The following is a 144,179-nucleotide window of genomic DNA, read 5'->3' as shown; positions in this document are numbered from 1 at the left end:
AATAACCTAAAGAACGAGTGACTGGATTGCTTAGATTACCCCCATGGCCCGTTCTGACATTGGACCCTGTCCTACAGTAAAAGTGTAGTATAGTGGAAGTTATACGCGATGATTTTTCTCTCACTTTTCCAATTAGCGAATTATTTACCTTACATGATCTACAGTAGAGATTGTTATACCGCGAACAATCCCCAGATGCTGTAAATAGTGACTCGACTGAAGACTATTCCAAGAAATGTCTGCACTCAAATTTGTAAAAGCCTCTGTAACAAAAGTACATGAACTTTTCGTGGCATAAGCGCTGCCAATAAAGCTCCTATGCACCGATAAGAACAAAGTTCGTTGCATTGCTATCGTATAATGCGGAATTATTACACTATGCAAAAACTCGGCAACGTCTACGATAAAATGGTAATTAGTTTGATATAGGTCACTTAATGTATTGTAAGCTACATAAAATACGTTCTCTGTTGTCCCCCCCCCCCATTTTAGCTTCTAAATTTAGGAAGTGAAGGTGACCCATAGGAACTAGCAGTAATTGAAGCGAAACAAATCCAATGCAAGTTCAAGCTGTATATTTTATGACCCATGTTGCGCACACAAATCATGCACAAAAATAAATTTATCAAAATTATTTTTAAATGAACAAGATAATACGCCAACTAAATTGATTTTCTGTCAAAGAAAAATCGACGCATAGTACGAACCGGTGGGGAAAAAATGGATAAGCAGTCCTATATGGCGATGGTATGAATGGTCCGTTGTGGTACATCTCATACATTGAGGCTCACCGTAAAGACTACAGTAGATATTGTTTGATCTACCATGTAATAGGTGTTGTTGGATATGGGATTTAAACCCGGACTTTTCTTTTTAGCGGATTTAATTAAGGAGCTAATGTTTTGGGCTTTAATATGTACGACATATCGCTTAAAAATTGAAACCATACACACACGATATGCCAGTTATAGCCTGTGGTTAAAAATGACATTTAACCCATAACATAGCCTAACAACTTGCTGGGTATGCAAACCCTAATTCATTCAGAAAGGGACACTGACCCAGCGTTTATCCCAACCTCTAGGGCCATAGCTACAGGGTCATTGCTTTGTGGATATTGAGAACCGCGGGAAGAAAAAAAATAACATGCCCACTATGAAAAAATGCATGTATGTGGCACACATACATCAATCCTTACCTTTAGAACTTTTTTAACTCGGAGGCTTAGCTTTAGGTTGGGAGTGGATGGGAGTTGACATCTATAATGCAAGCTAGATTTATTTTTATTTTTTGTACAAACGCAGAACTAGACTTCAAGCCTAACTTCATTACATATTTCTAATAACATTAAATGATTGAGAGTCTACCGTTCAGTGGTGTCTGCAGTTTTTTGTACCGGTCTCAGTTAGTACTCAGTACGTTCACCATAATGGACATGTATGTAGAAAATGTAGTGAACTTAATGACACATTGATCGCAGTGACCCTATTATCCTGCAGCACAAGTATTGTGTAGCTCTTGCTTAAAAGCATATAAATGTAACAACTGCTGTGCATATAGCCGATATAGCCGACTCTGCTTCCGAGAAAGTTGAAAACAAATGAAAAAGGACTATTACACTGGAACCGGGAAGCTTGCGCTTCTCAGATAGGATATGTAAATAGATAGGTAGAAAACAAAACTAGGCACTCGAAATTGTCACAAGGTTTGGGGGCCGGTGTGTACTAGAAAATATTTCCGGACAATAACATACAAGCGATTTCGCGTTCAAGGTAATGCAGCAATACATCTGGAATTCCTCACACAGGAGACATTATATTACATTTCTTCTTCAGCTTGCCCAGCCAATCCGTCTGCTGCTGCATTATGTCGGGGAAAATTACGATGACGTCATGTACGAACAAGGAGATGGTATGTGTAATGTGAAACAATTAATAAAAGCCAGTGTCAAACCCAGTGGAGAAAACAAAAATTCATGTAGAATGTACACTAGGATCGTCACCGTAGAATTTCCTTTGATATGACAAATTCTTAACACCTAGTACTATACAGTACCGGTGTTAACATTAACATTTAAAAAATATAAAGAAATGGTAAATCTCAATTGCAGTTAAAGTACAAATAGTAGATTTTAAAATGGAGTATTTACCAATGCTATAATGACCGCTGAGAGATCCATAATTAGAATCGGTCTGTTCTGTTAAATAGACTACGAAGATTGATTTGCACGAGGGGTTCTTCCAGCAGGTAGGTAGAACAACGTTTAGGTGTGCGGCCCAACTGGAACATCCACTGCAGTTTCACATGAATGTGATCTGACGTGTTTTTATTTTTTTAATGGCTTACAAAAGACGTATTCTAGTCCAGCCAAAATCCAAAACTGGCATGTAAATTCATGTTGTGAATAGATTGTATAGCTTACGCTCCTTCATGCCATGTTTATTATTCAAGCAATAGCTTTTGTACCTTTATTCCCGAAAACGCGGTTTCGTAGTTTAAAATACTAGTGTACCAAGTAGGAGTATCTTCTCTAGCCAAGGTAATGTTAACCCCGTCTACACTGTAGCGGATCGAGCAGATATTTCTGTGCTTCGGATGTGAATGTCATTAGATGCAGTGAAATCCAATCAAAATCAAGCGGTTCAGATTTCATACAAGATCGAAAAAAGGGAAGCACACAACTTGAATGGACTCTTAGGCATTTGCTCTCTGCCAGTCTGTGTGTCAAACACTATTGATTAAAATACACATGTACTGGCTTAACTCTGGTACGTAATAATACTTTTGATAAACTTAGAATCATTTTAAAATCAATTGCCTCCACCATTTTCTGCCGATGTTGCACCGCTGTTGCACACTATTGGGTATTTGTCATTACATGCTAAGAGAGGCAACTCGTGAAATTCAATAAATGTCGCTTGGACAAAGCAATGAAATGTTGGAACGATCTGCCAAGATGTACATAGGGTTAACATCTCTTAGCCGTGGCTAGCTAAGATGCAAGTAGGGAAAGTATATTCAGTTGTAAACGATCATTTCAACGTTTATGCACGATCACATGTTGTTACTTCAGATCTAAAGTTGCCTTTCTTTCATATTAAACATTACATTTCTTTGTCGAATATCAGATTTACATCTGCAACAGCTTTGTATTTGTATGATTGTATCCTTATCGTTTATCCTTATGGATTCTCATCAGTCACAGCTTGTGAAAATTTAGTTCAATTGCCAAGCGAAATTCATTTATAATTTTGTTTCTCACAAAAGACCAGTTTTGTTTAAGGTGTTTGGCATACTTGCTCAGGAGCATGTTGCATATAAGAATATGAATGCTTCCCAATATTGAAATCGATGGCAATTTCAGAATCTAATGAAGGTCTTGTCCTTTGTAGCCCCAGATTACAGCAGAGAACAATGGATGAGTGTCAAACATACTCTTGGACTGCATTTCCCAAATGTAAGTAATTTTATTTTGGACACTGTCAGAGTAGTCTTGACTTTATAGTACCACGGAGAATTGTACGATTGAGGTATGGTGGGGATGAGTCTTGGGAGGTATAAAAGTATACACTAGGACGGATCTGTTTGCTTGTACAAAGGGCAGAGTTGTAGTTGAGAAGGAAAGGGGAAGATGTTATCTGTACACCATGAGAGTGGCTTATCTTTAAAATTAAAATTAGTTCAGCAGTAGGGTATTAGAAATTCTTCTTTCCATATACATAGAGGGATAGTATTCTATTAATGTAAAATTCTCAGTGTTTTCTAGAGTTTTTACAAAAATCTTTTCAACTTTCAGCTGCCGTACTATATAGATGGAGACATAAAAATAACACAGAGCAATGCAATCATACGATACATTGCACGCAAACATGACCTGTGTAAGTACTTTTATCATGCTTAGTGACAAAGTTATTGAAATGATGGATATTTTATCATGCCTATTAAGAAATTAATTGAAATCGGTAGATATCAGAAGTAATCAAAAAACAGTAAGCATTTAGCATTAAAGTTTAAGATAATAGTTTGTCAGTATTTTTCTTATCCATATATTGACAGTTTTTAGCATGAAAAATATTTGAGTATCCAGCAAGAACCTTTTCTCGCTATACTTCCAATTTTTGATGCATGATCGGAAGAATAAATTGATGATGCAGACTTTCAGTTATCTCAAATTTTGAAGCACCTTTACTTGCAATCTGGTTATTTTTAATGCTCCTGTATTGGAAATGTGCATTCATCCTAATTATAAAATGTAAAACTTGTTAAGCTCAGATAGCTGCTCTGAGGCTAATCAGATACCTAGCTCATCCCTGGCTTGCAGTTTAGACTTGTATCAGCTAGCTCATCCCTGGCTTGCACAGTTTAGACTTGTATCAGCTAACTCATCCCTGGCTTGCACAGTTTAGACTTGTATCAGATAGCTCATCCCAGGCTTGAGGGGCTTGAAGTTTAGACTTGTATCAGATAGCTCATCCCTGGCTTGAGGTTTAGACTTGTATCAGCTAGCTCATCCCTGGCTTGAGGTTTAGACTTGGATCAGCTAGCTCATCCCTGGTTGGCACAGTTTAGACTTGGATGAGATAAGCTCATCCCTGGCTTGCACAGTTTAGACTTGGATGAGATAAGCTCATCCCTGGCTTGCACAGTTTAGACTTGGATGAGATAAGCTCATCCCTGGCATGAGGTTTAGACTTGGATGAGATAAGCTCTATTCTGGCTTGAGATTTACATAGCTGTATGCAAAGCTTACTGTTTTCTATATAGTAGGAAAGACTGAACAAGAAAAGGTGGCCGTTGATGTCCTGTTGGAGCAGGCGATGGATTTTAGGAATTCACTCGTCAATTTAGTCTACAATGGTGACTATGTAAGTATATTTCCTGCATATATTCTTCTGATTCTTGTGTAGTTTAGAACTCAAATTGGGTAATGTCGGAAAAAAAAACAATACCATGTGACTTGAAACCACAACTACCTACTTGGGAACTGGTGTAGTCTTGATGGCTATTGGTACTTGCATTTAACAGCTCAAGATTTAGTGTTAATGTGACTGGTTGTGTTGCAAAGTTGGCACATTTTATACTTTTTCTTACTAATATTTCAAGAACATGTACCTATATTACAGTAATGAATGAGAAATATTTACTTGCATATAATTAAAACTAGCTGTGTGTGTGTGTGTCATTTACTTGTAAACCGGAATTGGTTTGTTTTGGTGCAAACTTAAGTGATCAATTAGAGATTATTAGAGATTTCTCAATGACTGGTTCTAATGCCTTTCTACATTTTCTTGTGCATGTGCAGTCTTGCAGTTAAATTGGCATGAATTTAGGTCTAGAAAAAGGAATGAAAGAAAGATTGATAGGATATACAACAATGGCATGTTTTACAGAAGAAAGTTCTAGGAACTGATAAGTTGCAGATAGAAAATTAGAATAATGAAAGTATACCAATCCAAAAATGGACATGGATCATTGTAAATGTGTATGTTTATATGAATTTGATTTTTTTAAACATTTTTAAATGCTTTGACCAATTTTACAGGAGAAACTGAAGGTTGACTATTTTAAAGAACTTCCACAGCAGTTGCAAGGATTTGAAGCTTTTCTTGGAGACCAACCATTTTTCACTGGCAGTAAGGTAAACCTTGTGTACAAATAAATCACAGAATAAATGTAGGTATCAGGAGGCAGCAATGCTGGCTGATATACTAGGCTTTTCTCCCACGTTTTCTTTGTAAGAACAATGCCCCCCCCCCCCACCTGAGTGGTCTAAAGTGCTGTTACAGATGACTGCCGCCATCTAGCCTGTCTGCATGGGTTAGTCTTGGATGTGGGCGTGGGTTTGAGTTTTGGATGTGGCCAAAGTGGTTATGTGAGGAAGCGTGCCAGTACTTATTGTGGGTCAGTGGTTCTTTGTGGAATTTTTTCTGGGTTCTTTCTCCACCATTAATAACCATTAACACTGGCCACCATGTATAACCTATTGTGCTGAAAAATGGCATTAAATCCTACAACAATATTGCAAGAACCAGGTTAGAATACACATTCAACATGCATCTAAGTCAATGCTACCTCGCTTTAGTGGAGTTATGTACTGTGCTTTAGATTTAGTCACGTGTACAAGCCTTTCTGAAGGCATAGAGAAGAGGAAGTTATTGTGGCTTCAGCTGACTTAGATACTGTCAAAGGAACATGAAAATTTGTCAGAGACAAACTTTTATGATGGTGCAGTGTTACACAGGATGCATGCACATATGAATTGTGAAGACACTAGTAAACCTAGATACAAAACTGACATTTAATTTTAAGAGTTTAGAGTACGATGCCAAGAGCACTTGTTAACAGGTGCAAGAAAGCATATTGATCACTAGAAAATTGAAACGCACAACTGTCAGCCTAATGTTTAATGCCGCAAAATTTGCAATCATTGTCCTTGTAGAAAAGTAGTGTATCACAGCAATATACTTGGAAATCCTGATCTGCTTCATTCTGGTGTACAAGTGCAAATCCCATTTGTCTATGACCAGACAGGTTGCAATATCCTCCCATCCTTCAACGTCCACACATGCATGTAAAAAGCTTAGTTATTCTTGTGAATTTTTGTGATTTTTTAATTTTTTTATTTTCACTGAAAGAACAAAAGGATTATTCTGCAATATTGTATTGAAGGTCCAATTGGGGATTCATTCAGTGATTTTGTAATGAAGGGTCAAAAGGGGGATTATTTTTCAGTGAAGTTTAAACAATATTAGTAATAAATATCCTATGCATTCCTCCATTTTAGGTGTTGTTTCATATACTAGTCTTTTACTCCCCCTTGATGTTTCTTTTGTAACAATTGTTACCCATTAACACCTAACAGTAAAATTGTTGAAAAGTCATTATTTGGTAAATGAGAGCAGGGAGGTAGTGATTTTTGTGCTGGACTTGCAGTCAGAATGGTGCAGATTCATGAGGGTTTAGCATTTCATGCCATTTACACTGGCATTTTGAATGAAACATGCTTTTTTAGAAATTTTATCCAGTGTTTTTAATTAAAATGTTTAAATCACTTTAAAATTCTTTTTTTAAGATTACAGCTCCAGACTTCGTGCTGTATGAACTTTTGGACCAGCATCGGTTGATGAAAGAAGGTTGTCTAACAGATTTCCCCAAGCTTTTGGCATTCTTGGACAGGATCGAGGCGGAGCCTAACATCAAAGCTTACATGGCTTCTGATAAATTTATCCAGAGACCAGTCAACAACAAGGTTGCTCAGTTCAAATAACTTCCAGGACACAAACACTGGAGCTGGGGAAATTTTGAAACATTCCAAGAAAAGGAACTCATGCTTTAGGGGTGTAAGACTTGTAAAGTATGATCATCTTGTAATCTTTTCAAGCAAATGATTAAAAAATTATAACAGTAGCCCATGATTTGAATGTATACAGGAAGTTAAAAAGTATATAGAGATTAAATGTTCTCAAAATATGTAAAGTAGATGGATATACATATAAATTGACCCCCACCCACTAAAATCTGCAAAAGAACATTTTGTATTTATTGCATTGCTTTTACTACATTGGACATGTTTGAAAAAATTGTAATAAGGAATGTTCAAAATCGTCCAATGAGAACAAGATGAAGCTATGTACATGTATAGCACAATGCAAAATCGACTGTTTAACAGTTGTTGCTTTTTGTTTTGAATATCACTGTAGTTTCCCTGAGCATTGTTTTTGACCTAAATATTATGTTGGCATGGGAATTTACAGAGACCTTTGTTTTTGATATGGCTAGTTTTTATTCCATATGTTTGTTTGCTACTTCATATCAAGTGTAGGAATTTTTTCAATATTTTTAAAGAGAATCATTAATATATACAAAAATAAAAATGTACCCTTTTGGAGGTGGCCATCTTTAAATGCACCAAAAGAGAATTATTACATCTTAAAGACTGCAGAATTGTTGAAAAGGTTGGAAGTATAGATATTTTGGAAAGAGAATGTATTAGCCATATGTTACACTGATCATTGATAGAACAATGGTTATTGCTTGCCAAGTTTTCTTTCAATAAATAGTGCATGAAACTATAAAGTTTGGTTTTTTTGTTTGTGCAGCAACTTGCAAGTACTAATAAACAAGACGGAGAATGCAATTGTTTTCTTTATAAGTGAAAACTTGAAAATCTTGATACCTTGCCACAGTGAAAATTGTATACAAATTAAAGATTCTATCCAAATTTACTTGCAGTCTTGATGTAACTTCAATCCCTTCATACACACTTGCATACAGAATCGGAACTGAACCAGCATGACTGGTATTTGAATTTTTTCTTTTTTTATCCCTTAAACCTGATAGTAAATTTAATGCAGATTGATTGACAAATTAACTTTTATAAAATCTTCAGTTGCACACAATTGATGCAGACATGCTTTTTTTCGCAATCATTATGCATTTTTTCACTAAATTACGTCTTCCGCATAAATGTATTCAGATTTGAGTTTTCGATATATCCCCCTCCAAAAAGTTCTAATTTTTATTAACATCCCATGAATCGCATAGACCATCTTCTACATAAGAAGGCTTCTACACAACTCCAACATAAGTGTATGCTTGTCCGTAGACTTGCATGCACTTTCCTAACAGTATTATGTTCTGTTTATAACAGCTGCCCTATTTCCAAGGAACATGCTGGTTTCTACTTTTGACCTTGGTTTATATTGATAGCGGCTGTTGAACAGACTGGTTTTCATCTTTGCTCAGATTCTTTGTTCTAATCTAATCTGGTATAGAACCAGTCTGTAGGTATTTGGTGCTAAAAGTAAAGTCATATTTTTTCTAGTTGATGCATGTGATGGAGCAAAAATGTTTTTCAAATTTCAGATGGATTAGAAAGATGAAAAACTTATTCAAAGATGAATACATGAATTACATAATACAGCGTTCCATTCTAGGGCAGCTTCATGCCCATTGCAGGCTGTGTGGAAAGGATTTTAATATTGGTCAATGTGATAAAACAAATAAACCTTGAATTAGCTCATTTAACTACTAACTCCAATTCTAAGGTAACTTCTTTCTTATTGTAGAACTCGTTTGTGGACATGTATTTTATAAATCCAGAAGGGTTATTAAGAGTTCTTAAATAGCACACAGACTACCCCTAGCGGTAGAAGACTTGTGTTGGTCCTTTGTTTAAAAGGCTGTTTCCTGGTTCCAAATTTGCAGAAAATATTCATGTGCAAGAACAAAATTATCTAATATTGTTTGGTGTTTATCAGAAAATACTTAATTTAAAATTGCAGAAGCCATGAAAATTGGTCTGTTTAGTATTGCCACATACAGGAGTAGTGCTTATGTTGAGAAAAAGTTGTACTTGGTCTTTGTAAGAGTTTGACAATGAAAAAGGGCAAAGTTATTGTGCTTTTCTTTCATTACCAGAATTAACAGTAGATTCCACTGGAGAAAACACGTTTGATTTGCTTGATAACGCTTTGAATGAACATAAGATGGCAGAACTCTATGGGGTTTTCAGCTGATGTAATGTGTGATGACTGGAATTCAATATGGAATTGCATTCTGTATTTTGAAAAATGTCTCCATCAGTGTACATATTATTGGGTTGTCCCTGTCATTTGATGCACCTTGCTGCAGGAAAGGCTGCCGATAAATTGGAACTCCTGAAATATCAAGTTTGCATTCTACCAGACAACGTATTTCATGCGGACAGTTGATGTGCAATGGTACTTTTATTTCCCAGCTAAAAGACCCAATAACTGGAAGATATAACTTTCCTGTCAGGATATGGAAGGAATAATGGATCTTTACCATTCTAACGCTGTGACAGATTGTTCATTATTAACAAAAATAAAACTGAATTCAGATCCAGGCTCAGTAACCCGGTACTAAGTGCTCTACTGGTGTGCAGAATATTCAGTCGCAGATGGTATAAAGTGTTTTAAAATGTAACATGATATTCTGTTGCTTTTTAAAGCTAAAAGTGCTACATATGAAAACTTTAATTGATGTTAAAAGACAGAGGGGTAAATAAATAATTTTGCACATATGCTCCTTGAATTTTATCATGTTATATGTGGATTACTCTTTTTCTGCTTGGATTACTTTTTGCTCACCAGATGTTGGAATGTATGAGCACGCTGGAAACCAGCAGATATGTGCATATTATGTACAATGGGTTTGACCGATTCAAACGTTTAGGGAGAACAGTGCAGAGAGCATACTGTAAAATCCATTCACCAGTTAAGAGTACTCACTGAACGATATCGGCGCCGACTTGATGAAATTGAGGGATGCAAGTCGAATATATCCTACAATTGAGATGGTTTTAAAGATAGTCGTGAAACCCTTAGTGATCCTAGTGTGACAAACTATAGCTGGGGTGGGGTACTCCCAATATTTATTTAAACTATTATAGAAGTCCCACTCAGGCTCTGTTTTGTTAAATTTAGTGAAAGATGGATGTAACGTTGAGCCTACGGTTAGATGGTTAAATGTACAAAAAAGGTTGAAATTCAATGGATAACAAGTTTATTAAAATTCAATAATCAAATTTCCAAGTATACTCCTTCTTCTGCTCGAACCTTTAATAAGCCTATTGCATCCCTTGATTAGCAGTGTGAGATTGATTTCCACCTGTCCTTGTATTTCTAATTGTCCGCTGTAGTTTTTATTTCTCCCAATTCCTTTTTTTCTTCCCAACCTTGCTCCTAATTCCTCATAGAAAAGGAACAATGCAACTCCAAATTCCTCCTCCTTGAGTTTCTCTCCCACGACTAGTTTTATTGACTTAGTCTCAGTTCTGTCAACAATTTTTGAAGACTTGGGACCCAATGGAACCGGAAGTTCTGTCCCCTAAAAAGCTTCCTATGAAAACAAAGACGGTACAATCTCTTTTCCTTAGCCCTATTATCTTGCACATCAGATAACAGCTAGTAAATTCCTTCGGTCATTTATTCGTTCACATCGAGATACCCATGTTCTTGTATGGAAAACAAACGTCATAATACAACACGGTAGCAATTCCATACACAAACATAAATTCCACCACATCAATACATATTCCTAATCCCATTATACTAAACAATATAACAATAATCAGACGAACTTCTTTACAACTACGTACAAAGTATGCAAATATTCAAATATCCATGCTCTGATATATGCAGACGTCTATAGTAAATAATCTTGCATACTAAAACCAAGTTTCAAAGTTCATAATTCAAACATCGTGCAAATTCAAACGTAACTGCATTAATAAATGCACTGGTTTACTAGGAAGTAACCTAATAGCGAATTACAAAATTAATACTGACTGCAAGCTAACAATCTACCTAATTCCGCATTACATCTAATCATTCTTTACGTAAGGCTCAATCCCATTTCTCAAATACGCATGTAAATGAAACACAACAAAGGTAATTCTATATAATAAACTATCCTATTAAGTGTATGGAAATATGGAAAGTGTAGGCATCACAAAGTCTCTAGGTTAATGAGAGGGCGTAGTTGCACTCTGCGCTAAGCCCCTTACTTCCACACGAAAAGTGGGAGCTGAAGGACAAGCATTTGCAGCGATTAGACGAAAATATTGAGTCTGTCCTAGATGAAGTGACGCCTCTAGCCTTCCGAATTTGATTCCACTAGACTAGATGATGGCGAGGGCAGGGTCCAAAAGCCCAATGGGACATGCAAGACCAAGGACCCTGAGGTGGAGGGACCCATGTCCCTTAGTTATTAATTTGTATAATAGAGAGGGAGTACTGATCCCCTGGTCTAGTCTGAGTCAGCTGGTTAGACTCCAAATGATGCTCATACTGAGGTAGCAGAAGGTCTGAATCCCTCTCGCTGAGGCCATAGTGTGATGATCAGAGGATACGGATCGTCAACACTGAATACGATGTTGTGCTGATCCCTCAAATGGGGATGGTGCGACTCACTACCTCTGAAATCATGGTAGCGGTGCATCGGTTTCTCAGTGTGACGCATGGACATGAAGTGGTATAAACTGTAGATATCGGCCTCAGTGGCATGCCTGCACGCCCGAGTCTATCTAGTGGCATGCCTGCACGCCCGAGTCTATCTCCAGACCCTTTCGAACTGTGAAGAGGGTATCAATCCTATTGCTCAATGCCACATTCTTTCTTTTTATACTTACATGTAAATATGTTCTATTAATTAAAATTCATAACTTCTTATTTTTGTTTGATGTTTCGTCTGTTTTATGGTCATTTTCCTATTTGTTTTATGAAAACGTTTATTTTTATTTTAATCTATTTTGCAGAAGTATTTCCCTAATTTTAACGTACTGAATTTCTATGGAGATAACGATCTCAAGTTATGCGAATCACAAATTACATCTCGGGCCTCAGAACGTAACTCTCGCGTACATCGTGATAACACTGTTTACCATATTCGTTAAGAATCTATGGTAGCATATATAGTCGTAATGCGAAGTTCGTTAATGTTGTTTTCTGGTGCCTTTCTCAGCTAACAAGTGTTGGCTTTAAAACTTTGTTGCACACGATTTAGTACTTTTAATTGGAACAACTGTTGTTTAAATAGTTTGTTGTCGACATGTACTTCCATACTCGTGTTGGTTGACCTACACCGACAATCCCGTCGCAACATACTATTTGTATGACTGATAGTTAAATTGTAAGCAATGATACGAGTCCCTGTGAATACTAGAGGGAACTGTTTACCACGTTTGATTTTAAAAAAAATAAAGGATAGCGTAACGAACTAGCATTAGAGAAAAGTAAGTGTACAGGGTAGTCCGCAATTGTGGTTAAAATACACCGCTTCAGGCAAATTTTCTGTTAAATCGTTGGCATGCGTCTTATCAATACAATATCTCTAAAAAAAAAAAAAAAAGAACCATCTGCGCTCGTTTTGTGCAAAACTATACTAAGGCACGATTGGAATGCGTCATACAGACAATTCTTTACTCTAGAGGAGGATGTATTCATATCAAGGGAACGGTGAGCACGAAAAAGAAAGATAACCAATAGCTATGAGCAAGCAATTGCTACTATTAAAAAAACGTTTTCAGAACGTTATTATAATTATAAAAAAGAACACCAAAACAAAGCATTAAATAAATTGCAGTATGTGTCTGTCTCCTAACCCCCAAAATTACAGTATGTGTGTGCCTCCTGATCCAAAAAAAAAATGTACCATATTGAAAGGCTATTGCAAGTTTGTATTATTGGTATTGTGAACACTGCATATAACTCTTATGGAAAGTGTGCACATACTATTACCACAAATTAGGGTCTTGTAGCTTACTTGGTGCATATTCAAGTTCTTTTCCTCTCTGACGACATATATTTTCAGGGTTTTTGTTGTTGTTGTTGTTATTGTTGTCATTTATGTATGAGAGAGAGAAAGCAGAGGAAATTTCGATAAAATTGTGCACCATGATGTTTAATTTATTTACAAAACGAAAATTATTTTAAAAAATTCTCTCGCCATTTTCTTGTGTTGATAATGATTAATAAGTGGAAAATTCATCACCGATAACAGACTAAAGAAGCAACAGCCCACTGTTTAAACCATATTTATTTATTATTGCAGTGGGTACAGTTATCCTTTTTGAATTGCATAAGTAGACAGTGTTCTTTGTTCCAAACCAACTTTCTCCCTGGGTCATGCCCTTGGACTCAGTGCTACCCGGACAATAATCACATACATATTGTTACTGGGATAACAAAATCAAGTTATGTATGTAATCAGCATTGGTCTGGATTTCTCCCTGCTTCTTTGGTCATAATTGTTTATAGCCTATTCTTAATGTGTGTGTGTGCACGCGCGTGAGTGTGTATGAATACCTATTTGGAATTACAAGGAGAATTCATTATATAGTATGTGTTTCTGGATCTGCCTTTACAAATTTGAACTATGCCCCTTGGGTCATAACTTGGGATCGAGTAAGACCCCCGCCCCTCCCCCCCATATACATTTTTTCAGCATGAAAATGCCAAGCTATTTATGCAACGATCATTGACTCCTGGGTCTCTCCTTTTCTCCTTCGTCACAACTTATCAACTATACTGGACACACCAAAAAGTATATCTAAACTTACTCTGCTGACTATAGGCTGATTCGGACCATGGCTATTCGACCCAAATTACTGGCTGATTAGGACCAGATTACGGGCTGATTCGTCCTAAATGTCTGACCATGCGAAATATTAGTAAGTTTCGTCAGGGATTTAAATCTGACGTGTGCATTTGTTTAAAATATGATATTTCTCATTATTTCACATGTGGGTTGAGTAGTTATAATATACATTTAAGGAAACACTGGTAAGTTATTTTGGTTAAAATGTTTTAAATACAATAGCTCATAACTATTTTGTTCTTATTTAACATAGAGAGTTGCTAATAGCTATTCTCAGACTATGTTTGCGAAAACAGCAATAACTACAAAAATAAATCCTGCAACTTGGTCTCACCCAGCCCGTAATATGGGCCTAATCAACCAGGCCCGAATCAGCCTTCCTACACCATTTATACTAGTCACGTGTATGCTTCTAATGCACTGAAAAATGACATTAAATCACAACAGTAACGACATTTACCAGCGTTTTATCGATTTTTCGGTTGACTAAATTTTTGTTTTTGAAATGTGCTGCTTTGCCACATATTAAGTTTTGGGTAATTTATGTACTCAAAGTGGATTAATCCCTGTCCAGTGCTAAATAGTTCCACTGAAGATCATATGCCGAAATTGAATCAACGTGTTTCACCAGTGAAAACCATCAAGAAAGAATGTTTGTAAAGGGAATAATCCAAAAAATACAATTATTCTTGTCAGTGATAAATTTTAATAACGTTATTACTGAATTTTTTTAAAAAAATTATATAAAAACTACTACAGTTATTGTAATAAAAATTATCTCTGTCAAAACTAATCAATATACTGGTAAATATTTTTTTCTGTATCACAGTTACATTAAAACCTGCTATGACAGCTGTTGGAATAGGGTGTTGCAAAAGTATACACTTTTTCTTTATATTTTTTTCCATAAATAAAAACAAATAATTTTCAAACTGAAAACTGCTGCTTGTTTATTAAACAATGGCTGATGAATCAATCTAAATAGAGATTGATATATTACTATTCCCCATAGCAATAGTCCAAGTATATGCATATAGATTCATAAATTTGTTCACACATGGGCTTTACAAATGGCGTCAAGCTCATTTGGAACATCCTCCCCCAGATAATGTCCATTTTTGAACGGCTCTAAAGCCAGTGGTTATTAGTATGTGAACACAAAGTCATTGTATAAAGAAACCATGTCCGTATGACTTTGCATTCAGTAGCACAAATAACAAGACTGTAAATATGGTTGCCGCAATACCGTACTGGATGTCATAACAGTGCCACTTTAATGCAAGACCAACTATGCATCATGAAAAGTCTTCTGTGATAAACCTTATGTTGATATGATTTTCCTTTCATGTCGAGCATACATAATAAGATTTTCAAGACTGATGCCACGGCGGCCATACTGGATTCCAGACTGGCACCGTTTCTGAGTTAGCAGTCTTCCATTGAGAACCTCTTGCTGATACGACTTTCCGGGGCGCTCACCAGATAATATGTACTTTTGAGAGAGTGACTATGTAAGGTGAAGTAGTTCGCATTTAAAACATGCACAGTGGAGAGAATGTTGGCATACCTCTATGCTACATTAATGTAATGTGGATGATATTTCTTTTGGATATTGTACTTTTGAAAATTTTACATGATTTAAGCACACTGCTAACTAAAATGACTGGTCCCTTGTGTTAAAAAAATCAGTCTGAATTAGTCTAAAGTACACTATACATAGCAGCTACTAAAATAGGGAAAATGAATTTTGCCAGACTAGACAATACCAGCTTCTGAAAGTGCAATGAATGAATTACCAAATGTATAAAATGTAAAAAAGTTATCGGCTCTTTTTTATACAATTTACCTCTGAAGTTCAGGAAGTGAAAATGACCAAGTAGAGCTAGCACTTTTTTGAAAGGTGCACATCTGAAGTAAGGCCAAGGTGTATACTCTATAACCCATAGTACACCCATCAATCATTCACCAAAATAAAGGGAATTAAAGGTTCTTTGCATTCTACTTAAGATATACAAGGTCTTTTTTAAATAACCAGTATAACCAGTGAGGAAAGCCGGGGAAATTCTTTTTCTTTAAAATCCTAACCCTAATACGAGTCTGTAGAGCGCCACCTAAGAGAAGTAGCAAAAACAAGATTTCCAAGATGGGTACCCTGGCAGCCATATTGGTAGTCAGATTGGCACCATTTTTATTTCAAATCAGCTAAACATCATAAGAATTTTTTTAAAGTGAAAATCTCATGTTGATATGAACATTCACAAAGGAGGAGTTGCAATGAGGTGTTCAACTTGGTTACATTGGAAGCCATATTGAATGCCCAAGCGGTACCATTTTCATTTAGGACTCCATGGGATGAATTTGTGTACAACGTTTCATGGTAATTCACCAAGTAGTTAAGAACGAATGGTAATAACAAATTTGTAATAACAGATGAATGGACAGCTTAGAATCTTGTTACGTTGCATATCAACTTCCTTTTGAAAATGGCTATTTGACATGGGTTCCTATCAAGCGGTTATGTTTGGTAGCTCAAATGTTTACTTTCTAAGGACAGCGTTGCAATGCCCCGGTCAAATCTCAAAGAGTGGTATATGCTGGCCTTTCAAATTTTACACTGACATGGGGGTGGGGCGGGAAGAAGAAAGGTCCAAGTGATCCTTCACAAAGACTTTTCTGGTTTAAATGGGATAAAATTGTAATGCTCAGTGCATTCAACTTTAAGGTTGAATACGCATTCAAAATTCGACACTTTAAATTGTCATTCCAATTTCTGTTCAATAAGCTGCCTGCCAACGATACTGTACGTGTAAAAATGTCTGTAGTCATGATATCTTCACAACCTAAAGTCTTTCTTTGCAAAATCACGGTGGTTTACATTCTGAATGCTCTAAAATAGTGACCACATTTACAGGAAAGAACAAATCCTATCGCCCATATTTACTGTGCACTCGAACGAGCTGCGTTTTCTACAGAGCAATTTTCAAGCTAAAGTACAGAACTGAATATTCTTTGAAGTTTGGGTACCCAGAACTAATAGTTCTAGAACTGTTGAACCCAAATTCATGATGCCATGAGTTCTAATTTCGCCTCTGAGAGAGAGAGAGAGAGAGAGAGAGAGAGAGAGAGAGAGAGAGTATTGTATGTGTTTTCAGATGCCGTATTGAGAAATCTTTTTTGGTCGATAGCAATAGCAGCAAACAAATTGGTTGTTGGAGGTGGATACAGTAAATAAATATCTAATGTTTTCAGGGTACGTAAGGCTGAATACCAGAGTAAGAGGTCGAATTCATCAAGTTGTTTGATGTACGTAACTGACATTTCTAATTTGATACAAGATGGATGAAAAGTATCCAAAAACACCTAATGAACTCAGTAATTCAGAATATATCACCCATAACATATTGAAGGAATGAAATGTATTCATCATTCAAGCTATAACCGTTTCTGAAATTTCACCTTGCATTTTCAAGCTATATAAAACTGGTGAGGGCCAGATTGATTTATTTTCTAGTTGAGTCACGATCACAGCGATGCTCATTCATAATATCTTCAAATATTTTTGTGCTGGCATCTTCCTAGACTGTGAAATAACATGACCTTGACTTTACAGTGCATTTATACCCCCAGTGTAGTTTAGTCCTTTCGTTCGGACGATTGTGACTAATCATAAAGTGCGGTCGTAAGAGTGAGTTATTGTTCTATACATAATTCAAAATGCCATCGCTCGGATACTGGAAAACAAGAGGCGTAAGTAAATTTAATAATTCTCCCTTTCAGTTTAAAGTATGAAGGATAATTTGTGCATTATGTTGACAGTTGCAGATGGGCATTTGCAAATTGTAAGTAAGGGACTGACTGCTTTTGTTTTAGCTGATGCATACATTTTCAAACCATTGCATCTGAATATTAAAAAAAAATGATTTAAAAAAAAACCAACCTAATGATTGGTTGAAATCGTTCTTTCAAAAAGTCCAGACAGTAGTATTTCTTCAAGCTTGCTTTGTTTATTTAAAATAACCCAACCCCACCCAACAAAAATAAATGGTCGGTCCCTGACCGTCGAACAGAAATGCGTTCTTCCTCAGGCGCAGTGGGAAGGGGTGGATTGGGGATCAAGTGGATTATGGAATTTCTGGACTAACGGTAATAATTCAGTTCCCATAGTAAACCTATGCAAACACCATGATATTAAAAAATCAATAACTTAAAATTGTTGAGTGCTCATGATCAACCCTATATTTATCAGTAGAGATGATACCTGGATGTCATCTTCTGTGTTGAGGAAAGGATATGGGCCGCAGCATTTTCTGGACCAGCAGTGTTTGAAACATGTGCTTTCAATTCCGCACAAAAGAGTCAGGTGCTAATTTTAGTAATGAGTGTTCCAAACTCATGACTGTTAAAGGACTGAAATTCCATCAATAAAACAATGTCTCTATTTTATTTCACTTACAACTGAAAATAAGTTATACATACAGGAAAAGTAATTTCCATTTAACCAATGAGAGGACAGTATTCCATTCAGCGCGTTGTTCTTGCATATTAAGCGGGCGCGATCAGGGCCATGTCGATCGGTAGCGTGGGAAAATGATTTGGCATTCCTTAAAGTTATGACCTTTAAGTCAAACTTTTGATAGGGATACACAGTCGAATGCCCGAGCTAAATATTGCTACCAAATTTATTAAGCTACGCAAAGCGTAGCTTGAAATAAATGCGTTTATTCTTAAATGGATTGCGCGAGCAAGGAGACAAGTGTCCTCCCTCGTAATTATTATATAGTACATGTATGACAGGTCAATTGTAAGCAATAATACGAGCCCCTGTGCTTCAGGCTCGGTGGTGCAGCCAGTATAGGAAGAGGTGGGATGATGTCGTATGTCGAGAAATCCAGTATCACGTATTGGATCAAATTGCATGTCCTTAAATAAAGTTCTATTTTCTAGATCGAGATTTTAGATTTTATATGTTGAATTATACAGTGGTGGTTTAAAAAATTAATTCCTATGTCGACGTTTTACAGTGTATATTTTGAATTACACAGCGGTGGTGGAATTTTCAATATATGTTGAGAATCCCTAATTCACACGTTATATGCAACTGTTTGTGATGAAACTTCCATTTCATATGCCGAGTATTTTGATTTCATTTGTTGAATTTCACAGCAACGATAATCAGCCTCCTTGTTTTAAAAATAACGCGGTCCGTTCACGAGAGCGACGTCTAGCAAAGAAATTCATAGTAATTCTCGACCTGTTAATGGTAACTTTTAAACTGTAAATGCATGAAATGTAAAGGCGCCTCTTAATTGAAGACCCGTGTATCTTAATACTCGATATTAGTTTGAATTGTTAAAGTGGACATTGTGTAATGTTACTTTTAACACTAACATATCATTTCTCCATATCAAAATAAAAATTCTAACAAGCACAATAAAATGTCCAATCACCGCTATTTAATTCAACAGATACAATCTAAAACTCGACATCGAAATGGAACTTTCAGCACAATCAATGTGATTCAACATGTTAAATTGAAAATCTCGACATATAACATTAAAATTTCAACAACCGCTGTGCAATTCAGAAGATACAATCTAAAAACTCGACATTGGACATCGAATTTTCAACTAGCGCTGTGTAATTCAACAGATGCGATATAAATATCGACATATAAAATGGAACTTTCAACATAAACTCTTTGAACCAATACGTAAATTAAGAATTCTCCACGTATGACATTGAAATTTCTATCACCGCCATGTAATTCAAACGACACAATCTAAAACCTCGACATAGAAAATATAATTTTCAACCACTACTGTTTAATTCAACAGATCCAATAAAAAAAATCATGACCTAGAAAATGGAACATTAAGGACAAGCATTTTTGATACAACATATGAAATTGGAATTCTGAACGTATGACATTAAAGTTTCAACGGCAACGTTCTGATTGGATCAGCTTTTGTCTGCTGCGGCGCCTCGTAGTGTTGCCTTGGCTTCCTAGTCGAGATCTAGTGACAGTGCTCAAAAAGGGGAAGGGGTTGGTGAAGCTTACAGACTGTTGAATCCATAACTGACGTTTGTCTTGTGTGTTTTGTTGATTTGATATGAGGATATGATGACCGAGTCTTTCAATTTAGTAGACCGACAAGTAGATCTCCGCCTTTTTTCTGACATTACTACGCCACCACTTCTTGGTCTACCATTTGAGGAAAATAAGAATGATTACACAAACGAATAAAGAAAATGCAAACGGACAAAGTAATTAGTAAAGATTTTACTCTGTTTACTGGCACAGCAGTGGCATGCAGAAATTTTTCTTGAAAGAAAGTTGTATCAAAGGAATCTGTCTTGTTTTATATTCAGCACAAATGTTCCATGTGGAGACCACTTGAATTGCTGAAATCCATGGATACCTCTTGTGGCAGGTCAAACATGTACGTCGTTAATTACCGTGCCAGGGTGTTGTGTGTACATTGCTTTTTAATTTATGATATTTCTGCATTTCATTTTACGATGATGTAGTGTACTTTTGTAATACTTTATGGTTTGCTTTGATTTAAGTAGGCGTTTTACTTTTTGAACTGGAACGCTCGCAAAATTTTCGGGGCGTGAGGAGCTAAGATGTAGTATTCAGTTATTTAAATTTTAAGGCTGTAGACCAAAACGTTCAGAGGTGAACTTAAAAGGATGAGGAGTGACCGGTCTTGCGGGTGCCGTGTTTGTGGATAATTCACAGTCCTTTCTCAGCAGATATAAGAATCTGGAGCGTTCTAGACGTCCCCTAATTGATAAGGCACAGCAACATCTGAAGATTGAGTAAAGCGCATTGCTTTGGGAATAGTAAGATAAATCCCTCAACCTGTAGTGATGGACACGTTTGCACGATTTAACGAATACGTGATATCACATTCACACCGTCCATCTGTCTGTACAGGTTCTGAGGCTTTTTTAAAATTATTATAGGAGTGCCTTGAAGCACCACGATTGCCAACCTGGGCTGATCGGATGGTGATATTGGTTCTGGAGGTTTCCCATTTCTTACTCCATCAAATTAAATTTCCAACATGTATAGTCCATCATGTGCCGAAAAATGGCATCAAACCCACAATACCAAAATTTGATCAAGAGTTGGACTTGCTCACTATCGTATCTCCGATTATTTGGGTTTATTTTTCCAGTACACATGTATCCTGTCCGTATGACTTCAGATGATCACAACATAAACTATACATCAATTTATTGTATGCTTTTTGAAATAAAGATACTTACTGCCGAACTCTTTTCATTGCTATATTTTCACGTGTGCAAAAGATGTTTACTTTTTAAGTGTGAAAATACATTACCCATGCCATGCAGCTCTTGATTGTGTGTGCATGCAAAAGTTAAACCTGCACAACAACCAAATATATATATATATATATATATATATATATATATATATATATATATATATATATATATATATATATATATATATATATATATATAATAGACAACTTTGTGAGCGCTCACAAACAGAGATTGCATTATCTTTAAGGCATGGGACTTTTTGCTGAAATTTTGACGCTATTCGCGTCTCTGGTTATTTCTCCATGCTTCCTTAACTGGGATTGCTGAATCGGACTTAGCTATTTTTTTCTTCAGATAGGGTCATATAATCGACAGTGACAAAATGTGTACTACGACAGTTTACATCAATCCAGTGATAACCACTTTCAAGTCGCTGACAAGTATAATCAACCTTTGAAAGTGAGGTGAATTTATGAAAAGGGAGTGGTTAATCTTAGTTTCGTTGATTGCTTAATCGGACTTTGTCGATAGAGACACAAATATAATTTACTACGACAAATTGGGTCAACCCAATGATAACCGCTCTCATGTCGCTGATATTTATGATCAACCCTTTCAAAGTGAGGTCAATTTATGAAAAGGGATTGATTAATCTTCGTTTCCTTGATTGCTGAAGTGGACTTTGTCGACAGAGACACACATGTAATTTACTACGACAAGTTAGGTCAACCCTATGATAACCGTTCTCATGTAGATGATATTTATGAAAGTGAGGTGAATTCTATGAAAAGGGAGTGTTTAATCTTAGTTTCGATTCTGGAGCAATCACGATGTATAAAATATTCTTTTCCTGCGTAAATACTTGACATATTTCTTATTGTAGCACCCTAAAATATGGCTTTAGAATGTCACATTTTTGTACCATGTGATTAAATGTATCCGGTCTTGCCTTAGCTATGATGTCGTAGCCTCACCTTGATCTTGTTGTGGTTGAGGCTACTAACTGATCCCATATCATGTAATGGAGCAAAAGATATCATCACTAAAAAAGTCAGAAAAACAAACAGTGTAGAAATCAACTACATAAGTATAATCATCTTGTTAAAGAAGTTTGGCTTATTTTGAATTTATTAAGCCCTTACGCGATAAAATAAATTGGCATGGTTACTCTAACCTTATACTGTCCGCCATGACAGATAACGCGAGACTCTCGCCGTGATCCCTTTTCTACGTAAGGCTTGTCAGACCATATTTTCGATATTCTACGCTATATTATTATCAATCAAGTGCGAATAATCGCTTCTTGGTGAATTTCAAAGTTGCCGATAAACCGTATTTACTTTTACTGCGCAGAATTTCTGACCCAAACGGCGCCAAATTTTTACTACGATTTGTTTACATTTGCAAATATGGCGCCAATGTCTTTATATGGCACACAAATAAACGAGGCTGAGAACGAAAGTAATCATTATTTGAAATAATATAGCGGACGGTCTAAACGAAAATATCGGCTAAAAAAGGTAAACGAGATTTTACAACTATTTCTACAATGATTTTCGATACTTCCAGTATTAAATAAGAGGACTACTCAATTTATTGGATTATATGCAAGGAATATGTTTAAAGTGTTATTATTAGGCTAAAAGAGCGCCGGGTGTGAATCACACCCGGTTTGCTCCATTAACACGTATATGCTCATGTGAGTACCCTGTCCACGAGGTACGAGTAAGGGTACTAATATTAGTACTAGTATTGCCTTAGTCGAAGAAAATATCCTATTCCAGAAAGAACGTCTAGATTACATTATTGTATTTGCAAATATGTAAATGGATTAAAACGGTCCCTAGAAAAATCAATTTATTTTATATTTTAGCTTCTAAAAGGTTAATTCTAAAACGAGTTAAAAACATTTAAGAGTCGTTTTGCAAACGAGGTGAATAATCGTCCACAAAAACAAACGTACAGAACACGTCCGGATCAGGTCAGGTGTTTGAGGGTGGGTCCAAAATTTAGAATGGGCCCTAACATTCTTCGAATGGGCACCAAAGCAAATGTCTATTTACTCAAAGTGTACATAATACCCAATCAACTTGCGCAAGAATAAAACGATGATTAAATTTCAATTGACAAGTGACCGTACATTTGTGTACGTGGACAACCTCTCCCCCATTGGACCTTGAAGAGATGTCGGTGTTCTTTTCATTCCATCTACGGTACAGTTCGAGCCAGTCAGATAAATGGCTTTGAAAGTCTAATGACTCATACACTTTAAAAGACCTTGTTTGCCTAGTGTGTTATCAAATCCCATGTCGCAACTTGTTTCGGAAGTATTAACATGTTGTTTTGAAAGTACTGACACGTTTACAACTTGTGTAATGACTGCTGTGTTAGTGCATGTACAGTTATCAAAGGTGACCGACAAGAGCTTATTGAAAAAAAAAATAATAACCTAAAGCACAAGTGACAGAATTACTCAGAGTACCCCCATGACCCGTTCTGACGCTGGATCCTATCCATCCTACAGTATAAATGTAGTATAGTGGCAGTTATACGCTATGCTTTTTTCTCTCTCACTTGTTTTCCAATTAGCGAATTATTTACCTTACATGAACTACAGTGGAGGATGTTATACCGCGAACAATGCCCGGATGCCGTCGAAAGTGACTCAATAACAGCATGAAACAAAGACGTTCCCACGGTTCAATCAACGTTTGACGGACACTGGACTAGACCGACGGAACACTTGTGAATTACTACGTTAAAATAGGACGAGTTGGGCATTAATTCTTTGCACTGTTATATATTTTAATAATTGACAAAAGGTTGGCTATGAAAAGAAATCTAATGGTTCATTCAGTGACTGTCCTTTAAAGAAGTCTGCAGGAGTGCCTTCGTTTGAAGCTACGTAAATGCCCATGCGTGAATGTCTTCAGTCAGACGTAATACTGAAGTATAAATTAGTACCTCTCCATTCTTGAGACGGATATAAATAAGTTGGCTGCTTGAGTGTTTATTGGTACTTTATTTGTCCATATCATGCCAAAGAATAAGCCGATCCGAATTTTGCTCCGACGGGTTTTGGCTCTTAGATAACTATTCCGAGGCAGTAAAAACTCTGCACCTCCACTGGAAAAACAAACGTATAACTTTGAGACTTTGTTCGAAGAAATTTTTGCACTTAAATTTTTATAAGCCTCAGCAACAATAGTACATGAATGTTTCGTGGCCTAAGCGCAGACCATTTACCAAACTTCTTCGAGTGTGAAAAATATATCACTCTGACCTGTTTTTTTTTTTTGGTGTACATATCTAGTATGCAAACAAAATGTACAGCAGACGATCTTCTATGTATCAAGACCTATAACTCTACCAATAACCAAGCTTATATACGCTGATAAGAACAAATGTATGGGGCAAATTCGTTGCATTTCTACCGTATAATGCGGGATTACCACCCTGTGCAAAAACATTACAAAGTTTACGATAAAATGACCAATACGGTTTGATAAAGGGCACGAAATGTAGTGTTAACTATATAAGAAATACGTTCTCTCTTGCCCCCCGCCCATTTAGCTTCTAAATTCAGGAAGTGAAGATGACCTATCGGAACTAGCAGTATTTGGAGCGATACAGGTTCAAGCTGTGTATTTTTTATGACCCAAATTACATACACAAATCATACACCAAGATATATATTATTTAAACTGTAACAAATTCTTTTTAAATGACCAGGATAATACGCGAGGAAAATGGATGTTCATTTTGTGTTTTTTATATATAATAAAAATCATGCATAGTACAGAATTTTAGAGCCGACCCGGAGGGAAAAAAATGGATAAGCAGTCCTATATAGCGATTATGTGAATGATCCGTTGTGATACATTTCGTATATTGTAAGTCTCTAGTAAAGACTATAGCATATATTATTGATCTACCATGCAATAAGAGGTGGTGGTGGGTATGGGCTTTAAACCCGGACATTTTTAAGGCAATTTAAAAAAGTCTAATAGAAATGATTGCATTTATTAATTTTTTTAAGATCATAGCACCAATGTAACATCTTTCAAGAGGTTTTAAAAGGTGGAAATACACACACACCCCAAAAATTGAATGTTCGGTCCATTAAGGAGCTAATCCCGGAGAAAAAGAAAAGCGTACAGAAAAAGAAAAGCCCAACAGATTCTTCCCGCAAGAGGCCATGACCTACAACGACTGTCACCGCGTCTCCAGTAGCCATGGTTCTTTAAATTCTCCGTTGCTAGTGATGCCAGCCAAGCCCAGTTTGACACCCGTTCTTCGTCATTTGATGAAGCAGTGGAAACCCGCGTCTCTAAGAAATTCTTGTCCAGCGGCGACATCTTCTTCCTCTTTAGTTGCAGTGGAAGCTGCTCACAAATTACCTGCCCCAAAATCAAAGTCCAAGAGAGATCGGGCAACATGCCTGTAACATACAGGATTTGTTTGATTTGTCTAAGCAAGAACTGTCCCGATTTAGTCCGTTGCGAACACCATCCAAGAAGTGTGATGCCTGTCGTCAGTTTGATACGACGTTAAGACAATCAGTGGCGACACATTCTTTTATAAAAAGGACCTGCGGTAAAGGATGGGGATCAGTGTTTTTGTAATCATGAACGCCCAAAGATGTCCACTAAAAGAAGTGCACACCGCTTTCTGGCTAAAAAAGAAAAGAAAAGGAAAGGACTTCCTCCTCGTTTAGCCAAACACTGGGACGTAGCTGCTTGAACGTTTTGAAATGCACGATACATTTGTCTCCATATCAGAAAGAATGCTTAGCCAAGCATCGATACGTTCTTCGCTGAATGGTCCAAAAGAAAATACCCATCCGACAGAAGATGTTAATACCACCTGGAGGAATTTAGTCCATGTTGTTAGGACCCCTGCTAAAATGAGTATTGGAAACAATGCTGGAAAGACTTATAGGTCAAGAAAGAAAAAAAAACGGACCAAGAAAATAAAAGGGACCTCTGGATTAAAAATATCTCAGACGTGATAATTGAAATCCGATGAAAGGACGAAAACTGGCCATATTGCCTTACAAATGATGGATGGAATGCCATCGTTAACAAGAACAACGGACCACGGATTTCCCTCCCAATCTTCATTTGACCGAGATGTCTCTAATTTCAGTCGTTGATGGATCGCAACAATTTGCCTAAAACAGAAAAATCGCGAAGGTTCGGTCAGCTGTTGCAACTACTGCAACTCTTTGACCAGAAAGCTTTAGACGAAACATGTGATGTGATGTGATTTTGATTTTTAACGTAGCTTTAACAATTTTTCAGTCATATCGCTACGATGTCTGCAATGTGGCAGTTTATAGTGATGTCTAGCACTGGGGCATCATGCCGCAGACATGTAGCATGATGTCCCACCCAGTCACATTATCCTGACACCGGGCCGACCAGTCCTAACACTAACCTCTTAATGCTGAGCGCCAAGCGAGGCAGCTGTTAGTACCATTTTTGTAAGTCTTTGGTATGACTAGGCCGGGGATCGAACCCACGACATCCCGCATCCGAGGCGGACGCTCTAACCACTAGGCCACCGGAGCGGTTTAGACCAAACAACTTTGCCAAATCTGAAAAGAGCATCACCACCACCATCGCAACCATCACTCCCAGCGGTCAAGACAGAAGCAATACCACGAATGCCTGACGAAGAAGTACGAGAAGCCTTTCAAACACCGTCAGCAGCTCCCATTCCAAATAAAACTGCAGCGTCCTTGTTGGCCCCTTTCTCCACTCCCCAGCGAGAAGAATTTAAAGCCTGGGTTAAAAACATGATGCCCACTCCTCCTTCGACAGAAGTAAGAAAGAAAGAAGGGAAACCAGAAGTGAAAAAAAGAAGACCAAGGCCATCCCATCACCACCACTACCACTGCCACCACTACCCTCGACTTCTGCTCCCGTGGCACATCAGACACGTAAAGCCATTTCCAAACCATTTCTCCCCATCCAAATTAGCATCAGCGAAGAGTGGGTGACTTATTAAAAATCGGAGAAGGTATTAACCAGCATTTACAACGATCCAGCGCATCCAGCAGGTTACGGAGGAGTTCAGAAATTGTATCGTCCTGCCGAAACCCGTCTGAAACGTCTCCGTTTACCACAAGTGCAACGCTGGTTACAAGAACAAACCACATACACTTTACATCAGCCCATTCGCACCCGCGTGGAGGGCATAGATCATCAATAACATGCCGATTTAACCGATGTCTTTGTGGAAACACCTATCACGTTCACCGCGAATTTGTACATCCTCACTATTTACCCATCAGTAAGTCATATTTTGACACTGTAAGCATTGCTATAAAAGGATATCTGAGACAAAATATTCCATTCTCCAAAGGGAGAGTCACGGTGAAACTCCACTTTTGATAACGATTCTCTTACGAGTTCCAAGTCATGTATCCAGAGTAACGAGGTGTCGCTCGACAGCGAGGACATGATTTAGGAGATATGCTGAAATCGGCCTTTCGTTTGGTGGCCCTGGTTTTGAAACCGACTTTGACAAAATGATTGTACGCTTTGAAATATGCCGCATGGACGCACGGCAAATAATGTCTCCAAAATGTCATCATCGACAATCAAAACCCCCAAAGAAACTTTCTTGAGAGCAGGCAAAAATGTCTTGCTTAAAACGGTCAAACATTTTGGGCTGACGAGAAACTCCTATAAATGCCATGGACGCGGCCGAGTCATGCATCCTGCTTCCCTGACACCAAAGCAAGGACAAAGCAGAAAGAGACGACGAAGACACCTTTCCAACGGACTCACCCACCCCCAGCTAAAAAGACCAAGAAAAGAAGAACCGCCCGAGACTTAGACGTTTCTGATTATGAAATAACAGAGAGAATAAAGAAAGAAAGAAAATGATGCACCTAGAGTCTTGAGCCTGTTCCAGGTCGGAACTGGGTCTGTTTTCCATGCCACCCACCATGATGACGATGCAAGAATCCCAATGGGTCGAATTCCATCCCGTCTTCTCTGTCAAGGACTCAGGATCAGCTCCAATGTAGTTTGAAGTCCATGGACAGCTCGAAGATTACATCAATATCAGCCACTTGTGAAAATGATTGACACATTGACGGACGGTCCTGATATAAAGTACGAAGAAAAAGTAGCCCCCGTCAACAATTTCCTGCATTCCTTGTTCAGTGGTGTGGATTACTTGAATAAAAAACTGGTCAGTAGCAGCATGGATACTTGCCCTTACCTGGAAAATCTCTTGACGTACGGAAAAGAAGCCAAGAACACCCATCTGGATGCTTGTGTTGTATGGAAACCTGACACAGCAGGCAAATTCAACAATACCGATTTGATTGCAGACAAAGAACCGAACCAAACTGTGGGATTCAACAGTCGACAAAACAAAATCAAAAGACCCAACAAAAAATTAGAACTGATGGATCGTTTAAATTTAGACATGTGGTTGGAAGAGAAGTATTTGCTGAACGCATTGGATGTCCGCTAGAGACAGTTGTAGTAGTGTCACTTTCCATTTGATAGCTTAGTCTGCCTATTACAAAACAGTCATTCAAGAAGCCAGACTCTACGTACGACGTGTGGAATTGTTACCTAACGTGGGAAACGACACCATTCACACTTTGAACAGAACGACCGCCAAGTATCCAGAACGGCTCATGGAAGTGAAAACCTTTATTTAGACATCAATCGATGATCGAAGATCATCTGTTCCAATGACAGTTACCCAAACATTTTATCATTAGCATCATCAAATATACAACCTTCAATGTAGCCTTCGAGGAAAATCCTTTTGAGTTTGAGCACTACATCGCGTCCATGATCGAGGTCAGTCGAGATGGCAAAACCGTGTGTACCAAGCCTTTTGAACCTGACTTTAGAAGAAGAATGACTTGAGATCATACTTGTCCCTGTATGAAGTCACAGTTAAGAACTAACACCAGTCACGGCATTATGTACGAGGATTATGCAGAAGGTTACACTTTGTGGGCCTTAGATTTCACTCCAGACCAAGGCAGCAATGAGGGACATTTCCACCCTATAAGATCATGCCACATTATTGTGGATCATCAGTTTGCAAAGCCAATTCCCGTAAACAACACGGTGAACTTTATCTTGTATGCCGAATTCGACAATACGATATAAATTAACAGTTTGAGAGAAGTCATTCTAGATTATTAGTTATTATGGAAGACACTTATCACACTTTGAATGGTGGAAAGTCTATGGAAATGGAATGGGAGGATACCGTGGAAGCCGAACCCCAAAACAAAGAAGAAGAGGACGTGGTGATGACGTCCAGATGACCAGAAGAAGAACATTTAGTCTCTTGTTTTGCCAAACATCTGGTTGAAAAGTTAAGGAATTGATGAAGAAAGATTGATATGGATGTCAAAACGATCATCCCAGTGAAATTCAATAAGATAAATGTTTGATAATGAGTCAAGAAGAAAAATCGGACAAATATCTGGAGAACGCGTGGAGTCTCATCTCGGAAGAAGCTGTATTGCGTCAGTGGTGTGAAGACTTGCGTGATCAATCCTGTCATCCACTGAAGGCTGTAGAGACCCATTACATCGAAGCTCTCTTGGCTCCGAGTGCGACGCAGCAGCGAAGAAACGGTTACTTGTGTGAGATTTTCAAGCAGAAAGTCAGGATTGAAATGATCCAAAAAATGGATATCTTTATTACCTTTTGAACCACAGTTCGTACACTGCTTCATGGAATCCAGTGGTTTGTGCTAAAGATGAACTACCTCATCGCAAACCTCAAAACCATCAATCTTATTTCATCAATACGGACGACAGTCATCTCCCAGGAACCCACTGGGTAGCCGTCTACTTTCCTAAAGAGAGTTGTGTTGGAGTATTTTGATTCCTATGGATTGCTACCTTTGGAAGACATCATGAGAAGAAATGCCCAGACAACACGCTTCAATAATGTGAAATTACAAGGCTCGCATTCCGTGTGTGTGGACAATATTATGTGTATTTTCTTGATCAACGCAGTCTTGGATATTCTTTAGAACATTTAGTGACTTATTTTCATCATCACTCTACTAGAAACGATGACAAAGTCGATCGATGGTTCTGTGATCATTATGGTTATCTTTTGTCTTTCGCTAACATAGTGTATATCAATGACCCAATGACTTCCATCAGTGGAAGCCTAGCTTGACTTCACAACGTTGTCAACCATGTCAAAAATAGTTTTTGTTCGGAAAAAATGTTTCATGGTTAATTGTTGATTGTTAGTTATTTGAATAAAAATGTTTTGTTTTAAAAAATGTGTCTGTCGTTTGTTTTCAATTTTTATCATTATACATGCTCTTTGACTTCTCTCTATCTCTCACCCTAAAATTAACTATCATGCTGTTCCGACTATTGTAGTCATGTTTTCTATCGCGTCTTTCTCCTTTTCCTTACCCTAGGAGCAATTTAATAGCCTCCCAATTAAGCACAAATCAGAGGTACATGCTCGGAAGAGCGTAAACCTCTATAATCCAACATAGATAGAGTCTGACCATGGGGTCAACATAAGGGACTTCGTAGATGGCAGCACTAAAATTCACTAACTGCAGGGGAGAACACAAACCTCAACCCCTTGAATTCCCTTATACAATAAGAGAAACTAGAATAAATGATCTCATGAACAGTAAACAAATGCCCCTTTATGCAGCCAAAAACATCACACAATTGATTAACCTAGAACAAAGCAAAAACATACTACTCAAACCAAAACAGTAAGCCGAAATTCAAACCAAATTAACCCAACTACACAAGTAAATCATACACCAAGCCCACAAAAATCTAGGTTTAAAAAATAGCAGTACCAGCCAATCAGGAAAATATAAACACCCACCCCACCCGCCAGCAGTTAAAGAAAAAACAAACACAAATATGGGAATTACAGTAGCGCCCCCAATCGAAGAGATTATTCATGAAATAATTACATTAACCACGAGTAGCCTAACTCCATTTAAACAGAACAGAGCAATATCTAGGCAAAATCAAACGAATATTAGCCAAACTACCCTAACCCCATCAGCTATGTAACCAAACTAAATGACCACGTACCACTTTGAATAACACAACCAAGAATAAATTATTAATATGCGAGTGGAACAGTAGGGGTATAACAAGTAATATCAATGAATTAAAAATCAAATTACAAGATCAAGTTCCAAAGCCAGATATTATTTTTATACAAGAAATTAAGATCTCAGGAAAAACTAAGCAACTACCCAAACTCCCTGGTTACTCCACAAGCCACTTTAAAAATCGTAACATGGGACAGGGAGGGGGTTTGGTCATTTTTATCCTAGAAAACCTACCTAATATTACACCAGTTAATATAATACACACCCCAGGAAGTAACGAAAACTTTGAAATACAATCTCTAATTATCCATACTGGGAGGGGAAGCCCCAGGGGAAGTTTTTAACATATACGACCCGGCGGAAACACCAACGCCTCTAATTTGGCAACCCTTAGGCAAATAGCTAACACTAAAGTAGAAGATAACATCGTCATCTGCAGAGATTTCAATGCTCGAGCAGGAGGTGGTGGTGGTAGGACGGACAAGAGAGGCAGGTTGGTCGAGGCATAGGCTGCCGAATCCAACCTGACAATCCTTAATGACGGGACCAAAACTCGCTTAAACCGGGATGATGGATTTTTGTCTGCCATCGACTAACCATATGCTCACCTAAACTAGCACAGATGACAGACTGGAGAGTGGAATAAACCGACTCGCTAGGTAGTGACCACTTTCCAATCATCAGTCAGCAGATCGCGATTCAAAATAACCCACTAACAAACACCCTAGATACGACCAAGCCGATTGTGAATCCTTCAGAATTAAATTAACCACAATTAACACCAAAACCTAGAAAGCGAGAACGTATATATATTCTATGAAAATTCAATTAATACAATCCATGCAGCTGCCACAGCCAATATCCCTAAAACCAATGGTACACAAACCAAACGAACTCTACCATGGTGGAATAACATGTGCAAGCAGGCGGATAAGGAAAAACGAAAAGCCCTGAAAAAATTCAAACGATATCTACTTAGATTTCTCAACATGTACAAATAGGTAGAAAAGCCTAATACAAATAATTGAGCAGGAAAAGGAAAAATCGTTGCGAAATTTCTTTTCTAAAATTAATATAAACTAGCTCCAAGCAAGTATGGGATAAAATAAAATCAATTAAGGAAAAAGAGTAAACATCTTCCCAACATAGCAGGTACCACCACAAACGGAAAAGGCAGACAAACATGCCAACCATGTGACTGCAATGAGTAGCAATCTTAACCACACCCTAGCCTTTCAACAACATAGGGATAAAGTAGAAAAAAACAACAAAAAAAAAACACTCACACCTCTTTAAAGACCTAGGTACAAAGGAATCAAACCTAAATTGTGAAATATCCTTATATGAGTGGGGAATGGCCTTAGGATCTAAAAAGGAAACATCACCAGAGGAAGATCAAAGAAGTTATATTATCTACAAATACCTGCCTGAAAACATTACCAACTCTATACTAAAGCTATTTAACAAAATCTGGGCTGTGGGTAAACTACCTGATAAATGGAAACACTCCATAGTAATCCGATCCCTAAACAAGGGAAAGACCCTAACGATATCAATTCTTATAGACCCATTTCCCTAACTAACAACATCTGCAAAACGATGGAGACAATAATAACAATCTGCTTTAAATACCAATTGGAAAGTAAGAATTTATTCTCTGAAAATCAATGTAGATTTAGAAATGAAAGTTCCACTATGGATCAAGCCATTCGATTAAAACCGCAATCAAATTAGCACTAAACTCCCATCGCAAAGCAGACAGAAATTTAATAGCAGTATTCCTAGATCTTGAAAAAGCTTTTTAAACCTCGTCTGGACTAAAGGACTAGTAGCCAGACTAAATCATTTTGGAATCACCAGACGAATGTTCAACTTTATCGAACACTTTCTAACCAACCTCAAAATAATAACTAGAGTGGAGGATACTTGTTCTGAGCTTTGCTCACTAGAAAATGGTATTCAACAATAGAGCGTACTCAGCCCCACACTCTTTAACATCATGATAAATGACATCGATCTAAATCTAACTTCTAACCGAATTAAAATGTCTCAAGTGGACTCTGGTGATCAGGAAACCCCGAAAGTCACACAGTTATCAGTGAAATTCAAATTAGTCTTAACAAAATAGAGAAATTGACAGATAAATTTGGGTTCAAACTATCACATGAAAAAACCATTGCAGTCCTATTCTCCCCCAAATGTCAAATCAAATTAAAATACCCTAAACGTACCATACAAAACCATTAAATTTGTTAAAGTTCCTAGATTTCTGGGTATGTATTATGACGAACATCTAAACTGGGGACATCATATAGACCAAGTAGTTAACAGTTGTAATAAGGATCTAAACTTACTTAAAAACCTTAAGGTGACCACATGGGGATCCAACCAGGAAACTCTATTAACACTATATGGAGCATTACTAAGATTTAAATTAGACAACGGTTGCCCAATATACAACTTGGAACGACATAAACAGATCTAGAAATTAAATTCGATTCAAAGAAAAGCAGAATAATATGTAGCGGCACTCTGCCGTCTGTATCCCTAGCTTAGCTCCAAATTCTAACTGGAGAATTACCACCGCACTTTAGAAGGCAAGAGTTAACCTTAAGATACGCAGCTAGATTATCAACCCACCCCAATACACACCCCACCCGGGCAGCCATCAATAAATGTAATAAACCATTCAGCAATTAATTAATACCTAACGTACCTGCAGTGAAACACGTACCTCAACTAATTGGACGACTACCAATAGCCAACTTCCAGGCTGAAATCACTAAAACCTATGACACAATGCCGTGGACTAACATCAAACCATCAATCAACACATAATGTACGCAAATTGGCAAGAAAAATGAACAGGAACTTAAGATAAAATCATTTTCACGATATAAATAACAAATAAATACTCTAATTTAGTCAAACTTGACACTGATGGGTCCAAAATAGCAGAAACCTCCAGAACATCAGCAGCAGTAGTAATCTCTAAGTCGAACATTAAAATGGGAAATAGACTACCGGATCAATGCTCCATATACACAACTGAATTCTGGGCCATCATGGAAGCCCTAAGATGGAATAAAGAAAATAATATCAAACAAGCAGTAATATTAAGTGACTCGCTAAGCGTCATTTCGCCTATCCTCAACAATAACACGGACTCGAGAGAACATTTCCTTAAACAAACTTATATCAATTAATGAAATAGTTAATAACCATCAAAAGGTTGACTTCATGTGGATACCATCCCACATTGACATTAAAGGAAACTTATTAGCTGACAAGTAGCGAAGCAAAAACTAAATGACCCAACTTATACTAACCTTCAATACAGAGTCAGTGAATTAATAAGTATAACCAAAAATTATACCAATAGGATATGGCAAGAAAACTGGAACTGAAATACTACAGACAGAAAACTACACTCCATCATGAAAAACGTCAACAGATATAGGAAACTACCAGATGTTAACAATAACGATAAAAGGATCATAAACAGAAATTACACAGGAAAAACTAAATTGGCCAGCAACTTTGTGCAGTACATAGGACCTCAACCCCACAACCCAAATTGCTACCACTGCCGGTTACCAGAAGATCTAATACATTTTCACTACCTGCCAAAAACTAAAGAAAGAAAGAACCAAACTAAAAATTGAGCAAAAAAGGTTGGATGCCCGGTACCATATCTAGAGATTCTAATGAATAATAATCCCAACCTTAACCATACATATATAAACATAACTAACTTTATATACGAATCTGGGTTACAAAATAAGAAATAAAGACAAAATACCATCATTGTACCATCGGTAGTACAGTTGGCTATCTCACAACTGGACGCCCCTCTTGGTGTATTCGGGTGGGGAATTAGGTGCGAGGGTAGCATTCGGTTTACATTCCAAGTAGGGGTGTGTACCACCAAGCGCGGGCTGATGCTGCACCTGCACCTATCACCTGCTACAGCACCCTGTGCTATCTGGATGTATGACCCGCTAAACAATAAATAAATACCATTCAATTAATTACAACTAGGGGACAGGCTAACAAACTAAATGTAAGGAACAATAAGATCAGATGTTTTTGACAAGTCTGAGCGATTAGAGTATTCGGCAAAGAAGTGTCTAATCAAAATTAATTTAACCTGAAAATAAAATCATACAAAAAATATATCCACAAGGTAGAAAAATAAAACCAAATGTGTCCAAACTTGCCATAACTAGTAGACAGGCTAGGAAACTTAAAATTAGGGAATAAATAAGATCAGATGTCTTTGACATGTCTTAGCGACCTGAGTATTCGGCAAAGGTATCTGCCTTAATCAAACAGACTTAGCCTGAAAACAAAATAACACCAAAACTAATTGAACCTGACATAAAATAACACCTGATAAATAACGCAACTAGGAACATAAGTGGGGGAGAAGAAAAAAAAAAGATTTTTACTTCCTTTTTTAAAGAAGAAAAAGGAGAGAATTTTTTTTTCCACACCAAAACAATTCTTTTATATTTTAATTACACCTATTTATCATTTTCTATTCATTGCTTTACTTTGAACAACCCCTTCTTCTCTAACAACCACCAACAGCATGTGCACCAATAACTCAGTAACTTGGATTCGGTAACACTCTAAGCAAAGGTCACTCGAACCCCTAGAAACATTGAGTAAGACCCGAAAACTAGATCATATAAGGTGGTCCAACACCATCAGGCCCCGCCACACAAAGTGGCTCTCCAATTTCCACCACTATGAGAGTAAGGCCCTACATTTTCACGTATAGGGTGGTCTAAACACCAAAGACCATCCGGACCGGCTGCACAAGCCTGCAATCAAAATAGATAACATCAGATAATATGACCACAAATTTAATCGAACAGTAAAGGTGGTCTAAAAATCCAAAGACCATCAGGACTAGCTGCACACGGAGGCAATCATCTCAATAAAACTGTCACCATAGGTACCTCTCTTCGTCTTAACTCTCAAACAAAAACAGCACAGAGATTTTTCCAGATTGTGTAAGACGGCAAATTTAGAATAAAATACCATGGAGTCTAGAAGCACTGACCTGTGACCTTGGACCTGGCCTTCCTGCCCTCTCGTCCCTTGCCACGGCAAACATCAAAATATATCTCTATCAGCGTGCAGTACATGCCCTTTGCGCTGCCTTCATAAATATGAGTGCATGAGAGGTCTATTCCCACTCGTACACACCTTAGGCAATTTAATAGATGCGGACTGAAAAGTTGAGTGTGTGTTGGGGCTATTCACACTCTCTTCAAAGTCCTACATTCAGGCAGTTAGGGACTAATCTTATTCCCACTGCCCGACGGCTTCAATTAAACAGTGCTCCTTAAGCACATCAAAGCCTGGGTGAAGTTTTTCGAATTCCTTTCCCTATGAGTAATTAAACAGCCTGCTGTGCAGGCATAAAAAAAGTGGTACATGCACGACTGTGCGAAAACCACTTTAATCCAAAATAAGTAAGTAAGTAAGTACAGTCTGACCATGCATTGTTGACTCCTCCTCCTATGAAGATGTGTTCAAGACTAGCCAAACTGAATGAAGTTTATGTGAATGCACATCGTGTCAGGAAAAGCCTGATACCCAAACCAGAAGAGATAGAGAATTTCAGAATGTTGAAAGTGACTGAAGACCTGATAAAAGAGCTCTTCAGAGATGAATTCAAGAAAGAGAAAGAAGAATGGACGGAGAAGTACAGACTTCAGAAGCAAAGAGAGCAGAGAGAACAGCAGCAGCAGCAATAGCAAGAACAAGACAGAGGCTTTGTTGACTATCGTGTGGACATAAAAGAATTCTCCTTCTCTTTCCGAAGAAGCAGAACCTATCTTGTGGGAAAGCCTGCTGCCAGACGGGGACGCAATCTTAGACGATAAAAGATTGCCATAACTCCCCATCCACAAAAACAACCCTTTCCAAGTCTACCCCAATACTCTAGAAAATACATACCAATTCATTTGCTTTAAAAAATAGAAGTTTGTCTATAAGCACTTCGTTTTTGTTTTGTTTTATGTCTAACAATATATACTTGTGTCTATAAGCACTTCGTTTCCGTAGCTGTCAAAATATATTCAGTGTCTTTTTGTTTGTATTTCGTGATTGTAATAAAAAAGTGAGTGTTTCTTTTAGATCTGCACATTCCATATTTGTTTTGGTAATGATATGGGTCTTGTAAGTTTTGGTAACAGGGTATGTTTTCCTTCACCTCCGCGCTTCACGCATAAATCGAAAGCGTTTGTCAGTCTGGCTACCTGTCGTTGATTTGTAAACTACAAAGAATGAGTAACAAAATTGCAAAATTGCTTGAATTCCAAATGCACCTGAAGTATGCCAGGCACCTCCTGGATGAGCTGGCCATGGAGACAATCCAAGAAAGTGAAAGAGTTGAAGAGGAAGAGGAGGAGGAGAGGCTAAAGAAGGAATAGAATAAAGAGAGAATCCTACCTCATCTCATGCTGTGTGAGGTCAAGCCTGAAATGACGACGCCTCTACAACCAGTACGACGTCAGCTACAGCCACAGCAATAACAATCACTACAACCAGTACCACTACCGCAGTCTTCACTATTCCACAAAGTGAAAACTGGGATAATGAGGCCACTCATCCCCCTTCTGCGCTTCCAACTACTCAGGTCAATTGGAACAACGGTTGGAGCCATGTATGTGTCTCGGAAAAGGGAAAGCAGAAATAGGAAAAGAACGAGAAGACAAAGTGTAGAGCAGAAAATAAGAAGCTGGTGGAGGAAGAGAGAATTAGAAAAACAAGAAGAAGAAAAACAAAGGCCCTTTTCAGGATCACTCATATGCCTCAAAACGATTTGCTTTCTTGCCTTAAAAAAACTTTTTAGTCAATTTTATAGTTAGCATATGATAGATTGATGTTCATCAATCTGTGTATTTATGTATGTTGTATGTATTATATATGTATATGTCTATATCTCTCCTGTATTTGTCTTTCCCTAGAGTAGTGCGTATTCAGGTCAGCCCCTTGCTGCATTTTTACCAATCTTCAGTACCGTGACATCACCTCACATGTTCCATTACTATACAACAACTAGGGTGCCCCACTTACCTACTGACATTGACCCGATGTCTATCCCAACTACTAGGGCCATAGCTGTAGGGTCATACAGTTTTGTGAATATTGAGAACCATGTGAAACAAAATCACATGCCCACTATGAAAAATCAAATGCACGTATATGGCACACATACATCAATCCTTACCTCTAGAACTTGGTCACTCAAATGTTTGGTTTTAGGTTGGGTGTGGATTGCAGTCGATATGTATAATATAAACTCGGTGATGGTTTTTTTGTACAAAAACAGAACTCATCATCGGGACCAACTTCATTACATATTTCTTATAACCGAAAATGATCTTTTAGTGTCACTCTCGTCTTCCGCTCAGTGATGTGCAGTTTTTTGTACCGGATACCGTAAGTGTTCAGTTAGACCAACAAGCAGGTCTCCCCTTTTTTTCCTGGCAGCTGTCAGTTAAAGAAAGAAAAAAAAACAACCGCGGAGACCCGTTTGCTGGTCTAGTGTTCAATACGATCACAAGAATGGACATGTATATGTATAGAAAACTGAGCAAACTTAGTGACACATTAATCGCAGTGACCTATTTTCCTGCAGCACAAGTATTGTGTAGTTCTTGCAGAAAAGCATATAAATGTAACAACTGCTGTGCATGTAGCGGAAAAAAAGATTCTGCTTCCGAGAAAGTATGAAAACAAGTGAATAAACAGGACACTGTTACACACTGTAACCGGGAAGATTGGGCTTCTCAGATCGAATATGTAAATAGGTAGGTAGAAAACAAAACTAGGCACTCAAAATTGTCACTGGGTTTGGGGGCAGGGGGTACTAGAAAATATTTCGAGACAAAACACAAAAGCTATCGCGCGATTAAGGTAATGCAGCAATACATCTGGAATTCCTCAGACTTGAGACATTATATTACATTTCTTCTGCAGCTTGCCCAGCCAATCCGTCTGCTGCTGCATTATGTCGGGGAAAATTACGATGACGTCTTGTACGAAGTAGGAGATGGTATGTGTATTGTGAATTTGTAAAAATAAAAACCAGTGTAAAAACCAGTGAGAAATAAATGGAAAAATTTCATGTAGAATGTACACTAGGACCATCACCATCGAATTTCCTGTTTTAAATGGAAGATCTGAATTGCAGTTAAAAAACGAATATTACAAATTTTAATTGAATTATTTAGCAATATTATAATGACCTCTGAAAGAACCATGATTAGAGTCGGTCTATTCTATGAAATAGGCTGTACGAAAATTTTTCCATTGATGTTGGCACAAAAATGCAGTTCAAACTTTGCAGGAGAGGTTCTCCTAGCAGGTACGGAGATCATCGTTTAGGTGCGTGCGGCCCATCTGGGACATCATTGCAGTTTCCCATGAATGTGATCTATCGTATTATTTGTTTTAGTAGCTTATAAAAGACGTAGTCTAGTCCTGCCAAAACCTAGCATTGTAAATTCATTTAGTGAATAGATTGTATAGCTGACGTTCATGCATGTCATGTTTATTATTTGAGCAATAGTTTTTGTAAACAAATAATGCCGAAAAAGCAGTTTTGTAGTTTAAAATACTGGTGTATCAAGTAGGGATATGTCCTCTAGCCAAGGTTCTGATACGTTAACCATATCTGCACCTTAGCGGATTGAGCAGATATTTCTCTGCTTCGGGTCTGTTAATTTTATTGGCTGCGGCGGCAAACCACCGCATCCAATCAAAATTAAGTAGTCAAAGTCAACTTGAATGGACTCTTAGGCATTTGTTCTCTGCCAGTATTTGTTTCTCAAACACTATTTATTAAAATGCACTGTAATGGCTTAACTATGGTACGTAGTAATACTTTCGATGTTAAACTTACAAAGAATCATTTTAAAGTCAATTGCCTCCACCATTCTGCCGATGTTCCACCGCTGCTGCACACTAATGGTTATTTAGCATTACATACTAAGGGAGGCGAATCATGACATTCAATAAATGTCGCTTGGACAAAGCACTAAAACATTGGAACGATCTGCCAAGATGTACATAGGGTTAACATATCTTGGCCGTGGCTAGCTAAGATGCATTTAGGTATATTCAGTTGTAAACGATTATTTCAACGTTTATGCACGATCACATTTTATTCCTTAAGATCTAAAGTTGCCTTTCTTTCATATTAAACATTACATTTCTTGTCAAATATCAGATATTACATTTGCAACAGCTTTGTATTTGTATGATTGTATCCTTATCGTTTATCCTTATCGATTCTATCAGTCAAAGCTTGTGAAAATTTAGTTCAATTGCCAAGTGAAATTAATTTATAATTCTTTTTCTCACCAAGTGAATTCATTTGTAATTCTATTTCTCACAAAAGACCAGTTTTGTTCTTTAAGGTGTCGGTTGGCATACTCACTCAGAAGCATGCTGTATGTAAGAATATGAATGCTTCCTAATATTGAAATCGATAGCAATCTCAGAATCTAATGCACATATTGTCCTTTGTAGCCCCAGATTACAGCAAAGAACAATGGAGAGGTGTCAGACATACTTTTGGACTGCCTTTCCCAAATGTAAGTAATTTTATTATGGACACTGTGGTGAATTGTACGATTGAGGTACGGTGGGGATGAGGCTTGGGAGGTGTAAAGTATAGACACTCTAGGACGGATCTGTTTGCTTGTACAAAGGGCAGAGTTGTAGTTGAGAAGGAAAAGAGAAGATTTTATATGTACACCCAGAGTGTGGCTTATCTTTAAAATTAAAATTAGTTCAGCAGTAGGGTATTGGAAATTCTTCTTTCCATATACATAGAGGGATAGTATTCTACTAATGTAAAATTATAGGCGTTTTCTAGAGTTTTTACAAAAATCTCTTCAACTTTCAGCTGCCGTACTATATAGATGGAGACATAAAAATCACACAGAGCAATGCAATCATACGATACATTGCACGCAAACATGATCTATGTAAGTACTTTTATCATGCTTAGTGACAAAGTAATTAAAATTAGTGGATATTTTATCATGCCTATACTTCTCGTGGGTCGGTGGTTCTTCCCTGGGTTTTCCAGGGTTCTTCCTTCACCAGTGATAATGGCCACCATGTATAGCCAATCTTGTGCTGAAAAATGGCGTTAAACCCTAAAACAACAACAACAAAATTATCATGCCTATAAATATTAACAAATTAATTGAAATCGGTGGATATCAGAAGTCAGCTGAGAACAGTAAGCATTTACCAATATGTTTTAAGATAATAGTTTGTCAGTATTTTTCTTCTTAGCCATTTTGATTTTTGTTTTTAGCATGAAAAAAAAAATGAGTATCCAACAAGAAACATTTTCTTGGCATAGTTCCAATTTTATTTGCAAAAGCGGAAGAATGAATGGATGAATAGTTGCAAACTTTCAGTTATAATCTCAAATTTTGAAGGATCTTTACTTGCAATCTGGTTATTTTTTTTAGTGTTCCTGTATTGGAAATGCGCATTGATCCTAATTATAAAATGTAAAACTTGTCAGGGTCAGATAGCTCCTCTGAGGCTAGAATTTTAGAGCTATCAGATACCTAAGTTCATCCCTGGCTTGCAGTTTAGACTTGAATCAGCTAGTTCATCCCTGGCTTGCAGTTTATACTTGTAATAGATAGCTCATCCCTGGCTTGAGGTTTAGACTTGTAATAGATAGCTCATCCCTGGCTTGAGGTTTAGACTTGTATCAGCTAGCTCATCCAGTGGCTTGAGGTTTAGACTTGTATCAGCTAGCTCATCCCTGGCTTGCAGTTTAGACTTGTATCAGCTAGCTCATCCCTAGCTTGCAGTTTACACTTCTATCAGCTAGCTTATCTGTGGCATTAGGTTTAGATCTATATCAAATACCTGATCCTAGACTTGAGGTTTATACTGTCAGATCTCTAGCTCCTCCCTGGCATGAGATTTAAAATTGGATGAGATGGCTCATCCCTGACTTGAGGTCTACTTTGAGATAGTTCCTCCCTGGCTTGATGGTTTGACTTGTATAAGATAGCTTTCTCCCTGGAATGAGGTTTAGACTTTCAGATAGCAGCCCTGTCTTGAGGTTTATACTTGTAATAGATAGCTCATCCCTGGCTTGAGGTTTAGACTTGTATCAGATAGCTCATCCCTGGCTTGAGGTTTAGACTTGTATCAGATAGTTCATCCCTGGCTTGAGGTTTAGACTTGTGTCAGATAGCTCATCCCTAGCTTGAGGTTTAGACTTGTATCAGATAGCTCATCCCTGGCTTGAAGTTTAGACTTGTGTCAGATAGATCATCCCTGGCTTGAGGTTTAGACTTGTGTCAGATAGCTCATCCCTAGCTTGAGGTTTAGACTTGTGTCAGATAGCTCATCCCTAGCTTGAGGTTTAGACTTGTGTCAGATAGCTCATCCCTAGCTTGAGGTTTAGACTTGTGTCAGATAGCTCATCCCTAGCTTGAGGTTTAGACTTGTGTCAGATAGATCATCCCTGGCTTGAGGTTTAGACTTGTGTCAGATAGATCATCCCTGGCTTGAGGTTTAGACTTGTACCAGATAGCTCATGTCTGGCTTGAGTTTAAGAATTGTATCATATAGCTCATCCCAGGCTTGAGATTTACATAGCTGTATGCACAGTTTACTGTTTTCTGTATAGTAGGAAAGACTGAACAAGAAAAGGTGGCCGTTGATGTCCTGTTGGACCAGGCGATGGATTTTAGGAATTCACTCGTCAATTTAGTCTACAGTGATGACTATGTAAGTAATATTTTTCCTGCATACTTTTGTTTTTCTTCTGATTCTTGTGAATCTTGGAACTCTTATTTGCTAATGTCTGAAAAAATGCCAGCCAAAAAACAACAACAATACCATGTGACTTGAACCCACAACTACCTGCTTGAGAACTGGTCTAGTCTTGATGGCTATTGGTACTTGCATTTAACAGCTCAAGATTTAGTGTTAATGTGACTGGTTGTGATGCAAAGTTGGCACATTTTATACTTTTTCTTACTAATATGTCATGTCAAGAACTGACATTTATATTACAAAAATGAATTAAAAATAATACACTTGCATATAATTTAGCACTAGCATTGTGTGTATGTGTGTGTGTTCAGGTGTGATTGTGTCATTTACTTGTAAACCGAAATTGGTTTGTTTTGGTACAAACTTAAATGATCAGTTAGAGATTTTTAGAGATTTGTCAGTGATTGGGTCTAATGCTTTGCTCATTTTCTTGTGCATGGGCAGTCTTTCAGTTAATATGGCATGTAATTTAGGTCTAGAAAAAGGAATGTAAGAAAGATGGATAATAGGATATGCAACAATTGTATGTTTTACAGAAGAAGTAGGTTCTAGGAACCGATAACTTGCAGATACGAAATTTGAAGAATGAAAGAAGTATACCAATGTAATGACACAATACATGGATCATTGTAAATGCGTATCTTTGTATGAATTTGATTTTCATTGCAAAAACATTTTTAAATGCTTTGGCCAATTTTACAGGAGAAACTGAAGGATGGCTATTTTGAAGAACTTCTGCAGAAGTTGCAAGAATTTGAAGCTTTTCTTGGAGACAAACCATTTTTCACTGGCAGTGAGGTAAACCTTTGTGTACAAATAAATCCTGATCCTGTTATACATAATAATAAATGTAGATATAAGAAGACAACAATGCTGGCTGAGATAATATGCTTTTCTCTCAAGTTTTCTTTGCAATAAGGTTAATATACACATTCAACATTCATCTAGGTCAATGCTACCTAGTTTTAGTGCAGTTGTATAATGTCCCTTCAGATGTAGTCGCATGTAAAGGGCTTTGTGAAGTCATAGAGAAGAAGATAAGTTATAAAAACGTCAACTGAATTAAAAACATATTGTCATAGGAATGTCCGAGACCATCTTTGATATGATGGTGCAGTGTTAAACAGGATGCATGCACATAATGTGATGAAGATACTAGTAAAATTGAGTAAACCAAGATGCAAAACTGACATCTGTTAATACCGAGTTTAGAACATGTGACACTAAGAGCTGGTGTTAACACCAATGCAAGAAAGCATATTGTACACCAGAACTAAGGGTCCGGGGGGGACGTTGAGAAGCCTTGAAAAATGAATGTGTCCCTCCAGGCCTTGAAAGCACTTTGAAAATTAAAAATATTGTCCGAGTACCTTGTAAAGCCTTGGTTTTCTTGAAACTGACAGAAATTATAAGTTTTCATCTTACAGATTTAATTTTTTTTAAAGGGAAAATAAACTAGATATGTTTGTGCCGGAACGGAAATTTCCACAACTGGCCACTCTGCATTCGTACATTTTGAACTTCCAGTTGCTTGAAGCCCAGATGTAGCTGCGTTTTCAATTTGAATCATTTGCAATCTTCTAAATGGCTGCCAATTCCAACTTTGGCCTGTAGACGAAGAAAAATATAAAGTTTGGATTATGAGATCTTTACTTAGAGCTTTGTGAAATGAAAATTATGCCAGAAGGATATTGATTTGCATGCGATGATTTCTCTATAGTCACATGCAGCTGGAAAAAAAACCCACCAAAGCTCTCGTAATGGCTAATATGGCAAAACAAGAAGTTTTCAACATGAAATCATTTTTGATGAAGAGGTATGTCTGTGAACAGAGATTCAAATTTTAAAATAGAAACTGAATATAGTCTTTAATATGAAATAAGTTCAATCAGGTTCTATTTTTATTGAGAGGAAGTAGGACAGAAAATAACTGCAATGAAGACGTTATATCTGAAAATACATCATACATTTACCTTGAAAAGCATTATTTTGAACCATGAAAAATCTTGAACATTTTGGAAGAAATGCTACTAATCCTGAGAAATGCATGACTGTTGGTATCTCATTTTTGATGCTGCAAAGTTTTCATTCATTCTGTCCTTGTACCAAAATTAGTACATTGCAACAACCGACTTGGAAATCCAAATCTGCTAGATTCTGATGCATGAAAACTTTGTAAAGCTTGCATACGTCTGAGTGAAAATCCCATTTCTCTATCACCAGACAATGGCAATTTCCTCCAATCATCTAACGTCCACACTTGCATATCAGAAGCTTTTGTTTATTCTTGTAATCTTGTAAAACGATGATATTTTTGGTGGTGATTTTGCATTGAAAGAACAAAAGGGATTCTTTGGGGATTCATTCAGTGATTTTGTAATATTGTATTGAAGGGCCAATTGGGGATTCATTAGTGATTTTGTAATACTGTATTGAAGGGCCAATTGGGGATTCATTCAGTGATTTTGTAATATTGTATTGAAGGGCCAATTGGGGATTCATTCAGTGACTTTGTAGTGAAGGATCAAAAGGGGGATTATTTTTCAGTGAAACTTAAGCATGGACAATATTAGTAATGAATATCCAATGCATTACTTCATTTTAGGTTTTTATACATTTCATATACTCCATCTTTTACTCCCCCTTCTTTTGTAACAATTGTTTCTCATTAAAACCTTGAGTAAAATTGTTCAGAATCCATAATTAGATTTTTTTGTAAATGAGGGCAAGGAAGTAGTTGTTTAGTGGTTTGTGTGTTGGACTTGAAGTGAGAATGGTGCAGATTCAAATCCTGCTCAAGCCCTGCTGGCTCCCTGGGTATGGCATTTCAGGCCATTTACAACAGCACAATGCAACTTTAGATTTGTTAACGTGCCATTAAACAAATAAGAACATTTTCCAGCCTTTTTATAGATTTTGAATGAAAATAAAGGTGCATTTTTGGACACATTTTTTCTGTGTATTTAATTAAAAGGTTTGTAATCACTTCAAATTCTTTCTTTAAGATTACAGCTCCAGACTTTGTGCTGTATGAACTTTTGGATCAGCATCGGTTGATGAAAGAAGATTGTCTAACAGATTTCCCCAAGCTTTTGGCATTCTTGGACAGGATCGAGGCTGAGCCTAACATCAAAGCTTACATGGCTTCTGATAAATTTATCCGAAGACCAGTCAACAACAAGTTTGCTCAATTCAAGTAACTTCCAAGACACAACTGGTGGTGGTGCTGGGGAAATTTTGAAATATCCCAATAAAAGAACTCGTGCATAAGGGTTTAAGACTTGCGAAAATTACAATCATCTTTGTCAACTTTTTCAAGTGAATGCTTAAAAACGTGTAAGGTAGATGCATACACATATAAATGGACCCCCATCCACTAAAATCTGCAAAAGAATGTTTTGTATGTATTGCTTTGCTTTTACTACATTAGACGGTTTTGAAAAATTGTAATAAGGAATGTTCAAAATCGTCCAATGAGAACGAGATGACGCTATGTACATGTATAGCACAAATCAAAATCTGCTGTTTAATAGTTGTTGCTTTTTGTTTTGAATATCACTGTAATTTCCCTGAGCATTGTGTTTGACCTAAATGTTATGTTGACATGGGAATTTACAGAGACCTTTGTTTCTTATAAGGCTAGTTTTTATTCCAGATGTTTGTTTGCTACTTTGTATAAAGTGTAGTATTTTTTTCAATATTTTAAACAGAAATATTCCTAATAAATACAAAATTAGCAGACGTTTTCCCTGTTGGAGGTGGTCATCTTCAAATACACCAAAAGAGAATTATTACTTCTTAAAAAGTCTGCAGAATTGCTGAAAGTTTGAAAGTATACAGATATTTTGAAAAGAGAATTTGTATTAACCAGATGTTACATTGATCTTTGATAGAACAGAGTGGTTATTGTTTGCAGAGTTTTATAATCTTCCAATAAATTATGCATGAAATTGTATTGAGTTTGCTTTTTTGTTTGTGCAGCAACTTGCAAGTACTAATAAACAAGATGGGGAATGCAGTTGCTTTTCTTTATAAGTTAAAACTTGAAAATCTTGATACCTTGCCACAGTGAAAATTGTATACAGAATAAAAGACTAAATCCATATATACTTGCAGTCTTGGTTTAACATCATTCCCTTCATACACACATGCATACAGAATTGGAACTGAACCAGCATGACTGGTATTTGAATTTTTTTCTTTTTTATCCCTTAAACCTGATGCTAAATATAATGCAGATTGATTGGCAAATTAATTTCTATAAAATAATATTCACCTACACACACAGCACGCTGAAAACCTGCAGATGTGTGCATGTTATGTAAAATGGGTAAATGACCGGTTCAAACATTTAGGGAGAACAGTGTGCAAAGAGCATACTGTAAAATCCATTCACCAGTTAAGAGTACTCACTGAACGATATCGGGGCCGACCTGATGAAATTTAGGGTTGCAAGTCGAACATATCCTACAATTCTGAAATGGTTTTATAGTTTTAAAGATGGTCATGAAACCTTAGTGATCCTAGTGTGAGAAACCATAGTTGGAGTGGGGGTGCTCCCAATATTTATTAAAACTGTAATAGAAGTCCCACCTAGGCTCTATTTTGTTGGTAGTTACGTTTAGTGAAAAATAGATGTAAAAGCTGAGCCCAAAGTCAATAATGCATACGGTTAGATGGCTAAATGTAAAAAAGTTGAAATTCAATGAATAACAAGTTAATAACAATTCAATAATCAAATGACTCAAATTTCCAATTATACTTCTTCCACTCGACCCTTTAATAAGCCTATTGCATCACTTGATTAGCATTGTGAGATTGATTTCCACCTGTCCTTGTATCTCTTCTTATCTATTGTAGTTTTTATTTCTCCCAATTCCTTCTCTTCTTCCCCGACCTTGATCCAAATTCCTCCTCCTCGACTTTCTCTAGACTCCTTCTCCTCCAATTTCTCCCCCACGTCTACAGTTCTGTCGACTTAGACATACTCAGCTACAGTCTCAGTTCTGTCTCCATCTCTTGAAGACTGGGACCCAATGAAACCGAAAGTTCTGTCCCCTAAAAAGCTTCCTGTGAAAACCACAAGGATGGTAAAATCTCATTTCATTAGCATCTTTGCTCGTACTACACACAGCTCATTATCAGATAATGGCTATTAATATTCTTTGGTCATGTATTCGTTCACCTCGAGATACCCATATGTTCTTGTATGGTAAAACAAATGTCATAATACAGCATGGTATCAATTACTTCTTATACATACATCAATAAATTCCTTCACATCAGTACATATTCCTAACCCCGTTATAGTAAACAATATCACAATAATCAGCCGCATTTCTTTACCTTACAACTCGTACAAAGTACGAATATATTCAAGCATGTATAAATTCTTGCATAACGCATTAATAAATGCACTGTTTAGTACGAAGTAAATGAATAGTGAATTACAAAAATAATTCTGACCACAAGCTAACTATCTACATAATTCCACCTCGCATCTAATGATTCTCTACATAAGGCTCAAGCCCATTTCTCAAATATGCATGTAAATGAAAAACTACAAAGGTAATTATACATACTAAACGATCCTAGTAATTAAGTCTACATATTACAAATAATCACAAGTATGATGCCGTAATATTCTGCAAAAAGCGAGCAAATAACTTACTGATCTTTTAGAAGCTTTCTTTCCTTAGAATCTACCGCCAGATTACAAGTCGTCTCTTTCTCGGAACGTATCATTCGGGTCTGCATTGTAATCAGGCCCTCTATCTCAAGTTTTGATTGCATATCGAGGTGGACCGATCCAATCAGGCTTAACGAACAATTTCCCTCTCGCTGTCTGTCAACGTGTGGACGGTTAAGAAAACTACTCGTTTACCCCGTGGATTTTTCTTTTGATCCTTGAACAAACCGTTAACATATAGGTATGTTTGCAACAAGTCTTTTTATAGTGACGCGACCGGTCGCCTTTGCTGACTCAAGTTTCCGCTCTCTGGCTGGTCATGATAACCTTGCGTAAGAGTTCAACACAAACCCCGCGGCAATCTTTAGAGATGAAACACAGTATATAATAATATTCCCGAGACATGATGATTATAGCTCATACATGACTCTATAGCTGGAGCTTAGGAAATGTGACACCTAGTTCTGGAGGACCTTTGCGAGTAGTCAGCAGGAAGTGGCTGCTGTGGAGGGATATTTCAAAATCATTGACATTCACTGTCAGCTATTTGTAATATACGGAAGTCATTTTTTAGCTGATTTCTGCAAATTTAGTCACAAAGGAGGAGAGGTGCGCGGTGCTACTGGTTTTCCTTGGTATTTTTAGGCGGTACGTACAATGGTACTTTTCATCGTATCTGTACTTCAGTAGTTTCCATCAGTAACGGTTGTACCGAAATTCACGAATAATTATGTTAACGAATTTAATGATATTAACAGTACATTTTAACTTTTCATGACCAGCAAAGTCATGAGTATATTTATTTTTATTTTTTCAAACCAGTTGAATTTGTCAGAATTTAAATTTTAATATTACAAAGTAAAATTATATTTACAATCCTTTAATCGCATGTTTGACACGTGTCACGTGTGCCGACGTGTAGGAAATATGAAATAGTGTTAAAGATATTGGGGTCAAATTTAACTTTTGGAAAAATTTCGGATTCCGGAATTTTGTTTACTTTCTTATGTCGATGTGTTTAGTACATATATTCCTTTGCAAAACTGCGAACCATCCTTAGATTTTCAGCAGTTTTTTCTGTTTTAATTTTACGTAATTTCGTGAAAATGTCTCTTGTTTGTTGAGTGTGTTTTATGTTTACTTACTTTCTCTGGTAAGTATTTTTTCCCGGGTGTTGGCATCCTACTTAATGTTCCTGTGCCTAATAAATCAAGAGTATAGGTTGTAAATTGTAGATTAGAGTGTAAATACTTTCTTTTTTCAAACCCCAACTAGCCCTCTAATGGCAGCAACGAGTCTTTCACGGGATGTCAGTGGATATAATTTGGTGTTAATTTGCAATTAATCCGAGCAAGATATTTTTACAGCTATTGGCAGACGGATTCTTTTTTAAAGTATCAGGCCCATGTTTCAAAGGATTACATTGTTGGTGCCTAATACAACGCGGTATACCGTGGTGTGTATCGCGGTATATTCAGAAGTAACGTGGTACAAAAGTTTTCGTGTTATATAGCTCTACCGGCAAGTGTACTGAAACAAATGGGGAATATAGACCAGACTAAAATGACGAACCAAAAATAAACAATTCAAACATTTAATTTTTTTACAGCTGAACTAAGTCATTATCATTTTTATTATCATATTATCATTATCAACATCTCTCTGATACTCCTTTCCGTTACTCGGTTTGTCTGTACAGCTTACCATCTTTCAAAGGAAAGAGACCTCGTCGCATAACACGGGCAAACATCTATACGCTAGTTATTTCAAGGATTTCGCCCGATGTTTGTGACGATGGTTGAGAGAGAGAGAGAGAGAGAGAGAGAGAGGCTTTCAGACATTTTATTCTACAAAGTATAGTTTTGTTTGGGGTACATCTAATTATTTTAACTATGCAATACTTACCCATAGCTACTGTCTAGCTTTCCTTTTCATGCCGAAAATCCCACCGTCCATTTGATTTGAATACATCTTTATCTAGACTGAAAAATTGTCAGTATGACGCAATTCGCTCGTGCAACTCGCTTTGTTCTTGGTTTGGTTATGCGCAAAACCTACGCAAAGAGTTCATTTTTTCATAGACAACTATTATAGCACGACATCAGAGCCGGGTCGGAGGAGGACATTCGACAATATGTAGTGGTAAATATTGCATAATTAAAATTAGTTTTGCCCCCAAGCTCAACATGTCAGTAAGAAGGGTTGGCTGATGCTCCGTTAAACTAATAAAAATAACAGAATGTACTCATCGTTGCTGGAAAGGTCCATCGTATAGAATGTTGGTGTTTCTCGGGGCCACATGTCGTGCCGCAACGTTATGACCCAGAGAAAAAAGAAGTGCCTGAACTTTGCTATGTTAACGAGGGGAGATCAATTGAGGACAAGGTAGTACGTTAAAATGCTACCTTCATGACGTCCTCCATGGAAGGATGATTAATGTAGGCACAGGAGGTAGCAAAGGCTTGAACCTCACAGGCTTTTAGTTTCATAAAGGAAAGGCCTCGATATGTAAGAGACTGGTACGCTATTTTGATTGTGTTGACAATCCAAAGTGAGATAGTGGCAGCTGAAATATCTACGGAAGCCTCGAGAGGGAGAAAAAGACGCTTCATACTTTTTCTTATTCATGTTGATGCCTTAAGATAGAAATTGAGTACTCTCACCATACCTCCTCGTCCACAGCCAACAGAGAAGAGGGAGCAGGCATGAAAGGAGGCGTCATTGCTGCTTCCTCCACGATGAACTCGTTAGAGCCTTCAAGAATGAAGACAGCGTCATCGTGGACATGTCCAGATGATACGTGTAGGCTGAGAGGTTGATGAGAGTGCGTAGTAGCACTCTGCGCTAAGCCCCATACTTCCACACAAAGAGTGGGAGCTGAAGGACAAACGTTTGCAGTGGGGAGACGAAAATGTTGGTCTGTCCTAGATGAAGTGACGCCTCTAGCCTTCCGAATTGTTTCCGCCCGACGAAGTGATGGCGGGACACGAGCCGTAACATCGCATGTGCTAGTATGGCATGGTCCAAAGTGCAAGGGGACATGCAAGATTAATATCCTGAGATGGATGGACCCATGTCCCTTAGTTATTAATTGGCATAACAGAGAGGGAGTACTGATCCCCTGGTCTAGTCTGAGTCAGCTGGTTAGACTCCAAATGATGCTTATAATGAGGTAGCAGAAGGTCTGAATCCCTCTCGCTGAGGCCATAGTGTGATGATCAGAGGATACGGATCATCAACACCGAATACGATGTTGTGCTGATTCCCCAGTGGGGATGGTGCGACTCGCTACCTCTGAAATCATGGTAGCGGTGCATCTGTTCCTCAGTGTGACGCATGTACATGAAGTGGTATAAACGGTAGATATCAGCCTCAGTGGGTAGCATCGACACGTTACGAGATGAGTGGTTCATCTCCTCCAGACCCTTGAGGGCGGTGTAAGAAAAAAGCCACAAAATTGCGATGAAGATGGAGATTTAATTATTTTAAAGGTGACAAGTTCGGCTGGAGTCGGCAGGATTCCAGGTTTCTGCAAGCCATGATTTACAAAATGTACAACGATATTTCTTGTACATTTGGAACACTTAGTACAATACGGATGAGTGTCCCAAGACCTTTTTTGTGGTCACACTTTCCCACAGACTGTGTTGTAAAGTTTACCAGTCTCTTTTCCGTGTAAGAAATATATTTCTCAGTTTGTTTGTTTTGATTTTTTATATTTGAAAGGAAAACAACTCTTATTGATTAAAGGAAATAGACATGCTTATAATAGCAATGTGATGCGTGGTCATGAGAAAGGAAAATAAACGCGTTGAATAAAAATAGTATCGATACTGTATTTTATGTCAATCTAGACAACAAAACACACCGCCTCAATTTTAGCAGGCTATTGTTAGTCTTTGCAGACAACTACTTCCCGGTACTTACCGTATTCGTACACCCTCGCGTGTATTTGAACCCCCATCAGATTTTAAAAAGAAATGGCGTGAAGGAGAAAAAAAGTGCACATAAAAGTAATTTCAGTCATTCTTTATGCGTTTAACCTGATCGTTGTCAGGAGGTTCCAAACACTGTCAACTTGTTGGCGTTTTAAATCAAACTGGAGTTTCTTAGTAACACGGTCGCCATATCTGCGTGGACGAGCATTTGTTTTCAAGCAACAGATGTGATAATTCACTGACATTTATCATCTAAATAATTCCGTAAATTTTCGAGTTACATCTCTTTGAACACAATTATCTGGACGCAGACGGCACATTTTGTAATAAAGTGGACTGTTCTCAAAAGCAGAAAAGGACAGTGAGCAGTCTGTCTGCTTGTTTACGTCGAGAGTTTCCTTTAGACTAGTCTAAATCAACCCCCAAATCTGTGTTGATACTAGTGGACAATATGTGGGTCTGATGTAGCCTGCTCATTAAAATATGTAACGTGAACAATAAAAAGCGAAGATCTATTTGTTGGTCTAGAGCTTCTGATTGCTTTAAAACTCCAATAAGTCGACAGTGTTATGTTCCCCTTGCCGACAGTCAGGTTAGAAAGTTTGGTACATTTTTTTTTATATAGCCTTGATGCATTTCATTTTTAAAATGGGGGATGGTGGTACAAACAAACGGGAGGGTATGAGAATAGACTATAGATATTTTTGATAAAGATAGTAAAGTGTACCCGACCCCCTGAGGGTGTAATAGTATCTTCATGCGATATCGCATATTCTATTGTATCACGGTATTCAAATTCTTCGGTATTTTCCTGCATAGCGCCACCTAGCGTGTGCTTATTTGTTTTTACACTGGATAACCATAAGCTACTAGTTCTACATCACCAGTTGATTTCGGAAAAGTTTCTACCTACACAGTTTTAAAAATGCACCCAAACAATGATAAATATAAATCGCTATTTCCAAATGTAGGTCGTACTCAATGTTCTCAAATATAATTTATATCTTCTTAAATTCGACATCACTGTAACAAGTCGGTTAACCAGTTAGTCGCCTGATAATGTCCAGTGATGTTACATTGTGATCGCGATTTACGCTATGTCAGCTTCTGCGAATTCGAAATAAAGCGTGATAGGAGAAATGCGAGAAAGATCTCTACTACATAGAAACCTATCTCATACATGTAGATGGTGCCTCCGTCGCACACAAACGTTGCCCACGATCCCCAGCTCTTACGCACACACCATTTTGTTTTTCGTGGCCTCCATGATGTGTGCTTATGTACATGTGCAAATTGCTTGTTACAAGTAAATATTTGTTCAAAGTTTTGAATGTCATCAATGAAGGTATCTAAAAGACGAGCAATTGACAGAAGAGAGCAAGGAGAGCTATAGTTCTAGAGGTTATTTTTGAAGCAGAGCTTTTATGAGAAGAAAGAGACCATTAAATGCGGACTATGCTGGACTCTTTCTTCAGTGTCATGTCCAGATGAGCCTTCTACTTCCACTTCAAGTGACATGCCTGCACGCACGAGTCTATCTAACGCACGAGTCTATCTAGTGGCATGTCTGCACGCCCGAGCCTATCTAGTGGCATGCCTGCACGCCAGAGCCTATCTAGTGGCATGCCTGCACGCCTGAGTCTATCTAGTGGCATGCCTGCACGCCCGAGTCTATCTAGTGGCATGCCTGCACGCCCGCGTCTATCTAGTGACATGCCTGCAAGCCCGAGTCTATCTAGTGGCATGCCTGCACACCCGCGTCTATCTAGTGGCATGCCTGCAAGCCCGAGCCTATCTAGTGGCGTGCCTGCACGCCCTAGCCTATCTCCTGTTGTTGTCTCTCCAGACTCCATTGATTAAAATTCATAATTTCATGTGTTTATTTTGTTTCGTCTGTTTTATGTTCATTATCCTATTCGTTTATTAATTTTTATTTTAATCTACTTTGCAGAAGCATTCCCCTAATTTTAACGTACTGAATTTCTATGGAGATACGACCTCAAGTTACGAGAATCTCAAATTACATCTCGGGCCTCAGAACGTAACACTCGCTGTAAATAGCGATCACACTGTTTACCATATTCGTTAAGAAGAAAGAGATTGAATCTATGGTAGCATATAGAGTCGTAATGTGAAGTTATTGTTGTTTTCTGGTGCCTTTTTCAACTGTCAAGTGTTGGCTTTAAAACTTTGTTGCACACGATTTAGTAATTTAGTACTTTTAATTGAAACAACTGTTGTTGTTTAAATAGTTTGTTGTCGACATGTACTTTCGTGCTCATGTTCGTGAACCTATTCTCACTGACAATACCGGCGCAACATACTATTTATATGACTGATAGTTAAATTAGAAGTAATGATACGAATCTGTGAATACTAGAGAGAAAAGTTACCACGTTTGATTTGGAAAAATGAACGCATAGCGTAACAACATTAGAGAAAAATAGCTGTACAAGCCAGTCCGCAATTGTGGTTAAAATACAACACTTACGGCAAATTTTCTCTTTTGAATCGTTGGCATGCGTCTATTCAATGCAGAATCTTTGAAAAAGATGAATCATCTGCGCTCGCTTTTTGCAAAACTATACTAAGGCACGATTGGAATGCGTCATACAGACAATTCTTTACTCTAGAGGAGGATGTATTCACATCCAGGGAACGGTGGGGTTTTTAGCACGAAAAAGAAAGATAACCAATAGCTATGTATAAGCTATTGTTGCTATTAAAATAATGTTTTCAGAACGTTATTATATGTTATAAAAAAGGAACACGGAAACAAAGCATTAAATAAATTGCAGTATGTGTCTGCGTCCTAACCTCAAAAAGTACAGTATATGTGTGTCTCCTGATCCAAAAAATTGTCGTACGATATTGACAGGCTATTGCAGGTTTGTATTATTGGTATTGTGAACACTGCAGATAACTCCTATGGAAAGTGTGCACATTCTATTACCACAAATTAGGGTCTTGTAGCTTACTTGATGCAAATTCAATTTATGTTCCTCTCTCTCTCTCTCTCTCTCTCTCGACATATATTTTCAGTTTTTTGTTGTTGTGTCATCTATGCATGAGAGAGAGAGAGAGAGAGAGGGAAAGTAGAGGGGATTTCCATAAAATTGCGCACCATGATGTTTAATTCATTTACAAAACGGATATTATTCATATTTTTCTCGCTATTTTCTTAATAATGAGTAATAAGTGGAAAATTTATCACCGATAACAGACTAAAGAAGCAATAGCCCACTGTTGAAACCATATTTATTTATTATTGCAGTGGATACATTTATCCATTTTGAATTGCATAAGTAGACAGTGTTCTTTGTTCCAGACCAACTTTCTCCCTGGGTCATGCCCTTGGAATCATTGCTACCCAGACACAATAACCACATACATATTGTTAATGGGTAAACAAAATCAAGTTATGTATGTAATCAGCATTGGTCTGGATTTCTCCCCGCTTCTTTGGTCATAACTGTTTATATCCTATTCTTAATGCGCGCGCGTGTGTGTGTGTCTGTGTGTGTGTGTGTCTGTCTGTGTGTGCGGGTGGGTGGGGAGCATATATAATACGATGAAAACAACATTTGCATGAGAAATCAATAAATACTTTGCATCAATTTATATGCATTATTGTTTGATAGTGTTCATACTGGCCTGTGTTATGTAAAGTTAACTGTCTATTTTCCTACTGAAACACTTATTTTGGTTAAAATGTTTTAAATACAATAGTTTTAACTATATTTTGTTCTTATTTCAGCTAGTAATTTACTAATAATTATTCGCGTATTCTACAACTTGGTCCCAGTAAGGATGCAAATTTGTGTCGATCTATGAAGGGCAAATTAACTTGGGCCAGAGAACAATAAACTAGATTTATGGGGACAGTTGCCTGTTACATCGCTATACTGCCATGATTTATGATGTCTGTGTCGGGAGAAGAAGTGATTCTTAATTAAGCCTTCGTTTACTTAATCGTTAGACGACTAGAAAAGGGAAGGTTAACTTCGAGTTTATATAGGAACTCTCACATTTGAAATTGATCAGAATCAGTTATTTGGAAATCTCGAAGTCAGGCTGTCCACAATTTTTTGCCCCATTTATAAAAGGCAGTAGATATATTTAATCCTGATTGGTGACGATAAGTAAGCGGCGTTTTTTCCCACACAAAATTTGCTAGCTTTAAAATTGCCTTCATCGAAAAATCTAATCAGTCTGCATTTTTCCTTAAAGAGTAAAAATATTAGGGATACCGAGATTGAATTTAGAAGAAATTATCTCGTAAAACATTTGTCAAAGGGACCGGACGTCGGGACAGTTGACGGACACAATTCGGCGGTAGAAGCGAACAAAACTTGACAGCGTCAATCTCATGTAATTCGTTGATACCAATATAATGATTTACTTGAATTTATTTGATATACAGTTGCATTAATTTATTTGTTTGAATTCGTTGATCAGTTCTCTTGATATGAGCATATATGTTGAGTTCATCTATCTGAATTCGAACAATGATCTTCGTTATATAAGTTTGACGAATTGATTGAATTTGTCGTCTTGTTTGTGTAAGAATCTAAGAATTCATGCATTACTTGAGTTGATATGAGTTACGAAAATCCGTTTGAATTCACATATTTTAGATGATTTCACGTATGATAAAGACTTGAATGTGTGTATTCGCAGAAATTATCGTAGTTAAGTCTTCTAATGAATTACATTCATTCATTTGTGTAATTGCGACGAGAACGGAACTGTTATATCTCATGTGATGTTAATGTGAGTCAGGATGGAATAGCCAATAGGAAATACATTACTCTTATGAAACTAGGTTAGTTTATGGTCTTCCATGTTTAGCTGGACCAGATAGCCTTTGGTCTGTTTGAATTCTGATAGAACGATATCTGACATATCGAGAGGGGAGTAAACGATCTATTCCCAGTATAATATCTGACAGATGATTTAAGTTGTTTCTCTGTATATTTTGAAAGGGGAAATAGCTCCACTGACGTATCCACGTACCTACTTATCAAAGTAACTACGTATCTACATACTTACATATCCACCTACCCACACGAAGTTTGAGGGCCGAAAACAGGCGAGGCAGTAGGGGAAAAGCGAAAGGACCTAGAGGAACAACCACAATGAAGTTGAAATCAGCAGGTTATGAAGTTGTACAAGGCAATGACTTCGATTGTTCACTCGATTCTATGATGAACTATTCCTTTCATTTAAAACAGATCGGCTGTTTATATAAATATATTTGTGTTTGAAATTCGCTGAGTGACTTATTTCAAGAGAAGTGTATGTTCCTAATGTAACGTATTATAACAGTTGTTTATATAATTGATTCAATTGTTGGTTTTCATGTATGGGGGCTCGTGTCATTCTGTTCTATATATCTGCTCAGATCTCTATTTATTCCATCTATAAGTTTCACACTTTATCTTAATATTTACTTGGGCCATGCAATACCACAGAGGGCGAATATCTCCTTGACAATGAAAACAGAATAAAGCAGACACCTTGTAAGAAGGCACAACCTAACAACGCAACCACCAGTAACACCTCTACAGTCCCAACCAGCCCGTAATATGGCCCGAATCAACCTTCCTTCACCATTTATACTAGCCACGTGTATGCTTCTAATGCACTGAAAAATGGCATTAAATCATAACAATAACAACATTTACCAGCGTTTTATCGATTTTTCCGTTGACTAAATTTTCGTTTTTGAAATTTGCTGCTTTGCCAAATATTAATTCATTCAGCCTTGGAGGTTTTTTGTCGTTTTCGCCTGAAATGCGAGTAGGAACACACGTTTTGGGGGCTATTTCTGAATACGTAATAATACCTCACTTCCAGCAGATTTTCCATTAGCCTAATGCCTAGCTGCATTAGAAACATCGTTTTCCATTGGTTATTTTGCTCGCACATGAGCGGAAGGGTAAAAGTTGATTTTGTTAAAAAAAATTATTTTTGCCTAATGTACCCATTATTGTCGTATCGGGTCAAAAAAATTAGGTCCCTCTGTATTTTGTAGTGCAACTAGAAAGTCCACATTATTTGGTATCAATGTAGAGCTATATCTGTCTACTTTTTTGGTAAAACCACCCACTTTGGTGTTTCTTAAATGACCTTGATGCTGCAGAGCTCGGAAGTAGGGTACAACCGCATCACGCCTACAGGTGGGACTGGGGCTGAATGAGTTAAGTTTTGCGCAATTTATGTACTTAAAGTGGATCTAATTCCTGTCCAGTGCTAAATAGTTCCACTCAATATCATATGCTGAAAATGAATCAACGTGCTTAACCAGTGAAAACCACCAAAAATATCTTTGTCAGTGACATTTTAATAAAGTTATTACTGAAATTTGTTCAAAACAAGCATGCATAACGGTACGTAAAAAGAACCCATTTAACATTATACAAAAAGCACTACAGTATTATAATAAAAATTATCTGTGTCAAAACTAGTCGATATACTGGTAAATATATTATTCTGTATCACAGTTACATTAAAACTTAATAAATTTGCCCTGCTCTGACAGCTGTTGGAATGGGGTGTTGCAAAAGTATACACTTTTTCTTTCATTTTGTTTTCATAAATAAATACAATTTTCAAACTGAAGACTGCTGCCTGTTTAATAAATATTGGCTCCATCCACATATTATGAGTAATAGTCCAAGTGTATGCATATAGATTCATAAATGTATGCACACATGGACTTTACAGATGGTGTTAAACTCATTTGGAACCTCCTCCACCAGATAATGTCCATTTTGAATGGCTCTAAAGTCAGTGGTTATTATTATGTGATAACAATGTCACTGTATAAAGACTCGATGACACTAAAGTAGTAGCATCATAAACAATAGATTGATTCAACTGAACAGCAAGATGGCCACTATGGCATCCATATTGGTAGTCAGATTGGCACCATTTTTATTTCAGATCAACTAAACATCATAAGAAGTCTTTTTAGTTTTTAGTGCAAATCCCATTTTGGTATGAACATTCATGAAGGAGAAGTAGCAATAAGATGTTCGACTTGGCTACACTGGAGGCCATATTGAATGTCCAAGTGGTACCATTTTCATTTAGGACCAAATAATCCATGGGATGAATTTGTGTACAAAGTTTCATGGTAATTCACCAAGTAGTTAAGAATGAATAGTGATAACAAACTTGTAATAACAGCTGAATGGATATTTGACAACAGAACATGCAATAAACTCTTCTTGTCTATGCCCAGTACAGACAAAAAAAAGTATGTAATAGCTGTACAAATTAAAAGTGTTGATATTTTATTTTGATTAAGTGTAAAGTATGCCATATAAACTCACAAGATGAGTCCAACTGCAAATTACACAGACCCAGATTTGCCGTCACATAATGCGCCATAAAATCTGGTTCCATGCAGTTTGTTACAAATAATCGGTAAAACAAACACAGACCCTAATCTGCAGGCATATATATAGTAACTTCTGATTAGGTATAAATTGCAGTGCAAAAATGAATTTCAAAATCACACTTGCTACATACCAGTTCTGAATGGCAATAAAGAAACAAGCACAAGAATTCTGCAATGAATAAGAAGGATAACAAATTTGTTGAACAAATTCTAATGTGAAAATTATGATACAGATATCTTTGACTTTGGCAACTGCTAGTTTCTTGAAAATGAATTGTTATATGTGTAAAACCTTTAGACTAGCCTAATTCAAGGATACATAAATACTATGATCTGCATCTTCATCTGTCAGGACAATATTGCACAATACTGGGAACATCTTTGATACATTTAACAGCAATGTAAGCTCAGGCATTTCCATTACCAAAAATTATCTGACTGCACGAATAGCCAAGTAATTATGATACCTTACTGTAAAAGGTTCACAGAGGTAAAATAATGTAAATAATCAGACCCGGTAAGACCATTTAGGAATGTAAACTGGGACACTGTCTCCCTTCATATGTCCAAACCAATCATCTTGGTCATGATATGTATTGCATTTCTATGATTATTAGACACTTGTTTATAAACCTGATCATGCTTTTGGTCCAGTCGATATAAGAGTAAAAGAGGATGGCAGCACAAGAACTTGGCATTAGTGTTTACTTTTTTCCTGGACAATTACTATCAAATTATGATCCAGGAAAAAAAGAACATTGAGGTCAAGTTCCTGTGGATGGCAAGTATTTTATATAATTGGAATTAACACAGATTGACTTTTATTTGGGGCATGTTGTAATGAGGTCTCCACACCTCAACATTAGCACATGAACTAAAGGTCGTGACAGTCTTGAAATTATTATTTAACCTGTCATGAGTGGAGCAGGTCAGTCTGTAGATCATTGATGCATTATACTCTTGAATTACTCATGGCTGCAATTTGATCATAGTGGCGTTGTCTGTTTACAAAGATATTTACTATTTATAAATCTCATTTTATTCTTGTCAAACTATAAACAATTGCAAGGTAGGTAATACAATTGAAAGGGAGGTAATACACTTGCAAGGGAGGTAATACATTTTGAAGGCAGTAACAGTGCATTTAATTAGATGCAACCACGTAAGGCAAGATATATTTAGAGTCAGTATGATCAAAACAATAGGCACAAATACTAACACAAATTCAAAGGTGATACAAATGAGCCAGATAAGTCAAGTTGTTATATGCTATACCATACAAATGAGCCAGTTAAGTCAAGTTGTTAAGTGCTGTAGCATACAAATGAGCAAGTTAAATCAAACTGTTATGTGATGTAGCATACAAATGAGCCAATTAAGTCAAGCTGTTATGTGCTGTGGCATACAAATGAACCAATTAAGTTGAGCTGATTACTCCTAACTGGATAGACCCAGATCTGTTGGCACTTATACAATGGAAGATATGGGTCTGTACAGTTTGCAGGTGAGCTTGACTTGTAAGCGAGGACATGTGACACAAAAACTGCCAACTTGTATATAAAACCCAGGGATAAATACAGTATTACTTTACACAATAAGCTCTTGGTTATGCTATATAATCTTCATAATGCATTAGATTTGTAATGTTCAGGAGTGAACCTGAATATAATTATTAAACTTGTAATGCTCAGGAGTACACCTGAATATAATCGTTAGACTTGTAATGCTCAGGAGTACACCTGAATATAATCCTTAGACTTTGTAATGCTGAGAGTGCATCTGAATATAATCATTAGACTTGTAATGCTCACAGTACACCTGAATATTATCATTAGACTTGTAATGCTCAGGAGTGCACCTGAATATAATCATTAGACTTGTAATGCTCACAGTACACCTGAACATAATTATTAGACTTGTAATGCTCAGGAGTGCACCTGAATATAATCATTAGACTTGTAATGCTCAGAGTGCACCTGAATATTATCATTAGACTTGTAATGCTCAGGAGTGCATCTGAATATAATCATTAGCCTTGTAATGCTCAGGAGTGCACCTGAATATAATTATTAGACTTGTAATGCTCAGGAGTGCACCTGAATATAATCATTAGACTTGTAATGCTCAGAGTGCACCTGAATATTATCATTAGACTTGTAATGCTCAGGAGTGCATCTGAATATAATCATTAGACTTGTAATGCTCAGAGTGCACCTGAATATAATAATTAGACCTGTAATACTCAGGAGTACACCTGAATATAGTCATTAGACTTGTAATGCTCAGGAGTGCACCTGAATAGAATCATTAAACTTGTAATGCTCAGGAGTACACCTGAATATAATCATTAGACATTGTAATGCTCAGAGTGCATCTGAATATAGTCATTAGACTTGTAATACTCAGGAGTGCACCTGAATATAGTCATTAGAATTGTAATGCTGAGAGTGCATCTGAATATAGTCATTAGAATTGTAATACTCAGGAGTGCACCTGAATATAATCATTAGACTTGTAATGCTGAGAGTGCATCTGAATATAGTCATTAGACTTGTAATACTCAGGAGTCCACCTGAATATAGTCATTAGACTTGTAATACTCAGGAGCCCACCTGAATATAGTCATTAGACTTGTAATGCTCAAGAGTGCACCTGAATATAGTCATTAGACTTGTAATACTCAGGAGTGCACCTGAATTTATTCATTAGACTTGTAATGCTCAGAGTGCATCTGAATATAGTCATTGGACTTGTAATGCTCAGGAGTGCACCTGAATATAGTCATTAGACTTGTAATGCTCAGGAGTGCATCTGAATATAATCATTAGACTTGTAATGCTCAGTGTGCATCTGAATATAATCATTCTAAATATGCAACATATAGATCAAACATATAAATATTTGTAGATATATTACAAAATGTACATACCTGAAATAATAACAAAGACAAGATCAAAAGTGACAACATGATTGCAATCTGCAACATGGTATTAAATCTAGAATATATTCAAATCAACTTAATAATGAAATAAATCAAAAAGACTAATAAATTAATACTAACAAAGTTAGTTGGCATCAAGATGCTTTTTCAAACAAAAAACTGTCCTTTCCAGACATTAAAGATTTTTATGCTGGTAGAAAAACCTGTGTTATTTCAGTGCCACTTCAGATAAGTGTTGGAATGGGCTATGCATATTTTCACTGCCAAAAGGCAGATGGTCCAGTTTATTTGGTCCTTTTTAAATATAAAAATACAGTGTTGAAATGTCTATAACTTTTTACTTTTATTTGTCTCCCCCCCCCTTTCCAAGTCCATATTAACCAAAAAGTTGCATGAAACAATTTCCTTTTTTTTGATGGGAAACAAATAGCATGCTCCAAACAAAATCCTAACTTCCTTGGTCCATTTTCAAAATATAGTGTGTATGGGTTTTAATGTGGCAGACAACAAACAAAACTGGCATAACTGAGGAACATAAAAGGAAAGTATTTTATAAACTACCCATACAACTTAGTATAATCTCTTTTTGCTGTCCTTTGACTGTTGTGACATTTCCTTAAAATTTTTAATACATGTATGCAGACAATTATGAACTTACGTAATTTTCTGGTTATCTTCTGACATATTCTAGAAATATTTTCCAGACATTTTGAATTTGTAAAAATTCTGCTACATACATCAATAGCTCATAATCACTTTTGAGGAGACTGCTCTGGAGGCCTAACTGGATTGAGCATCCACCTTGGATTTGGTAGGTTGTGAGTTCGAACCCTGACTGAGTCATACCAAAGACTTATACAACATGGTACTAGCAACTTCCCCGCTTGGCAGTCAGCAATACTACATTAGTGATAGGACTGGTTGGCCTATGTCTGCGGCATGATGCCTCAGTACAAGATATCACTATAAACTGCCACATTGTAGACATCATAGTGATATGACTGAAAATTGTTAAAGCTAAGTTAAAATTCCAAATCACACATACATACACTTTTGAGGAATTACCACACAGGTGTTTCTGTGTAGATCTAGCAGTGCAGGATATGATTAGCTGTCAACTACATTATGATGTGCATGGGTAATTAGTGTGACCTTTTGCATGCACCTGTTCACCCACAGAAATCACATGATAACTATTATCATGCTTTGGTCAGCCTTGTAATTGGCTGTTTCTTCTGTTTGGACAACCATTAAATCAGAAGCATGTAAAAATGAAGGTAACAAAGAACAACATTTTCATACTTGAAATGTAAAAAAAAAATCATAAAAATGTGTATGTACTGTAATGTACTTATGATTCCACCTCAGACAAGCTTACTTAAACATTTTAGATTTGGTATTTGCATTTCACATATTTTCAACTTATATAAGCAGTCAGAGTACAGCAAACAGATTATAAAATTATATGCTATATAAAACAAGACACTTTTTATAGATTTAATAAAATCTCATTGTTCTCTTAAATACTTGTACAAATCAAAATTAAACAGGGAAAACAACACTCAATATCTCATTGTTTCTGATAACAAGAAGAAAATATAAACAGATCATGAGGATGAGCAGAGAAACGGTAGTACAGGCATGTCATCAAAAGATCACAAAGAATGACAAATTGTTCATTTTCATTCATGGACTACCAATTAACATCGATTTTCTGTTTGCTAAAAAATCATTTTTTTGTTAATTCCCAAAACAAAACAAAAACTGAATGCCCTGTCTGTTAAAGACCTTTTACTAATTTAAAGATTTGCTGGTGAAATGTTCAAGTTTTAATTTTTGTTACAAATGGATATTTTTACGTAGTTAGTGGCCAAGAAATACAAACTACTAAAACATTTATAGGGTCATTGGTATTTTCTAGTGCTATGCTTATTTAAATATCTGTTCTCATGTAGGTGTCATTACACAGAAAATTATTGAAAACAATGGCCTGTCTACAAGTCCTCATCAAATAACATCTGAAAATATATATAAACTTTCATCACATTTGCACAAGTTAAAGATTTGAGATTCTTCCTATTAAACATGTAAAATAATATAGTTGTTGGTAAGATACCGTCTTCACAAGTGAATCTAATGCCCTTTTCAGCTCACATCGCAATTAAGAAACAGTAAGCCACAAGGTTGATATAATGCATTTTATAACTGTTGATGACTTTCCTCAAAATATAAGATACCATATACACTCACTTATAAGTCAGGTCAAACTGCAAACAGCATAGAAACCCTAATCTGCCTTTGCAAAATGCAAATCAAATCAGGTTTTGCTGATTATTTCCAACAAACTGCACAGACCCAAATCTACTAGCATATTATGTGAAGGCAAATCAGGGTCTATGCAGTTTGCAGTTTGACCTGACATATCAGCATGTATATACAGCACTTTTTTCGTTCACTTTATCATTTTCTTTCACATCACAGTTATTGATTTTAGTATTAAACAACAGAAAAAAGTTTCAACTATACAATCTCGTGTTCAAACTCTTTTATGGCGCTATGATGCTTTGATGTAACAAATATTGTCATAGCAATGAAATAATAGTGTAGTGAACATGTCATGTCAAACTGTGTAGTAAACGATGTTTTTACGAAAGAGGGCATCCTCAAGTAAAGCAAAAATATAACATGTATTCTGCAAAACAATAAAAATGACATCAAAGAAAATAAATAAACTCTTCCATTTACAAATGAACTTTTGAGCACTTTGACCATGACAATGTAACTAATAATAAGTGTTTTCTAATGGACTGACTTTTGAATAAAAAAAAAAAAAAAATATTTATCAACTGTATTATGCTAGGATAGTATAATATGTACATGTTTATAAGACAAGTCCAAATGCAAATTGCACAGACCCAGATCAACTGTTGCATAATGTGCTGGCAGATCTGGGTCTGTGCAGTTTGTTAGGAGAAATCAGTAGAACAAACAACATAGACCCTTATCTTCAGATGCATTATGCTATGGCAGATCAGGATCTTTGTTGTTTGCAGTATGACTCATAAGCAAGTATACACAGTTATGAGTATTAATGTACAGCAATGGCCCTTTCAAAAACAATAAGTAATATATTATATCTCACAAAAGTTTCATCAGGAATAAAAAAGATAAATGATCAACAAAATGTAAATGAAATGTAAGGTTAGGCACTAGTACATTCTTTGTAAAAAAGGACAAAGTAATATTAAGTCAAACATGTTAATAATAATGACTGATCTAACTGGGCCATTATAAATCCACCTTTTTAAAAAAATGTATGGCAAACAGGCCCGTTTATTCAACCCCAATAATTCCAATAAATATCCCATGCAACCCCTTTTCAAAAGGTCTGAAATGTAAGCATGTGGGTTTATCACAGAAGACATGTATAAACTCTATCAGGAAAATATGGAGACTGTTCCAATAAAAGTGATGAACATAAAATAAATTGGTAACATTTGCACAGTATGAAATTCAGTAATGCTTATTTTACATTGATTAAATTTGAACTATATGAAATTCAAAACTGGCTCAGTTTCAACTTCTTTGGAGGTATGGCATACACTTAAATTTGTAGGCAGTGTTAAGACAAAAAAATAAATGGTCATGTGACATAACAAATAGTATATTAATAAATAGCAGTACATGGAAATTATATGAAGTCTCTTTTTCTTGTTCTAAATTAAAAAAATATTTTCAAAGAGACATTATTATTATTATGACTGCCTTCAAGCCATGTAAATAAAGGCTAAGTCTACCTTGAAAAAAACCCTGTCGTCTTGTGGTTTTCAATGTAATTTAAACATGGAATTGGACAAAACCATGCATCTAGGTTAGGCTATTGTGACCTACATGTCTCTGTCATACTTAAGTGTCAAGAAGGACAACATAATTCCCATGAAGCATATACAAATAGTGAATGAAGAATTGCCATTCTAAATGAGATTCTGACTGATGGTAGCATAATAAAGCATTTATAAGTTATTCCTCAAGGGAAATTGTCAACCATCAAAACATGTCAGTCAGTGGCTGGTTATTAATAATTCAGATGGACCGCTAAGCAATCTCTAGCCAGCCTGTGAACTGATTATTTATTCTATAACCTGGTGTGTTTAGCTTGCTGAACTGTGGCAATGTGGTTTAATAATGGTTAAATGTAATACATAATAATCCAAATTATTATAACTTGAATATCTGTCCCCAAAACCTTTAGTGAAATGTTTTAATAAAAATTACTCAATTTGGTTGCCGAATTGTCAAAAAATCTCAAGTTCATAAAAATTACTATGCTGATGAGTGTGGATAGTGTTCTTGGCAATAGACCTATCACCAGACCTGAGATAACCATGTCTACACATTAGAGTTAACCATGTCAACACATTAGAGTTAACCATGTCTACACATTAGAGTTAACCATGTCAACACATTAGAGTTAACCATGTCTACACATTAGAGTTAACCATGTCAACACATTAGAGTTAACCATGTCAACACATTAGAGTTAACCATGTCTACACATTAGAGTTAACCATGTCTACACATTAGAGATAACCATGTCTACACATTAGAGATAACCATGTCTACACATTAGAGTTAACCATGTCAACACATTAGAGTTAACCATGTCTACACATTAGAGTTAACCATGTCAACACATTAGAGTTAACCATGTCTACACATTAGAGTTAACCATGTCAACACATTAGAGTTAACCATGTCAACACATTAGAGTTAACCATGTCTACACATTAGAGTTAACCATGTCTACACATTAGAGATAACCATGTCTACACATTAGAGTTAACCATGTCAACACATTAGAGTTAACCATGTCAACACATTAGAGTTAACCATGTCTACACATTAGAGTTAACCATGTCTACACATTAGAGATAACCATGTCAACACATTAGAGTTAACCATGTCGACACATTAGAGTTAACCATGTCAACACATTAGAGTTAACCATGTCTACACATTAGAGATAACCATGACTACAAACTGGAGATAAGTAAGCCCAGACCTTAGAGTTAACCATATCTACACATTAGCATTGGTTATTCATCCTTACTTGTACATTAGAAAACAACACAGAACCAAATCTGCCATTACATAATGCACCAGTAAATCTGGGTTTATATTGTTTGTTCTACTGATCAACAAAGTGCACAGACCCAGATCTGCCAGTGCATTATGTGGCTGCAGATCTGTCTGTGAGTATGCAATTAGATATGGCATACAAGTATACAATCATTAGAATAGCATATGGTATGAAATCAAGGTTTTTCATGATGTTAATTAATTTTATTTGAATTAATGTTAATACTGAGTATACACAGACAATGTCATGCAAAATCTTTGAGAAATTTTGAAGTTGTGACCATTTGAATTTAGTTGATGTTATTTAGTCATAATTAATTAGGTAATGGACATTGAACCTGAATGTCCAAGAATTTATCAGTCAGCCTGTGATTGCATAATGACTCATGACTTTGTCAGCAATGGTACAGGTCAGTTGTTTACCGATATATGTCTATAGATTAATTCATTAATTGTTACAGCTTCAGTTAATTGTAAATTATAACAGAAATTTCTATTCAAACATGAGACCTCCCTTTTTATCAAGCACTCCTTTTGTTTGGCTAGAAAGTAAAAAACATTAACATTGAAACTTAATAAATTCAAGGTTGTAAAAATGAAAGACAATATTTATAGCAGGTTACTTTTTGCAGGTTCAGATTTTATTATTGCATATACCAATGAATCTGTTTTAAAGAAAACATTAAACTCAAAGTAGAGCTTGGTCATGTTAAGCCTTGTACCAAATTTGGTCTCTATGCATGCAATGAGTGCTCTAATAACAGTCCACTCAAGAAACTAATGTTCCACTGGTCTAAAAGAATTTCCAGGAATTCTAGATGAGAGCCTTTCTTACTCTTAACTGCTGAGTGTTGAAACCAGCTTTGATATTCAATGGTGATAACACGAGTTTCAAATTAGCAGCTGTGGTTGACATATTGAAAGTCAGATTGGCACCATTTTCAGTTAGAACCAACTAGACATCATAAGAAGTCTTTGAGTGAAAACCCCATGTTGATATATGACCATTCATTCAGGAGAATTAGCAATAACAAGATTTTCAAGATGGTTATTGTGATGGCCACAATGGGTGTCTGAGCAACACCATTTTCATTAGGTTTAACAAAACTTCATAAGACATTTTTTAAAGTAAAAACACTATGTTATTGTTGTTGGATTTAATGCCATTTTTCAGCACACAATAGGCTATACATGGTGGCTAGTATTAATGATGGAGCAAGAAACTGAGAAAACCCTGGAAAGAACCACCAACCCACAAGAAGCTACTGGCAAGCTTTCTCACATACCCGAGACTCAAACCCACACAGACAGAGGTGAGATGGCAGTGATCCGTAATGGAGAGCGCTTTAGACCACTCTGGGCCCCAAAACTATGTTGAAACAACCATCTGCTCTGGAGGAGTAGCAATAACAGGAAATTAAAGATGGCCACTGTGGTAGCATTTTAGACATCTGATTGCCACCATTTTTATTTATGACCCATTAGACATCATAGGAAATCTTCTGATGAAAACCTGTGTCAAAATGCCTTTGCATTCTGAAGGAATAGATAACAAGATTTTCAAGACGGCAGTTGTGGTGGCCATATTTCTTGTTAGAAAACACAATTTTTTTTAAGGACCAGCTAGACCAATTAAGAGATGAATGTGCAAAGAAACAAAAAATAGATTCATGGCAATCCTCAAAGTAATTTAGAAGAAGTAGTGACAACAAACTTGTACTAACAGATGGATGGAATTAGTGACAACAAATCTGCACTAACAGATGGATGGAAGTAGTGATAACACAAACTTGTACTAACGGATAGATGGAAGTTGGACAATAGATAATAGACCATCCCATAAGCTTACTTGGTCTATGACCAGTAGAGCTAAAAATATTGCTCGAAATTTGAAGTGCAAACTTTAAATGAAACAGTGGCCATAATTCCATTACCAAAAAATTAGTGAAAATTGAACCTGGACATGAGAGAAAATGGTGAAAATGAGACTTTTCGGTTTTGTTCATATGAAGTCTCAGTAAAGTTGGTTTTCATCCATGATGACTGCTTTAGTTATTGAACAGGGACTACAACTCCATAAACTTTCCACAAAATGGTGAAAATTAAACTTGACCTAGTTCTTGTTCATGTAAAGTCTCATGTCAAAGTTTGATCCATGAAGTCCCTTGAGGAAAGAGAATTTGTAATCAACATAATTCAGTCAGAGAGGACAGACATACATAACACCACATATAATAATAAAGAAAAGAAAATGTATAAAATCATCAGGTAAAACTGAGACACTGCTTCAGTTCTCATAGTAAACCCATGAAAACACCATGACATTAAAAATTCAATAACTTTACGTTTTTGAGCGCTCATGATCAAACCTATATTTATCAGTATAGATGAAACCTGGATGTCAACTTCGGTGTAGAGGAAAGGATATGAGCTACAGTATTTTCTGGACCTGCATGTGTTTCAAACATGTGGTTTCAATTCTGCACCAAAGAGTCAGGTGCTAATTTTAGTAATGAGTGTTCCAAACTCATGACTCTTCAAGGACTGAAATTCCATCAATAAAACAATGTCTCTATTTCTTTTCCCTTACAACTAGGATAAGCGCTCAAAAGATTCTTTTCCCCAAAACATAACTTACATTACTAACCAATCCTGGTCAGCCAAACCCATATATAATCTATTTTCAACCATTTCCATTCCCATTTTTCCATATCATTAGTACCGTGTGTCCTGTAGGGTTTAAGGTTAACCTTTTTGGAATGTAGCAAGACTTGAAACAAGGACTAAGTGTAGAAAGCAAAATCAAAAATTAGGTTGCCAGCACAAAAAATTCATTTCAGATTCCTCTACTCCCATCAAAATATTGACAAAGTGATTCTTTCTCTGTCCTTGGACCGTCTCACTGTCTTTCCTGTTTACCATTGTCCATTAACCCACTAATCTTTGATCACTTCTGAAATGTCCTCAGTAGCAAGATTTTGCTGCCAGCTTTTAGAGCAGGTAGAGAAATGAAATGGGCCAGTGTTAATTTCAGACCCTGCAACTGAGATATGAACATCAACCATTAGAATGGTTTCAGCATAAATTTGGAATGTATGTTTACCAAAATAAACTTTAGTTCATTGCATCTATCAACATCATACTGTCAACATAGAAAATATACAATTATAAAATATAATAAAAAGTGTGCATTGTGAGACAAAAAATAACATTAGGGAATGCTCAAATTCTGTGTGCCAAGGCCTATGGTGAAGTCCACTAAGTTCCACTGCATGCCAAGGCCTATGGGGAAGTCCACTTGTAAGTTCCAGTATATATGAAGCTGTATTTCTGACAAAGATCATCACTTTCTTTTGGCCCTCGACTGAAAAAATAAAAATAAGAAATGATCACTGTTGAAACCTGGTTACAAGTAATAATTACATCCTTGGCTTCAGTTTTATCATCATTCATCTGCAGCTTGTTACAAGTCATCCATGATTTCACATCAGAAATGCACCTCTCTACACCTTGGATGGTAGCATCAACTTCAGTTGGGTGGCTAGATTTGTATATTTGGGTGTCATCAGCATACAATTGGTAAGACACTGGATGATGATCTATGACACTTGAGAGTGACTGAGTGTAAAGAATGAAGAGAACAGGTCCAAGAACAGACAGATGTATTGTATGGCACAGTCTTAAGTAGTTTAACTTGTTTCTGCTTTTTAACATTATTTTTGTTACCTTCCCTACCTGGGAACTGTTCTCTTTTAGTGTTTTCTAATGCATACAATGCCTGATCCCATCTCAAGGCCACTACACCACACCAGAAAATACAGCAGGAAAACAGTTCTCAAGGGAGAACCCAATAACAGATTTAGTATTTACATTTTTAGAAAAGGTACTTTTCACTTTTTGATCCTTTTATATATAGGAATTTTTCACTGCTTAATCCTTTTATATACAGGTGTTTCTCGCTGCATGCTCTTTTTATTACAGGTATTTTTCACTACTTATTCTTTTGATATACCTGTAATTTTCACTGCTTTTTCTTTCATATATATGTATTTTTCACTGCTTACTGCTTGCTCTATATACATGTATTTTTCATTGCTTGCCCTTGTCATATACAGGTATTTTTCACTACTTGCTCTTTTTGTATAGATGTATTTTTGGACTGCTTGTTCTTTGTATATATAGGTACTTTTTACTGCTTGCTCTGTTTGTATGAATAGATACAGCAAGCCAACATTCTTCTGAAGTTATTGTATGGCACCTTTTATATGTACTAATATATATTTTATAGATTGTTGGTACATGTTTTGTTGATGTAGACACTGACTGACAAACATGGTACATACTTTTCTGATGTAGACATTGTCTGACAAACTTGGTACATTTGTTTTTATGCTGATATCATCTGACATCCTTGTGACATACTTTGTACTGTATGGCATCATTGGTACATACTTTTCTTATGTCTCATCTGACATCTTGGTACACACTTTTTACTGCTTTTTTTTAAAGACTCTATGGTTTTAAACTAATTTAAAGAAAAGAGCAAAAACCATTAAGTTTTGAAAAATAAAACAATTTATCTCCCTAGAATAAAAAGTGAACATTTAAAAAGAACATACAGTAATACAAATTAAATTCCAGATAGTCCAAAAAGTGCTATCAACAGTCCTAATGATTAAAGTTCCAATTAAATCCCAGATAGTCCAAAAAGTGCTATCAAATGTCCTAATTATCAAAGTTCCAATTAAATTCCAGATAGTCCAAAAAGTGCTATCAACAGTCCTAATGATTAAAGTACCAATTAAATCCCAGATAGTCCAAAAAGTGCTATCAATAGTCCTAATGATTAAAGTTCCAATTAAATCCCAGATAGTCCAAAAAGTGCTATCAATAGTATTAATGATTAAAGTTCCAATAAATCCCAGATAGTCCAAAAAGTGCTATCAACAGTCCTAATTATCAAAGTTCCAATTAAATCCCAGATAGTCCAAAAAGTGCTATCAACAGTCCTAATTATCAAAGTTCCAATTAAATCCCAGTGGTGTTTGAAATAAGATCCAGCACTGAAGGGATTGGGCTAAACGACTTCACATAAGATTAGCAAAATCTATATATAGTAATTACTTCTGAAACGAGTATATGTACCTAACTTACATCCTTGTAATAACAGTAGGTATAAACAGTTAATCAACAACCACCTGCACAAGCAATTTAAATTTTTAATTTATAAAAACCTTACCAAAAATTAATGAAATTTAAAAGATTCATATTTAGTCTGAATTAAGCCCCTATAGTTGTAAAGTTGACAATGGTTTGAATAAGATGAATACTATGGTATGAGGTCATCTGTGTATATGCTCTTCGGTACATTTAAAGTTCAAAAATGTTTTCAGCTTTGTAATATTCAGGCAAAGTTTTAGAAACTAAACAAAATTAAAAAATTGCTTAAGTTGCAACTGATTAAGCATTTGTACCTATTTGTAATTACAATAATGCAATCTACATACTTCAGTCAGTTAAAATGAAATACAATGTACAGTTTCTTGTGTATGTGCTCATTTAAAGTTATATGGCTAAAATACATAACGTAATGGCCAAAAAGGAAACAATGACCTTAAGTGTGTTGTTGTTGTTGTTGTTTTGGATTTAATGCTATTTCTCAGCACAAGGTAGGATATACATGGCAGCCAGTATAACTGGTGGAGGAAGGATCAGGAAAACCCTGGAAAGAACCACCAACTCATGAAAAGCTATTGATTGGCTGAGCCAAGACTCAAACCCACATGGAAAGAGTTGAGACGGCAGTGATTGGCAAAGGTGAGCACTTTAGACTACTCTGCCACTTGGGACTACTGTAATACTTTTCTTAAGTCAATATTCCTGTAATGCTTCCTATGTCAATACTCCTGTAATACCGGTACTTCCTATGTCAATACTCCTGTAATACTTCCTATGTCAATACTCCTGTAATACTTCCTATGCCAATACTCCTGTAATACTTCCTATGTCAATACTCCTTTAATACATCCAATGTCAATGCTCCTGTAATACTTCATATGGCAATACTCCTGTAATACTTCATACGTCAATACTCCTGTAATACTTCATGTTAATACTCCTTTAATACATCCAATGTCAATACTCCTGTAATACTTCATGTCAATACTCCTGTAATACTTCATGTCAATACTCCTTTAATACATCCAATGTCAATACTCCTGTAATACTTCCTATGTCAATACTCCTGTAATACTTCATGTCAATACTCCTGTAATACATCCTATGTCAATACTCCTGTAATACTTCTTATGTCAATACTCCTGTAATACTTCATATGTCAATACTCCTGTAATACTTCCTATGTCAATACTCCTGTAATACTTCATATGTCAATACTCCTGTAATACTTCATATATCAATATTCCTGTAATACTTCATGTCAATACTCCTGTAATACTTCATATGTCAATACTCCTGTAATACTTCATATGTCAATACTCCTGTAATACTTCCTATGTCAATACTCCTGTAATACTTCATATGTCAATACTCCTGTAATACTTCATGTCAATACTCCTGTAATACTTCATATATCAATATTCCTGTAATACTTCATGTCAATACTCCTGTAATACTTCATGTCAATACTCCTGTAATACTTCATATGTCAATACTCCTGTAATACTTCATATATCAATACTCCTGTAATACTTCATGTCAATACTCCTGTAATACTTCATATATCAATACTCCTGTAATACTTCATATATCAATATTCCTGTAATACTTCATATGTCAATACTCCTGTAATACTTCCTATGTCAATACTCCTGTAATACTTCATATGTCAATACTCCTGTAATACTTCATATATCAATATTCCTGTAATACTTCATGTCAATACTCCTGTAATACATCCTATGTCAATACTCCTGTAATACTTCTTATGTCAATACTCCTGTAATACTTCATATGTCAATACTCCTTTAATACATCCAATGTCAATACTCCTGTAATACTTCCTATGTCAATACTCCTGTAATACTTCATGTCAATACTCCTGTAATACTTCATATGTCAATACTCCTGTAATACTTCCTATGTCAATACTCCTGTAATACTTCATATATCAATATTCCTGTAATACTTCCTATGTCAATACTCCTGTAATACTTCATATATCAATACTCCTGTAATACTTCATATATCAATATTCCTGTAATACTTCATGTCAATACTCCTGTAATACTTCATGTCAATACTCCTGTAATACTTCATGTCAATACTCCTGTAATACTTCATATGTCAATACTCCTGTAATACTTCCTATGTCAATATTCCTGTAATACTTCATGTCAATACTCCTGTAATACTTCATGTCAATACTCCTGTAATACTTCATGTCAATACTCCTGTAATACTTCATATGTCAATACTCCTGTAATACTTCCTATGTCAATACTCCTGTAATACTTCATATGTCAATACTCCTGTAATACTTCATATATCAATATTCCTGTAATACTTCATGTCAATACTCCTGTAATACTTCATATGTCAATACTCCTGTAATACTTCATATGTCAATACTCCTGTAATACTTCCTATGTCAATACTCCTGTAATACTTCATATGTCAATACTCCTGTAATACTTCATATATCAATATTCCTGTAATACTTCCTATGTCAATACTCCTGTAATACTTCATATATCAATACTCCTGTAATACTTCATATGTCAATATTCCTGTAATACTTCATATGTCAATACTCCTGTAATACTTCATATATCAATATTCCTGTAATACTTCATGTCAATATTCCTGTAATACTTCATGTCAATACTCCTGTAATACTTCATATGTCAATACTCCTGTAATACTTCCTATGTCAATACTCCTGTAATACTTCATATGTCAATACTCCTGTAATACTTCATATATCAATATTCCTGTAATACTTCCTATGTCAATACTCCTGTAATACTTCCTATGTCAATACTCCTGTAATACTTCATATGTCAATACTCCTGTAATACTTCCTATGTCAATACTCCTGTAATACTTCATATGTCAATACTCCTGTAATACTTCATATATCAATATTCCTGTAATACTTCCTATGTCAATACTCCTGTAATACTTCATATATCAATACTCCTGTAATACTTCATATAACAATATTCCTGTAATACTTCCTATGTCAATACTCCTGTAATACTTCATATATCAATACTCCTGTAATACTTCATATGTCAATACTCTGCACCATTGTCATTAAGTAAGTGCAAAACACAGAAACTTATGAAGTTTTCTGTGTCAACTTTTTATTATAAATGCAGCTTTTCTACTCAGAATAGAATCAAAACCAAGTACCGCAGAAAACTTAGTGAACATAACTTGAATATACTAATGTGATTATATTCAGATGGGCCAAATATTAATGATAAGTCTTGGAAAAGGAAAAATAAAGAAAGCTAGAAAGGTACGTCAAATGTAAATTTATGCTGTGATAAGCTTGCAGTGTTCTATCATGTTTAAAATCTATATGAGTTATAAGCCTTGGAAATATGAATTATTTATTGATAAAACTAAACTGTATTTATATTATAATGATAACTGTGATAATAGTTTATTTTAATTGTGTTCATACATCCATCTTTCAACAAGCCATATATATATATCCATCCAAACGTGTACTCAGTTCAAAGTATGAATAAACTGCATAAGAATAAAACACATTCATGTGCTTACAAAATGTGTAACATAGAGAATTTTCTACTTTAACATAAAGTTTTGCTTAAAAGCCAATACTAAATGCAATTATGTATAATGAGAAATTGTGGATACAGGTTAAAAGAGAAAGAATTCAGAGCACACACATGCATACACACACACACACACACACACACACACATTATATTTCTATGCTTTGCTCCCACTTCTCGTCTTAAGCACTCACTTCTCACTCCTCTGTCCAAAAGGACGGACTACACCGAAGCAGCTGACCTGGTATGGTAGTGGTGGGTATCAAACCCCCTGAGGTGTTGGTTCTCAAGAAAGATGGTATAATTAGATTCCCTCATTGTCTCAACAAGGAACATTGCATAGAAGATTAGTTTACCTGTGTACATGTTAAACAAGCACAAGTTAAGTTTGTGCTCATTTGTTAATTATATGAGAAATGTGACATTTATGTAATATTATTACCACCACTAATATATTTAATTAAATGTCTGGGACATAACAGACACAACTCTTCATTTACCATGAGATTATGGTTCTCTCCAACATGGCAGCACCAGCACAACCTAATTAATGTCAGATGGCTAATAAATGCACTTGAAAGCACCAATTCAATGTGTACATTTATTAAGGCAAATACTAAATAAGCTATTAACAAAATAAATAATTGGGGGCAAGTAATTTTTTATTTACACCAACTTTCTTCATAAGTACTGCAAGATTATGGAATGCCAGGCTAATATAACAAGAAGGCCACAGACTGCATGTTGAGCCCAAGATCCAAGCAATGCTGTAAATAATGTGACTTTGATCCCAAGGTTAAAATGGAGAGCAAGCATGTTACAGAATGAATCATCTTGGCTTCATAATGATTCTTTCAAAGAATGAAGAAAAGTGGTTTAGGTAAAATAATTGAAAAAAACTTGAACCAAAGTACTAAAGCAAATTTTCTTTGCTACCTTGATCCCAAGGTCAAAAGGCCAGTTGGTGTGTTGCAGAGTGAATTGTTGTACATTCATTTCCATGTATGAAGAGAACATCATCAATAGATTTGGGAAATATAAACTCAAACCTTAATGCACATTTTCTATGACTGTCACTCTCACCAGAAGATCAAAATAGCTAGCAAGTACTTTACAGAATGAACTTAGTTTCATAATGATTTATCCCAAGTATGAAGAAAATAAATGGCAAATGAAAAAACTTGAACTAAAATCTCAATGCACATTTTCTATAACACCGACCTTGACCCAAAAGCAGAACTGATGAGGCATCATTTTGTACCATGAAATTTCCAACTTCATAATGATTAATCCCAAGTATGATTATGATAAGCGTCTATCAATGTGTTTAGGAAATTTATGCCAAACTTTTAATTAAAAACAAAATAAACTGTTGGCCAGAAATGTGACTTCTCTGTCTTGCTTCCCTCAAACACGGGTTCAACAATAATCGTTTATTTAAAGAGAGCAAACCTATTAGCTAAATGTTATTCTCCAATGAGGCCCCCTAATAAACAAACAAAAGATATAAAATGTACAGACATTTAAAGCAAAATAATATTTAAGAAACAAGATTATCAAATACCCTACAGAAGAAACATGCAAATAAAAAGATGTATCCAGTTATACTGTAATATGGTTGTATTCAGATTTAAATTTCTTTGCTAGCCAAGGTTCTGATATGACAACTCTAGCTACACCTTGGCAGATCGAACAGATATTTTAGTGCTTTGTCCTAGCAACCTCTATTGGATTTCATGAGTTGCATCCCTTAGTATGTAATGCTCTTGTTGTTGTTGTTGTTGTATGGTTTAACGCAATTTTTCAGCACACGATAGGCTATACATGGTGGCTAGTATTAATGGTGGAGAAAGAACCCAGGAAATCCCCAGAAAGAACCACTGACCCTTGAGAAGCTACTGGCAAGCTTTCTCACATACCCACATTGGCTGAATCCAAAACTCGAACCCACGCAGACAGAGGTGAGATGGCAGTGGTCCGTAAAGGAGAGCACTTTAGACCACTCAGCCCCCATGTATGTAATGCCAACTAACCAATAGTGTGTACCAGCTGTGCATTATACATTAGCCAAAAATGGTGGAGGCAATTGGTTTAAAAAAGATACCTTGTAAGTTTAACATCGAAAGTATAACTACATACCAGAGGGAAGCCATTACAGGTGTATATGAGTTAAACGTATTTGTACATGTTGACTGGCAGTAGAAAATTATTTACCAGTTCAATCAAGTTGTGTGCTCCCCTTGTCTCAGTCACATATGAACAGTGTTCAAATTTGAACAACTTAATTTTGATTGAATGCCACTGCATTCCAATGAAATTCACAGACCTGAAGCACAGAAATATCTGCTCATTATTCTAAGGTGAAGATAGGGGTATCATATCAGAACCTTGGCTAGCGAAGATGCAAAGTACTGAAAAATTATTCTGAATAATTCTGTGCACGGTTTTGGAATTTTATTATTTTCAACCTTAGATCACAAGATATACTGGTATTGTTTGTTTTTAAATGCACAGTACTTTGAAAAGATTTTGGTGATGACAGGGTCACATTCCATGAACACATTTATAAACAAGAACTGTTTGTTGGCTTTTTGCTGGTTTTCATGGTGCTTTTAACACATTCCTGGCTATATCAGGCTGAGGAAATATGAGTCAAGTGTCCTTCAAAGGGACACACTGAGACAGTTGACCCAGCCTGGCCTGGGCAGGTACTGAACACACAACTCTTGGATTATGAATACACTGTTCTACCAACTTAACAAAAGAACTGCCCTTCAATAGTTAACTGCCACAAGTCATAATGTAACTGCAAAAATAAATACTCGAAATAAATACTCTGAGGAAATATCCCATGCTGCATCAAAAGCAATACATGTATCCAGCTGACTGTGATTTTGAGCAGTTCCACCAAATTACTGCACAATACCTCATAGTACTAATAGTCCCTGTTTGTTTAAAAACTAAGACAATATTATACTTTCCTTTTAAATTTGTTGATAATTTAATTTTTACAACAAAATTTGAACATGACAATGTAAACCAGATTAACAATTAATAAAACAAAACAACTCTATTAAATATAACACTACTGAGGTAAACAGAAGAAGAAAAAAAAATTGTGAGCTGTAGTACAAACTGACAAAGCAGCAAACTTCATTTTCATGATAACCAAACTTCTGTGCTTAAAATAGGTATAATGTACAATGGATCTTTTTCAGGAAATAGTTCAAGTAAATATATGTTTAAATGCATACATCTCAAAGAAAAAATTAAAGTCAAATTTGTTTGATATCTTTAAAAGGCTTGGAGCACTTAACCAAACTTAAGTCACTCTCTGCAAAGTCCTAATATTTAATTTGTTAGAAATAACTTTGTTATGCTTTTTGTTTGCCTTAATAAGACTTTTAACATTACTGGCTGTATCATGCTGGGCAGGTATCAAACCTGCAACCCTTTGATTGAAAATCCAGTGCTCTACCAGCTGAACTACTGTGGTACCACCAAACAGAAATGTTGTGAAACCTGATCAAAAATATGTCATATCATGAGAACTGAATATTTCAAAGTACAGCAATGGTATTTATTTCAGGTGATTTCAAACACAAAACCTAGTAAACATGCCTCTTTGCTGACAGTTTATCTTCAAATGTGAAAAGAGTTTTTACCATCTCTTGATAACAGAAGGTAGGACAGAAAGAAGGTCTAGATATGAGAAGGTAGGACACAAAGAAAGCCTAGATATCAAAAGGTAGGAAAGAAAGAATGCTTAGATATTGGAATGTAGATCAAAAAGGTCTATATATCAGAATGTAGGACAGGAAAGCCTAGATAACAAAAATAGGACAGAAAGAAGACCGAGATATCAGAGTGTGTGACAGAAAGAAGGAGGCCTAGATATCAGAAGGTAGGACAACAAGAAGGTGAAAGATATCAGAATGTAGGACAGGAAGAAGACCTATTATATCACACATTAGTCTGAAGTAAACCTATGTGGCTGAGAAGTAACTTGTTTTCTAAATCTGGACTATTATATCCTCAGTATCTTGAAGAGGTTATTTCCTTTCACATGAAGAGCACAAGAGTAAATGTCCATTTTCAATGACTGTCAAAAATGTATGTCATTAAATCAACCATAAACAGCAATCACATAGGAATAGTTTCTTTTATTAAACAAGGAAGTTGTTAAGCTTCACATTTTATTCAGGAATACATGTATATCCCATATGTACAAAATGTTTGAGAAATAGAGCTGCATTAGATGTCAATACAAGTAATACTGCCACTTGTCAATGCCAAAAATCAACACTTGCCCTATAACATATTGCAACAGCCGGTGGTTATGCAAAGGGAGACAATTCTCCCTGGGCAATTATGCTACCTGTAAAGATGCATGTCTTCACTTGTAAGGACAGATTGCTGCAATTATGGTGAAGTAATGTTTCCACTGTTGTGCAGATCCTGCAATCATGGTGAAGTAATGTTTCCACTGTTGTGGAGAACCTGCAGTCATGGTGAGGCATTGTTTCCACTGTCGTGGTGAGCCTGAAATCATAGTGAGGTATTTTTTCCACTGTCGTGGTGAGCCTGAAATCATGGTGAGGTATTATTTCCACTGTCATGGTGATCCTGCAATCATGGTGAGGTATTGTTTCCATTGTCGTGGTGAGCCTGCAATCATAGTGAGGCATTGTTTCCACTGTCGTGACTATTTAGTCTGTGTTCCAAAACTCAATATGATGCCGCAGAAGTGTCGCTTTTGCAGTTTACATTTTTGCAATTCTTTTATTTCTTTCACAAAGGATTGTATTTTTTTACAGACTGACTGGTTTAAATTCATAGCTTTGAGGGTGTTTTTTTTACAGTCTGACTGGTTTAAATTCATAGCTACTGAGATTGTTATTTTTACAGCCTGACTGGTTTAAATTCATAGCTACTGAGGTTGTTACTTTTACAGCCTGACTGGTTTAAATTCCTATCGTCTGATTGAGGGTGTAACTTTTACAGTCTGGCTGGTTTAACTTCATAGCTTCTGACTGAGTGTGTTATTTTTACAGTCTGGCTGGTTTAAATTCATAGCTTCAGATGGAGGGTGTTACTTTTTACAGCCTGACTGGTTTAAGTTAATAGCTTCTAATTGAGGGTGTTATTTTTACAGTCTGGCTTGTTTAAATTCATAGCTTTTGATTGAGTGTGTTATTTTTACAGTCTGACTGGTTTAAATTCATAGCTGCAGATGGAGTGTGTTATTTTTACAGTCTGGCTGGTTTAAATACAGAGTTTCAGATGGAGGGTGTTATTTTTACAGCCTCGCTGGTTTAAATACAGAGCTTCAGATGGAGGGTGTTATTTTTACAGCCTCACTGGTTTAAATACAGAGCTGCTGATGGAGGGTGTTATATATCATTACAGTCACATTCAGGCTAAAAATAAAGGCAACAACAGACACCCTTTTCTCAAGTCTATCTTTTATTTACCTAAAAAGTATAAAACTGTAACATTATGCTTAATCTAAAAACAACTTTAATACTTAGCTTAATCTAGGGAAGGGATGTTTGTATGGATGGACTGACATAAAGATAGGCACACAAATACCTAAGTGATCGCCATGTTGAACCCACACCAAGTAGACTTAAAATGTTTTAGTTTACCTCAGAAATTACTAGTGATATAGTAGATACGGTTCAAATTTTAAAATACACATACATGCACATGGCTTTGGATTAGGTAATTTAGAAAGTTTCATCTGCAAGAAACTTAGAATGAAAACTGAGATTTGTTTAAAGTTAATAGCTTCAGATGGAGACTATATGAACAACAAATTTACGACAAAATTAAATTGCTCAAATAAATATTTCTCATATAACAACAAAAATGCTTTAGTACTATAACATAAATAACTTTATTCCAAAATTTAAATCATTTGGTAAGGAAATTTATCAGAAAATTTTACAGACTAGCATAAAGTGATGAATGGTAATACTACAGCGAACCCAGAAAACACATTCTATACACCTTGTAACCCTTTACCTCATGACACGCTTTTGGATGCCTATATCCCATTCTCTTGGAAGTGCTAGTGGATGCCTCTACCTGATTTCACATACAAGTGTGCTTGAATGCCTCTGCACCATGTGCATGGACGCATGTGTGGATGCCTAATGTAAACATCAGCCATTTTGAGCTTGTTTTTGTTTTCATTTCTGTGTTGCCACCTTCAGGGATAACCCCTCTTATATTCTACAAGCACTGAGGTAAATGACCATTACATCACATCACATGGTTGATATTTAAGATCTACTTGTAATCTGCTATTTAAAGTTACTGGGTCAGCTTCTCCATTTTCCAAAATGGAGGCCACAGAGTTAGTTTAGCATCTTCTTGTTTTAGTTAGGATGATTGGAATTACAAATATGAAGGCTTAATCAAGTCAGATATAGGCTCTGATGTGGATGTAGGCAACGATGACTTTTGATAATTTATCAAATTTTGATGATTTAGTGATGCAGAAATAGACAACAAACTGATAGATTTCGAGGCTAAGAAATATCAGCTATTGTTGGTCACACTACTTTACTGACTTGACGCTGAATGAGTTCTCTCAAGATTTTAATGCATATAAAAAATTCTTCCATAAAAAATAATTATACAGCTATAAAGATGAGATTTTACACTTAAGCCTTGTTACCGATTTCTGACTTGTACAAAAATGGTGAAATGGTTAAAACTGATTTCAAACTTCACATATACATACACTGTACTACATTGCTATACATTTAACATCAATAGAACACCTGTTACCTGTATGACAATAGCATAGCATATAGTTATACAGGTAACAGGTGTTCTATTGATAGCACACTGTACTGTGTGGCTTATGGACATGTATATCAACTGCCTACACAGCAACAGACTCAATGAAGTAAAGGGTTACTGAGATAATATAAAACATATATTCCTAAAAGGTACATTTTTAACTAAACAACTGAAGAGGCAATTTGACTTCAAAACTGAAAGTCAATCTATTCCTAAACACCTTCAAATAATTCATTGCACAAAATACAATGAACATGTGTGCAATGTTTGCAATACATTAGATAGACAATTCATTCAATATGATATGATAGATTTGGTATAATCATCAATATAAAAGACTACTAATTATTTCACTAAAATGTTTATATATATATATATATATGACTTGCCAGGTCAGGTGTCAAATGTTGTATCGAAATAAAAGACTTTGGTCATACAATGGCTACAACCATACATTGTGGAGGAACTCACTGGGGAAACAGGTCTGTTAAACACTTGGTAAAAAACCCAACCTGGTCCCAATATGGATGATATGGTCTGTTTGTGCACTCTGACCTCTAACCCCAGCCCCCCAACACTATGAAAATGTATCAGTACCAATCTAAGAATTTTGAAGTTTACTTGAATTACATTTCAAGTACTCAGGCATAAGGATTTAAAAATAAAAAAATATCTTCAGGGTAATCATATTTTTATATGCATTTAACATATCTGGTTTTCCATAGAGAAGAAACAGCCATTTTTTATATGCATTTAACATATCTGGTTTTCCATAGAGAAGAAACAGCCATTTTTAATTATAAGCATGTAACATATCTAATTCTGGATAGAAAAGGTTCAGCCTTTTTTTGTAGGTGCATTTAACACATCTAGTTGGTTCACAGAAAAAGGAACAACCATTTTATTTTTTACACATTTAACACATCTGGTTGGTTCACAGAAAAAGGTACAGCCATTTTATTTTTTACACATCTAACACATCTGGTTGGTTCACAGGAACGGAATAGCCATTTTATATTTACACATTTAAAACATCTCGTTTGTTTACAGAAAAGGAACAGCCATTTTCATTATATGCATTTAACACATTGGTTGGTTCAGAGAAAGATTAGTCATTTCATTTCAAACATTTAACACATCTGGTCAGGTTTTAAGCTCAAGGGTATATGTATTTTACAATTTCTTAATTTCAGGTTTAAAATAATTTTTTATTATTATATAAATTTAACACATATGGTAGTCAACAGATAGGAATAGATATTTGTATTATATAGATGCATCATGTCTGGTTGTCCACAGAAAGGAATAGCCAATAACAGGTTTATGCAGTCTAATAATATTAACCATATGCTTTCTGGGTGAACTGGTACAATGGCACATGCAAAAACTGTAAACCACTGTACATCATGACAAGGTTATATTGGATGAATCGTCCTTCAATGTACATAGTAACACAAGCATGTGGTCATTTGTGTTTAGTACTTGTTTGTAAATAAGGTATATGGCAAAACTTTATGACTTCACAAAAGTCTGCAAAACCTGAAAAGGAGGTTACTGCACCAATACACCCACACAAAGTACATGGTTAATATCATCAGATTGCACAATTTGGTTATAGGCTATTCAATTTCTGTTGACTACTACATGTCAAATACATATAACAACCAAACTAATTTAAACCTGAATTGTAGTAACAATTAAAATGCTTATACCCGAGTACTTAAAATGGAACCAAAGTCTCAATTTTTTTTAAGTGTCCAGAAATAAATTAAAAATTTAGTCTGATCATAATTGTTTAGACATTCAGACTTTGGTAGAAAATTTATCTTTTTATGGCAAATTAAGGTGCACTAAAACTTATTATGACTGGATTTGCAACTATAATTATCCCATCAAACATTTCTAATGCATATGTGGCTATATAAAAAAACAGGAGGCTCAAGTGTGAATAACACTGCTCACAAGGCTATGATAGGTCTAAGCCAAATGTAATAACAATCAGCCTAGTAACCTTAAGTGGCAGCCATAACTGATGACAGATCAGCATCATTTGTATAAACTTAAAAGATCTTGATGCCAGAATTCTTTCCATTACATTTAATCAAATACAGTTAAATGGGTTTTGAGAAGCTGGCTAAAAGTTTTTTTTTAGTTAGGGCAGCCATATCTGATGGTACTAACACATCGTTTGTACAAACTTGTAAGACCTTGTCATCAGTACACTCACCATCTGATTCAGATGCACCCATGAATATGATGCAACTGAAGGGCAAAGTTCCAAGTCAAACAGGAGCCATTACTCCATTAAAATTTTATTGCAAACAGGGAAAACTGAACTTTACTAGGACATTTTAATATCCAGCCTCATACTAATCTGGTTTCAATCCAGGAAGTCCTTAAAGAGGTAATGAGTGGAAATGAAATTCATAATATACATTACAGGATAGATGGAAACTGGTATCACTATAAATAGGAAGAGATACAATCTGAGTGAAATCATATCTCCACTGTCCTACAAGAAGATCTGACAGCGACTGCTTAGGGGTCATGTTATGGTGACTTATGTTATTAGCATAACTGCTAATTTTATCAGCCAATCAGATTGAGTCTTATATCTTAGCGTTTTGGAGACTGAGCAGTATGGCTGAGGAGCATCAATGTGTGCAGAATGATTTTGATCCACTTTCTGCATTTCCAGTGGCTACTTGAAAGGTCACCATAATATGGCACATACAGCAATTGAGATCTGACTTTAATCACATTGGAAAGAGATACAAGAAGATATTGATGTAATTTGCAACTGACATAATTATTCAGAATTTCAAAGGGTAATCTTTCATCACTGAAAACTTATCCAGAACAGAAATGCCGTGAACAACCAATGCCTTAACTAATAATGTTATCAAGTGTAGGAAAGCAATCTGACATGGATTTACATCACTGAATTACAAAAGAAACATGTCTACCAAAAGATGCAATCTAATTTTTGTCTTCAATTTGTATTGATAAATATAAATGGGACATGACATTATTTTAGATACTGTCAGTTTATATTCAGTAATGCGTGGACTTAATCCCCTCCCCCTTCCCCACTCACCTGTCCATAGATGCGTATGCAATTATTATGTATGTATTAAACTGGTATGGACTTTAGATGTATTAATAAAGCACCATGACAGAATTGCAAGTCAAATGCATGATACAATATCAAATAAAAAATTGCATAAAGTAAAGCTTATTGAAATAATTGTGGTACTACATGATTAGTAATCAATACTGTGCCATTTCAGAACCAGATGGAGATAATAAAATACTACTGTGAAAGGCAGTTACATTGGCTGGAAAGTGCTCTGCTTCTACAGATATCAGACATGAAAAATGACATACTGGTAATAAGTTATAGATAAGATAGCATACCTATAAAATATGCATGGGAGACCATATGTACTGAATATATTTACTTATAACTCAAGTACAACTGCAAAATGCAAAGACCCAGATATGCCATCATATAATGTACTCGCAGATCTGAGTCTCTGTAGGTTGTTAGGAGTAACTGGAAAAAAAAATACACCAGACACTTATCTGTTGGCACATTATGTGATGGCAGATCAGGGTCAATGCTATTTGCAGTTGAACTCAACTTATAAGCAAGTATATACAGCACTTTACTTAGGTGCATAATGGAATTCAAGATAATCTGTTTTGCAAATAAGTACACAGTTGCTGTCACTGCAGGATACAAGGAGTAACAAGACAGCAAGCAGCATATGTCCTGTTGTGCATGCTGAATTTAACAAAATGTACATAGCTAAGTAATATATACAGTAGCCATGACTAATCATCAGTTTGAAAGTCCACACAATGCTAAATTCTTCAAATACAACAACTCGAAAAATCATAAAGGCAACAAAATATAGTGCAAAGGAATGTTTCAAAACATCTGTTTCCAAAACTTGTCTCCCTTGATATGTATAATCATTATAAATACTACTAGCTGAGCTGGCCTGATTTTTTTAATAAAACAAAAAACTCTCCCCCACCCAAAACAAGAAATGTATATATATAGAACACCTTGTCCTCTTAGTCTGAATGTGCAGAAAAAAAGCAATAGCTAGCAAAAGGAATATATGTATGACCTTAAAAAAGAACACAAAAAAGGATTTAAAAAAGGGTGCATGGACATGCCCAGTATGATATACCCCTGCCATATTCATGGTGAGGGGCAAAAAAAGACAACTATCAGAAACTGTTCACTTGCTAATTTACACAGTAATTGTTAGTTTGTTCAAGAATAACATAAATATATGGCACAATGACAAATGAAGAATTATATTAAACATAATAAGCTGTCGATTTTAGTGTTCAAGCAATACTTTATAAACGACTTGAACAGAAGCTTTTTTAAAACATTTTCCAATGTTAAAATGAATAAATGACATCTACCATATATACTCACTTATAAGAGAAGCCCAACTGCAAATGGCACAGATCCAGATCTGCCAGTGCATAATGTACCGGAAGAACTGGGTCTGAGCAGTTCGTTAGGAGTAATGCGTAGAATAAACAACATAGACCCTGATCTGCAGATGCCATCATTCAACAGTATATCAGGACATTTGTTGTTTGTAGTTTGACTTGTGAGTACAGATGGTATATATTAAAAAGTACCTAGTTAGAATTATTGTCGATGTTGAGCTAAGGAAATAATCGTGGATCATAAGTAGATGTCTCATGGAGGAGAAAGTACCTGAAGATAAAGTTAAAGAATGAAATTTTAATGGTTGTGTAAACATGTTTTGATTGACACATTCTGTAAAATGTATGACACTGGACTTTTAGCTGAAACATATATCTGGATCCCAGGATTGAAGATATTTAGGATGAATCCACTATATGGGTGTAGGATAAGTTGGGTCCAGGAGAAGACAGGGCTGGGAGCATGCTACAGTTTGTTCTGGTTGGTCCACTGGTAAGTCCCTGTGTACTTGAAACCGTATTTCTCACAGAGAACATCTGATTCTTTGGGTCCACGGCTGAAAGCACACACAGAGACAACTGACTAGAATACGGGTTGTGGACATATACATGTGCCAAGGTGAAGTATATAAAAAAATTGGAGTATTGCCAACTGAAATTGTATTATACATTGTAAGGTAAAAGATTGTTTTGCAATATGTATCAATACATATTGCTACAAAGTTGAACACTTTGAAACTATACATGATACCAACTCTTGGTGTGATTTTCTAAACCTGTAACGTTTCTTACAGCAAATAACATTCCACAAGTAATGCTTCTCCTTTATGGGGGCACAGATTAGAAGGACTTTGTGTATACATGATAAGAGATGAGAGTTTGAAGCTAAATGATAAGTAATGACCAACTTTCTGGGATGGATGAATTATATGCATGGTAAGATTACTAACAGAACATCCAGAATTGATAATGCAACTGAACCCACTGAGACTTAGGTCTCAGTGGAAAGGATTCATACTGAATGCAATTGAACCCACTGGGATTTAGGTCTAAGTGGAAAGATTCATACTGAATGCAATTGAACTCACATGGATTTAGGTCTAAGTGGAAAGATTCATACTGAATGCAATTGAACTCACATGGATTTAGGTCTAAGTGGAAAGGATTCATACTGAATGCAATTGAACCCACTGGGATTTAGGTCTCAGTGGAAAGGATTCATACTGAATGCAATTGAACCCACAGGGATTTAGGTCTCAGTGGAAAGGATTCATAATGAATGCAATTGAACCCACTAGGATTTAGGTCTCAGTGGAAATGATTCATACTGAATGCAACCGAACCTATTGGGACTTTGGTCTAAGTGAAAATGATTCATACTGAATGCAACTAAACCTCCTGTGACTTAGTTCTTAGTGGAAATGATTCATAATCAATACAGTTGAACCCACTGGGATTTAGGTCTCAGTGGAAAGGATTCATACTGAATGCAATTGAACCCACAGGGATTTAGGTCTCAGTGGAAAGGATTCATAATGAATGCAATTGAACCCACTAGGATTTAGGTCTCAGTGGAAATGATTCATACTGAATGCAACTGAACCTATTGGAACTTAGGTCTAAGTGAAAATGATTCATACTGAATGCAACTAAACCTCCTGTGACTTAGTTCTTAGTGGAAATGATTCATAATCAATACAGTTGAACCCACTGGGACTTAGTCTTACTGGAAAGGATTCATAATGAATGCAGTTAAACCCACTGGGACTTAGGCCATAGTGGGAAGGATTCATAGTGAATGCAGTTGAACCCACTGGGATCTGGGCCATAGTGGGAAGGATTCATACTGAATGTGACTGAACCCACTGCGACTTAGGCTGTCCTGGGGAACTAGTAGTCCCTCCAGAATAGCTCATGCAATTGAACCTACTGGAACATGGGTCTTAGTGGAAAGGATTCATAATGAATGCAGCTGAACCCATTGGGACTTAAACAATAGTAGGAGGGATTCATAATGAAAGCAACTGAACCCACTGGGACCTGGGTCATAGTAGGAATGATTCATACTGAATACAGCTGAACCTGCTGGGACTTAGGCCATAGTAGGGAAACTAGTAGTCCCTCCAGAATAGCTCATGCAATTGAACCTACTGGAACATGGGTCTTAGTGGAAAGGATTCATAATGAATGCAGCTGAACCCATTGGGACTTAAACAATAGTAGGAGGGATTCATAATGAAAGCAACTGAACCCACTGGGAGCTGGGTCATAGTAGGAATGATTCATACTGAATACAGCTGAACCTGCTGGGACTTAGGCCATAGTAGGGAAACTAGTAGTCCATCCAGAATAGCCGATGCAATTGAACCCAACAGACCTGGGTCATAATGTGAAGGATTCATACAGAATGCAACTAAATATAATGGGAATCGGTCCATTGTTGGAAGGATTCATATTAAATGTAATTTAACCCACAGGGACTTAGGCAATAGTTGGAAGGATTCATATTAAATGTAATTTAACCCACCGGGACTTCGGCAATAGTTGGAAGGATTCATATTAAATGTAATTTAACCCACAGGGAAAGAAGGCAAAGAAGGAATCTTGCAAGAACAGTAGTTCATACCCTGTTAAAAAATATAAAAATCTAACTTACATCAATTGATTTTGTCTATTGTTTATCTCCAGTTGACACTTGGTAACATCAGAAACATCTATAAAATCATGTGTGCTTGTTGACTTGCAGCTGATCTGCCATATACAGGTTCCAAATAAAATCTGATTGGTCAGTTACAAGAAGCATTTTGCCATTTTATATTTTACAAAAAAATGAGCAATGAAAGATGTGGGAAAGTTGAAGAATTTTGATACGATATATAAGTGTACATCTTTCATCAGTGAAGTGAATCAGTAGAAAAGACAGCAAAACACTTTTTGACTCTATGAAAGACCAGTAAGACTATATTTTAAGGATTTTACATGTTACCTCTTCAACTTTACATACATTATCCAAAATTTTAACATCTTCTTGTTTTATATTTGTTTGCACCATAAAAAGCCACAGATGTGTGGAAGTGCCACAAGACATTGCCACAAACATACACACACACACATTCCAACTATATCAACTGTGGGCAGAGTCTGGGTACCATGTGTACTTGCTTTTAAGATGAGACCACCAGCAAAGCGCACAGGCCCAGATCTGCCATCATGTAATGTGGTGGCATACCTGGCTCTATGCAGTTTGTTAGGAGTAATCAGTAGAACAAACAACATAGACCCTGATTATACGCACTATGTGATGGCAGATCAGGATCCTAGTTGTGTGCATTTTGACTTGACTTATAAGTGAGTACATATGGTATGGGCATGCTGGAACGTACCTATGGTATGTCGACTTGATGTGAAGATCATTGAATCAAACATTACTGACTTGATCATGATTCTAGTGAGCAGCAGTGACAAAAAAAGATAAATGTTTGACAAACTGATGAACACAAGTCATGCCATGCCTAGATTTTTATGTCCTTATCTTGTCATGCAGCCTTATCCGACTGTGACTGAACATCAGCAAGGACTAAAATTGAGCATCTGATTGGTTCAAGTATTATTTTGTTATACCAAACAATACTTAGTGTAAACAAAGATATTTCCAAAATCAGTCGAGCTAATGCAATTAACGTGAAATTACCAATACAGATGAATCTGTAATACTGCTAGAAATTGTAATACAGTACTGTACCTATATTTATAGATATATCATTATATCCTTAATAAAAATTATATAGGTCTCATGGTGCTGACACAAATGGGCTTGAATTCCACCAACTAAGATTCAATATAATTTTAAGCTTAAGATTATAATGTACATGTAGTCATATGGGGGTAAGTATGTTAGACTCCAGTCTATACTCAAGATTGGAAATATTGGTGATATTGGGTCCAGCCTATACTCAAACTTGGAAATATCGGTGATATTGGGTCCAGTCTATACTCAAACTTGGAAATATCGGTGATATTGGGTCCAGTCTGTACTCAGACTTGGAAATATCAGTGATATTAGGTCAAGTCTATACTCAAACTTTGAAATATCGGTGATATTGGGTCCAGTCTATACTCAAACTTGGAAATATCGGTGATACTGAGTCCAGTCTATACTCAAACTTGGAAATATCGGTGATATTGGGTCCAGTCTACACAATTAGACATTTGCTCAAGTCTAGAATCTGACTTGAGAAAATTAACATCTGAGTAAAATTAGACCCATCAAATAGCTCAAAAGTCTAGACTTTTAGTTTATGCAATTAGATCTTACAAAGCAAGTGTACATGAATCTGTTAATACCGGAGGGGTGTTTTTCAATAAATTCTACATATACTTCAGCCTATAGGATTAAAGAATTCATCTTGCTTGCATTAGAAAATAGTTTTAAAAACAGACCATATCTTTAATTTGATAGGCTATACATGGCGGCCAGTATTAATGGTTCAGGAAGAACCCGGAAAAAAACACCAGAAAGAACCACCGACCCACAAGAAGCTACTGGCAAGCTTTCTCACATACCCACATTGGCCGAATCCATGTGATCATGGTAGTCTCGGTTCAAATATTTCTGTAAAAGTTTCATTAAAGTGATTTACAACTAACTGCATAGACCTAGATCAAAAGTTGCATAATGTGCTAGCAGATCTGGGTCTATGCAGTTTGTTTAGATTTATCAGAAGAACATAAATCCAGACCCTGATTTGCAAGTGCATTATGCAATGGCAGATCAGGGTTTATGTTGTTTGCAGTCAGAACAAGCTTAAAAGCAAGTACAGATGGTGACCATTCTTTAAAGCCCTTGCTCTTAAAAATGAAGATAACAGAATCTTCATTATCTTTATAATTCTCTTTATATTTTGTTTTTATACCATAGATGTGTTGAAATGTTTGTATTGTATATATGCCTCTCCCCACCCCAATCTACACATACATTACATGTTTGCGAAACCTTCTGTACGTCAAACTTGAGCAACTCAAATCCATTCATTAATGGGAAGCCAAATCTTCATTCTGGTCCAACACATAAAAAACGGCAGTTCCTGCTTTGGAACCCATGCCATAGAGTATATTGCCTTATAGTGAGATTGTCTTATAATGAGCACATGATACAATACTACCTCATTATAATGCTTTCTGTTGGAGTCATAGATTATAGTGCCTTACAGTGAGACTGCCTGAAAATGAATTTAATTATCCACATAATCAAATGGGGTTGATGATCATACTGGTCTTATAACATGGACTGTGATATAATGGAGGTGCTTACATTGCAGGATTGTTGTAATATCTGATTGATGAAAATAGTGTATTTGTTGAGTATGATGAATGATTAGTAACACCATGTCATACATGAAACCGGCCTGCAGACTGAGATGAGCATTAACCTGGCCATACGAATTGACAAAATTATGTAAATTTGTATGTAAGAACATAGTTGAGAATAATTTAGTTCTACCAAGTCTCCTGTAATATTTAGTGATGATTTGATATGGGGGTCTTAAAGCTCCAACACCGCCATTTATTCAGAAACTTCACGATTCTTCCAATCTAAATATAGTTTCGTGGAAATGATTTGTTAAAAAACTATTTGACACTAACCATTCAAACTGATTCAAGAAAGAATAAAGATAGGTAGGTCTGCATTTTTATGTGGATCTGAGAAGAATAAACATGCATTAGATAAAAAAAAAGACTTAGGCGAGTAATGGTGATTAGTTGGGGCACTGGAATACTATCAAGGGCAAACTTAGGCCGAGTACAATGCCAACTGTTTCAGATTTCCTTATTAACTGTAAAGCATATGACACTGACTTGCAAAAGAATCAGTTATGCCTTTAAAGAAAAAATATTTGTAAATGCTAGCTGGAGTATTAATGTAAAATGCAAAACAAGAATAGCGTATCACATATCAATCACCTACCATATCTGAAACAGTGTGTTGTTGGCTTCTTCTGTTTCCAATGGTGATGTCATAAAATTCTGTGTTCCAGCTTTTGACTGAAATCACTTGACCCACAGATGTCGCCAATTCACATTGGATTAATTCATACACATGTGAAAAATGGCCGGGTTTGTCAGTTCAAGGGAAAAATGAGATGGCTCATAATTTGATGAAATGTCAACATTATCTAGTTATAATGGCACCCAATGATGTTTAGGACCAATATACTTAAAGATCCTGTATTATTCAGATGATTTGGCATATATGACTTTTTGTACATAATGGCAGCATTGGGGCTTTGAAATGGTTGGAATCGATTTGCCAAAGTGAAGATAGGTTTAAGATATCGAAACCTTGGCTAATGAAGATGTCAGTTTAAGTACTTGTTATGTTCTCATCCATCAGAAATTTCCAAAACTGACAGGTGATAAAGAAATTTATGAAATCAAAACAAGAGTTTTACTGCTATGACCGGTGCCAGAAAGATCTTTATCAAAGGCTAATACTTATCTAACCAAGCCTTCTTATTTGTTGACCACCCAAAGTCCATGGTTAAGTATATAGTTTACATTTCTTGGGTAACGTGGCAATAAATTTCATGAAGACTGACTCAATAATTCCTAATACAAGAATGTGCATCTAGAACACTAGCTTTATATCGGTACAAAGATTCAACAAGATATTTTGAATGATTTGGTAGTTTTGCTCTGTAAACAAATGTATTAGTGGTGGATAGATGGATTTTGAAACCACCTGCCTAAGAAATGTACAATCATCACAGCAATATCATAAACAAATTAGGTGTTTTGCCCTGTATATGGAAATGTTGATTATGGATAGATGGATGGAAGGATAAATAGTGAAAAAGATTAAAAAATATTAAACTAAAACTTGTGAATAGCAGAAGGTATATCTAAACCACTAGTCCAATATTATGCACCAACTTTCATATAGATGTCTTAAATAGTTTTTGTGCTTTGCCCTGAAAACCAAAGTTTGTATAATAGCAAATGGTCTATCTAAGCCACTAGTGTAGTATTTACACTAAGTTTCATGGAAAGATCTTGCATGGTTTTCAAGTTCTGCTTCAGAAATGGAAAGTGTGATGGATGGATGAATGATGAACAATGGATGAAAACAGAAAAAGTACTAAAAGTAAAGAACTGAATAGCAAAAAGGTAAATCTAGACCACTATTCTAATATATGCACCAAATTCTATAGTGGTATCTTTAGTAGTCCAAGAATTATGAGTTAAAAAATTTAATGAATGGTTTGGTTTGGTGTTTCATGGCAACACATGTAGGTTCTCTAGGCTAGGGCATTTGGACTAAAATGCCTTGCCCAAGGACACACCAATGTAGCCAACTTAGGCTTGTTCAATCGTAGGATTCAAATCTGCACCAGTTTAATCGATGGAGAGACATCTCTGCATCAAGTGGAGCCACCCTAACTTGCTGTGATCCAGAAAAATCTTGTATCATCCATGATGGAATTCCTGTCATGGTGAAGAAGCTCTGCAGAGAGTGTCTCTGATATAGAGTGCACATCTTGATGTCTAGGTGATGGCTTCAAAAAGTTTCTGCAAAGTTGCAGGAGGCAGTTGAAAAGATATCTGTATGGAGATGCTATGGTAACAAGTGTACAAATCTAGGGGACAAGTGAGCTAATGGACCTTATAAATGGTGCCAGAAACCTGGGAACAATGCAAAGAGAGGACAGACAACTCCACCAGCAGTCCTGTTGCCTCTTGGTCTTGTGAAAATTTCTACATTCATTAACTCCTTAACCATTACTGAGTGTGCAAGCAACAGAACATCCAACTTAGTCTTAGCCTCTACTTTGTCAAAAGTCCAAACTTCCATGCCTTCCATCTCCGGACCCATAAGAGATGAAGCCCCAAAGGATGAGAAGGACCTGACACATCCTGACCTTATGAAAACTCATTTAAGTCTACAAGAATTGAAAGTCTGCAATCCTGCCTTTGTTCTTGGGCAAGACAGGTCTTATGTTACGTGTTTAGGCTCGAATAAACAGTAACACAAGAAAGAGTGAAAAATATAATAATTTATTTCCCTGGAAAATTTTTGCAAAAAATGAAAAAATATGAACTTATCGTTTTAAGAATCAAATCCAAAAATAATTCAAGAATAATCCACGAATAACATTTTTAGAAGTCTTAATAACAAAATGTTCTAATGATTTCAAGTTTGAGTTCCAACAAAGAATCCAAGATGGAAGATGATGATGTATGCTGTAATCTGTAGTGTTGAAGTCTATAGCTCCTTGTAGAAACAAGAAATATCACTCCAGTTTTGGAAATCTGAATAATTTTTTAAAAAGTTGTCCTTGTTCAAGAATTTCCCATGAGCACACGTATCTTCCAGGAAAAAATAATTAATCCTTATGAATCCAAGTAATTTGAAATAGCTCCAAACGACACAACACCTTCCAGTGTAAACAAAAAGCCCAACACTGAGAATATCTCTCCAAAACAAAGGTTCTATTGAATTCTAAAACACAAAAAGGAGGTTATGTGATCATGTTCCAGAATCTTGTCAAAGTTATTTACTTGTTAAAAATCACCTACACCCAGTGTGGCCCTGACGGAAATCAATCATTTTACTCTAAAAAATAAAATTAAAAAAATTGTTTACATCTTAAACCACATAGTTCCATCATGACCACGAAAACAACCAATCATTTGAAAATAAAAATAACAGTTTATTTACGTAGTTGCTACTAATTTTGAATCAAGGTCAGAATCTAGGTCCACACCTGGTGTTTAGTAAAATGAACAGTCAAGGTCAAACTATTTTCTTTAAAAAAAGTATTAAGTTCAGAACTACATTATTTTTATATATAATGAAATTTAAATAAAAAAAAAGATTTTAAAACTTGCAAACAATTAAATCAGATATAATTAAATCAAATATACATAACACAAGACTATCCCTTCTCATCACCCTCCACTGAGATGGGGACCTGACGACTGAGGGTACACTCTCCTGACTCTCTTACTTGTGAGTGGGGGAGGAAAACAGGATTAACCTGTTATTTCTCTCTCCTTGGAGAAGGGAACTAACAATCCCCTTTTGACGCAGGAGAAGAGTTTTGTCCCTGTCCTTTTTAGTTGAACCCACAACTGGTGAGGAAGATGTGCTAGGTCTGTGAGCTGCTTAGTTCAGTGACCTATCAAGCCAAGGAAGGAAACGAGACACTGCTGACTCACCACCAGTTGTGGCAGTCCCCAAGCAACATAGGGTTAGATCAGGAACATTGGTTGTCAACATTCCCTAGATAGGTGATCAAAGACCAGTGCCAGATTGAAGGATAATAATGAAAAAGGATGTGTGAACCCAATTTCTTTCTCTAGGCTGGTGTCAAAGCAGATGAACATTGTCTAGTGACTGCTGGCAAGTGGCTGGAATATAAATATTGTGCCCAGTGACAGAAAGTTTTGTTTCACTGGTAGGAACTATTTTTTAAGATAATGACTTAAACCTATAAAGGGGCCCCAGAGTGGTTGGGTGGTCTTAAGCGCTCTCTGTCACAGATCACTGCCCTCTCACCTCTGTCTGTGTGGGTTCGAGTCTCGGGCTCGACCAATGTGGATATGTGAGAAAGCTTGCCAGTAGCTTCTCATGAGTCGGTGGTTCTTTCCGGGATTTTCCCCGAGTTCTTCCTTGACCATTAATACTGACCACCATGTATAGCCTATGTTATGCAGAAAAATGGCGTTAAACCCTATAACAACAACAACAACAACAACAATAAACCTATAAAAAAAACACCACAACTATGATGTGAATTGCTCCAGAATCATTACACAACAATTATTTACTATATGAAAAGAAACTTGCTAATTTTTAAAAAAACATTTCTTTTATTTATTTTCTTACCATTGACTCTGCTGTTCAAAGAGTTAATTCTGTGCAAACATTAAAGCATATATCCAAATTGGAACATTAATTTTATAAATTGAGTTTTTAAAATATTGTTTAATTTTGTATGCAGTTTTGTTTAATTTCATTGAAAGAAATGATGTAAAATAGGGCAATTTTGTGCCCTGATAGAATTGTAAAGTTCCCAAAGATTCAGGATAGAATATAGTTTATGAATAACAGTACATATTATGTAATTTTAAACAAGTGAATGGTACAATTTTTCTGGGAAAAATCTTTGCTTTGTAATTTTTTTGGCAAATGACAAATTGTGGCAACACATAAACATTAAAATAACCTTCTGTGTATTTAAACATTACAAGATCATCTACATTTTAAAGAATCTTCATTTTTGTAAGCGTATAAACTACTTCAAAAATACAAATTACGTATTCTTTTTGCCATTTGTAATATATGCATGAAGTTAATTTATATGCTGATTATGGGGAGATGATCTGCATGTACTTCATGCATAGAATGAGTTATTTTAGTCGTTTCCATTAGCAGTCACAAGGACTGTACACATAAATGTCTCCTGTGTTATCTATTAATAATTTCCACATCTATCTCTGGGGTTATTCCCTAATTAGTGGATCAAGTCAAAATTGCTCACATGTATAAGAACAGTGATTTCCACCCAAAATGTCATTAGTCTCTTTTTCTTATCTGCCCCAAAATGCCAATTCTCTTTTCTTGTCTACCCCAAAATGTCATTTCAGTCTCTTTTCTTGTCCACCTCAAAATGACATTCCAGTCTCTTTTTCTCCTCCACCCCAAAATGCTATTCCAATCTCTTTTTTTCTCATCCACCCCGAAATGCACTTCCAATCTATTTTTCTTGTCCAACCCAAAATGCCATTCCAGTCTCATTTCTTGACCACAAGTTTAAGCCTTGAAAAGCTTGTAAGCACCCTTTCACACCCACCCCATAAACACACATTCCTTAGCCTAGATGCCTTTCCATGTACCAAGCAACATAAGTGCAATTAACTCTTGCACAATGCAGTTAATGCAAATCCAAATTTACTTTGCATTAAACTTGTCTGAAATTTTCATGAAGCCTACATGTCATGACTTTATCCAGCAAATTTATTGCTTAATAAGAGTATACCAATGGTTTGATCTTTTATTAGAATATGTATTAGTCTTATCCACCTGAGAAAGAGATTTAGTCTCTGCATATTTGGTATTAATGAGTTACTGAACATGATCGCTTCTAAGATGGGTCCAATCCAACTGCAAGAAAAACAGACTCAGATCTGTCATCTTATGTGCCAGCAGATTTGGGTCTATTTTGTTTGTTCTACTGTTAAGTCTTAGTAAACTGCATATACAGAGAGAGAGAGAGAGAGAGAGAGAGAGAGAGAGGGAGGGAGGGGGGATATTTGACATTACTCACCAGCATTTTGTAAAATGTTAACCATATATACACTCACTTGTAAATTGGATTGAACTGCAAACTTAGATAATACACTGGCAGATCTAGGTCTATGCCAGTTATTAGGTAGGAGTAATCAGTAGAACAAACACAAGAGTTCATGATCTGCCAGTGCATTATGCAATGGAAGATCAAGCATTATGTTGTCTGCAGTTGGTCTCCACTTGTATGTAAGTATATATGGTAACTTTATTTTAGGGTCACAATTTGCTGACAAGTATCCCATAATTATTACTATGAGAGGTCTTTGGAATTAGTGTTGTGTTGACAATGGAAAGTAGAACAAGGTCATTCGACTTGGTAGTGTGTTGACAGAATTTGACTCTTGATAGCAAGCAATGCATAGTTTACATTTTTATTTTCAAAATTGACAAATAATGAATCAAAACTGCAGTTTTTACTGATTCTCTCTCTCTTATGACATGCACTCAAACACACAGAAGCGCACATGTGCAAACACTAATGTATATTTCTGATAATGATTGCTGATGCTAATAAAAGCAGGTTATTGATTGGTCTCAATCACTGTTTCAGGTACCATGGGAGATACAAATTTTTAAATTTAAAAAAAAATTAAAAACAAAAGAAAAAAAGAAATAGAAAATTAAAGTGGTCATTAAAGATGGTTTTTAAAAAAAAATCTGTATGAGAAAGACATTAATCTTGAAATTTAGCATGAAACTATTATATCCAGTCATCACAATGTAAGATCATACTGTTCATAATGTGTCAAAATAAACAATCTTAAATTAAAACACACAGAACTGTTGACAGTCGAATGCAACTGAAAAGTTTACTTGCAATGATGCAGCATTTATACAGAGAAAATCAATTATGGTTTTATATACTAAGTCTCATATTCAACTGTATTTTAACACGACTAATGAGACATGCATCTATTATAATACTAATTACAGTTTACTAGTTTTCAACACAACAAGACAAAAAACTATCTTTTCCTTACCCTACCTTTAAAAATTAAAAAGTGTATGAAACGTAAGACTTTCGATGATGTGAATTGCCTGCAGATTTTAACATTTTCATTTTAGAGTGTCCGTCATTATGTAACAAATTTCAAAGACTCATATCTACTGGATAAAGCACACATATGTTCAACTAAAACCCTAAAGGGGATAGTATCAACAACAAAATTACTAAATGTATTTCGAGCGAACACAAAAAATGAAATGAGTTCTTCTGTGAGCATGGGTTAGTGGGTAAAACTTTGGAGTTAGGTCACATGAGTTGAGGGATATTCATTTGTCATGTTTACAGGCATCATTTCTTTGCAGAGCTAAATATTTATGTCGCTGACAGGTAATTCAAATCATCATCTTTGTTTGGTCTTTTCATTTATAACAGCATAAGAGTTTCCACATGATCCTGTCAAATTACTTAAAATATTTTCTTTATTTGGTTTAGTCAGGGATCTACATTCAGCAGGTACAACTCTTACCAAAATAAACCAATGCAATGGTAGATACCTTTCAAAATAGTGGAAGATACAAATTTCTAATCAGTCATAAGCAACATGGCAGCAGTTGGTATTAATGTGGCTCGAAGAACAGTTCTGACTTGAGAAAATTCTTCCTTAATTTAATTTTCACTCTATATTTGTGAAAAATGATTGCACATAATCTACATTTTTTCTGCACCATACTGTCAATTCATGTTGTCTGGAGGAAAGGTAACATGATCAAGAATGGTATCCAGGCTACCAAGTATGGTCAGCTGGTCATCTGGGAATCGAGCACTTAGAAAACTGATGAGGAATTACAGGAGACTGGCTTGTGCATTATTATGATTCGTGTTTCCTAGAATCTGACTTTTGCACTACCATGTTCATCCTGAGAACCTCAATATCTCTGGCCTTGTCAATAAGGCTATGTAATTCGATCATTGGCTTAATTGCTGACAGAATAATATTTTCATTTTAAAATATTAGCAACAATTTAATACAAGACTGGCATTATATCCATCATGAAACACATCAGTCAAAGAAACTGAGACATAACAACCTTACAAAAACCTCTGTTGATTGCATTGCCAATGAATGAATCTTCCTCCAATTCCAGACATAAAAGGTTGACCATATGACATAAATGCATATGACGGCTCTATTGAACGAAAACCATTTTACAAAATATTGCTTTTCACCCTTACAATGTCATTTATTTCTAAGAATTTGTTCAGTTCCATTAGCTGTTTTATATCTACTGGCAGAATTGGCAAAATAATGTGAAATGTTGTTAAATATTGTTCAGTTTGCAATCTGTGTCATTTGCTGCCAGTGCCAATCAATACATGCAGCAGTGAACAATATGAGCATCATCTAACAACTAAGTGAAGGAAGCCATTCAAATCAAACAATATCTAAACAGGAAGGTGGAGTACTTACAATGCCTTCCTTTTTTTAAAACAGGAAATTAATAGGAGTTCACAATCATAATTACAGATTGTATTCAAGACAAAAATATATTTAGTAAGTCACTTGTAATCCCTCTGAGTTAATTTTTTTTGAGCCAATGAAGAAACAATTTAGTTTCAACTTACTGAGAATTTGATATAAGTAAACCTTAAACTTCATGTGATAGTCCCTGTGAAGAAATACTGTTGCATGTTATAAAGTACAGCCAATTTTAAATTAGTTTGCTTCAACGGTGTGAAGTACATGGAATTGTCAATGTCATAACATCATGAGATAATTTTTAATTATGTCATGAAAGCATGCAAAACTAAGGTAATATTGAGCAATCTTTTCATTCGATGTCACAGTTTTCACAAAACTCTGTTTATAGCAAACTTAATTCCAAGCGGACAAGTTTTTCAAGCTAGGGACAATCATTTTATTATGAGCAGTGTTTTGAAAATGAAGGTTTCATTTGCTTTTTTTAGTTTTAACAGTACTTTCAACACATTATTGACTATATCATGCAAACGATATTGGAGCCGTGTGTCTTTTCCAAGGAAACACCACGGCAGTCAACCTGTGCCTGCCTAGGCAGGTACTGAACTCGCAATCCTTGGATTACCAACTGAGTTACCACAGCTCCCTTTGCCAAAATAATGCAGCACACCAAAGACAATGAAGTTTTTAACAGCCATGATCCCTTCAAAGACATCAACAAAACTGCTGTGATAACAGACACTGCCAAAAAGACAAGTATTCTACATTTATAATGCAGAAAAGTAAAACTGCTTAAAGAGGTACATGCATGCATTTGAACAAGAGGCCCAAGTGGACCTGAGATCTCATCTGGCTGACATCTGCCCAAGAGCCAAATGGCACAGTTTTTCTGTAGAACCTTCTTCCATTCCATATGTTATGAAGACAACTATCATCTAGATTTTTTTAATATTGATTCATTATTTATTTATTCATATTTAATGGAACAACATCACTGGTCAAATACTGTGAGGGCTCATTGAGAGGATGCTTTCTCTTAGTGTTGGTCAAATTCTGTTATGTGTTTGAGATAAAATTTCATAAAATTAATGTTTGTTTTATTTTTAATAATGACCACAGTATTGGATCGGGATCAGTATAATTTCAATAAATGTGAAAAACCTTCAAGATCAAAGGAAAGTGCCCCATATCCAGGTCATGACAGCCAAAAATGCATAGTACACTCATACAAAACTGGTCCTGATAGACCTTATGTAAACAAGTAATTGTTTTTCTTTTATAAATCTCAGAAAGCCTACCTGTATATGTGAAAATTAACTGCTGCATAACTACCATTGTCAAAATATACTGCAAAGCTGTTACTTCATTCTCACCCAAAATTTGAAGAAAAAACAAACTTTCAATACATCTACTTGAAGACTTTCACAATGTTCATTGTCACATCAACATGTTCTCCAATAATATTAGTAAAGAAATTACATGTGCATGTCAGTGTTCACGCAGTAATTCAATCACAATAATCTGTCAGTTTTTGGAGCAAGTATTATGTTACAGTTTCCTCTTTTCAGAAACAAAATATATAAAATAATACACCCAAATATATCAAATCTCTTACTGCAGACTTGATGAATATTTCTTTTGCATTCCCTTTTATCACAACTTATATTTTTGGCTCAGTGATCAATTTTTTTTCTGTTTGTTTTTTCCTTAGCAAGGTTTTTTTCCTTTAAAGCACCTTCTTGTATTACTGCCATTTGTGTTTCGGATATTAAATTTCTGTGTATGCAGCTTCTTTTGGTGGCTTCTTCAAACTCGAGCATAATCTTAAGCCCTTCCCATTTGCATACATTTTTCAAACCTTTATCCAAACTTTTTGTATTCTGTTCTCTCTCAAAAACTTGGTTAGAGCGTCCACCTCAGATGCAGGAGGTCACGGGTTTGAACCCCGGCTGAGTCATAACAAAGACTTATAAAAATGGTACTAACAGCACACATTGTAAAGATATGTTAAAAATCTAAATTACACATACACACACACACATACACACACACACACACTCAAAATCTCAAGATGCCATGTTTTGCAAGCATGCTTCTTTCCATTTCCATCAGTTTTCATTACACTAGGATACAGTGGATGAGTATAAACTTTTGACCAATCAAAACACTATTTACAATGATTGTGTGTTAAGTAATAAACGGAACAAATACTTTACAAAGATCTTTGCAGAATGGGACCAGACCATCCATTTTTTAAAAATAAAATCGGATTGGAGTTAATAATAAAAAAACCAGACTACATCAATCTTTATTGTCAGGAAAAAAGCAGAATTCTGCTTTAAAATGGATAAAAATCTTGTCTACTTGAAAGCCATTCATGCCATGTTGTTTTCTGTCATATATCTCAAAATTCTGTCAAGTGGTTTTTGATAATTCATTCAAAGGCTTTTTCATATTTAGCAACAGTGGCCATATTAAATAGCAAAACTTGTATGAATTGGAAAGTCCTTCTACCAAAATAATTTTGTCAAATTAAGTCAAATTCTGATGAACAGTTCCTGAAAAATGATTTAAATTTTTTTGGTTTTTTTAAGGTAACTTTGGCATTTTTTTGTAAAACCCTGATAGAACTTTCTGCTATCACAAATTCTGCTTAGTTGTTTCTGGAAAATTTTCAATTTTCGGAATGGTTGCCATACACATCAGCATTATTTGCAGACACCTAAAAGCCACCTACGCTTTTTATTAAACTGTAGAGTTGTTCTTGATAAGTCATTTAAATTTACTATTTTACTATTTTTAGTAACATTGGCCATATCTGATAACCAATCATCATCATTTTAACGAAGCTAAGGGCTTCATGCTGGATGTGTCTTTCAAATTTGGCAAAATTTTGATGATCAGTTTTTAAGTAGAAGGCTCTGAAAGATTTTTTAAAAATATTTAGTAATAGCAGCCATAACTGATTGCAGATTGGCATCATCTGTATTAATTTTAAAGAGATTAATGCCAGGATGTTGATTGTAAAATTTGTTCAAATTCTTTCAAGAATTTTTCAAGAGATGTAATAAAACAAATGTAAATGGACAATACACAATGGATGATGCACAATGCACAATGGATGAAGAACCATGTCATAAGCTCACATGGCCTTAGTAACAGGCAAGATAAAAATAGTTTCTGGTTTATAAAACACACTGTAGGTTTGTTTACTTTGACATAATCAGATTCTATTGGCCAATTTAAGCCCTACATGAAAAAGGAGATATTTGCTTTCTTCATATGATGTGCAATTATCATTTCAATTTTTCGCTGTTTGAAATAGCTTTATATGGCACTTTAAAGAAGCAATATTTTTGCATTTTATTGCTATCTATTTATATATACAGGCCTACTCACTTATGTCGACAAGCCGCATATTTCGACAAAAAAGCGAAGTCCCTGTTCCTGGGTCTACTATTACTACCAAAACTGTCATGCTTATGTCGACATAGAGATAAATAATAAACGTACATGTCGACAGAAGCCCTTGGTCCCAGCTTAAACAAATCCTTACTTTTCTAATCATTTATGTCGACAAGCTGCCAGTTCCAACCCATACTTTCTTCAACAATTAGTTAATCTTGCCGTCAGGCTTTAATTTTCCCGCCTAATCATTTATATCGTCAAGCGGCCAGTTCCAACCTGTACTTTATTCAACAATTAGTTAATCTTGCTGCTAGGCTTTAATGTCACGGTCCGATAAAAAAATCAAGCTTTTGTTTGATCCTATAAAGTCGGCCTCTTGCGGCGACTTAAATAAAAGCAATGAAATCTTATTGATTCTTGCATTTTTCCAAAGTGATCGGTGATTAAAACAGTTTACTGTGCTGTGACAGTTTCCTTTTCAACTTTATTTAGCATGTGTCAACAAATACAATATTATGCCTTCATTAATCATATCAGCCGCATATCTCTTGTTCGCTTTTATGTACTTTTCACGATGACTTCTACTAAATACATATGCTGTTTAAACCAACTTGTTGATAGGTTTTCATTTCCCCGTGAATAGCCCCATCCCCTTGGTAGCCTCAATAAGTAGGGAACAGACTGACCAAAATCTAGACCAATTTAAGTACATATACTTGAAGCATGTAAATAACAACTATGCAACCATGTGCTAATGCCGACACTGAATATTGTATTGAATGTTTTTCATATCAGGATGTGACCGATGCAATATTTTATTGTGGATTTTATTACACAAAGGTAACCAAAATGTAATTTGTCATTATACAAGTGTATTTCACACTGGTTTTGTTTTCATGTACTCAAAATTTCCATTGTTTGTTTTCTCAAAGTGTAAATGCTACTCACTGACAACAGGTCACCCCATACTGATGAATTTAACTTGTATCTTTCTTCAGACCCCCCGCACAACACTTATCTTGACATCCGCCTATGTCGACAATATTTCCTCAGGCCAGAGGATGTCAACATCAATGGGTAGGACTGTACTGTGGAGAAAGCTACACTTTTTTACCTTTGTGTACAAGAGGATGCTGCCCTCATTTGTAAGGACATTTTGCCCTTGTATGCATGATTTTGAAAACTGGATTTAGTTCACAAGCAACATTTACTATCATAATAAATTAGCCACATCAATGATACCCCTTGTATGTAAGGATCTTTTGGCTCTTGTGTATATTATACTGGATCTGGTTCACAAGCACCCTATACTATTATAATAAGCAGTAACAGAATCAATGTTCCCCTCATATACGAGGGGCCCCAAGTGGCCGAGTGGTCTAAAGCACTCACCGTTATGGGTCACTGCCATCTCACCTCTTTCTGAGTGAGTTCGAGTCTTTGGTTCGGCCAATGTGGGTATGTGAGAAGGTTTGCCAGCAGCTTCTTGTGGGTCGGTGGTTCTTTCCAGGGTTTTCCTGGGCTCTTCCTCTACGATTTTTACTGGCCACCATGTATAGCCTATCTTGTGCTAAAAAATGGCATTAAACCCTACTACTACAACAACAACCTCTCATACATGAAGACTATTTGTATACTAGCCAGACACTATCAAATATTTCAGACAAACCCAGCTGTCATGGATCACCCACAAACAGGTGTACAATGATTAAAATTAGTGTTTTTTATGATTCTTCTGTATCTAACTGATTTGCTAGATGAGCTGGGTATCAAGTTCCTCTCTATTTGAATTCAACATATTGCACAGGTCACTCTGCCTAGACTTCAGACTAAAGTTAGGATTTGAAATGTATACATACCCTAAAGATGATCGAAACACTTGGAATGCTATGTTAAAGAATTTGTATATTGAAAAATTATATTCTCCACCACCAATTATGTATATATATGCAAAAGTGCTGCCCCCCCCCCCACTCTCCTTTTAGGGAATGAGTTGAAATTCTGAAACTTATATGCACATATAAAGACAACATCCAGTAATTTTAATCGCTTTATCTTCTACAACATACAGTGTGTTTTACTGTATTAGTCAGGCATGCATTAATACACACATACACATATATGCACAAAAAGTGTTTTCGGTAGGTAGTATAACATAAAGCCCACCTTTCTTCGAAAAGTGTGGGAACAGCATGGTCTTCACAGTTGAAAAACAAAATAAAACTGAAATTAAGTCATGGAATGGATAAGGTAGTGAGAATGGTGATTATGGAAATATAAAACTATGTGACATAAAAAATTAGTAGTAAGCAGTGTGCAAACCAGTTCTTAAAAACTCAGACACAAAATCTTACCTGCCAAATATATACGGAATAGGTTTAGGTTTTTCCTTTTCCATCTGATGCAGTAACGGAGTGAAAATTCGCCAAGCTTCAGACAGCTCATCAGATCGTACAAAATGGATCTGAGACCCACAAAAGACATCTAAAATGAGCCGTTCATAGGCATCAGGCATATTGACACCCTATAAGAAAAGATAAGGAAAAGTGCTGATAAAATAACTGTGTCTAAAAATTATTCTATACTAATTGGGGTCTGTTTTTGAAAGGTAAAACATGTCTCTCCCCCTTTATCACAGTTAAATGTCATTTTGTGATACTGGGACTTGGCAGGAGGAAAGGAAAAATCCAACAAGGTGAATGTAATGAAACGTTGTTGGGATTATGATATAGAAGATGTCTGATTTTAGTCTTCCTCTTGCAACATTACCACACTGTGGTCAATTTAAGCAGATTACAAAAAGTACTCGTTTTGCAAAATTTAGGATAAGTTTGACAACTGTCGAAAGAAGGGGGCTAGATGGAAACCCTGTACTGCCTGCCAAATAAAAATGCAGAAAGGTTTGAAAAATTACTATAAAGGCATGAGAATAAAATAAAGTCATCTACATAAGTCTATAAATATGCATGCCAAATTTAATTTTTTAATCTCAAATGTGCTTGCTAAATTGAACTGAATAAGTTTCAGCCAAAAAGTGCAGTCCAGTAAGTTCAACAAAAAAAAGTAAAACAGCAAAAACACAAAAAAAAGCAAATATAACTGTAATGTCCTGAAAAATAATCAGGCCATATACAGATACAAGTACAGGTATATGTACCAAAATTCATTCATCTACATGATGTGGATTTTACTTAATTTGTGCTAAAAATATTTTGTTCAAAATGGTCATATTCCAAAATGATGAAAAATATGTACAAATAATGACCTGAAAATCTAATCAGCTCAGCTACATACTAACTCATGACTAGCTTAAATCATGCTTACAAGATTTCTGTTAAAAATCTGTAAAAACTTAACTACTGCTATAATAGTTTAAACTGAAATCACGTCATCTGTGTTGTAATACAAAACATGCATACCAAATTTAACTTGTCTACCACGAGTAATTTTCACTTCAACACTGCTTACAAGACTTTTATTAAAAGTTCACAATGTATAAAACACTCTGATCATAGTATCTAAATATCAAATCTTCTTTGGTTAGGTTCAGTAATTTATAAGCAATCCTGCTTATAAGTCAGACGGACGGATGGATGACAAATGAATGGTTGGAAATCACAAAACCAATGTATCTTCTGTCTTCTGAGGGAAGACAACTCAATAAAGACTGGACCACAGTCGGAATGGCCTATTCAACAGTCTGCTTATTTCAAAAACTGCCTTAGACAGACACTTGTTAATAATTTAGCAATTAATTGAACATATTTTAACAGAACATACCTAATCAGATCCACCAGACTGAATCTACACAAATGTGAATATGTGAGAAAGCTTGCCAGTAGCTTCTTGTGGGTCGGTGGTTCTTCCTGGGGTTTTCCCGGGTTCTTCTCCACCATTAATACTGGCTGCCATGCACAGCCTATCGTGTGCTGAAAAATAGCATTAAACCCCACAACAACAACAACTAAATCTACAATGAATGAGATAATTCAAATATTAATCCATTAATCTGTCCCCCCACAAAGTTAACACAATGACTTTTACAAACTGAATGTAATATGTTTTTTAAAAATCAACTGACCAGCATATACTTCATTTTAACTTGAGTCCAATTGCATATTGCATGGACCCTGATCTGCTGGCACATTTAGGTATATGCAGTTTGATCGGGGTAGTCTGTAGAATAAATAACACAGACCCTGGTCTGCTGGTGCTTTATGTAATGACAGTTCAAGGCCACTATTATGTTTTGCAGTTGAACTAGACTTGTAATCAAGTATATATGGTACAATAAATTAGTTGCTGATCGCTACAGGAATCTGAACTGAGAACTGAAGTCAGATGGACACTTGAAAAAAAGTCACTCCTTAATATACTCTGCTGTAAATCATGTTTCAATGAAAGTAAGTTCTACAAATATGGTGAATTCTGTCTATTCATGACATAATGACGAATCTGTCTTCTAGAAAGATTACCCTTTTGCCACTAAACAGTCATACCACAAGACAGCTAGTCTTCAATTACAGATCAGAACACTATAAAATTGATTAATCAGTGCATGGAGAATGTGGTTTTTCATGGCAGTCGTCTTTCAAGACAGGTTTTAGATAAAAACTTTTCATGAATAAAAGCTGCACTGTGTTATAACTGGAAAAACTGCGTGTTGACAGTTATTTAATTTTATACACCTTGTATCTGCTGCCGTAGGTAAGATCTAGTTCTGTCTCCTCACAGTCAAATGACATGCCTGGTGTTTTTGCCATCATCTTCATGTACACAGCCTCATTAGGCTGCACTCGAATCACCAGTTCATTACGTTTGACAACTCCTGAGGGGAAAATGTCTCCAGGCACATCACGGAACTGAACTCGAACTTCTGCCTTCCTTTCATTCAAAGCTGTTGGGGAAAGTGGCAAATAATATATATATATATATATATATATATATATATATATATATATATATATATATATATATATATAGAGAGAGAGAGAGAGAGAGAGAGAGAGAGAGAGAGAGAGAGAGAGGAAAAGCCAAAATTAAGTGATCATAATAAAGAAAAGAACCTAAAAAATAATTTGGCTGGAGATTTGAACTATTATTCTCTCAAAAAATGTGACCAGTGGGTTCCATGTCACTCACTTGTCTTATTTTACTGCAACTCTGCAAACATTTAAGTTTTCTGAGCATAAAATTCATATCTGAAATTGTCTTCCCATCTTAAAACTTTGTTATCATTTATTAACCAATAGAGTTGACCAAAAAAAGATCCAATAAGGGATCAGAGATTTCTTTGTTTTAAATCACTTTCAACATGTTACTGACAATGTCATCCATGGAAATGGGAGCTAAGTTCCTGCCACTATAACACGCTGAAGCTGCTGACTCAGACTGGTACAGAAACTACAACTAAATGCTCTAGCAATTAAGTTATCATGACCCCTAAGGGGCAAAGGAATCTTTACAATAGTGCTTATATCTTAAAGTACCTACTTTTACCTACACTTAACTTTATTTGTATCTGACCTGGTTCAACAATAATTTTATATAGATGAAATTTTCCCAATGCCTTGACATCTTTGCAAACATGCTTCAATAAACTTGTGCACAAACTTTTTTTGCAATCTTTACACGTTAGTTATATTTTGCACTGACACCTGTATATCTGTATGTAAGTATGTGCTTGGGTGGGTGTGTGTGTGTGTGTGTGTGTGTGCATGTTAGACACACCTTTTCCACATCTGAGAATAAATGGCACACCATCCCATCTCTCGTTCTTTACAAACATGACAGCTGTGGCAAATGTTGGTGTCACAGAACCTGTAATTCAACAGCTGCAGTCAGGATATGTTTCACATCGTTAAACAATATTATTACAATCAGTTATTTACAACATATTCAATTTGTATTAAATGACTCTTGAAGGGAGATGATAGCACAAAAATATGTCACACAGCGAGATCATGTATAACTATGAAAAACTAACTGTACCAAACACATATGACCGAAACATCCAATTACACTGACCAGACTGTACCAAATACATATGACCGAAACATCCAATTACACTGACCAGACTGTACCAAATACATGCGACCAAAACATCCAATTACACTGACCAGACTGTACCAAATACATATGACTGAAACATCCAATTACACTGACCAGACTGTACCAAATACATGCAACCAAAACATCCAATTACACTGATCAGACTGTACCAAATACATGCGACCAAAACATCCAATTATACTGACCAGACTGTACCAAATACATGCAACCAAAACATCCAATTACACTGACCAGACTGTACCAAATACATGCAACCAAAACATCCAATTACACTGATCAGACTGTACCAAATACATGCGACCAAAACATCCAATTATACTGACCAGACTGTACCAAATACATGCAACCAAAACATCCAATTACATTGACCAGACTGTACCAAATACATGCAACCAAAACATCCAATTACACTGATCAGACTGTACCAAATACATGCAACCAAAACATCCAATTACACTGACCAGACTGTACCAAATACATGCAACCAAAACATCCAATTACATTGACCAGACTGTACCAAATACATGCAACCAAAACATCCAATTACACTGACCAGACTTACCAAATACATGCAACCAAAACATCCAATTACACTGACCAGACTTACCAAATACATGCAACCAAAACATCCAATTACACTGACCAGACTGTACCAAATACATGCAACCAAAACATCCAATTACATTGACCTGTCACAACTTAATGTTTAGCTTCATTTTAAAAGCAAAACATACAAGCATGGCTGTAATTCAAAATTTGGCTGGATATTTTTTTGCAGTGAAAGTTACACATCCATGACAGAAGTATGCCACTGTGACCTTATAATTATTGTGCTTGTGATACATCTTAATTTTAAATCAGCATTGCCATGTATAGAAATAGCATAATTTTTTTATGCAGCTGGCATCCAAGCAGCCACAAAATGTTCCCCGATAAAGGTTGCATGATCTAATGTCCGGTCCATTATGAATGATACATCCAGACTTCAAAAGTATTTACCTGGCACAATTACAATCTAGCTGAACTTAAACATTTAAACTTTATAAATTTCAAACCATAATTTGTCCCATTACTGTAAACTTTCTTAATTTGGAAAAATAATGTGAACAGCAAGTACAATGTTAAAAGAAATGCTGTTTTAGTAGGTGAGCAGTCTAATTTACATTGTAAGGTGCATGGTTGTGATATGGATGCCAACACAGGTAAAAACTGAAGTTGGTACATCTACACCATATAGAGCATACAAGATACCAACTGCTATAACCAGTAAAATTAAAACAAAGGGGATAAAACAACTGTGACAAAATTCCCTAAATCATAAAAATCTGAGGCATTATCATAACAACTTATTATCTGGTTACATGTAGTAGATACTTCATTATAAAGTCAATCTAACCATGGGGCAGCATTCTCCATGGCTCCTATGAATCACAGAGTATACTGCCATTAGGTTCAAGGGTGTACTATATTGCTGCTGGCAAGACAATAAGGGTAAAACATACCTTTTGGAACTGTTGGGTCATCCAAATATCCCTGCTTTTCCTCTCCTTTCCCCTCTGGATTCCCCACATACTGTCCCATAATGGTATCTTCCAGCTTTATAGGGGGTATGCTCTTCAGTACCTTCACCTGTCAACAACAATATTCATGAGATACAGTATTTATACAGGTTGTATAGTATATGTAGTTTGTATTATAGAGGTAGGTGTATTAAAATGCCTAATCAAGATTTTTTCAAACTCATAAGTATTTATGCTCTAAACTGCAATGAAAACAAAGATCTACCTGTAATTTTCACTTGAGTTTGCTATAAAATTGATTGATTCAGGAGTGGAACTTTTTTTCTTCCTCTGAAGCAGTGCAGTTGCGGAGTGGAGGAGGAAGGTAACTCTTATGCATACATTTTGTTAAGGTACAGAAATGCATGAACAATACTTGTGAAATTCACTCCATAATTTTTTAGTGATCCTGATAATGTTTCATGTCTGTTGTTATCTTTCTCTCACACACACACATTGTTGAGACTAGCCTATGTTCAATATCTTCAGTTATATTAGTTTTGCCTCCATGTACATCCTTATGTATGCATGTATGGCAATCACTTTCCTTGCAAATACAAACTGTTGTACTGTTCATCATGCAGTTATCAAACTTGGCTGGTGACTTACATTTGGGGTGCAGATTTACATTAAGGTTTTCATATTTCCGTCTCCCCTGTGGCTTTGGTGTTGGGTTAAAGGTTAAAAAAATACATAGAATGCACTTCTCTATCATGATTTCACCCCCATTCAAGTAGAATTCACACACACACACACGCACATGCACCAACGCACATGCACACACACACACACACACACACAGTGTGTTGTTTATGATGAGCCATAGGGCTATTGGGCCAGGGAAACAAAGGGATCAAATGTCTGAAAATGGGACATCACTGTGTTGCTTTCAGACTGCACACTTGAGCCTTTTAGCAAAATAAAATTAAAAAGGTGAACATGCACATTAGCAATGCATAGTAAATGGCCAGAAAAAAATACCATCTCTATTTCTTTTGCAAACCTATGCTCTGTGTCCATATTATTAGGCAAGCCCATTGAATCATCTAATAGCTTGATCTTATTACTCTGGCCTTGTGGCAGTTTCTTTTACATCAGAATTGCCTCCTGCTTTGACAATGCTCTAAGCAAGAAGTAGTAGTGTATGTGTATAAAGCCTAGCTGGTCCAGACCTTTTAGTCTGGTGGCATTTGTGCCTAAATGAGACAGACGAACAGGTTCATATCTAGAATGTGACACTTAGAATTTGTTTCCCATCTTGTTACATTTGGGGGCTTGCTGGAATCTCATTAGTTAGAAGTGAATTAGAGTGAATTTGAGGTCAAATGTCAAGGTAAGGGGGAAGAAGTGTAATGGTCTATGTATACAAGGCCACTTACTAACTGGCCTAGATGGTCCAGACCTTTTTATTCTAGTGGTATGTACACCCAACTATGAGTGATGAACCAGATCATATTCGCAACCTTGACACTTAGAATCTGTCTTGTCTCCTGTTACAAAAATTTAAGGAATTTTTAATTCTTAATTCTCAGGTTTATAAAGAGGATAATAACTGACGGTCCAATTCAAATACACGCACTATCTAGAGGCTATAGGAAATTAATAATGATGACCATGGGGACCATGCCTCAGTATCTGATACCAATATCAGGGAGGGCCATAATTTGGCCAAATCAAGCACTAAGAATGCCTGTGAAAATGCAATAATTACACCATTATTCCCTTCCACCTCACTTCACACTCAATATCCATCTCACTTCACACTCAATATTGTTGGCTTCAAATTGAGGAGGAGAAAAAAAGATTTTGTTTTCCACAACTGCAGCAATATACGTTATTTTAATTCTTATCTACAGAAATCTGTATCTACTAATAAAACTGAAAATTATTAGCAATATCTTAGCATTAATGAGAAATACTTGAATGAAACTAATGCAGTAAGTAATTAAAAGTATGTATTTAAAATTGTGGTGATATCCTCAAGTAATAAATTTGTAGTATATAATGGGCATGGACCCTAAAAACTTGATAGGTCCCATAAATTTAATCCAAAGGCAGTCTTGGAAAAACACTTCACCACCAAAATATGTCATCATCTGTGTCATGCTAAAAGCCATAACGAGTACTTTAACTTGAAATGGACATTAATTCCCTCAATGATCCTTGGAGCCTATGAACTCAATTCAAAAATTGAAACCAATTTCTTGAGTATGTTACTTCAATAATACTTTTCCAATCATAATACAGTAGGAATAAGACTACTAATTAACAAATCCAGCATTTTCAAGTTAAACTTTATCTATAAAAAGATAAAAGTTGTCTGCTACAGAGGTGAAGTCAGACAAGAGTTGTCTTTCCTTGGATCGCATCGCCAAAAGTCATGTCCCTATTTCTGTGACTACTGCAGCAGAGTGCATGCTCTGTCATTAGGATGTAAGTGCTGGGAGGCTAGGAAGGTGTGTCCATATTATGATCTGGTAAGTATAATGAAATAAACATTTAAAAACATCTGTCTCTTAGGGAACAGCTTTATATGATAATTGGAGGTACCTCTGTCTTTTTTTTGTGAGAGGAAAAACATGGCAAAACTGCTGGACTGATGAACTCACTGTGAAGGTGCTGTGGACCTTTCACCAGTCCCTGTATACACACTATTTTCCCTTGTAAGCCTTCAAAGTGAAGGTGATTCTAGCTCACAAGATTCTCTCCACAACTGACGATTGAAATTCCTTTCTTTGCAAGGCTCTCCCAACAACAGCCAGGCATGGCGAAGAAGCCTGTCAGGGCAGGAATGATACACCTGTGATCAAAGCTGTTTGAACAGGATCACCCTCACCAGGATTTTTCTGCTACAGGTGTATTATTTGATCCAAAAGATTATTCACTTATCCCACTGGACAGGGGCCATGCATGCAGTGGTGGCCTCTCAATTTCTCTATTATTTTTGGTACCCCCACTGTTGCAGTGGGGTGGAGTTAAACATAGGGCCAAAACCCCTCCCAACTGACTGATATTGCATCCATAGTCCATGCTTCTGGGCCCATACTGGAGAGACAAAGAAACAAAGTTTGTGATTCCCCCTTGTTGTCAAAAGGTCCATCATTGGACTCCCCCAAAGTGCATAAATCTTATGAGAAATTTAATGATGAATGGACCACTTGGCAAGAAGGCTCTGTCTCCTTCTTGACAGAGTCAGCCAGGACATTGAGCATGCTGAGAATTGAGAATATGATCTGGATGGCTATTTTTAGCTGGGAGAAACAGTGCTGAAATTTCCAAACCAGAATGCTTACGTTAGGTGATTTCCAGTTGATCCTTAAAGAAATAAAAAGTGTTGACTGGAACTTGCATTTTCAGAAGGTTTATGTTAGGAGTTAACTCTCCCACACCTCACTTGCCACTTACTGTAGTGAAACATAACAAGAGATGTCTTATTTATACAGAAAGAACAGCCATAGAGTGTGCTGGATAACTGGCTGAATGCAACTGTCACAGTGGCATTGTATGCATAATTTTTGTATGAGGTTACATTGACCATAACTCTTGCCATCGATGCCATCTTTGGCTGAAGACTCAAGATGTCACAATCCATCCTTAATTAAACAGTCTCACCTTGCTCTTTATAATTTTCTGTAACACAGTGGACCATATCCTTTCTGACCATAATGCACAAAGCTGCTGGCTGGTGATAATGATCACTTTGTGCAACCAAGATATGACTCATGTGTTTTCATTAGGTTTAAATTTGCTGCATTTATTGCATTTCAAGAACGCATATTTGGAAAATAACTTAACACCAGCAAGATCTATTATGCAGTGAGTGCAAATAACATTACACATCTATGATACTGTGTTGGAGCACAAGGTCATAATAAAAGAAATCCAAAACTGCAAACAAAAATTCAAATAAATATTTATCAAAATTACAAAATATTGATAGCAACATGTAGGAACTAAATTAATACACAATACAATACTGACTCTCTTTATGGATGGGTTGAAATCTGGAACATGTACAAAGGTTTTGAGACGTTGTGCAGTAAAATGTTGATAGAACCAACTGAAGCTTAAAACATGTAAACATCCATTTTATGGGTAGTCACCCAATGATGGTAAGGGGAAGTAATGAGTAAGAATTTCATCCCTCTATTCACAGATGGAAAAAAAATTCCTATTTTCAGGATGGCTCGATTTGGTTTATAGCAGACTTTATTTACTAATATCGCTGCGATTATGGAATGTATTCAAATGGAAATTCACATTCAGAGATTTGCCAAAAATATTCTGCAATTGTACCAATTCATACCTAAGTTTACAAATAATAAAATGTTTTATGTGAGTGGTGTTTGTTTATGCATACTGCCTGATAGCCACATGCAAAAGATGTTGGCCAAAAAATCTGTTAAAATTTCTTCCAATGCTTTTGATTGCTAATGTTAAGACAACACTCCGCTCTTATTTGACCTTATGCTTCACATTTAAAATCTGGTTAAGAAATATAAAATTATGTCCATATAAATGCAACTTCTGTATTCTAATCTCAGATCCTATCTAATGAATCCCAGAGCTGAGGTCCCAGAAAAACACACCTCTAACATACAGTTATCAAATGGGCAACCTATGTACCAGGATTCGTGAATTTCAACCCTGTGGTTTAGCAGGAGATAATAGTTACCAACAAATGGACATACATAAGAGTATCACAATACACCCCCACCCACCCCTACATTCATAATATCTCTAAGAAAAACACAACTTAATCCAATCAATTCATACAAGTACATTTTCATGTTCAGACTGACTTTAACTGTGGATTAATAAATAAGCTGATAGAATCATTGAAGCAATCTGTCCTCAATAACTGCATTCCATCGCAATTTAATAAATGTATTAAGTGTTTTAACAAAATAAATTGCACAAATTTAGTATGTATTACCTTTTCATTTCTGATATCCTCTGCAGCTGTAGAAGGTGGTTTTTCCATGGCAACCAGGGTTAGAATTTGCAGCAAATGGTTTTGCATAACATCCCTAAAAAAGAAAAAGAAAATAGTTTGACAACAAATTAATATTTTTTAACTGATCTACACCAATCCAATCTAATTTTCAAATTTATGATTCAATTTGAAATTTATAACCTTGGGGTTTGTTAAAGAGCTGGAAAAATAAGAAAATGGTATACTTAAACAAAATAAATTTGTTGCAAAGAAATGTACGATCCAAGTTTTGAGAATAGTGTAAGTGTGGAGGGTTTAGATAATACAACATTAAATAGGATCAAAAGCATCAACTTAAAATAAAACAATGATCATCTTCCTTATTTATAATCAAACACAAATACCAATATTATTCTAAATACAATTAATATAAATTACAACAGTTTCAGTGTTCCACCAAGAGCTCAGGATAATGGCTTTCCCACAATTTTTTGTCCTTTGTCCCCAAAATCTTAACCCTGTATGTGCCTCTTGGATGTGCTTTTAGTCTGTGAAAATGTTAAAGTCTGCCTACATTTCTTTAGCGCATATCTACTCATATATATGTTGGATCTGGCGATGCTCCGAGTCACTAAAGGCAGTTACTTTCAAGTTTGAAAGATTTGTGGAAGTCTGCAAAACTGCAATGCAAAGTCACTAATGGCTAGTAGTGTATTTGTATTTTTGATAACGCACTGTCGACAAATAAGATGACACGTTTGCGGACAAAACTTGGAGCATTACTCGGTCTGGCATTTAATCAATGACTTATTAGTTGCCAAAGAAAATAATTCAGAAAAAATAATGGTCATAATATTGACTGGTAAATAATGATAGTATGGCATACTTGATAAAAGATTTATAACAATAATAAAAGATGATAGTATAGTACAGTCAACAAAATTTAAGGTGACAAAACTATCCAAAGCAAATGAAAATATCTCATTTTTGACCACTGCTTGTGTATTAGGTACCATGTAGTAGTTTTCTTTCTCCTTTTGACATTTTGCATGTCTCCATAATTGAAAGGACAAGGAGGCTCATTGTCTCGCGCTCTTGTGATCCTAGGTGCACCACTGCAGTTTAAAAGTCTTTTCTTTTTTCTTTATATCTCAAGTCAAAATTTATTACAACATTGATATTTTCTTTGAAAGTAATTTTACTTTTAAATAGTACTTGCTATTGCAGTGGTTCTATTTTCTATAAAGTATGTGTATCTACTGTAAGGCATCCATACTATTTAAGTTCCGTACATATCTCCTTTATATTTCTACAACAGTGTATTAATTATAATTTCATATGCACTCAGACTTACTCATGTTAGACACCAACTTGGTCAGGAGAATGAGATACTGGGGGCAATAACTCTTGTAAGTAAGACCACAACCCTAAAAAGGCCATAGACAATACAAGTAACAAATGGCATCTAATTGTGTGATTAGGTAATTCACCTAAGCTGGTTAAAAGCAACATTCCATGAGAAGCTAAAACTCATTCCAAAATAGAGCTGACAAGACAAAATCATATAAGGCACACCTGGGTCAGTGAGACTGTGTACACACCAAACTGCATCAGAATATGTTGAATGGTGTCTGAACTAGACTGGTTATATGGTTGTGATATTACATTAATGAAGATATAATAGTAATAGAAAAAAAGACAGTTAGTCTGTCAAAACAGACTGAAACATGTGACTAGGGAATTACTCTGTATATTGATGTGAATATTGAAAAACCATGTATATCAATGTGGATAAGGAAATACCATATTTCCTGATGTGGACACACAATAGGCTATACATGGTGACCAGTATAATTCATGGCGGAAGAACCCAGAAGACCCCAGCAGGAACCATTGACACAAAGAAAGCTACTGGCAAGCTTTCCCACATACCCATGTTGGATGGGGCCAAGACTCAAACCAATGTGGTCAGAGGAAAGATGTCAGTGAACTGTAAAGGCAAGCTGCTTAGACCGCTCAGTCACCCGGGGCACTTGTGGCTTGGGAAATATATGTACTGATGTTGATAGTGTAATACTATGTGTATTAATTCTGATAAGAAATACCAGGCACATTGAAAACAATAAAGATATACCATGTGTAATAATGTGGATAAGGAAAAACCAATGTGTATTGTTGTGGATAGGGAAAAACCAATGTGTATTGATGTGGATAGGGAAAAACCAATGTGTATTGATGTGGATAGGGAAAAAACAATGTGTATTGATGTGGATAGGGAAATGGAAATACGACCTTCTAGATAATAATGTATGAACAGGAAATTCTTCTGCCCCTGGCTCAACAGAGATCTTGATTATGACTTCCCTATCCAACCACAATATGTATGCTAGATTCTATTAGCCTGTGTTGTGAAAAAAAATCTGGACTTGCAAAGCTGAAGTCAATACTAATGACAGTGCATTATGTAAGGTAATATATAACTGTTTAAAATGGATGATATATAATATGAAAATTACGATTTACCTAACAATACCAAATTCATCGAAGTAACCTCCTCTTCCCTGGGTTCCAATTGGTTCCTTGAAGCTGATAACCACTGATGATACACTGTCCCTATTCCAAATGGGGCTGAAAATTCTGTTACCAAACCTACAATTAAAAGAAGAAAGAAATATTAACAATCAAAAATTTAACTGGACAGGAAAGCATTAAACACTGAAAAGGGGTTGGGTAACAAAACTTGAAAACTCATTCATTAGTAAAATGTATTTGTACATGGTAAAATATGTACTACTCCAGGCTCCCATGGAGTTAACTTTATATTATGCAGATGACACTCATAAAACCATGACCAATACAAAGTTTCTGAATAATTATGTGTAATAACTGGGAATGAAAGGGTTTGTAGACTGACAATCCAGACCCAGCCAGATTTTGCACTATGGCATAAATACCACACCTGTCCATGTACCCAGACCCAGCAAAATTTCCCCACCTGTCCATCCCTATATCAGTTGGGTTTTGCACTATCCAGCACAATCTGACTTGGCTTGGTATCTTGCAAAATTTCCCTACTCATCCACTCCAAGTAGTAACTCTTCAAATTTAAAAATTGTCTGCATAATTGACATTTCTTTCAATATCTGGGTTTTTAATGTAGATTATTCTCCTACATACTCTCTGAAAATGATCTTTATTCAATATAAATTCTGCTACCGGAAAATCCCCGATGTGATATTTCTATTTTAGGAATCCAGCCAAGACTTGCAATTTCAGTCTAAATGATTAACTTATAAAACTGCAGCATAAAAACTGGTTTGTATCTCACTGAAAAATTAAACAGACAGGTCATTCTTGCTGGCCTATAGCAAAAGGAAACAAACACTGACATATTTTAAGGAATGATAAACTACCATGTCAGTTTCTGTCAGTAATGAAAATGTGTATCAACTACATTAAACACGGAGGTAGGAAATTTTCCTATGAAAAAATTTAAAAGAAAGAACTCTCAGTGACACAAGGTTTGAATTTTATGGATGAAAAAGAGCTTTTCCAACACCTTTCTGCTAAGAGGATAAATGGCAAAAAATGTGGATGCTGCTGGAACTTTCCAGAAAGCAACTATGCAATAATGTTGACGATGAGCACACACTAATAAAAATAGTATTTTTTAAAATGCACCAATAAAATACAGAGTTTCATTTCTTAGCCTCAAATGATTTTAATGGCATAATGCTAAAACAAAAGTGACAGGTGGATGGGGCAGAAGTAAATATGGATACTATGAAAAGATAGGGGACAATAACATAATGCTCCTGTCAGTTAAACATAAATATTTTGTCATACATGATACAGATGAGGAGAAAACATCTAAGCAATTACCTGAGAACCATCAGGTTTTGGACCATCTCTTTGCCCAGATAATGGTCAATACGGTACATTTCGTCTTCCTTGAACAGGGATGACAGGTGGTTTGAGAGCTGGTTCGATGAATCCAAATCATGGCCAAAAGGTTTCTCTATGACCACACGGGTCCATTTATCTCTAGAATATAAACAAAAATAATTAATAAATCATGTTCAGATAAAGTGAGGCTGTCATGGCAACAGTTTGCATAGCATTATTGCAGAACCGAGTATAGAAAATGAACAATAAGTGTCGAATTTTGTAAATATGGAACAGTTAGCTGATCTGGTCTAGTTGAAAGGTAAACTGTAATTTAGTCAGCTTTAAAAGTTATGATAATTTTGCAAGCTGTTAAGTGAACATGTAAAGTGTGTGTCCAATTTAAGTCTCTTTAAAACCACAGGTTTAAATTACTGTAATTTTCTATTATTTACATACCCTTTAGACATACAGGTTGCCTTTATATTGAGTGTGACACTTTCATACACTGAGGGTGGTAGAGCAAGATAGAAGACTCGATTGGCACTGCCTTTCTCCTCTATTGCTTTGTTGAGGCGGGAAAAGTCACTGGCCTTGTCATAGTTGCCAGATACATACTGATTTATCTTCCAGAATTGTTTAACTTTGTCTGCCTCAGTCGTTTGTACCTGGTGAACAAAGGTATTACCACATAAATATACTTCATTTATCTATCTAGGATGACTTATTATCATTTTCATTAATTTGAGATCAACACTTGCACATAACCTGGAAAGCAGTTGCAAGTACAAAAGCACTAGATGGAATAATCAAAATCTGGAATAAAACAGGTTTATATGATTTTGTGGATCTGCAAGAGAATGTTTAGTGGCAATGTTTTTTAGATACCATGACTAGCCAAAAAAAGTTATGTCTCTTAGTCTGACCACCAGATATCTTGCATGTAAGACAAGATGGTGTAAGACTTTTATTCCAGCTTTTATTGTTTTACAGAAACATCAAACATAATTCTATTTCTAACATACTTCAAAAGTGTTCCCTATTAAACTAATGTAATTAAAACATGTGTTTATTGGAGTACTGACACCGGACTCGTAACCAAATTGATCTTGTGCTGGCTTGCACTCACAAACAATCAAACTGTACAATTTACCTTTGCTCTAATACATAGTGAGAGAGAGAGATCATTTAAAGTTTTAATACACTGCCATTGTAAACAAACAAGGCATCATTTAGCTCAGTTTATTTTATTTACAGTTATCTAGAAACAGTCTAAAAAGCATTATCACTAGATGGATCAAATGAAATTTATTTTTTTGTTCATACAGGTGTGGGGACAAAAGTGCATGGCCAATCAGATTGCTGGAAACAGTAAAGACAAAAATTCATTTTTACCTCTATATAAATGACATGTGCCCATAACAAGACATATTTGTGTGGTCCAGTTGTTGCTATTTAGCAACAGCTTTCACTGAAGAATACCCATCAGATTCAAAGAAAAAAGTTTGCATACAGTTGTATTCTATCAACATTAAATATATGTTTTTGGTGTAAATTCAAGTCATGGATTTTTGTGAATTTCTGAGAGTTGTACTGTACATGGAAATGTCAGTTACAATAGATTTCATTCTCATCACACTATTATTACTAGTACATTGTTACTCAGAGATAAACTGACTTGATAGCATCATTATTTCAATTATTACACTAGTAAAATCAATAATTTCTGATAAGGATTGATTAGTTGTGAAACTTTATTTGGGTTATCAAAGATGTCTCATTAGAACTATGCAAACAAGGCTGCAAAATCAACTGCTTAATCATCAAGAAACAAGTCAATTACACCTGTAATGAGGTCAGCATCTGCCATACAGATCTGTTAACTATACTATGAAAGGCAACAATATTGTTTAGACATACTAAAAGACACATTAGTTTTAAACCAATATGTATATAACAAGGTAGGATTCCATGATACATAATGTGCCATGTGCAAAAATAAGCCCCATAATAAAACAATGATTATGAAACATACATGCAATTATGGTATAGCAACTTTTCAGAGATTGCTACAGTACACAAAACTGAAGACTACAATACACAAAACTGAAGATTACAATACACAAAACTGAAGGCTACGATACACAAAACTAAAGACTACAATACACAAAACTGAAGACTACAACTACAATACACAAATCTGAAGACTACAGTACCCAAATCTGAAGACTACAGTACACAAAACTGAAGACTAGAGTACATAAAACTGAGGACTAAAATACACAAAACTAAAGACTACAATACAAAAAACTGAAGACCACAATACACAAATGAATACAATACACAAAACTGAAGACCACAATACACAAATGAATACAATACACAAAACTGAAGACCACAATACACAAATGAATACAATACACAAAACTGAAGACCCAACAAATACTGCATATACTCGCATACAAGATCCAAATGCAAAACAGAGCTGAATCTAATTAGTTGGATAGGACTAATTTGTACAACAAACAACACTGACACTGATCTGCCAATGCATGATACAAAAGTAGATTAGGGTCTATGTTATTTGCTGTTGGATCAGACTTTTTTGCAAGTAAATACAGTAATAGTTAATTTGTGAAAACACAGAGGCATATGTATGAACTTAGTAGTGACAAAATGCCCGTGTTAGAAAGACTTTGAAAATATATGAATTATATTAACACAAAACTTTAGTTACAATGACTGTGAAACCACTTAAAACAAAGAAATCTAGTATGCCTCCCTTGCTTTCCAATGGAAGACAAGAAGTCTGTCAAATCATAGATTTTTCATGAGCAATTGGGAATAAGACCCAATCTGCAAATCATAAAGCTCTAAGCCCAAGCTGATGACTCCTCATTTCCTTATGAAACAATCAAAAGTGACGTTTGCAAAAACCAAAGGCATTTGTGATTGTCTGACAAATAAATTATAACTTTAGCTCAAGCCCCTCCATCAAAAAATTTTACTCAACATTTTCAGTACCATGTATACTATAAGTCGAGTGACTCTGCAGGCATCAAAGACCATGATCTGTCATTGCATAATACTCTGGCAGATCAGGGTCTGTGTTGTGTCTTCTACTGATTACTCCTAATAAACTGAGACACAAATATGCCAGTGCATTATACGCTGGCAGATCTGGATCTATGTAGTTTGCAGTTAGCCTTGACTTATAAGCAAGTGTAGATGGTAAAATCAGTTTTCTATTGACTGGAAATTTTATCATAGTACATGTATAAGTAAATGCAGTCATTTTATTGGCCAGAATATGTTCTGCTAAGATTTCAAGCCAAGTCAAGTTTCATGATGGATGGGCATGACATTTTATGATTTCCTGCCCTGGTTCCATAACATTTAAAGAAAAAAAAAAAACAGACCAAATCAAACCAAAATTTTCAGTAGATATTAAAACTGGTAATTATGCATGGCATAGATATATTTCTGATAGAGACAGGGACCCACTGTTGGCCCCAAAGGAACCTGAACACTCCTTGTAATATGGTTGAAATCATACATGATCAAGAGTAAAATTGTCTTACATTTAAAAGTCATTACAAATAGGTAGTCCTTAGATAAACATGGCTAAAACTCAGTTGACTAAAATTTACATTACGATGACACTTCATGGGAAATAATACTGTGATTTCGTCCAACTTTCTGGACCATGAAACTACTACTGATAGAGTGAGCATACTTCTTCATCATTTTAGCACACCTTGATGACTTATGATCCCATTTTTATTTTAAAAAATACCCCCCAAAGGCTTCTACTTGCCAAAAGCAAATAAAATCAAAATCAAAATTGGTAAAAGAAACATTGATAATGCTTATTATATCAGTGAAAAAAACTGTTAATGCCTGGAAAGTTCAAACAATATCATAAATAAAACAACTTTTAACATATCAAATATTTTATTAAATTTTCTTTATTAAAAATTCTCAGTACACTGTAAATAACAAACAAATAAATATCGATGAAGTAAAACGTTAATAATGCTGGCTGGTGACAATAACAACAAAATAAGTTTTGTCAAGTGAAATATGTGTTTCAGTTTTATATTTTACTTTAGTTAAATCATCATAAATGTGAGATACCCTCTTGGGTTCATGTATCAAAACTGACCATCAGAGTAATGACAGTAAGCCTTTCCATGAGGCCATTATTAATGCTCTGATCTCTTACTTGTATGAGTCTTTGCTGCACTGTTACAGTCAATTAAGAGAAGGTCTGCTTTGTATTATTGTCTTTTGTATCCAATCCAGTAAAGGGGAAGAAATAAAAAGATAAAAAGAGTTCACCAGCATGCAAATCCTACCTGCATAAGAGCTAGTGGTCACAGTCATGTGTTAATAAACCCATTTCATTGACCAATTGAACAATATTATTATGCAAATAACATAATTAAAGTATGTGTATCTAACATAAATCAGAGATTTATCCTACATATTCACAAATGTGATCTACAATTGCAAGAGAACCAAGACATACTTGGTGCATAAAAAGTCCCGTTACAAAGACACGAATCATCTTGGAGAAGAAAATTCCAAAGTTTGTACAGAACTTAAAATTCCTGAATATGCACTCAGAGCATTGTTCAACAAAGCAAAAATTGTCACTATTACTTGCAATGGAATCACAGCTTCAATATGTTATTGCTCTAAATGTCCATCTTTAAATAAAAGAATCTTGTTTTGTTCCGAATCAACAATAACACTAAAGGGTATCCACATTCACAAGCAAAAGCAGTCTAGTAACATACAATGTTTTTGCTGGCACAAAGATGATGCACATAAAAACCTGATGAAGTGATGTTTTGAACGATCTTTCTGAGATTGGTTATCTTGAAACTAAAGGTAATTTATACAAAAAAGTGATTTAATTTATACAGAAAACTGAAGTAATTTATACAGAAAACTGAAGCACCTTATACAGAAATGTGAAGTAATTTATACAGAAAAGTGAAGTAATTTATACAGAAAAATGAAATACCTTATACAGAAAAGTGAAATAATTTATACAGAAAAATGAAGGAATTTATACAGAAAAGTGAACAACTTCATTAGAGAAAGGATATTTAATGACAGCTATTCAAAATGTAATTATAAAACAGATAATTCAAACATTAACTCACCCCTCCTTTCATCTCATTGTCAATGTTCATCTCTTTGTGATTATAAAACAAATATCAACCATTTAACCCACACCATCCTCTCTTCTCACTGATAATGTACAGGCTTTTCTTAACTTTTCACAGGTTCCTTGGTAACTCACACCCTTGCTCACATTGCTGTCGGTGGTTTTCGACACCATTGTTCACAAGTTTCAAAGAAGTTGTGTAGTATATGATTTGAAAACTAAAACAAACTCCACTTTGCCAGAGATAGTGTGATTTTTTGCAACTCTTACCTTCATGAAAGGCTCTGTCTGCTTCTGGATGTCTTCTATTTTAATATTGCTTCTTGCATAACCAATGAAGGAGGTTTTGGGTGGCAGCAGACCATCTCTGAAGAGGAACCTACAAATAAAAAAAAGAGTGCCAACATGAAGCTTGAGCAATGTTTGAATCATTAAAAGGAACATAATTCAAACAAACACTGAGGCAGGATGAGATCCATATTTTAGAACTTTACTACCATATAGCCATTACTTCTGTACATGCATAGAAAAATGTACCAACATTCAGCAGACACAACTCCTCTGAACAATGATGAAGAAAGCTGATATTCAAATTATGCTGAAGTTACACAAATATAGAACTGAACATTAAATTGTATGATAGCCAATAATAATTAAGGGAATTATTGTGTGGAAACAAAGTAAATCTAAGGATCAGAGACTACAACAAACACTAAATGATAATGCATACTGAACAAGGGAAAATCCTATTAAGCCACAGTATCATCAACAAAAAGTTGCATACAAATTTTAGTTGAAATCCAATTTAAAATGAACTGATTTACTAAAAAGGAATTAAAGCAAAGGGGTCCAGCAACTTAGATCTGGAACTCCACAAAAATATAATGAAGAATGTCAGTACAGGTAATAAAAATTCAATGAAGGTCCCATCAATTCAGCCAAGAACTTATGAAATTCAATGACGGTCTCATCAATTCAGCCAAGAACTTATGAAATTCAATGAAGGTCCCATCAATTCAGCCAAGAACTTATGAAATTCAATGAAGGTCCCATCAATTCAGCCAAGAACTTATGAAATTCAATGAAGGTCCCATCAATTCAGCCAAGAACTTATGAAATTCAATGAAGGTCCCATCAATTCAGCCAAGAACTTATGAAATTCAAGCGGCATACCAAATTTTGGTGAAATGCAAAAAAAACAATCAAGGATATTATAACTCTGCTTAACAATGATGCAGAATACAGACAATCAAACCAAGGTCTCATCAATAATCATGTAGCAGCGTAATAAATTTAGTTGACATAAAAAAAACAACCAAGGAATTTACTGTGCGGAAAAAAAAGAATATGTGCATATCATCATGATGTGACAACCAATGACAATAGTTCTGTTAAAAAAAGGATGCAGAAGGCTGACATGTGACTTCAGCCAAGGATTAATTAATATTGAGCTTTTCATAAAATTTGGTTGAAATTCAGTATTAAAAGGACTTATTGCTCAGAAATGAATGTGTGGGTCTCAATTACAAGTTAGAACTCTTGCTAAATTAAGACAATAAAAGCTGGCAGCTCAACTCATCCAAGGTCTTTTGAAAAGGTGAATACTAAATATGAAATGAAGGAAGGCAGGTTTGACAATCGGGAGAGAAAACTCTGCTAAACAATGCTGAAAACTGAACTTGTCCAAGGTCGGAGCAATATCAAGATGTATACTAAATCTAACTGAAATTGACAACAAAAAACATAGGAGCTGTGTAGGATGGAAGGAGGGACATGCCCAATTTAATATCACCCTTTTAATAAAAATTTTTGAACCATATAAGGATTTTGATACATAAAGATTTTTACCTATGCGAAAGATAATTTTAAATGCCCTTGTTATATTTGTCCTGCCTGACCATCTTGTAAACTTTATGTTGTGTTTGTTATGGATCTTCCTGAAGGCTGGCAGTATCACTAACAATGTGGAATGGACAAAATAATTAACTAAGACATACATTTTTAATGAGGAAAGAATGAAGTTGGAATTAAGAAATTATATTCTACCCTTTAGTTCATGATCTGAAAGCACAGACTGTCCAGTACTAGCATGGAACTCAATCAAAGCCTAATGAATACCAAACTACCTACAACAAGCTGGTTGAAATCAAATAAGGCTGCTACTGTGTAAAATGCAAATGGGTGGGTCTCATAATCATGGCCTATAACTCCCACTAAATGATGACAAAGAAAGCTGACAAACGGACTTATCATGAAAAGCAAATAAAGGGAATTAGTGTGCAGAGAAGAATCTGGGCAAATATGAACCTGGGGATGTAAATCTACTAAATGGAAATGTCTAATAATCAGTAGCAACAGTACAACTCTGCCAGACAATGATGTATAACCCAATCAAACTGCATACTAATGGAAGTTCAGTACACATTTTTGGGAATTAGTGTGGGAAATATAAAGTGGATGGATCTGACAATCTGCTACTTTAATGGAATGATGGTGTAGAATGACAACAATCAAACTTAGCTACGGTCTTTGAAGTCAAATGGTGTACCAAGTTTTTGTTAAATTACAAAGATAATTAAGGGGATCAGTATGTGAAAACTAATGTGTAAAGGTTTGATGATATAGGGATATAACTTTGCTAAATAAATAACACAGAACTCTGCCATGGCCTCATGATTCTCATGCTAAATACAGAACTCTGCCATGGCCTCATGGTTCTCATGCTAAATACAGTACTCTGCCATGGCCTCATGGTTCTCATGCTAAATACAGAACTCTGCCATGGCCTCATGATTCTCATGCTAAATACAGAACTCTGCCATGGCCTCATGATTCTCATGCTAAATACAGAACTCTGCCATGGCCTCATGATTCTCATGCTAAATACAGAACTCTGCCATGGCCTCATGGTTCTCATGCTAAATACAGAACTCTGCCATGGCCTCATGATTCTCATGCTAAATACAGAACTCTGCCATGGCCTCATGGTTCTCATGCTAAATACAGAACTCTGCCATGGCCTCATGGTTCTCATGCTAAATACAGAACTCTGTCAAGACCTCATGAGTCTCATGCTAAACAATGAACTGTGCAAGCAAGGCCTCACAAGTCTCGTGCTAAACAATGAACTGTGCAAGCAAGGCCTCACAAGTCTCATGCTAAACAATGAACTGTGCAAGCAAGGCCTCACAAGTCTCATGCTAAACAATGAACTGTGCAAACAAGGCCTCACAAGTCTCATGCTAAACAATTAACCCTGCCAAGGCCTCATGAATATCATGATGCATACCCATTTCAACTGAAAGAATCAAACTAATACCCAAGGGAGTTAATGTGTGGATGGATGAATGGAAGGACAGGCATGCCCAATTAAAATCCCTGGGGATATTTTTAATGAAATAGAGGGAATTATCATACCTGGAACTATACAAGGATTTTGATGACATAACAATTTTAACCAATGATAAATATAATTTTAAACTGGCCATGTCATACATCAGATAAACTCTGTGTCCTGTTACTTCAGGATCTGCCTGAAGGCATAGACAATCCACATTACTAACGATGTGGAACTGTGAGAAACATGGTGCACATATATATATCTTTGACATGGAACAAATAAAGTCAAGAATTAATAAATATATTCATTACTGGCACATACATTGATTAAACTTTTATGGCAGAAATGAACAGGCATTTATGTTCCTTTGGAAGAAGACATTTGACTGTGACCCCATCCTAGATATGATATATAGTTAAACATGTCTTAGCATACACCATCTGATACAGGACAACATTTATTAGCCCCTTTTCTTACTGACCTGGAAATGGGTAATTTTACCAAATCTTCATTTTGTGTGCATTTTATGTGCATTCATTCTGTATTTCTTCTGTATTTTGTTTCAATTTCATCAATCATCCCAAATGTTTGTATTTATGGTTTCAGAAATGCATCCAATTTTGCAATTAACGATGTTGCTGTTGTTGTAGGGTTTAACGCCATTTTTCAGCACACGATAGGCTATACATGGCGGCCAGTATTAATGGTAGAGGAAGAACCTGGGAAAACCCCGGAAAGAACCACCGACCCATGAGAAGCTACTGGCAAGCTTTCTCACATACCCACATGGCTGAATCAGAGATTCGAACCTATGCAGACAGAGGTAAGATGGCAGTGATCCATAACGGAGAGCGCTTTAGACCACTCGGCCACTTGAGGCCCCTAATTAAAGATGTCATTCATCATTTCCTTTAATTTTTGTTTATCTGGATGCATTTTTGTAAGTTAATATTTCTGGTTTCGATAGTATTAAACACAGGGGGGTTATTACTATCTTGTCTTATTAAAAACGTGCTTTAATAAAATAGGAAATGCATAATAAATTCAAAAGACCACACTAAATTTATGATATCTAAATTTAACCACAACTTTAAAAAAATTATGAATATAGTTGTAAAAGTATTGTCAGAAAATTGTATTTCTTATCTGGCTTTGCTCAAACAGAAACTGCACAAATGCAACTGTTGCTGATAATGTCATCATATCAATGGCAGTTGTTAAAATAATTTTACAACTTGTATGTAATGAAAACTTGGCAGTGCAAAGAATCTGAATTCTTAATCAAGGGGTTTCAACCATGTAACTTCAGCAGCCCAAATTTCAGGTAGGAAGATTTCACATCCATTCATGAAATGCATTCTCTTTACATTTCATTTTCATTGATCATTCATTATTATGCTTTTTGCATTTCCATTCTCCGTATCCTTCAAACTCTATTCATTCTTTGTGCTCATTCTGCATTTCCATTCTCCATATCCTTCAAACTCGCTTCATTCTTTGTGCTCATTCTGCATTTCCATTCTCCGCATCCTTCAAACTCAATTCATTCTTTGTGCTCATTCTGCATTTCCATTCTCCATATCCTTCAAACTCAATTCATTCTTTGTGCTCATTCTGCATTTCCATTCTTCATATCCTTCAAACTCGATTCACTCTTTGTGCTCATTCTGCATTTCCATTCTCCGTATCCTTCAAACTCTATTCATTCTTTGTGCTCATTCTGCATTTCATCTACATTCATACTGCATTTTGTTTTCTTTCATTCTGCATTCTGTTTGGATTCCAATTTTGATTCCCTGGTAACCTTAATTATTTCAAGGTCTGTAAGTTTACTCATATTTCACCTTCATATAAAGGACATTGCCCTAAAAAGAGTGTTTTTTATAGGCAGGCTTCACTGTATATGGTCAATCATCATGCAAGGACAAATACATCAAAATCATGGTTGTACAAAATGTTCCATGTTAAGGCAACGATAAGACCACACAAATATTTTACTTTACAACACTTTGGCTTATACAGTCAAACTGGTTATCTTGATTATGTCAGGGGTGTCAAAAAGTCATCGACATAACCCAAGATATGTTTCGCTGACAAATCTATTCTGAAGCACCTAAAATGAGGAGTTTTGTTTCTAAAAACAAATGGCATTTCTAATGTGCAAAAAAAATAAAAAATTCAGTCATGCCAGGTTGCAGAAAAAGATTGAAGGTCTTTTAAATGAGATTAAGTAACAAGTCACACGTTTTTACAACACTTAAGTTACTGTGATAATGTCAGTGGTTTAAAGTTGTTTTCAATTCCCCGTGAAATAGCCTCATCCCTTTGCAAACCTTAGCAATGCATTAGTTTTCTCATGCTGACCAAAATGTATTTACTAAGGATAACTTTTTGGTCTGATGCTAAATTTCAACAAGCTGGAAAATGTGGTACTTTCCTCACATTCCTAAATGTGTGCTGGTTTTTTGTGTGTAGAACACCAATGAAGAATATCTTAATCTTTCATGGCATGACCATCGTCTTAAATAGCATTCAGACTGGCCTACTGCCATCTTTTTTTGTATGATGTAATCATGCACATCATATTACAATTGCATGCTACAGTATATTTATATTGTTTTAATATCTACAATTAATTACCTGCAATTTAACCTGACTTCTGAGTTTATACCAAATGTTTCAGTGTAAACCATACCTCAAATGATCTTTCTAAATACTCCCAAAAGTAATTTATGGATATTTTGTCCTCTGAATGTTTTATCTGTATGCGTGGGATGCCTGTTTGTTAATAATCTATACTTTTACCAAGAAATGTCAGAAAAATAAGCTACTAGATGTAGCTGTTGGATAGGGAAATTTCATCCTCATAATCAGAATTTTGTGCCAGACACTCAGTTTAAAGTTCTCTCCCTTGTGTGGAATGTTCCTATCACATATGAAGGATTCTGTTTGTGTGTTACTATTAGCTTGGGAAAGCAAGATGAAGCATGCACTATGTTCACGGATACATCTAGGTGGATTAACATATACCGTTTAGAAGATAAACTAAAGTACAATGTAGCATGTCTCAGTACACCTTTGTCAAATCTTACCATCATGTCCCAATAATGCTTAAAATAGTAATAATAACTATTTAAAAAAAAAAAAATAATAATAATAATAATAATAATAATAATAATAATGCTTTATTTATAGTGGGTGACTCATTAGTCAAGGACTATTCTCCCTTGAGACCCTCTTAAGGAGAGTATAACAATGCACATTATACGAAGATAGCAATAATTACTGTTTTTTTTAACATGTTTAGTATTAAAATACTAAATTCCATTATCTGTTAGAAGCACATACATGCTCATGATATCTCTTCTTAAATACTCTAATATTTTCAGCAGATTTTACATGTAGGGGAAGCTTGTTCCACAGAACTGTACCAGAGTATTGGAAGCTCTTTTTAAATTGCTCTGTTCTTGGTTTTGGTGCTAGAAGGTTTCCATGTGATACTGATATCAACTGGTAATGTGTTGAAAAAGTCCTGAATAAGTCCTGAAGATACTACAATGGACTACTGGAAAATCATGAACATTTGCTCAAACTTACCACAAAGTAGGGTAGATTTTCTTTTTTGCAAGATCACCCTGAAATGATAAAGTGCAAATGTAACACAAAATGTGAATATGAAATGACTGACATTACACTATTACAAATTATTATTATTATTATTATTATTATTATTATTAACTATAATGTGTTTCATAGCAGTCACAAGTGCCCATTGGATGGCAGGGTAAATTTTGTAATGTCATTATTTTCTTTTCATTAACAGTATTTTGTTTAATGTAAAGGATACTTAGACAATATGAAGCCTTTGATATGCACTGACCCATGCAGTTTATGCAGTCATAACACCCCAGGGATATGAATAGGTATTACCCCAAAACCCTAGCATATAATTGTCTCAAATTTGATGTTTCTTTTTTCTTATTTTTTTCCCCCACAAATGTCGAAGAGTATCCTAAAAACTGTCCCAATACAACAGAACCTGTCTTGAAACACAACTCCTTATGCCAAAATATAAGGTCTCTCATGCCAGGTCATAACACTATATAATCAATAAAACTGTCCATGGAAAAGAAACTAGTTTCTCAAGACAAATGGTATCTCAAGTCAGGTTAAATAGTCCTTTAAATATTTCCTCCCTCCCACTTTAGTAATACCCCTCATCATTGAGACTGGGCAAATACATTTTTAACTTAGTGTTAAGTACGTGTAATTGTAAACAGATATATGGACACGTGTGAACTGTTAAAGGAAAAGACATATACTACCAACAGAGCAAACCCATATCACAAAATCCCTGATATTTTCTCATAAAAGTGAGGGGGAAACCTTATCTGCTTAGTCGGAATGATTGTGCACAATGACTGAAACAATATTCCAGTTCAATTGCTGACAGTTTAAAAGAATTAGATATCAATTACATATGCAGGTATGTTATGTTCTTTTCACAGACAGGTAGGGTACCTTTCATTCACCTCTGTGTTTATTAACTCAATGGTACACAAAACACTACTGCATAAAATAAAGCCATACAAATTTTCAAATGTGGCAAATGTAACAGTTTTCACTTTCTAGCAATGTATATCTCAATGGCTCGATTAAGTGACATGTTGATTTGTGTGCATGGCATTGGAGTTGCTTACTCTGCAATAAAGTTTTAAGCAATGTTCCATAAACTGACCCAGTTTAAAAAATAGGAGTACATGTAATTATGAAATAAATTTGTGAGAAGACACACTTTTGTAATGTTCTTCAAAATTCTACGAACTAAATAGCATTCTGGTGAAAACGTTTTTTTAAAAAACTGTAAAGAAAGTAATTGATGATGATGATGATGATGATGATGATGGTGTATCTTATCAAGCAAGTGACATGCATAAGAAAAGATCAGGTCATGTGTCAATTTTGAAAATTTCCAAACATAAAATCATGTTTAAATTATAAAACCCATGTTCAAATTATAAAATGTATGCATATACAGTGCACCCCCAAAAAGCATTCATCAAACTCACAGATATGACATCACAAAATGTGCAAGCAGACCTGGGTATATGCTATAGTATAAAAATTAATGTGAATAAAATGATTTTCACAGGATCCTATCACTGCATTAGGTTCCAATAACAGAAACTGAAGGAATAGTATTTTTTTTTAAATATGCATCTTCTGGTCACGATCATCATATTTTCAAGTTTCAAAGCAATTCATCAACAACTGTGATCTAGTTGCATTTACAAGATAATGTGATGAAAGCACAGATAAAGAGACATCTGGATTCCGATATACACCTGCCTCTATAGAGTGTGCGTGTGATCAGGACTTTTAACTTAGCTTTAACAATTTTTCAGTCGTATCACTATGATGTCTGCAGTGTGGCAGTTTATAGTGATGTCCAGCACTGGCGCATCATGCCACAGACATGTAGTATGATGTCCCACCCAGTCACATTATCCTGACACCAGGCTGACCAGTCCTAACACTAACCTCTTAATGATGAGTGCCAAGCGAGGCAGCTGTTAGTACCATTTTTGTAAGTCTTTGGTATGACTCAGCTGGGATCAAAACCCACAACCTCCTGCTTCCAAGATGGACACTCTAACCACCAGAGCAGTCTGCCTCTATAGAAATACAAAGGAAATATCATGCTTTCTTCTTCCAAAGCCTAAAACAAATGTACATGTAATATCATATTTAATGACCCTAACTTTTCTTGATTGTAACCAGGAGTATAAGGGTGCATGGATTTTGAAATATTGCAAAATTTTAATATTTTGAAAGGGGGCAGCTTCCTAATATTACAATCCAAGCCTTGAAAGGTTACAACTATACAGTGGAACTTTCAACTGAAAAATAACAATCTTGCCTAATACAAATTTGTTTTTATTGTTAATTACTCTGACTTTAATGAAGGCTAGAGGGAGGGTTGGGGTGCATGAATATGACAGGGCAGTACTTCCCGATTCAACAAATTATGAGAGTTAACCCACCCAGTGTTAGGGACTGCCTTGATCTGCCTGAAGGTCAGATGAAGGGTAGGGGTGCAAGGATATCAAAGTGGAGAGTTTTGGGACATTGGAACTTACAATAAAACTTGAACTAAAACCTGAACCTTTCATGGCAACAAGAATGCCACTGCAGACAGAATCAGTGGTATGCAGGGTAGGGCAATTCCATTAGGCCAACAAAACAAATGTGTGTGTTTCTGACCCACGTATTTTTTTTCTCCTTTATCCAACAGCCTGGTACAAATTCAAAGTTCTGCTGAGCAATACTATTTTTTCTGTAAGATCTTAAAATCTTAATTTTATGCAAGACAATTTTAGATTTATTCAATCCTGATAACTGTATGTATGTCTTGCATAAGCTAAGTTTGGTAAGGTAAGAAATTACGTATAAAATCACTGTGGTTGATTAACTTGATTTTTTTCTAGCGAAACAGGGCTTAGCCCACTCAATTTCCTTTGAAGTTGGGATAAAATCTTCAACAAATTATGCATTGGGAACAGATATTCTTTGGAAATTCCGCATAATTATTGCAAAGAAATTTGACATAAACATTTAGGTAAATATTCAGCTCCAATTAGGCCCTAAAAAGTAGACCCAAAAGTTAGTGGAAATTAAATAACACAAATTACATGTATCAAGATTTGCAAACTTAGCTAAAAAATAAAGTTTTCAGTGATTAAGCAGCCTAATGAGACCAAGACAATGGCCATGAGCATTGGTCATAATCAAAGATGACCATTAAATCCACCCATCAAGTGTAGAGTATATACCATTATGTAAATCCAGTAATATATACTACCCTCACATTATAGATCTTTTTTGCTGTTGTTTGCTTGTATCATCAACATGCACACAAAAAATAATTTTGTATATATGTTAAAGGAAGCCAAATTAAAACTTACAGAATTCACTAAGTAGTAATACAATATTTGTTCAATGATTTTATGTGCAAAAATACCCCAAAAAATAGAGGCACATGTACACTACATAACTACCACAACTGTAATATTTTGAAATAATGTAATTTTTTTAATCTGATATAACCCATGCAGTACATGTACATGACTCTTTATTAAAGTCCATATACTGAGTTTATTTACAGGTCAGTTGTATACATGTACATCTATTTATATTGTCCCAGGCTACAGGTAGATTCAAGGGTCACCATTTGACCATGACAAATGCTAGCTGTCCCCTGTATTAAGATTTTGGTGTCATTAGGTGTTCATTAACCTAGCAGTTATTCTGAAATTTAAAATGGTCTTGTTCATTTGCAAATACAAATCACAGAGAGATTGGGGAACTTAAATAAACTTGACAACCTTCATGGCATGAATGTTTCAAAATTATCCTGACATTTTTACATGGGATATTGAGTTACCCTCAGTGTGTCCCTCTGTTGTTGTTGTTGTTGTGGGGTTTAACACCATTTTTCAGCACACGACAGGCTATGCATGGTGGCCAGTATTAATGGTGGAGGAAGAACCCGGGAAAACCCTGGGAAGAACCAATGACCCATGAGAAGCTACTGGCAAGATCTCTCACATACCCACGTTGGCCAAATCCTAGACTTGAACCCACACAGTGTCCCTCCGTCACTTAAACCATTGCATGGAAGTTCACAAAACTTTGTAGTTACACTGCCCTGAGGGAAACCATCTGCAAAAGTGGTATCAGCCTTGGTTCTCACCAGTGGATCCTTGGGGTGGTGTCAAAGGTCAGATATACATGCAGTGACAGGATGATGCATCATTTATGTAACAAAGTTTGCATTATCTGGGGGTGGGGGTGGAGGTGAGTACATGGTGTTAGGTGTGGCAAGAAAATGCAATATAAATTGAATTCAACATTGCAGTTTCTGTAGTAATTTCATTTAGAAATAACATGTATCTGTAAAGTTATATTGCAGCATTTTTGTTTGGGTACACCATTATTTTGTCTAATAATTAATTAATTGTACTAATTTTGAAGCACACCTTGCATCACAAGACATGACACAAGCAATGTTACAAAATAATAAATGTGCAGACAATAACTTACTGGAAGAATTGCACACACAGAACACCCATCCCAAACTGTCTGTATCCTTCTTAAATGAACGAACACCAATATGATACGATATGATATGATATGATATGATATGATACGAACATGATATATGGACAGGGATATATAAAATCCCAATACCATTATATACGGACAGGGGCATATAAAATCCCAATATCATGATATAAGGACAGCGGTATATAAAATCCCAATACCATGATATACGGACAGGGGTATATAAAATACCAATATCATGATATAAGGACAGGGGTATATAAAAGTCTTGGAAGTTTAAAAATGATATAATAACAAGACCACAAGATCAACATAATAAAATCAGCATCCTCAATTAACAACTTATTAATTGATGAAGAGTGCCAATGATGTGTTTTACTAAAATCTTAAACTGCCATAGATATCATTTTAGAATATGAACTTCTATATATCATGTCAATAAAATTAAAACATGAGTGATACAAATTTTGATAATTAGAATTTGCTGTGCCTGATTCACTGTTGTACTTGGACTGCAAGCAAGACAAGTTGACGTTCGGAAGAATTTCACATTTATGGAATCCATTGCAAATAGTAGCCAGTGTTATTCTTGGCCAAGCTGCCATACCCTATGTTTGTTTACTGTAAAATTAGAAAACATGTAGTTCATGCTATATAGTGATTGTTTACAGGTAATTGATTATTTTATTGCTTTTGAAATAACGGATAGGTGAAGCTTTGTTCCTGCATTCAACAAAGAAAGCACATAGCATTTTTGTGGATTTGTTGAGACGGCTTAACGTGTTGAAAGTAATTTTGAATTAACCCAGTTCAGTTGGAATGGCACTGCTGCAGTATGTCCTTTTATCAAGTGGAGCATATGGATTGAAATTTAGACAGCTTAGGGATTCAGTGGTATGCAGAAAGGATGATTCACATACCCTAGTATCTTATACAATGTTTATAATGAAAAGAAGCCAAAACAGATTTTGGTTGTTTATTATTCTTTACGAAAACCTTCAGGTTATTTATGTCCATGGGTAGTCTAATATATTTTTTGTACACACAACAAAAAAACTGCAGGCAATACATGAGTGCGTGTAATACTTGGATGCATGTTACATTCGTTAATTTATGGTACATTTATTTATTAAACTGTTAAAGACTCAGGCAGTATATATATTAATTGTATTTTTTTTAAATTCTGTACATCTTAAATCTCAGCATTTTACAAAATTTGACGAAATGTCTTGCAGATTTCAATTTTTGTTCACACCTGACTCGCACATTTTCTTCTAATAAAAGGGATGTGACAACTTAATGACCTGAACACTGAACAAATGGCACTAAAGGTGCTTAGTCATTGTATTTTTCTACATATTCCATAGTGACCTGAGAAATAACCTTGATACTACCCATTATCAAATTATGTGCATGTATTTATCCTATATCATTTAAAGAACAAGTTTTACTGTACCGTAACTTCTTGTAAACATGTTAGCACCATATACGCACCTGTAAGTCAGATTCAACTGCAAATATAGAATTTATCTGCAATTGTATACTGTGCCTGCAGGCTATGGTCTATGTTGTTTATTTTACTGATTACTTCTAACAAACTGTATAAACCCAGATGTGCCAGAACATTATGCAATGGCATATCTGGCTCGATGCAATTTGTAGCTGCACTCAATTTATACATGGGTACAGACAGTACTTATCTAAACAAATTAAGTACTCTCTTGCCTAAAGTATAATTCTTTGTGTTTATAAGGTGTTAAAATTCAGGACAGTGTAACCATGACACTTTATTCTTTGATTGTTCTTGGGTAATTGAGAAACAGGTCTGGGCCTCTCATTTTGAGCAGAAATTTATCCCCACCCAGAAAGAAATTTTCTAACACAATTTATTCAGTTAGGAGTTTAGTAATCTACAACTTAAAATATTTCTCTTCAGACAAGAGCAAATTCTATTTACCCCTGATGATCCCCAAAAAACTTCTTTGAAAGTGTATAACAGTTGCCAATGCTCTAACATCTGAATTTTATATAAACTGCATGAAATAGCTTATGTGCAGACAGTATACCATCTGTACTCAAGTATAAGTCGAGTCCAACTGCAAACTGCACAGACCCAGATCTGTCGTCGCATGATGCGCGGGCAGATCTGGGTCTGAGCAGTTTGTTAGGAGTAATCAGTAGAACAAGCAACACAGACCCTGATATGCAGGCGCATTATGCTACGGCAGAACAAGATCTTTGTTATTTGCAGTTTGACTCGAATTATAAGCGAGTGCATTAAAGTAAACACACACACACACACACATACACCAAAAAAAATGTTGTTTTAAAAAAAATGACAAAAACAAACAATGATCTTGCTCGGGTGAATACGTGCAGTAATTGACAGCAACAATGCAACTTCCTAAAACATTAACATCAAACATAAGTATGGCTTCTTTCATTGTTTAATTCACTTACCGATGCGCCAAACACGACGAACACATGAGTGGCTCCGCCACCATCAAACTCGAGGCCCTCTTTTAAGCGAGCCAAAGGGTCGAGTGCTTTTGCTGACATTTTTTTAAATTTCTGATACAGCTTCTGTTTTGTTCACAAGTGACTGACTGTCAGTCAGTTTGAGATTCGAAACACGACGGACTACCCTTAACTTCTTGGCACCAGTGGTCACACGACAATTCTACCAACAGTAGGAAGTTTGACATGTACATTAAGTCACAATTCAGAACACACACCACGGAAAATCCCGTAACGATGGGCCAATAGCTCTGTGGACAAAATCGGCGATATTAAAAATGAGGTTTGAATTCATTGACGAAACGAATACTTGTATAACGACACAATGTTGATGGTTTTACACGAAGATAGAAGTTAAATGGCATCTTATTTATGTCAAGCTGTTTAAGTATTTATCCTCCTTTTCATTTATGTGAAATTAAATTTTCATCTGTGAAACAACTGGACTTTATTTCGCATATGTGAACAGTGGCGACTAAGAGTAAATGTTGCCCGGGACGACGATGATGATGCCCAAAGGGTGTTGGTGCCCCGAGATCTCTGGCGCCCGGGGTTTTGACGCCCCAAGACCTCTGGCGCCAGGGACAACCGCCCCGTCCACCCCCGTTAGTACGCTACTGTGTTTTCAAGACTTTGTCACATGTAAATTGGTTTTTCCACATATGCGAAAAACTTCATAGAATCTATATGATAGATTTCACATATACAGAATAGAATTAAAATCCTTTTTTATGCATGTGAAATAAATTATTCATTTTACAAATGCAGAAACGAAATTTACTTGCATTACAATTTTACATACAAAAACGTAAAATATGCCTTTATTTCAAAGAAGTTTAAATCCTTTCACATATGTGAAAAAGCATATGAAATAAAGGCTTATTTTAATTATTTAGAATTCTTTTTCACACATAACAAAAAGTACTTTACATATAGGAAATTAAAATGATTTGAATCTGTAAAAAAGAAACAACTCCCTATTGTAGAAAAGGTATTTACATATGTAACAAAATTACTTTCTTTCACGTGTAAAATAATTTGTACCTTTGTAAAAATCTTTTTTTCATATACGTGAAAAAGAATTATATATACCTGAAATAAACTACTTATTTTACATATGTAATCAAGAATTTCACGTATGCGAAAAAGAATTTACAGAAGTAAAAAGAATTTCACGTGTAAAATAAGAGTTATTTAACATATATCGAATTTATTTGTTCACATGTAAAAATAAGTTTTTACATATGTGAAATAGGAAGGAGGCGAATGATCACAAAGAAAGGTCTATTTAGAAGAACGACATGGTTCTCTCTCCACTTTTCTGTGGCTTTGTTTTTAATACAAACTGTACAAAGAAAGAAAATCTAACAACATGCGTTATACATTGGAACTTTTACTAGTGACTGATCAAACTAACTAAACACGCGATCAAGCATGGTATCCTCTATTTGCAAGTCTTATCCAAAGTCAATGAAGCATGAAATATAAATTACGATGTCCAACTTGTGAAGGAAGGGTGTTAAAAGCAGCATATATATGCGAGTTCTTGCAAGTATAACATTTGTACACCAACCCACTCATACTGGGATATGACAACATTCAAAGAATAAAAATTACAAATTTCTAGCGCACTGAGAGTATAGCATGTTCACATTAACTCATTCATATAGGGATACGTCAATGCTAAAATAAAATTTAAAAGGTCAATTCATAAGAGCACAGTATGACTAGATCACAAAAACGTTTACTTGCCCTCATGTCATTGTACTTGAGATTTTAACTAAAATATATAGTGATAATAATATGCTATAATTGTGGAACGGAAAAATCACAAAACCTGATAAATTTAAGCAATGACTGCGTTCGTAACGTATCACAGTTGCATTGCCTTGAATGAAGAGAAGCGAAGAAAATACCAAGTGTCGGTATACATTGGCATCGGACGTTTTAACGTTACATCAAAAAGCTTGTCCACTTCATATGCACCATTTTAATTACCAAGCAACGTAAACCGGCACCTAACAACATTGTTCTTTCCTCATAATTGTCAAGGCACATCTCATTTTGTGCGAAGGATATCCTAATACCTCACATTTAGTTGGGCATGTCAACTGCTTGAGACCGAACTTATGAATTTTGTCCACTTTATTTCTTCAAATAACACATTGAGATTTCAACCGTCTTTGTTATTCTTTCATAAATAAAAAGATCCATCAATAAATATATTTTCATTTTCATTTGCTGAAATCAATCACTTGGTTATCGTTCTAGCTTAAAAGCTAATCGTTAATAGATAATTTCATATCACTAAAAGCATTTCAAGAATACTCGGTTTTGACATTCGATACAAGGTTATGTTCCATTAGGCACATGTTTAATTTTAATACACTGAAGATGAAAGGTCCATGAATAGTTTTCGCTTTCATTCAGTAGTATCATCCGTCCATCTTCTCCACCACAAATACAATATTTGACCGTAATAATTAAAATTGGTTTGTCAGGTGTCTTTGATACAAGCACTTGTTTTCGCGAAAAGTGTTACTGCATAAAAGGACTGGCATAATACACATGCCATGAAATTTTAATTCCGTAACTGAAATTGTATTCTGAAGATCACTGTCAGGAATACTATTTCAAGATGACAATCTTGGGGACATTATAAAAAATATTTTTGTTAAATCGCAATATTGTCTATTTGTCGCATTTCTATTTGATAGCAATATACATGACTACGGTTCAACTCCCCTACTCCGTCTTTCGATATAAGCCAGGGAACTTCCAGATTTATTTTTACATTCGTGCTTTAGAGGCACCTAATTTCAAGTATAATCTATGCATCATTT

At 35.7% G+C, this 144,179-nt stretch overlaps 3 protein-coding genes across 4 annotated transcripts in view; 2 read left to right on the top strand and 1 right to left on the bottom strand.

The window, feature by feature from the left end:
* The window catches only part of LOC149787971 (glutathione S-transferase Mu 3-like), a 10,656-nt gene extending 2,580 nt beyond the window's left edge, over nucleotides 1–8,076 (top strand). Inside the window, exons 2-7 of the mRNA XM_089974243.1 lie at nucleotides 1,836–1,911; nucleotides 3,393–3,457; nucleotides 3,797–3,878; nucleotides 4,765–4,865; nucleotides 5,543–5,638; nucleotides 7,073–8,076. Coding sequence (XP_089830369.1) covers nucleotides 1,836–1,911; nucleotides 3,393–3,457; nucleotides 3,797–3,878; nucleotides 4,765–4,865; nucleotides 5,543–5,638; nucleotides 7,073–7,267 — 615 coding nt within the window. The 3' untranslated portion in view covers nucleotides 7,268–8,076. The remainder of the gene's footprint in view (nucleotides 1–1,835; nucleotides 1,912–3,392; nucleotides 3,458–3,796; nucleotides 3,879–4,764; nucleotides 4,866–5,542; nucleotides 5,639–7,072) is intronic.
* Nucleotides 8,077–17,713: 9,637 nt separating this feature from the next.
* Nucleotides 17,714–47,473, top strand: LOC149787970 (glutathione S-transferase Mu 3-like). Its single transcript, XM_089974244.1, has 7 exons — nucleotides 17,714–17,868; nucleotides 39,523–39,598; nucleotides 41,077–41,141; nucleotides 41,456–41,537; nucleotides 43,220–43,320; nucleotides 44,071–44,166; nucleotides 46,374–47,473. The coding sequence occupies exons 1-7, from the start codon at nucleotides 17,836–17,838 to the stop codon at nucleotides 46,566–46,568; spliced, it is 648 nt and encodes a 215-aa protein (XP_089830370.1). The 5' UTR covers nucleotides 17,714–17,835; the 3' UTR covers nucleotides 46,569–47,473.
* Nucleotides 47,474–82,699: 35,226 nt separating this feature from the next.
* Nucleotides 82,700–141,578, bottom strand: LOC149787969 (glucose-6-phosphate 1-dehydrogenase X-like). 2 transcript variants are annotated; one of them, XR_016424127.1, is made up of 13 exons: nucleotides 141,280–141,578; nucleotides 134,293–134,330; nucleotides 127,626–127,734; nucleotides 122,636–122,844; nucleotides 122,174–122,335; nucleotides 120,815–120,940; nucleotides 118,292–118,385; nucleotides 113,299–113,425; nucleotides 111,455–111,544; nucleotides 110,413–110,621; nucleotides 108,079–108,248; nucleotides 84,111–89,100; nucleotides 82,700–84,042 (listed from the first exon to the last, which is right to left on the bottom strand). XR_016424127.1 is itself a non-coding variant. In XM_089974242.1 (12 exons), the coding sequence occupies exons 1-12, from the start codon at nucleotides 141,376–141,378 to the stop codon at nucleotides 89,010–89,012; spliced, it is 1,524 nt and encodes a 507-aa protein (XP_089830368.1). In that variant the 5' UTR covers nucleotides 141,379–141,578; the 3' UTR covers nucleotides 82,700–89,009. The 2 variants fall into 2 exon arrangements, 1 of the variants encoding a protein (XP_089830368.1); XM_089974242.1 differs by having other exon boundaries at nucleotides 82,700–89,100.
* Nucleotides 141,579–144,179: the final 2,601 nt, after the last annotated feature.

The sequence above is a fragment of the Sinohyriopsis cumingii genome, chromosome 11, assembly GCF_028554795.1.
Source record: "Sinohyriopsis cumingii isolate HCF-2022 chromosome 11, ASM2855479v2, whole genome shotgun sequence".
NCBI lineage: Eukaryota > Metazoa > Mollusca > Bivalvia > Unionida > Unionidae > Sinohyriopsis > Sinohyriopsis cumingii.
Note: the sequence above shows the minus strand (reverse complement) of the source record. Positions and strands in the feature narration are given on the sequence as shown.

What these genes read in the sequence shown, in the direction of transcription:
- LOC149787970 (XM_089974244.1), top strand. Translation starts at nt 17,836, where the DNA reads ATGCCATCGCTCGGATACTGGAAAACAAGAGGC. An exon ending in TGCACGCAAACATGATCTAT is followed by an intron (nt 41,538 to 43,219) that starts GTAAGTACTTTT and finishes TTTTCTGTATAG; the next exon opens with TAGGAAAGACTGAACAAGAA. An exon ending in TAGTCTACAGTGATGACTAT is followed by an intron (nt 43,321 to 44,070) that starts GTAAGTAATATT and finishes CCAATTTTACAG; the next exon opens with GAGAAACTGAAGGATGGCTA.
- LOC149787969 (XM_089974242.1), bottom strand. Translation starts at nt 141,378, where the DNA reads ATGTCAGCAAAAGCACTCGACCCTTTGGCTCGCTTAAAAGAGGGCCTC. An exon ending in TCGTCGTGTTTGGCGCATCG is followed by an intron (nt 134,331 to 141,279) that starts GTAAGTGAATTA and finishes TTATCATTTCAG; the next exon opens with GGTGATCTTGCAAAAAAGAA. An exon ending in CAAAACCTGATGGTTCTCAG is followed by an intron (nt 120,941 to 122,173) that starts GTAATTGCTTAG and finishes TTTTAATTGTAG; the next exon opens with GTTTGGTAACAGAATTTTCA.